Genomic DNA, 144,179 nt, shown 5'->3' with positions numbered 1-144,179 from the left:
TCCAATCCACACTAGGCAGAACTCAACCTACACTTTACAAATTTATGGAAGCATTTTAAAAAAGAACAAAGCCCCCTAAAAATTATGAATGGAGATATCTGTTAGCTAAATTGCTCCTAAACCTTGTAAACAAACCCAAAAATTTACATATTGCTACAATTTAAAGTCATACTCTTCGTAAATAACACAGGAGTAGACTACTTGCAAATCATGGCCTAAATCATATTGTAAAATAAGTGTAAACCTAACAAAGTCCTCAAAAACTATGACAAACTCTAAATCAACATGCCAAATCTTTTTATGAATAATAAATATAATAATTTATTAGATCCATCAAACAATTATTTAAAATCTCAATGTTAATAAAGACTGATACAATAAAATTATACATACATTATTTTTTAAAACTATAACAATCACCAACCAAGATAGTTAAAAGTAAGTCAATCCATCACATAACATTTTCACAACATATAATCCAAATAATTCCACATACCAATCACATAAATTTGACATAAACAATTTAATATCACATTTCCAGGGACATCTTCAACGTAATTTGGAGGGCCCTGCTTGGAACAACTTATGATCCACTTAGAACTCTTTCATGCCCTCTTTGGCTAGGTCACTGACAGTGCACTAGCAAACTGGTCCAAATTCTAAATCTGTAATCATTAAGGCCCTCATTATGACATTGGCGGTAAATCCCACTTACCCCCACGCTGACTGCCGCCAACTTACTGCCACGACGGGAGATATCTGTTCACCATATTATGACACACACACACCAATACATCATTATTCAGCCACAGACACAAATCCACCACACCAAAGGTCAGTGATAAACTGGAGGTATCCAAACCCACACCGTTACGCCAACAGAGCTATCCCCATCACATTATGACCCACGAATCACCATGGCTAACATTCAACAGTGGTAAACCATTGGCGGTACATACCGCCGCGCTCAAAATGGTGACCCACAGACAAAACAACACCACATTGGACAATTCAAACAACACACACCTGACATCCATACACACACCACACCCACGCACCCACACCACAATAAAACACCCACCCACATTACCCACAACCCTTTGCCAACAACAATTACTGCTAGGAGATTGACACCAAAACCACTGACACAACCAGAGCCACACACTATACAAACCTAGACACCACTCACACACCCCACATCACACACACCAACACATTACCCAACACACCCTCACCTACACACCTCACACAACACCCATGGCACCACAAAGACACCCCCGCTTCACAGAGGATGACCTAAGGGGCATGGTGGAGGAAATAATCAGGGTAGAGCCACAGCTATTTGGAGCACAGGTGCAGCAGATATCGATAGCCAGTAAGAAGGAGATGTGGCTCAGAATTGTGGACAGGGTCAATGCTGTGGGATAGCACCCAAGAACTAGGGATGACATCAGGAAGAGGTGGAACGACCTACAGGGGAAGGTACGTTCCATTGCAGCAAGACACCAGCTTGCTGTACAGAGGACTGGCGGTGGACTCCCACCTCCTCCCCCTCAACTAACAGCATGGGGAGGAGCAAGTCTTGGCAATCCTGTCTCCTGAGGGCCTGGCCAGAGTAGGAGGAGGACTGCACTCCGGTAAGTCAACCCTCTACTTCTATCATCCCCCTAACTGCATGCCATCATATACCCCCTCCCTCACCTTCACTCCCAACACTCCACAACTTCCCACACACCCCACCATCACATCTCACTTATCCCAATGTCAAGCCCTGAATGCTCTACCAATGCATGGACACCACTCACAGCTCTGCATGGACACTCATCACTAAAGCATGCACACTATAGTGAACTAACAATTCCCACCATACACTAACATACAAAAGTGAAAGCTGCCAGGGAAAATACAACCAAAGAGGGCAAGCCACTGATGCTGAATATGTCAGACACAGAAACCATAACACATCATTTACATTCCGACAGGTATCCCAGCCAATGTCAGCGCGGAGGAGGTGCCAGCAATATCTGGTTCTTCAACTGAAGAGGCCCACAGTGTTGACAGCAACTCTGGTCTTCAGGATCTGGATGTCCAACTTGGCCCATCCGGGACCTCTGGACAGCCGGTTACCCAGGCCTAGTCACACACCGCCACAGATCCTCCCCATCAGGAAACACCACCACAGCACCCACCTAGCGTACCCACACCTCTCTCCACAGGACACGTCAATCAGCAGTGTATCCACCTCTACAGGGACCACAGGCCACACCTCATTCCCAAAACAATCAGGACCTGGGGTCAGTGGCAGTGGGCACGCGGTTCAGGGGACAGAGGCGCAGGCTAACAGGGAAACTGGAAGGATTGCTGTGCACCAGGGGAAGGACAGGCTCAGGGAACTGACTCTACAGGAGGCACTTGCAGAGATCCAGGGAGCCTATCAATATTCCCAGGATACAATGGGCCAGATCCCGGGCAATGTGCAGGGGAACATGCAGCTGCAGGAGGGACAGTACCAGGGGATCAGGGAGGGCTTGCAGGCCATCAAAACATCCTGATATCTATAGCAGGGGTGCTGGCAGACACGGACAACATTATGAGGGAGGCATTCACACAACATCAGGCCCCTGCAACTAGCCAGATATCTTAACAGCCTTCCACCTCTGCTGCCGCTAGTGGCCGGGAGGACCCCCAACAGGACTCACAGGCCACCAGCACACCTACCCCCTGCAGAAGGAGAACCACCCCGCAAACGTTCCCTGTGATCCAGACAGGAGCCAGAGACACTTGCCAAGACCCTCGCCAGGTAATGAGACTCTCCTGATTGTCACCCTTGTGTCCCACTCAGTCACCCTGTCCACCTTGAACTGCCATTGTTTGCCTTCCTATGACCCTTTGGACAAAGCATCTGTGCTACAAACAGACTGGAACTATACCCTGGACTTTCCTTCATCATCACCCCATACCCTTGCACTTGCCCCTCAATATTTTAGCACTTCAATAAACATCCTTTTAAAAAAAAGAAGTTTGGAGTATGTTATGTTTTTCAATTATGTATTCATTGAAACAGGTACAAACATTGCAATTCAACTGTACAGAAAATGAGAATAGATTAATGACCTGTACCTGGCTGCAGTGATCACACCAGGAGTATATGTGAGGTCACCAAAATCTGCAAAATTAATTGCCAGAGGGAACCGTAAATGGGCTTAGAGGTGGGAAATATCAGCATGCCAGCACCACAAAAATTCAAACAAATTTCATTGAAATGTGAAGTAACACTGTCCTACCTGTGTGTCATTTGAAGTATTGTCCGATCACATATGTTCTGTTGTCCTCATCCTCATCCTCACTGTCCACAGGGACCACTGCTGGTACACAGGCATCTCCAGCCTCCTCTTCTTGCAGGAATGGGACATGGTGTCTGAGGGCCAGGTTATGAAACATGCAGTATGCCACAACTATCTGGCAGACCTTCTTGGTTGAGTAGCACAGGGATCCACCTGTCAGATGGAGACACCAGAACCTGGCCTTCAGGAGGCCAAAGGTCCTTTCAATTATCCTTCTGGTTCGCCCATGGGCCTAATTTTAGCGTTCTTCTGCCCTTGTCCTAGCATTCCTCACAGGGATCAGCAGCCATGACAGGTTGGGGTAACCAGAGTCACCTGCAATATTGAGGGACAACATTTAGCCGCACACTATCCCATATGTCCCACACCATATCCATACACCAACATCTACTCGAGGGAACCAGGGCTCACCTATTAGCCACACCCTGTGTCTCTATAGTTGGCCCATCACATTTGGTATGCTGCTATTCCTCAGAACAAAGGCATCATGCACCGACCCAGGATACCTAACATTGACGTGGGAGATGTACTGATCCACCAAGCACACCATCTGTACATTCATAGAGTGGAAACTCCTCTGATTTCTGAACACCTGTTCATTTTGAGGGGGGAGGGGAAATGCAATATGTGTTCCATTAGTCACCCCAATTATGTTGGGGATATGTCCCATTGCATAGAACTCGGCCTTCATTGTGGCCAAATCTTCAACATGGGGAAAAACAATGTAGCTGCACATGTGTTTAATCAGGGCAGACAACACTCTTGTCAGCACGTTTGAGAACATTGGCTGTGACATTCCTGCTACCAAGCCCACAGTCACTTGGAAAGAAACAGCTGCCAGGAAATGGAGCACTGATAGAACTTGGACAAGAGGGGGATCTCAGTGGGGTGATGAATAGCAGATATCAGGTCAGGCTCCAATTGGGCACAAAGCTCAGTAAATGTGGCCATGTCAAGTCGATAAGTGATTATTATGTGCCTGTCCTCCAGTTTTGCCAACTCCAACAGGGGTCTGTACATGTGGGTATGACTCCATCTCCTATTCGTCCGCAGCGGTAGGAATCTATGGGGCAAAAGAGTGAGGAGCTGGTCACAAACTGAACAATGGAGCTACAACAGAATTTTGCATGATGTTAACTTGTAATGGGTCAGTGTGATTTGTCCAGTATCTCCTAATTTCAACAGTGATGCAGCAATTTTCCAGGGCCTGACCCCCTCGAAATGGCATCTGCCTGTCCTGTGTGGAGGGACACGTGAAGTAAGGTAATTCAGCTGAGGTTGTGCGTCGTTGCAGGAGGCAGTCAGGAACCGCCATGTAATTCCTCATTGGGCCCTATGGGTTACGGTGTCCAATGGTGAACTATGCCAGTGGTGACGGTATGCACCACTGCGGACGTGACCGCCATTTTCTATCTGATCCCTCACATGCTACCTGATCTTCCCCAGGAGAGGACCTACACTGCATGTGCTGCTGTGACCTGTGTCTGGAATCTACCATGGCCCATGTGACTGGGGAATGGGCCCCAGCCTTCACTTTGGAGGAATTGGAGAGACTGGTGGATGGGGTCCTACCCCAGTACGGATGCTGTATGGGCCTCCAGACCAACAGGTGAGTACACTGTGGGCACGATGCATGTGGCATGAATGCATGGAGTGGTGTCTGTGAAGGCCTCGTGTAAGGGGGGTGGGTGGGTGTCCTCTGGGCAGTGTATAGGTTGTGTGCTGGGCCACGTGTGCATAAATAGTGATGTGAAAGGGTATGGTGGGCCATAAGTGTAACAGGCAGGACTGTTTGTCTAATTCTATTTTCCTGTGTGTTTTGCCTCTGCAGGTCAGTGCCCATCAAAAGAAGGGTATATGGTGTGCCATCGACAACGAGGTGTGGCCCCTGGGGGTCCATGGCAGGTGGAGCACCCACTGTTGCAAACAGTGGGAGGACCTGGGATGCTGGGCACGGAAGATGGCGGAGACCCAGCTGGGGTTGGCCTCCCAAAGAGGAAGGGGTGCCTGTCGAACCCTGACCCCCCTGATGGCCCGCATACCGGTAGTGGCCTATCCAGAGCTGGATGGGCACTTGAGAGCATCACAGAAGCCACAAGGGGGTGAGTACAGTTCCCTACATTACAACTTATGCATAGTAGGGTGGTATCCGGGTGGGGGATGTGTGTCAGTGGGTGCCCCTAGGCCAGGCCAGACATTGCAGCGTAGGTCCCCTGGTGGCTAGGGTTCTGAAGGGATAATCCTGCTACCTAGCTCATAGGCATCCACTACTGGTCAGGGCTGCGTGGGTCCCAGGTGTGCTGCATTTGGCGGTGTGTGCCCCTCCCCATGCTTTGGTGGCAAGCTTTTTCTCTGCTAGTGCTATGGCATATTGAGTAGGCCTGTTCCCTGTGTGTGAGGGTGTTGTGTACGCCAACAGTGATGTTGGTGCAGCCAGTGACACAGTGTATTCTTTGTCTCTTCCCCCCTTTTTTGTTTTGTCATCCTGTCCTTATGTGCATTAGCATCCACTGGCAGAGGAGCAGAGGCACCGGCGACGGAGGGAGCTGCATCCCACAGGACCCAGGAGGCAGAGTCCAACGATGCTGAGGGCACCAGTGGGACGGAGGGCGAGGGGAGCACCATGGTGGAGAATGGAGTGGACAGTTCTGACACAGATACCTCCTCCGATGGAAGCTCCCTGGTGGTGGCGGACACTTCTGTGACCACCTCAGCTACAGGTACATCCACCACCCCTGTACCAGCACTGCCCTCCCAGCAGCCCCTCATTGAGTCGCCTGTGCCCGCTCACCCAGGAGGGTGGGCATCTCCTTCACCCCAGGCACCTCTGGCTCTGCCTCAGTTAGCCCTGCTGCCCTGAGTGAAGAGGCTATTGACCTCCTGAGATCCATCTCCGTAGGGCAGTCAACCATTGTGAATGTCATCTAGGGGCTGGAAGCCCAGATGCAACAGACTAATGCATTCCTGGAGGGCATTTACACTGAATTGGCCACCCATCTAAGATGGATTTAGGCTCTGGCCTCCTCTCTGATGGCAGCAATTGTCCCTGTTTCTACCCTCCTCGTTTCAACTTCCTCTTCCCAGTCCCATTCTCCTCAACCCCAACCCATCCCAAGCACACACCCAGATGAGCATGCACACAAGACAACACACAAGAGTGGTACAGGCAAACACAAACACCACACTTCATCCCATCGGCACTCACACAAACACCATCCAGATGCAGACACACCAACATCCACCATTTCCACTGTCTTCCCCTCCTCCTCCACCTCCTTCCTAGTTCTGTCTATGCTCACACCTCCATGCACTACATCATCATTCACCACCAGCTTCATTACCACACAAAGCAGAACACACACCTCACTGGCAGACACCTCCACAACTGCCATGCACATGTCCCCTGTGTCCTCTCCCACTGTGTCTGTCCCCCCTCGTAAGGTACACAAACGCAAGCACTCAGACATCCACCTCACAACAGCATACAGGCCATGCACCTGCAGCCAAAAGCAGCAGACAGACACCTCCAACAACCACTCCCTCTTCCTCCACTCCCATTCCTTCTCCCTCTTCCTGCCCCAATGTCCATAAAAAACTGTTCCTATCCACCCGTTGACCTCTTCCCTACCCCTCCCCCGTCCTGCACGTATGGGCAGGGTAGGAAGAACCCAGCCAAGCACCTCAGCCATACAGTCCACGTGCCCAGTCATCACCACATCCTCTGGAAAAGGATGCAGACCACATGTCCTGAAGGTGAAGGATCCTCCACAAGGCAGCCTCAAGGGAAAGTGGCCTGCCCCAGCTGCCAGAAAGACCGATGAGCCTGCCCCAGCAGGCAAGAAGGGAAAGGAGCCTGACCCGGCTCCCAGGAAGACAAAGGAGCCCGCACCAGCAGGCAAGAAGGGAAAGGAGCCTGCCCCAGCTGTCAGTAAGAGCAAGGAGCCTGCACCAGCAGGCAGGAAGACCAAGGGCCCTGGGTCAGGAACTGTAATGGAGCCTCCACCATCAACCATGGCTGTGCAGCCATCTGAGGTTGCAGGGGATGGCCCCTAGCCTCCCCCCAGTAGCACCACCACCACCATTGAGCAGCCGTCCAAGGTTGCAGGAGATGGGCAGGAGCCTCCCCCCAGCAGCAGCACCACCACCACTGAGCAGCCATCTGAGGTTGCAAGGGATGGGCAGGAGCCTTCCCCCACCAGCAGCAGCACCACCACTGAGCATTCGGCACCACCGGCAGACAAAATGTAATCCTGCTTCCATGAGCTGCTGTGCAGCCTGCCCCCTGCAAATCCAGTGGGTATGACACCCACCTTAGAGACTGTGAACTTGCACTCCCCAGGATCAAGAGCACAGGGCATGATGCCCCCTCCAGAACCAGTGGGTAAGACACCTACATGCCCAACACTTCCCAGGATCAAGAGCACAGAGCACAATGTCCCCTCCAGAACCAGTGGGTGAGACACCCACATGAGAGACTGTGACCTTGAACTCCCCAGGACCAAGCACAGGGCATGTTGCCCCCTCGAGAACCAGTGGGTGATTCAACCACATGCCCAACACTCCCCAGGATCAGGAGCACAGGGCACTATGCCCCCTCTATAACCAGTGTGTGAGACACCCACATGAGAGACTGTGACCTTGCACTCCCCAGGACCAAGCACAGGGCATGTTGCCCCCTCCAGAACCAGTGGGTGAGACACCCACATGAGAGACTGTGACCTTGCGCTCCACAGGGCATGTTGCCCCCTCTAGAACCAGTGGTCTTGCTTCATCTCCTGGCTGAGGTGCCCCCCATCCACCTGAGGTGCCTGCCTATTTACCAACTGATGCCCCTGCAGTGTTCTCTCCGTGTTGAAGCAGGTGACATGTGTGGCCTTGGACGTTGGCCTGTGGCCATAGGAACTACGCAAATTAGTGGACTGGGCTGTGTCCCTTTTTCTGTACATATGTATGCATCTATTATCTTGCCTAACTTATTTTTCATACTGTGTTGATCTCATTACATTCACTTTTGCAAATTTGATCTGTCCTTGCATTATTCATCCGAGTTACGGAGTAAAATTGTGTTTGTAATGCAGCTGATTGTGTGTATGGTGCTAGGGGGTTGTAGTGCATGTGTGTCACTCTCATTTTCCTCCCACCCTCCCTTGTGTGCTAGGCGGAAGTACTCAGCGTCGTTGTCTTCGCCGGTGTTGGTGTTCGTGGTGGAGCAGAACGTAGAAGATCATGAGGAAGACATTCAGTTCACGCTCTATGGCGACGTGGTTGTTCCTTATGCCTGCGACGGTGAGTCCTTTCACTTCTGAGCTCAGTTTCCAACAGGCTTTTGATGTCGTTGGTACTATCCCAGAAAAGGTAGCGGTTTGCAGGGTCAAAATCTGGTGGGCGGAACATTGACTTCCGCCTGGCTGTAGGCAGCTACCGCCGTAGTGGCTGTTGTTTCCACCCTGGCGGTTGGTGTAGTATATTGGCTGTCTTTCAGAGATCTTTCCGTAATGGTCATAATTTGGCAGTAGTTACCGTCAGCCTTTTGGCGGTATTACTGCCACTTTAACACCAACTGCCAGTGTTGTAATGAGGGCCTAAATGTTTTCCATATTCTAACACAGTAGCAGGTCCGTAATATAACTGAAAATATTCTCTGTGACACCTTTCCATTTTATGTATGTGAGGTCCTGTTTTGATCTGAAAGAAACTTTTTTATAGATGTTGCAAAATACATAAGCAGAACATTGCTCTGAAAAATGTCTGTCATTGACTCTCACACATCACCCACATTAAAAATAAATTAAAGGAAAATGGTATTTAAAACAATTGTTTAAGAATTATTCAAGGACATCAGGGCAAGAGTCACTGCAGAATGGAGCTGAATCTATCAGGAGGCCCCCTAAAAGGCTGGTGCCATCAACCAGAGCCCACTTAACCCATGCCTTAAAACATCTCCGAACATTTCCCAACTAAGAGAAATAAAACGTACTGTTTTATAGCTGCAGAAATTTATCCATCTCCATGTAATAAAAAATAGTAACACAAAAAGATGATGGATGGAATGCTGAACATTGTCAATCATTCACCCCCAAAATGGGGTGGAATGGTGAGTGAAAAATGATGGATTTAACCTAGATCTGTGACTGGGGTGAGTGTTTGAAAAGTTTCAGCACTCTGTCAATCATCTTTTTTGTTTTGCTATAGTCCCCCTAAGTGACCAGTGTATGCCCAGATGTGGGTCTATTGCTCACTGTGACAGTGGATTCAAGCTAGCCTGGCTGATGAGGGATGACACCCAGAAATGTGTCCCACAACGCTCGTTTCCAGTCCAGGGAACCTGGACTGGCAGTTCAGGCTGGACTGTTCCCATGGGGGGCAGTGTTAAGATTGATTTGCATGTGGCTGGGACCAAACTGGGGTGGCATGGTGAGCAAAAAAACAATGGATTTAACCCAGATCAGTGACTTGGGTTGCAGGTTTGAAAAGTTTCAGCACTCCATCCATCGTCTTTTTCTGTTGCTATAACAATAGTAAACCAGACAAAATGAGGTAAATAATGTTCCAAAATCCTATAAAAATAATTTAAAGTATATCCAGGAAACCTCCCAAAAAAGGATTTCAAATGAAATACTGTTGTTTTATTACATATCAAAACAGATTTAATTTTCTTTAAAACGTAAACTTCAAATGCCCATAGAATATGTTTGTTAACAAAAACCTGTAAAGTAAATTTTTAAAAAATCTGCAAAATATTACAATCATGTACACACACACACACACATATATATATATATATATATATATATATACATAACTCAGTGGCAGTAGCCACTAGGTAGTTATAATTAGGAGCTAGTTTCCATGTAAAAAGCATTTTTTTTACTTACCTATATTTTTGGTGCTGCTTGATGAATCTTCACAAAACTTTCCCAAAAACATTTGCCAGTCTGGTCAGCTGCTGTCTGGAAAGTTTCAGGGTGATCCATCTGATAGGACAGAGAAAAAGGAGATATCCCAAAACTCATTTTGAAAACAGAAATAGTGCAAAAACTACAGTATGTAAATACAACAAATTTTGGAGGAAGGTAGGTCCTGCTCAAGAAACAGTGTTTTTTTTGTTTTGGTGTATTTCTGTTCAGTAGTTTTAAAGAAATTAAAGAAAATCCAAATTTGTACATCTAGGGATGTAAAGGATTTACAACCCCCCTGAATCTCAAGCAGAGACTAGCTGAGTCGTTGAAGTGTTGTCAGCCATCTTGGATTAGGTTAAAGCCAAGTCCAAACAAAAAAGTTACAAAAATAAACAAAAGGGGGCTAGGGTACAGACACCCTGACCCCTTAGCACTGGTGGTGGGGTCCTAAAGGCCTAAAAAGCATTTTTTAAATGTTAAGAAGTGAGTCGTGATGGAGCTACAGATCTGCTGTAAAATTTTAAAATATGAAGTCCGGTCTTCCATGCTTCATTGCTGTCAATCTCCCGGGTGGGCCACGTCCCGGGGCCATTTGTTTGCAAATGTGGGGCCCCCTCCGACTGCCCCAGAGACTTTCATCTCCCCAGGACTTATCATGTATATGCGGGCCACTTGACCCCCACTGCCCTGGGGATCACCGCTTCCCCAGGTCTGAGTTTTAATATGTGGTAGGGGGCCTCCTGGGCCCCACCCATTGCCCCAAATACCACCACCTCCCTACAGCTAGTAATAGATAAATGTGGGGGCACTTACCCCAGCTGCCGTGAAAACCACCACCTCCCCAGGGCTTTGATTGAATGTGCGTGGGGAAAATGTGTGACTATTGAATGTGCGGTGGGACTGTGTGTCCCTGCACTGCCCCAGGGACCACCACCTCCCCAGGATGAAAGGTTATTGATTTGCAGGGCAAATATTTAAAATGAAAAAGGGGGTCCTATTAGGCCTGGGGACCACCACCCCCCAGGGCTATCCTCTTGGAGCCTCTGATGGCCCTGTGGACCTCCACCCCCGAGGGCTGGCTCATGCTATATCCCAAGGTGCCCAACCCCGGGACATTGTTGTTTGCTGTGACTTGTCTGCAGTTCTGCTAATCAATCTTGCACTGCTAATCACCCCACAAGTTTTATGAAAAAACTTTGCATGCTGGGGGTGCAAGTTCTAGTTACCTTAGGACACAAGTTATAGCTACTTGAGGTAACTCTTACTATAATTGGTGAATTTAAAATGTGGGCCTAACTATAACGTCCCTGTAACCTTTTCTTTTTTAAGTTTAAATATATAGCAGTTAATCATCAAAATATAACTAAAACTACATGATACATTTCTAAAACAGTGTTAAAAAATGGCAGTCTACAAACTACTGAAAAGGACTAATAATAGTACATCTAAATATTTTTAAAAAAACTCCACATACACGACAACTCTAGTACTAACTTGTAGACCTCCCCCCTATACCCCCCTACCCTCCAAGGCCTTAAAAACCCTTGAAAAAGGACTCATGCGTTCCAATGAACAGCAGCACCTCACTGTTACCTTGTTCTGGGAAAATATACTACAAATAACACAAATAGATTACAAAATAGATGGTAGTGATAAAAAATGGCTGTTAAATTAAACTTCAAAAAGATTATCGCTTCTTAGAAGTTTGTTGAATGGCTGTTTAAAAAAAATTAAATAAGTATTTATCCCTTCAGTGCTAATGACAGAACAGTTCTGTCATGGGCACCTGTGGTTGTGTGCTGAGGATGGAACCATTCCACCCTAAGCACAAGACCATCAAATCCCTCTGTTCTTTACAGCAGAGGGATTTGATTTTTTTTAAATCAGCCTTAGCCTTGTGTGCTTGGAAAGGGCTTTCCCAGGTCCCAAGGCTATTTTTAGTTTTCACTGAAATGACAAGCCGTGAGCATGTCGCTGTCACATCATTTCAGTGAAAACAAAAGTGTACTGAGTCGATCAGCTCATTTCACTTTCTCTTTCTCCTTGTTTGGGCGGCTGAGATATCATTGGAAAGGGAAGAATCTCCCCTTTCCAATAGTACCCTTCCCTAGTGGATACCTGCTTGGGGACTGCTACAGTAGGACGATCCCTAAGCAAGGATCCTCCCACTAGACACCAGGAAGGTGAGAGTGGCCCCTTGGGCAGGGGCTTTTGCTCTCTCCTTAATTTAATGGTCATAATCAGTCGTTCTGCCCCCCCCGTGGGACAGATGCGGGCAATAGACCCAAGCATGCCCCCAGGGGGTGCAGAAAGTCCACTAGGCACCAGAGAGTCTTTTGTTTTGGTAAGGAAAGGAAGGGGGCTGCCCAGAATGGACACAGCAATGCCCCCACTCTAACAAAAAGTAGTCATGGTCTTTCTGCCCCAGCCTGGAGGACAGATGGAGTCATTACCCCCAATCTTCCCCCAGAGGGACAGAAAGTCCACTAGACTCCATGGAGTAGTTTAATTAGCCAAAGTAGGGGTAGGGGCTTCCCAGAATGGGCTTGGCAATGCCCCCGCCCTTCCCAAAAAGTGAGCAGTTTTCTTGCCCCTTCCTCCATGGGGCAGATGGTGCAATAGCCCCCGATCTGCCTCCTCCCAGGGTAGCAAAAAGCCCACTAGGCACCAAGGAATATTTCTTCAGCCAGAGTAGGGGTGGAGGCTGGCCAGAATGGGAATGCTAATGCCCCCACTGCCCCCCCCAAAAATGGGCACAGTCTTTCTGCCCCCCTGGGGGGGGGCAGATATTGGCAAAAGCCCACTAGGCAACAGGGACAATTATTTCTTTGTGTAGGTGTGGGGACTGCCCAGAATGGGCATGCTGATGCCCCTGCCCGCATAGAAAAATGGGCACAGTCACCAGGGATATGTTTATAGGCAAGTGAGGGAGTGGCCCCATAGGCAAGGGTCACTCCTCTTTTTTTTGGGCACACATTTTGACTGTTTTTGCCCTCCTTGTGTTCACTTACCTAGTGGCGTGCGTGGATGGCGTTTGGCTGGCAGTGTGCATGGACTGGGTTTGGCTAGCGGTGTGCATGGAAGATGCTTGGCTGGCAGTGTGCATGGATGGTGCTTCGCAGGCAGTGTATGTGTAGATAGCACTTGGCTCGCGGTGTGCGTGGATGATACTTGGCTAGCAGTGTGCATAGATGGCGCTTCACAGGCGATGTACATGGATGGCACTTGCCTGGTGGTGTGGATGGATGGCACTTGGCTGATGGTTTCCCTGGACTGGCGTTTGGCTGGGTGTGTGTGTGGTTTAGTGCTTGGCTGGCAGTGTGGCTTGCAAGGATCCTCCAGCATTTTATTACCCAGAATCCCCTGCAACCCTCAAATTCAGCTAACAAGTTACATTTTCCTCACATTTCTGTGCAGGAAAGTTGTAGGATCACAATGCTGGCACACATTTCCTACCACCCAGCATTCCCCTTGGTCTCCTAATATAAATACCTCACTTGTGTGGGTGCCCAAAGCAGAGTCAGCCTAAAAATGTATGAAATGGAAAACTGAGGAGGAACCATAGTGGGTCCAAAAGGGCAACCTACATAATGTTGGCCCTTCCCTGTCACAGGCTCTTGACTCACCCAGACAAGTGAGTTATAATTTTTACTGGGAGACAGAGGGGAATGCTTGGTGGTAGTTAATCTGTGTCAGAGCAGTGATCCCACACAGAAATATGAGGAAAATTTGATTATTTAAGCTAAATTTGAGGTTTGAGGAGGATTCTGTGTAAGAAAACATTAGTGGATCCATGTACCCCACACATCTCTGGACTTCCCCAGGTGCCTAGTTTTCAGAAATGTCTGGGTTTTTTAGGTTTCCATATATGGATGTCGAGCCTGGGACCAAAATCCCAGGTGGCCCCCATCTATCACAAAACAACCTGTTTTTACAGGGAGGGTACCTGCGTTTTTGGTCCCAGCATTGGCAGCCATCTAGAGAAACCTACCAAACCCAGACATATCTGAAAACTAGACACCTGTGGGAGTTCAGGGAGGGGTGGTTCGCATGGATCCCCCAACATTTTCTTACCCGGAATCCCATGCAAACCTCGAATTAAACTAAGAAAATCACATTTTCTTTCCTTTCTGTGTGGGATCACCTACCACTCAGTTTCCCTATACATGCAATACCTCACTTGTGTGGGTGCCCAAAGCAGAGTTAGCCTAAAAATTTATAAAAAGAGACTGCGCTTATGAACATGCTTTGGTGCCCCCTCAATCTCATTTTTGACCCTTTCATTTGGCAGGCACTTGACTCACCTACACAAGTGAGGTATTATTTTTATCCAGAGACTGAGCAGAACTCTAGGTAGTAGGAAATATGTGTTGGTATGGTGATCCCACACAGAAATGTGAAAAAATATATAATTTTTTGCTAAATTTGAAGTTTGCAGGGGATTTTGGGGAAGAAAACCTTAGAGCATCTATGCAAGCCACACCTCCTTGGACTCCCCCACCTGTTTCGATTTCAGATATGTTTGGGTGTTATAGGTTTCCATAGATGGTCGATCAGCCCAGGCCCAAAAATTTAGGTTACCCCCTTGCAAAAGCAGGTTGTTTCGTGATAGATAATTTTGAAGTATTCATAATACATTTCCTGTCACGTGCACTAGGCCTAACCACATAAGTGAGGTACCATTTTTATCAGGTGATGTGGTGTGAGCCATGCATTCCCTACCCCCACCGGATACCTAGGGTATCTAGTTTTCAAAATTGTACAGGTTGGCTAGGTTCCTTAGGTGTCAGCTGAGGTAGGGTACAAAATCTCAGGCTACCAACATTGGAAAAAAGGGTTTGTTTTCTGTGCTACGTCCATGTTGTGTTTTGGGCCATTTCCTGTCGTTGGCACTAGGCCTACCCACACAAATTAGGTACCATTTTTATTGGAGACCTGGGGGAATGGGGAGTGGCAGGAAGTTTGTGGCTCCCCTCAGATTCCAGAACCTTCCATTATAGAAATGTGAGGAAAATGTGTATTCCTCAACAGATTTTGAGGTTTGCAAGGGATTCTGGGTATCAGAATCTGGTGAAAGACATGCAAGTCCCTACATATTAGATTATTCTGGGTGTCTAGTCCTATAAAATGTATGGGTTTGCTAGGTTTTCCCAAGTGCCCGCGGAGCTGGGGCCCAAAATCCAAAGCAAGGCACATTGCAAAAAAAGGGTCAGTTTTCAGTAGAAAAATGTGATTTGGGCCCACTCCATAAGTGAGGCACCATTTTTATTGAGAGAATTGGGGACTGCTATGTAGAAGGAAGTTTGTGGCTTCCCTTAGATTCTAGAACTTTATATCACAGAAATTTGAGGAAACTGTTTTAGACAAATTTTGAGATTTTCAACGATTGTTTGTAACAGACCCTGGTGAGAGCCACACAAGCCACCCCCTCCTGGATTTCTCTGGATGTCTAATTTTAATTTTTTTAAAAGTTTGCTAGGTTTCCCTAGGTGCCGGCTGAGTTAGGGCCCAAAATCCACAGCTAGCATATTGCAAAAAAGTGTCAGTTTTCAGTGGAAACGTGATGTGCCCACATTGCATTTTGGGCCGTTTCCTGTCACAGGCACTAGGCCTACCCACACAAGTGAGGTACCATTTTTATCGGGAGACTTGGGGGAATGGGGAGTGGCAGGAGGTTTGTGGCTCCCCACAGAGTCCAAACTTTCTATCACGGAAATATGAGGAAAATTTGTTTTTTGTTAAGGGTTACGGTTTGGAAGGGATTCGGGGTAAAAAAACATGTTAAGAGCCAGGCAAGTCTGCCCACTGTGGATACCCTGAGGTGTCTGTTTTTCCTAAATGTACAAGTGGCCTCGGTTTCCCAAGGTGCTGGCTGAGCTAAGATCCAAACTCCACAGCTAGGCACATTGCAAAAAAAGGGTCAGTTTTAAGTGGAAAAATGTGATGTGCCACATTGCTTTTTGGGTCGTTTGCTGTTAAGGGCACTAGGCCTACCCATACAAGTGAGGTACCATTTTTATCAGGAGACTTGTGGAAATGCTGAATAGAAGGAAGTTTGCAGCTTCATACAGATTTCAGAACTTTCCATCATAGAAATGTGAGGAGAATGCATTTTTTTCAACAGATTTTGAAGTTTGCAAGGGATTCTGGGTATCAGAATCTGGTGAAAGATATGCAAGTCACTGCATCTTGGATTACTCTGGGTGTATAGTTTTACAAAATGTACAGGTTTGCAAGGTTGTCCTAGGTAACAGCTGAGCTAGGGCCCAAAATACACAGCAAGGAACATTGAAAAAAAAAAAAAAAGGTCAGTTTTCTGTGGAAAAAAGTGATCCATCCACAATGCGTTTTGGGCTGTTTCTTGTGGTGGGTACAAGGCCCATTCACACAAGTGTAGCACCATTTTTATTGAGAGAACTGAGGGACTGCTGTGTAGAAGGAAGTTTGTGGCTTTCTTTAGACTCTAGAACTTTCTATCACAGAAATTTGAGGAAAATGTTTTTAGACCACTTTTTAGATTTTCAAAGGATCCTGTGTAACAAAACCTGGTGACAGTCACACAAGTCACCCCACCCTGGATTTCTCTTGATGTTTTATTTTAAAAAATGTAAAGGTTTGTTATATTTGCCTAGGTGCTGGCTGAGCTAAGGCCCAAAATCCACAGATGGGCACGTTGCAAATAATGGGTTTGTTTTCAGTGGAAAAATGTAGTGCCTGTGTTGTGTTTTGGGCCGTATCCTGTTGCAGGTACTGGGCCTAGCCACACAAGTAAAGTACCATTTGTATCTGGAGACTTGGGGGAGCACTGGAAGGAAGGACGTCTGTGACTCCTCTCAGATTCCAGAACATAACATCAAAGAAATATAAGGGAAAATGTGTTTATTTGACACATTTTGAGGTTTACCAGCTATTCTGGTAACAAAACCTGGTGAAGGCCACACAAGTCAGCCCATTCTAGATTTGCCTTGGTGTCTAGTTTTCAAAAATCTACAGGTTTTCTAGGTTTCCCCAAATGCCGGCTGAGCTAGGGCCCAAAATCTGTAGCTGGGTACAATGCAAATAAGTTCAGTTTTCAGTGGAAAAATGTGGTGTCCATGTTGTCTTACACAGAATAGTAGAGCAAGTATTATTGCCAATTGTCTTTCTCTATATTTGTACCTTCCAAATGAAAGACAGTGTGTAAAAAAGAAGTCATTTTGAGAAATGCCCTCTAATTCACATGTAAGTTGTAATAACCCCCTATATGTTGTATTTTAACTTGAAGTATATACATGGTTAAAGATGAGAAACTATACACTAAATAAAAATTGAAAAAAATTAATAAAAAACAGAAAAATGTCTGACACTCAAGGGGTGAAATGTAGTATTCCCACTCCAATCTAACTATTTTGGGGGAAGCGTTTGGACACTAAAGAGGTTACATTTACTATTTCCACATCAATCTAAACCAATTTGGGGAAGGTTTCGGACATCTACAGGGGTGACATTTACCATTCCAACCCCAATCCAAACCAATGTCAGGAAGGCGTTTGAGACTAAAGGGGTGACATTAATTTTCCCACTCAAATGTAAACCAATCTGGGAGAGGTGCTGGACACTAAAGGGTTGGCATTTGCTATTTTCAGTTCAATCTAAACCAATTTTGGGAAGGTGTTGGACAATAAAGGGGTGGCATTCAGTAGTCTAACTCCAATCTAACCATATTGGGGGAATTTGTTAGAAACTGAAAGGGTGACACTTACTATTCCCACTCCAACTCAAACCTGTTTAAAGAAGGTGTTGGATGCTAAAGAGGTCAAATTTACAATATCCACTTCGAACTAAAACATTTTAGAAAATGAAAATATAACATACACAATCCATACTCCATATTCAAACATATTGTTTTTATAGAAAATCAACTAAAATTGTATCTAATATAAACTACAAACCTTTATATACATATTTCAATTTTATATTGTAAAATGAATATATTAATCACTATTAAAAATGAAAATATTTACCACCATTCATAAACTTTACACAATAAAATAAAATTAAAATTATAATGCAAAATTGGCAATCACAGATTCAAACATATTAAAAAATATCTATATTTTAGAAAATAAACAAATTGAAATTAAAATTTGATTTTTAAAATAGTAAAAAAATGTATCCGTTTAATATTTTGTTTAAAATAATATAACCATTAAATTAATTCTAAATATTTTACATATTTGTACATGGTTTTGATATTTAATAATAAAATTTCTTCTTATTTAAAAGAATATTTAAAATCATTAATATATTTCTTAATGAACATCAGATTGAAAGATATTAAAATTGTCAATAGAATAAAATACATTTAAACATTCTAAATTATTTATTTGCATATCTTTAAAATTATCACCCTAAAATGTAAATGCAAAAAATACATTTTAGAAACTTCCCCCACCCTTATCCCCTAAAACCCAAAATCTCACTACTAAAAAAAAGTCAAAAATTAATCTTATACATTAAACCAAAAAATAGAAATCTGAAAAATTTCATAGGTAAAAAATTAAGAACACAAATAAAAAATAAGCAAAATAAAGTCAAACACACTAAAATACTATGGGCCTCATTTCAACCTCGCGGTCTTTCAGCAAGACCGCCGAGATACCGCCGTGCTGAAGACCGCCAGTGCAGGTGGTTTTCCACACAGCGTATCATGACTGCTGGCAGCCCTCTGCCCTTTTCCAGACGGAGAGCCGCCAACAGCCATACTGGCGGTCGGTGGTGAAGTGGAGGCTGCTCCACCACCACCACGTCATCAAAACACCGCCCACCGAATCACAACCCAGGATTCGGTGTGGCGGTGTTCTGGTGACGGGGAGCTGGCGGCGGAGCAGACCACATGGATCCCGTTCCCTCCCGGAGGATCACCGGACCAGGAAATGTGATCGTCCGTCGTGTGAGTGTGTAGAGGGGGTGTGTGAGTGCGTGTATGCATGCAGGGGGTGTGTTGTGTGTATGGAAAATTTGTGTATGAATGTATGTGTGCATGTATGTGTGCGTGTATGTGTAGTTGTGTGAGTGTGCGTGTAGGGGTGTGTCAATGTGGGGGGGTGGGGAGGGGTTCCTTCCACCTTTGAGGGATGGTGGGGGGGCGTGGGCTTGGGGGGAACTCTGGGGAGGGGGATGTGGGAGACCCCTATCAGTGCCAGGGAACGTATTCCCTGGCACTGATAGTGCCCACGACCATGGATTGCGTGGCGGTACAGAACCCCACAAAATCCATGGTGGTATGCGGGGTCGTGATACTGCCGGTGGTGTAGTGACGGCTGCCGGGCTGGAGACCGAAGTCTCCAGCCCAGCGGTCTTTACACCCCTGGCGGTCAGGTGGAGAAGTGGCGGTTTTGCATGGCGGTCACTGCCATGCTTGTAATTTCAATTTTTTTACTGCCGGCCTGTTTGCGGTATTACCGCCACTTCCCCACCGACCGCGAGGGATGTAATGAGGGCCATTATATACTAAGGGCCTTATTTATACTTTTTGGTGCAAAATTGCACTAAGGCAGTTTTGCCCCAAAAAGTATGGAACAACCGGCTTGCACCATTTTTTAGCACCAGCTGGGCACCATATTTATGGAATGGTGCAAGCCGGTGCAAAGGGTAGGCTACCTTAAAAAAAAATGACGTTAGGCAGTTTTGAGTCAAAATAATTCTGACCAGATTAGCATCATTTTTTGACGCTAAGGGGCATATTTATACTCTGTTTGCACTGAATTAGCATCATTTTTTTTTTTTTACTCTAATTCAGTGCAAAACTAACTCCATATTTATACTTTGGTGCTAGACCCATCTAGCTCCAAATTTATGGAGTTAAAGTCATTTTTTGGAAGTGGAAACCTACCTTGCCTTAATGAGATGCAAGGTAGGCGTTCCCGTTCCAAAAAATGACTCTATGGCCTTAACACCATATTTATACTCCCATGTAAAAATGGTGCAAGGGAGGGAGGAGGGGTCAAAAAATGGGGCAAAGCTTGCTTTGCCCCATTTTTTAAGACCTGGGTCAGGGCAGGTGTTAGGGGACCTGTGGCCCTATTTCCATGGTGGAACACTATGGAATAAGCCCAGAGGTGCCCTCCCTAGGCCCTAGGGGCACCCCCACCCACACTAGAGGGACTGCGAGGATGGGGGACCCCATCCCAGGTAAGTACAGGTAAGTGCATTTTATTTTTGAAAGTGCCATAGGGGGCCCTGAAATGGACCCCCATACATGGCACCGGGTGCAATGGCCATGCCCAGGGGACCCCTGTCCTCTGTGCTGGCCACTGGGGTGGTGGGCATGACTCCTGCCTTTTCTAAGGCAGGAGTCATGTGGCATGGTAGGTTTAGCACCATAAAATTACGCTAATCTGGTTAGAGTCATTTTTTTTTACTCTAACCTGCCTAAAGCCATTTTTTGGTGCTAAACCCTTTTCTTCTATACTGCCAGCCCCACCCGACTAAAGTCATTTTTTAAAACTCTAGCCTACCCTTTGCACCGGCTTGCACCATTCCATAAATATGGTGCCCGGCTGGTGCACAGAAATGGTGCAAGCCGGTGCTAAACTTTTTGGTGCAAAACTGAGTTAGTGCAGTTTTGCAGCAAAAAGTATAAATAAGGGCCAATATTTTGTAAGTTTGCGACACTTTTGTGTAATAAAATGATGTTAATGCAGTGCAAAAAAAGTTTCAATCAGGGCCTTGGTGCTAGATGGGTCTAGCACCAAAGTATAAATATGGAGTTAGTTTTGCACCGAATTAGAGTTAAAAAAATGACACTAATTCGGTGCAAACAGAGTATAAATATGCCGCAGAGTATAAATATGCCCCTAAATATGGCCCCTAATTATCACTTACAAACAATATTACATACAACAATATTTTCTACATCAATATTTTTTGCAACAATGTGAAAAACAACACAAAAATTATGTTTTTATTTCATTATTTCTGTCCATGATATTTTTAATGTCCCGATATTCTTAACACAATATTTTAGTACCACATTCTTTTTTTGGAAATTTTGTCCAAACACCCCAAGAAATGTTTGAAAGTGCCAGCAGTACCCAGCTTTCTAACTCTCTCTCCCTAACCCCTTTTCTTCAATGATCATTCCTTAACCCTAATTCTGAGAGGCTTTGGAAACTGCCCCAAAGGGGGCAATGAGTGGGATTTACGTCTGTCATTCTGAGTCACCATCCTTTTCCTCTCTCAACTGAAAGTTTACCAGGCTTAAATTTAATTGTGACTCATGGACTCAGATGTGGTTCTTTTGCAGCTGTGGCACAAGACATAAATAGGTTGCAGGGGAATACATAGACAGCTTGCCAAGAATTAACCTTCTTGATAAACTGAATCAATCACTTAAGGTTTGGTGCCACAATTTCCATTATGACTGGTGCTATCAGTAGTGTCATTGTTACTCTTTACACCTCTTGGAATGTCACAGTCCCAGGACTTCCATAATCCCGGGAAGGTCAGGGTAACTACAGCAACAGCAAACCTCGAAGCAGGTATGACTTCTCCTGAAAAGTTCACAAGTGATCCTGAGTTTTTTCAGAACTTCTCTACTCAATGAAATTAAAATGTTGTTCCTGGCTACATTCCTGACTGATCACTTTATATTTCATTTTAGCTGCCCAAAGACACCTTAGCTGCATCCCTTTACAGTGAATGGTAGTCATTGACTATATGTCTGTCCATTATTTTACAACTAAATCAACAATATATTTGGTAAGAGATATGAGAGGCAGGGTGCTAATATGCAATTGTACCCCCTTAAGAAAGGAAGAAAAAACTCGTAGCCTATATCAATGTGTATCAGTAGCAATATGTCACTTTTTTAAGGATTAGAAGAGGTGTTGCATGCTCTGATTGATCTTAATGTACAGATAAATGTACAGCACAAACATTTGAGTACAAAAACACTTTGGTTGTTTCAATCTGCGGACTCACCAAACTGGCAACGCCAAGGCATAGTCGCCAAGTTGCCAGTTTGCTTATATATGACATTTCTGTGTTTTCAGCATGTTTATTTGTGACATTTTAATGACATATGTGTGATTTATGAGTGCCATTTTAGTAGGAGCAGAAAACTTTTGGTATGTCGAAGGAATAAAATATGTTACCCGATTTTGTTCGATCTAACACTCTGAAAACAACTGTGTCATGTTTTATCTGCTTAAGCATCAATTCTAACGTACTTCCATAGTGTCTTGCACTCATGATACCAACGATGGAATGTTTATCTATTGCTATGTCTAGAATATTAAAGTCAAATATGCTTTCTTGGCTAGCAGTACTGGATGGTAGATCATTTACAAGAGCATAAGGTGTACACAGCACACAACACTAACATTCCATACCTAAATGCCCGATTAGCAAAAATGCACCTAGGATTATAGAGATACTCTATTTTGACAAAACTGTCCTAAAAAAGACTCAACAAGTACACTTGTATGTGATATGCTTTTGTAGCCAACAACATCATTGATTCTAGGACATAGGTTAAAAACTGACAGCTCAGTGAAGGTGCATCACATATATGTAACTAAATAAATATATTTCAAAATGTCAATTCAAGACAACGGTAAGCAGCAGAAGTGGTATGTCCAAGGGATGTGAGGGAAGAGACAGGACTTAGCAGCTGCTGTGGGAGTTAGCGGGTGTGTTCGTAAAAAAACATTTTGAACAGCAATAACATTGTCTGGACAAGTTTGGGCCTCCGTTCGCTGCCCTGTCTAGTTCTCGCTTGCGCTACCAGCAAGTCCTATTATGTGACAGTACATTTTGGCCTATATGTACAAAAGGATTTTGTATTTCTTAACAGACCCAATTGCAACTTCTGGCCATTAAGTAATTCAAAGCTGCCATTTCTAATGTACAAAGGCCCATGCGGTGTCGCAACATTTGATTTCTACAAAGTAGAAACTGCAATTTGGGGTTCGCAAACTAAGACTTCACAATTAGGGATTTCCTAGTAAAGATTTCCTAATGGCATGTACATAGCATTTACTAATTGTGAATTGGGCATTTAGGAAATGCTATTACCACTGAATCAGATCAGGCGATAACCAGGCACAAACTATAAAAAGGCACCCAAAATAAACCAGGCTCTTTCACAATGGCAGCCCTGTATATTTTGGTGAGAAGGAGGCATGTTTTGGCGGTGAGGTAGAAAAGGCGTCGGGGACACAAGAGGATATTTAGGGTGAGGGTCACCCTGTTTGAACAGACAGAGGAGAACATAATTGATAGGTACAGATTGAGTAGCCAGGTAATACTTGATTTAATAACTGAGTTACGTCCTCGGATACAGCCCCCAACACTCAGAAGCACTGCACTACTACCACCACCATAGAGATGCCTATACTTCTTAGCATTGGGCAGTTACCAGGGGTCATAGCAGTAGCTGGAGGCCAACCAAACTCATGTTCTACAGGGTTGCACAATTCTCCAATATCTTTGGCTGTGTAGCTGGCACACATATTGCCATATTTCCCCTCCTCAGCATCTGAATACATTTGCAGGAACAGGAAAAACACACACTCACTTAATTGGCAAATAGTGTGCGACACCTCCTGTATCATATCAGACCTTGTGGAGGGATGCCCAGGCAGCTCTCACAACTCCTTCATGTTCAGCCACAGTGGAATCCACACCCAACTGGCAACAGAGGAATTTGTTCCTGCTTGGTAAGAGATTCACACACTCAGGTGGTCATTCTGAGTTTGGAGGTAACCGGACCGCCATGCCGGCAGTGACGGTGAGACCGCCACCAGAGTGGCGGTGCAGACCACTACATAACAAGTAAGGCGGTGAACCCAATGCAACACAGACAACTTACTGCCAGTACTACCATCACCGACTAGCAGCATCCAGAGGCGGTAAAAAACTTCAGGCTGGTGGGAACCAATGTTCCGCCCACTATATTATGAGTCACCAGACCGCCAGGACATCTGGGGCGGGTTGACTGTGATGAAAATCTTAGCAGAAACAGAAAGTACAAAAGGAGACACTCACCTCCAGGTACACAGACGCATCCGTGGCTGCCATTGCATACGAACTGCAAGTCCTCTCCGCGTTGTATCTCACCATACACCTTCAGGGCCAGCAACAACGATGAAGATGACAACCATAAGTCTGCCTAGCACAGAGTGGAGAAAATGGCAGTGATACACACCCACACAAAAACACACATTACCAGCACGGACAGTGAAGACCACATACACATAAATGCCAACGTACAGTAAAAGCACATACATATACACACACACACAAAATACGTAAAATCCAAGTACCCAATACACACACAAAGCCAAGCAGATACGTGCCAAACACACAGTACAACACACAGAAAGACCACCAACACAGTCATACACATCCACACACAACACCCCCTAATCACACAATGACACCTAAACCACAAACACCTCAAAGGAGTCATAGAAAGGCATGTTGTGAAACACCACACATCCACAAACACCATAAACTGTATGTAGCAGTGATACACAATCAATGGCACTGAACACACATCCAAACAATGACACCGATAACACATCACGAACAACCAACATACAAGGAAATTTACAGATGCAGCACCATACACATGGACAACCAACACCCTATACAATCCCACAAGCAAGCAGACAGACACATGACAACATGCACATGGCACAACCCATCTACCCAGCTCATGCAACAACACAGACACAACCCATACACAGACCTCACACTCTACTGCACACAGATGCCACACCATCCTCATCTTGCCATCCACAGCAATGTGGGCAGATGTATTTGGAACCATCAAAAAGAAATAAAATGTGTGCAAAATGTGCCAAATGGCAAGTCCAATCTGCAGAAATGTAGGACTCATAGTCCTTATATAATGGCCCCCAACTTGACTCCTGGCAGCAAATAGTCCTCCAAGTCATAGGGGCATCAATTGGACATGCAGGCACCTCAGCAGTTTGGGGATAGTGGAGGTGGCTTAGATTTGAAGGGGGATGTGTCTGTTTGGGCTTGGGAGGGGGGTCTTTGGCTCTTGGAGGGGTAGATTTTTGCTGGGTAGAGGAGAAGGGGAAACACCTGAGGGGTCACCAGAGGAATGGGAGGTGGAAGGCCCTGGGAGGGGCACAGGTGCATGATGTTTAGGGGGTAACACGAGGTGGATGAGAAGTAGGGAAGAAGTCAAGGGCAGCAACTAAGACTTTTTAGGAACATGGGGTGGTCACATGAATGAGGGCTGGGAGTGAAGTTAGAGGGGGTGCTTGTGTGATGTGTTGGTGTGCTGTACATGGATGCTGGTGTGTCCAATGTGTACATGTCTGTGGTGGATGTAGGTTGGGTAGGTGAGTGGGTGTGTCTGCATATGTTGGGAGGAGAGGGTTGGAGATGCAGGGAGAGGGAATGGAAGACATGTGAGTGAATGTTGGGGTGATGTGTGCAAGTGAGGTGGATGTGCTGGAGGTGGCAGAGAAGGTGGTCGTGGTGAATGCAGATATGGTGTGAGGGGTGGGTATCTGTGAATCTGCTGTTGTGGGGACTGAGGGCATGAAAGGAATGCTAGCAGGACCAGTGTGTGATGGTGCAATGCTGGCAGGTATGAGTGGTGATGTGATTGTAAGGGAGGCAGTGTGGGAAATGTCTGTTGTTGTGTATGCAGATGTGTGTTGTGTGTGTGCATGCCTGTGGGTTCATTTCCGGTGCTTATGTTTGTCTTTGTGCACCATTTCTGTTGTAGTGGGTATATGCTGGTCTATAGGTGTGCCCTGGATAGGTGTAGGGAGAGGGGTTGTGAATTGGGAACAGGTAGCTGGAAGGGGGATGGAAGATGAAGGGACACCGGCTACCGTCAACGAGGAGGCAAAAGCCTGAAACGATCTCTGTAGGCCAGACAAGGCATTGTGAATGCCTTCCAGGTAGGCACTGGACTGCCACATCTGGGATACCAGCCCCTGAATGGCATTCAAGAAAGTTGTCTCCCCCACAGAGCTGGACCTCAGGATGTCAATAGCCTCCTCATTGAGGTTAGCAGGGCTGACTGGGGAAGGGGCAGCGAAGAGAAGCCCACTCTCCTGGGTGAGTGGGCATGGGCAACTGGGTGGGGAGCTACATGGAGGGCAGTGCTGGCAAGGGAGGTGGCGGACAAGCATGGTGCTGGGGTCGTACAAGATGGGTCTGCCACTGCCAGGGAGCCGCCCTCGGAGGAGGAATCTGGATCAGATGTGGTGGTAGCTCCAGTCTCTCCTGTGGTGCTCCCCTTTCCCTCCCCACTGGTCCCCTCAGCTTCACTGGTGCCAGCCTCCTGGGTCCCATGGGCTGCTGCATCCCCTCTCGTCAGTACCCTTCCTCCTTTGCCAGATGATGCAAATGCACACATAGACAGAGATGGGGAGAGAAGGAGGATGGTAGAAAAAGAAAGGGAGGAAATGAAAATAACCCACACATCCACTTCACATACAAACAATACATACATTTGACCATTTTATAGTCATGAATAATAGAGTCTAGTAAGCCATACCCAAACTAATCACTGATTACCTCATCCCGCAGCCTAGACAACTGATTGAAAAATCCTACATGCTTGTCAACTGGCTAAATGACCAACCCAACAATTTAACCCATTAACATACCCAACCACATGTCAGACATGGCAGGATGAAACAAATCTGACCTCAGAGGATCTGTGTATACAAGCTAAATTACAGTAATGTGTGGATTACATTTGGTACAGATGTCCATTGATATTGCAATTAAAAAATTTGCAATATTAACTAAACATACATGTCAATACCCAAATACAGTGCCAATAAGATCACTTTGGACTACTACAGTATACACAGAGATGGAGTATGAAGTCAGTAAAATGCCTAAACATTTGAGTAACCCATATGTACATTAGAATGTGTATTACAGTACTACTACTTCTGTTCCTGCATGGCTCTACATAGCTAATGTGTCACACTCCAACATGATTGGTATGACAACCAGAACTGTACACTCCCCAAATTTCATCGGACGACGTAAATCTCAAGTCCAGGGAGGGTCACAGAAGACAACCATACAGTAGTCACCTAACAGTCTACACTTACCACCTTGTGGCTACTGTGCTGCCCTCAAGTACCCATCCAACTCTGGGTAGGCCACCGCAAGTACGTGGGCCGTTAGGTGGGTCAGGGTTTGACGGTGCATGCTATTGTTGCTCCAGGATTCAGGACACAGCAGCACACAAAGTGGAGGTCTTTCTTGCCCGAATGCCAGGAGTCAAGTGAGCTTACCCATACAAAATTATGGTTACGACAGCAGCAGTCATAACCGTCAGCGCTGGCGGTAATCGTTATTGGTCCCAGTTTCCCACAGACGTCAATGTTAGCCAATGAGAAGATGCATGCCGGTTCCGACCACCATGACGGAATGAGGTCACTTCCATCTGTCCAAAGCATGCAGGACAGGCGGATGCCATTTTTGTATGTTACATGACTGTCCTGGGTTCACACTGCATTATTACCTGCATATCATCACAAAATGATTCCTGTAGGTTACATTTTGTGGATATTAAAATATGTAGTGGGTGTCAGATGACATCACCACACTTGTCGCTACATATGTCTGTATTGACAATCCATATGGTGGAACACATGGAAAGTGTATGTTTACATTTCCAGTACACATCCCTTGTCACAGTGATTATGTGGCATTGTCTGGTTACGGAATTAAGGGGCATATTTATACGTAGTTTTACGTTGAATTTGCATCATATTTTTTACTCTAATTTGGTGCAAAACTATCTCCATATTTATTTTTGGGGCGCTAGACCCATCTAGTGCAAAATTTATGGAGTTAAAGTCATTTTTGGGACGTGGAAACCTACCTTGCCTTAATGAGATTCAAGGTAGGCGTTCCAGTGCAAAAAATGACTAAATGGCCTTAGCGCCATATTTATACTCCCGTGCAAAAATGGTGCATGGGAGGGAGGAGGGGTCAAAAAATGGTGCAAAGTTTGCTTTACCCCATTTTTTAACACCTGGGTCAGGGCGGGTGTTAGGGGACCTGTGGGCCTATTTCGATGGCAGAACACCATGGAACAACCCCACAGGTGCCTTCCCCAGGCACCAGGGACCCCCCCACCCGCACCAGAGGGACAGCGAAGGATGGGGAAGTATTTGATTTTTTAAAGTGCCATAGGGGGCTCTGAAATGGGCCCCCATACATGGCACAGGGTGCAATGGCCATGCCCAGGGGTCCCTGGTCCCCTGTGCTGGCCGTTGGGATGGTGGGCATAACTCCTCTCTTTTCTAGGACAGGAGTCATGTGGTATGGATGGTTTTGCGTCAGAAAATGACTCTAGGCAGGTTAGAGTCTTTTTTTTTTACTCTAACCTGCCTGACATCATTTTTTAGTACAAAAAACCTTCTTCCATACCGCCAACCCCACCAGACTAATGTCATTTTTATTGACACTGGCCTACCCTTTGCACCGGCTTGCACCATTCCATAAATATGGTGCCCGGATGGTGCACAGAAATGGTGCAAGCCGGTACTGAACCTTTTGGTGCAAAACTGCTTTAGTGCAGTTTTGCACCAAAAAGTATAAATCAGGGCCTAAGTGTGGAGTACTATGTCTCTCCACAACATGACAGCCAACTTACATGATATAACTTCATGATTGTTATATGTCATACTTTGTGCACAACTTTGTGAGAGGTGCCCAGATTGTTGTTTGTCTCCCTGCTAGATACCGCCAAAATGGAGTGATGATGAATGCACCAGTTTACCAGCCCCTAGTAGATCTTGAAACTTTAGAAGAGAGCTACATCATCCTGACCTATTAACTGAACCGTGTGTCTATCAGGGAACTGGTCACTCAGCTGGAGCCACACCTTCTGCCAGCTTCCAGAAATTCCATCCCTTCAACAGTCCAGGTGATGGCAGTCATGTATTTTCTGGCGAGTGGCTCATTTCAGGTGACTGTGAGACTGGCTGCAGGGATGTCACAGCTCAGGTTCAATAAGGTGTTACAGGATATGCTGGATGCCCTACTCAAGAAGACAAACAGGTACATAAGGTTCCCACAAAGTGCTGAATTGCCCACTGTTAGAGCAGCCTTCTACAATACATCACATGCCCCACATAAAATAGGGGCCACTGATGGAACTGAGATTGCCTTGGTACCTCTGTCGGCCAATGAGCAGGTCTAAAGAAAATGGAAGAGTACCTATTTGCTCAATGTACAAGTAGTGTGTCTTGCAGATGAGTACATGACACATGTAAACGTGAAATTCTCTGGATCAGTATACCATTCCTACAACCTGAGTAACAGTAGTGTCCCTGCATTGATGTTACAGCTACAGGGAGAAAGGGCCTGTCTAATAGGTATGTGAACACAAAAGGATGATGAACGGAGTGCTGAACAATGCAAACACTTACCCCCAGTCACAGATCTGGGTTTAATCCATCATTCTTTTGCTCACCATGCCACCCCACTTTGGACCAAGCCATATGAAAAACAGTCTTGAACCTGTTCCTAATGGGAACTGCCAGGCCACGTCCTCCATGGACTGGAAACAAGCATGCTGAGACCGGTTTCAGGGTATCACCCTTCATCAGCCAAGCTAGGTTGAATCCAGTGGCACAGTGAGCAAGAGACCCACGCCTAGGCATGTACTTCCCGCTTACGGCAACTGTAGCAACAAAAAAGGATGATGGGTGGAGTGCTGAACAATGCAAATACTCACTCCCAGTCACAGATCTGGGTTTAAGCCATAGTTCTTTTGCTCACCATGACAACTTAGTTTGGACCCAGCCATATGCAAATCAGTCTTGACCCTTTTCCTCATGGGAACAGTCCAGCCCAAACTGCCAGACCAGGTCCTCTCTGGAACAGAAACAAGGATCCTGGGACCAGTTTCAGGATATCATCCTTCATCAACCAGACTAGCTTGCATCCAGAAGCAGAGTGAGCAAGGGACCCACATCTGGGCATGCCCTTCACACTTAGGGCAACTTTAGCAAAACAAAAGGATAATGGACGGAGTGCTGAACAATTCAAACACTCATCTACAGTCACAGATCTGGTCTAATCCGTCATTCTTTTGCTCACCATCCCACCCCAGTTTGGACCCAGCCATATGCAAATCAGTCTTGACCCTGTTCCTCATTGGAACAGTCCATCCCAAATTGCTAGGCCAGGTCCTCCCTGGACCGGAAACAAGCATCCTGGGACCAGTTTCAGGGTATCACCCTTCATCAGTCAGGCTAGCTTGAATCCAGTGGCACAGTGAGCAAGGGACTCACGTCTGGGCATGCCTTTCCCACTTAGGGCAACTTTAGCAACACAAAAGAATGATGGACGGAGTGCTGAACAATGCAAACACTCACCCCACTCACAGATTAGGCAGTTCAGGCTGGACTGTTCCCACTGGGACTATGATCAAGACTGATTTGCTTATGGTTGGGTCCAAACTGGAATGGCATGGGCAGCAAAAAAATGATGAATTTAGGCCCAGATCTCTGTACTGGGGGTGAATGTTTGACATTGTTCAGCATTCCGTCCATCACTTGTTCTTTTTGCTTTAGTCGCCCTAAGTGGAAAGGGTATGCCCAGACGTGGGTCCTGTGCTCCGCATGCCACTGGATTCAAGCTAGCCTGGCTGAAGAGGGGGGATAACCATCCCAGGATGTTTGTGTACAGTCCAGGGAAAACTTGACTTGGCAGTTCAGGCTGGACTGTTCCTATGGGGGATAGGGTCTAGACTGGTTTGCATATGGTTGGGTCCAAAATGGACTGGCATGGGCGACAAAAATATGATGAATTTAGTCTCAGATCTATGTACTGGAGGTGAATGTATGACATTGTTCAGCATTCCTTCCATCATTTGTTATTTTGCATTTGTCACTCTAAGCAGGAAGGGTATTACTAGGTGTGGGTTCCGTGCTCCTCATGCCACTGGATTCAAGCTAGCATGGTTGAAGAGTGGTGACACCCTGAAACCGGTCCCAGGATGCTTGTTTCCAGTCCAGGAAAGAGTTGTCTTGGCAGTTGGGGCCGGACTATTCCCATGGGGACCAGGTTCAAGACTGATCTGCATATGGTTGGGTCCAAACTGGAATGGCATGGGCAGCAAAAAAACGATGGATTGAGACCCAGATCTCTGTACTGGGGGTTAATGTTTGGCATTGTTCAGCATTCTGTCCATCACTTGTTCTTTTTTCATTTTTAATGGGTATGTGTACTGCTCTCCATGTCAGATGTTTGATACCCCTCCCTACACAGTCTGCACTCTGCCTAGCATTGTTACCCATCATCATATCTCCTTTTCCACACAGTTGACTCTGAATACCCCAACCTGCCCTGGCTCCTGACACCTGTTAGACATCCAACCACAGGAGGGGAGAATAGTTCCAATGAGGCACATGGGAAGAAGAGGTGGGTGATTGACAGGACTTTGGGCCTCTTGAAAGCTAGATTTCAATGCCTCCATGTATCTGGTGGTGCCCTAGAATACCGACCAGGAAAAGTCTGCAAGATCTTTGTTGCGTGTTGCATGCTGAATGCTCTGTAATCTGGCCTTCAGAAGGCACATCCCACTGTTGGAGGAGGCTTGAGCAGTGGTTGGGGCTGGTGACTCTGATACTGAGGAGGAGGCATACGAGGATGAGGCACATGACAACAGGACTGACCAGATTCATCACTACTTTCAATGATGAACAGGTATATGTGATTTGTATGTCATGTGCACTTGGACTATATATTGGTAAAGCCAGTCTGTACTCATATTTTGCATGCATCAAGGTGTGTGTGGGGACTCCTGCCTTCCATCTTGGTTTCCGAAACTGAAAGGTAGCTAACTTACCATGAGGAGTAGGGGAAATGCATTGCTGCCAAAGACGTGTAAAATGCTAGTGCCATAACCGAACATCCTTATGGTTGTACCAAAGGTTATGGATCCTTAGTCTACCTGTTTGGGTAAATGTAAGGAGGACTTATCAGTCTTGTCCTGCTGCGTAGGCCTATCATGCTGCATTGTCAGCTGCTATGTGGTAACTACCTTTTCCTGACTACTCAGGGAGGTCATCTGTAGGAGATGTCACCTATGTGAAATCTTTACTTTCCCACACGTGTGAGTGACAATGCAGGCCATTACATATGTGGTATCATAGCTGCTGGGGCAGTCATCCTCTGTTTGTGTTCAACTGCTGTTGATGTATGAATATGGAGTACATGCCTTACAACATTGGGCCTAATTCCATGTCATTTTCTAGGTCACACTTCTGTTTGCAAGCTGATTACTGATAGGCCTGTTGGCATAGTTGACACTGGATGTTACTACAGTATGGATGTACTAACACACCTGCTGGAGATTCCTACTACATCTGTCACTTTGACATTCTTATATTGCCGATATGTGTATTTGATTGTTGCTTGTTACCAGAAATGCCACTTTAAACAATGAAAACACATGCACCATGACTTGTACAAATTGGTGTTTATTGAGTGTTTTACATCACAGTCCAGAGGAGTGGGCACTTGGTTTATGTGATTATCAGAGTGGGTGGTCCAGCTGTTTGTTTCACAGGCCCTGTATCCATTAGTCTTGGGATGATGGGAACTTGGCATTGGACAGCCAACAGGGTGTAACAATGGCACATAAGGGTGACAGCTCAGGAGAGGGATCACTTCCTGGTGGGGGGATTGCTCTTTGCCTCAGATCCTGCAGGTTGTCTGGATGGCCGACCTCTTTTATGGGGGATCCCTCAGCTGCCGGGGTGCTGGTGGCCTGTGGGTGCTCCTGTTGGGCCCCATTCCAGTAACAGGTGCTGATGTAGAGGGCCGTGGTGTTGTGTGACTACTGGATGGAGCCTGCTATTGGGTGGAGGCGGTATGCAGGATGTTGTTGTGTTCCTTGAGCTCCCCTAACATGGAGACCATGGTGGCAATGAGTACCTGCCACTGCTGCATGGCCCACTGGTGGTATTCCCCCTGCAATGTTCGGGTCTCTTGCAAGGTGGTCAGTATCTGGCCCATTTTCTCCTGGGACTGCTGGTAGGCTCCAAGGACTCTGGAGACTGCCTCCAGGCCAGTCATGTCCTGTTGCTGCCTTGTGCTTTGGTCCACGATCGTCCTCCAACTGGCACTTGCTCCCTGTGCCTGTGGCCCTGGTGCAGTGCACCCCCTCCCACTGACACCAGGACCGTCATTCTCTTGGGATTGCAATGACGACTCATGCCCCTGTCCTGTTGGACACACTGATGTTTGATGTGACCTTGGGACGCAGGTTTGGGAAGGTGGGCTCTGCTGTGCAATGGATGCCACAGGTGAGTTGGTATCACTTGTGGGCAGGGTGAGGCTGGTAATGGTGGACTGACCGCTCATGCCTGATGGGCCAGGTACATCATCCCTATTTAGACATCCATGGGACTCCACCTCTATTGGACCTGCTTCCAGGCCTGGGCATTCTGTCACTGGCATCCTCTGCTGTGTGGCAGTACTTGGGAGACCTGTGGAATGAGAGGTATTGTCGCACTTGATGGTATTGTACAAGTGAGACACATGGTTGTATGCCATCATTGGCTGGATTTCCAGGGCAGTAATGGCATTTAGGCCCGTATTTATACTTTTTGACGCTAAACTGCGCTAACGCAGTTTAGCGTCAACATTTTTTGCGCCGGCTAACGCCATTCTGAAGCGCCATGCGGGCGCCGTATTTATTGAATGGCAGCGCCGGCGTAGGGAAAAATGGCGTTAGGGCGTCTTAAAAATGGTGCAAGTCAGGTTGACGCAAAAAATTCGCCTCCACCCGATTTGCGCCATTTTTAACGACGCCAAGACGCCATTTGCATGACTCCTGTCTTAGTAAAGACAGGAGTCATGCCCCCTTGCCCAATGGCCATTCCCAGGGGACTTCTGTCCCCTGGGCATGGTCATTGGGCATTGTGGCATGTAGGGGGGCACAAATCAGGCCCCCCTATGCCAAAAAAAAATATTTTAAAAAAAAAATGTATACTTACCTGAACTTACCTGAATGTCCCTGGGGTGGGTTCCTCCATCCTTGGGTGTCCTCCTGGGGTGGGCAAGGGTGGCAGGGGGGGTCCCTGGGGGCATGGGAGGGCAGCTGTGGGCTCATTTTGAGCCCACAGGCCCCTTAACGCCTGCCCTGACCCAGGCGTTAAAAAGCGGCGCAAATGCGGGTTTTTTTGACCCGCCCACTCCTGGGCGTGATTTTTGCCCGGGAGTATAAATACGACGCATTTGCGTCGCAGTCATTTTTTTGGACGGGAACGCCTACCTTGCATCTCATTAACGCAAGGAAGGCGTTCACGCAAAAAAATGACGCTCTTTACTCCTACTTTGGCGCTAGACGCGTCTAACGCCAAAGTATAAATATGGCGTTAGTTTTGCGCCGAATTTGCGTCGAAAAAAACGATGCAAATTTGGCGCAAACGGAGTATAAATATGCCCCTTAGAGTTATCAGACTACTGCTTGCGATTTCATCAGTGGAATGTTGCAATGGTCCTATTTTGGGCAACAGTTTGTATTGGTCTTGCTACTGTCATTGCCATGTACTGATGTGCATCCAATGACTTGTTTTTGAAGGAAAGCGACATGGTTTAACATGCAAGTGTAGAGATGTGAAGTGGATGTAGCGGTCATGCAAGGGTAGGGAGAGTTGCATTGTGGTAGTTGTAGTACTTGCTGCAGTGTTGGGTATCCATTCACTAGGTGGGCCTATGAGGGAATGGTGTTCGTAGGGAGCTGTGGCATGCATGGGTGGGTATTGGGTCCATGGTGGGTTTGTGCACGTTAGGGTGGTCTGAGGGGGTGAGAGGGTGGTGGGGTTACATGTTGTACACGGGGACATGTTGGATGGGTAGTGCTGTTCACGTACCAGTGTCCAGTCCATTAGGTATTCCCGTCTGCCCCTCTTGGTGTAGGATGGCTAAGACCTTCTCGTCCCACGATGATAATTCTGGAAGAGGTGGTGTGGGCCCACCCCCAGTCCTCATGACGGCGATTTGGTGCTTGGAAGCCATGGCCCGTACCTTCCCCTGTAGGTCGTTCCACCTCTTCCAAATGTCCCACCTTGTGTGTGGATGATTCCCCACAGCGTTCACCCTGATGACGATCCTCTACCAGAAGTCGTTTTTCCTGGCTATGGATGTCTGCTGGACCTGTGCTCCAAACAGTTGCGGCTCCACTCTGAGTATTTCATCGACCATGACCCTCAGCTCCTCGTCTGTGAATCGTGAGGTTTTTTGAGGTGCCATGGTGGTTGTGTTGTGGGTGGTGGGGTGTGTGTTGTGCAAGGTGTGCTGTATGTTGGTGTGAGTTTGGGTGATAGGATGTGCATGACATTTGTGGTGTTTGTGTGCAGCGGTGATGTGCATGTTGTGTTTCTCTTGATTTTGTGTGTTGTGTGATGCATGTTCAGTGTGATGGTGCATGTGAGATCTAGGTGCAGTGCCTTCTTTCAGTGTGCTCTTGCCTCGCTCTGTCTAACTTTCTGGGTGCAAAAGGGTTCTGGACATGTGTGGGGGATTGTTTTGTAGTGCTGTGGTCAGGTGTGTGTGTGTGTATGTGTATCAGGTGCAGGGTACTGGTATTGTCCAATGTGGTGCAGTGTTCTGGTGGAGGTGCTTTTTTCCTGCTGGGTTTGGACCGCCAATGGATTGGCTCCATGCTAAGACTGTGGTGCTTATTTGTGATTTGGTGGGTGGGATGTTCTCGGCGTGGTGTTGCTGGTGGTGCAGACGCCTCTTTCACACCATCATACAGGCTGACGTGTCATTTTTTTGGTAATGTTTTGTCAGTGTTGTGTTGGCATCTCGTAATACAGCAGTCTTCAGGCCTCCATCACTGGCTGTCTTTTGGTGCCCACTTACACTGCGATCTTCGGTAAAGACCGCCAAAGTCAGAATGACCACCTCATTGTATACATTGGCCATCACGGTGTGTGTAATATGACCTAATTGTTTCAATTATCATGCTCTAAAGGTGACAGTGCATATGCCTTATGGCCCTGGCTTTTCACACTCTACCTGTCTCAGAAGACAAGAATTGAAAGGCACTGCAACCGGACACACTGGACAATGTGCACCATCATTGAGTGGACCTTTGGGAACCTAAAGTCTCAGTTTCACTGCCTCCACAAAACTGGTGGGAAACAGTTTTACAGACCAGATAAATGCTTTGAAATCATCTTCGCTTGTGCCACACTGCACAATAAAGTAATTAGAAAGGGTCTTCACGACATCCTCATATAGCCAGATACCGACTCTGATGATGGGCTACCACTGCTACAGGTGCCGCAGAAGAAAAGATGTATAGCAGAGGGACATGCACTATGCACACAGATCACAAGCAACTATTTTTGAGGTAAGAAAAATTAGGCTATCAAATAATGAGACATCACACATAATGCTAATGCTTGGTGAATAACCAAAACAGTGCTTTTAACCCCTTCGCTGCCAGGCCTTTTCCCCCTCAGGTGCCAGTCCTTTTTTTAGTTATTCGGGGCAGTTTGCGCTTAGGCCCTCATAGAATTTTGTCCACATAAGCTACCCATGCCAAATTTGTATCCTTTTTTTCCAACATCGTAGGGATTCTAGAGGTACCCAGACTTTGTGGGTTCCCCTGAAGGAGACCAAGAAATTAGCCAACAAATTGGAAAAAAGGGCTGCAGAAGAAGGCTTGTGGTTTTCCCCCTGAAAATGGCATCAACAAAGGGTTTGCGGTGCTAACATCACCAGCTTCCCAGCTTTCAGAAACAGGCAGACCTGTATCAGAAAACCCAATTTTCAACACAATTTTGGCATTTTACTGGGACACACCCCATTTTTACTATTTTTTGTGCTTTCAGCCTCCTTCCAGTTAATGACAGATATGGGTATGAAACCAATGCTGGATCCCAGAAAGCTAAACATTTCTGAAAAGTAGACACAATTCTGAATTCAGCAGGGGTAGTTTGTGTAGATCCTAGAAGGTTTTCCTGAAGAAAATAACAGCTGAATTAAAATAATATTGAAATTGAGGTGAAAAAACAGCCATTTTTCTCCACGTTTTACTCTGTAACTTTTTCCTGCCATGTTGGATTCCTGAAGCAATATACCGTTACTTCTGCTGGACTCTTCTGGTGGGAGGGATATATAGGGCTTGTAGGTTCATCAAGAACCCTAGGTATCCAGAGCCAATAAATGAGCTGCACTTTGCAATCAGTTTTCATTCTATACCGGGTATACAGCAATGCATTTGCTGAAATATGTAGAGTGGAAAATAGGTATCAAGAAAACCTTTGTATTTCCAATTGTACCTCACTTGTGTGGGTAGGCCTAATGCTCACGACAGGAAACGCAACATGGACACATCACATTTTTACATTGAAATCTGAAGTGTTTTTTGCCAAGTGCCTAACTGTAGATTTTGGCCTCTAGCTCAGCCGGCACCTAGGGAAACCTACCAAACCTGTGCATTTTTGAAAACTAGATACCTAGGGGAATCCTGAATGGGGTGACTTGTGGGGCTCTCACCAGGTCATGTTACCCAGAATCCTTTGCAAACCTCACAATATGGCCAAAAAAATACTTTTTACTCACATTTCGGAGACAGAAAGTTCTGGAATCTGAGAGGAGACACAACTTTCCTTTCACCCAGCATTCCCCCAAGTCTCCAGATAAAAAGGCCTAGTACCTCACTTGCGTGGGTAGGCCCGAAAGGAAATGCCCCAAAACACTATGTGGACACATCATATTGATGAAATACTAAACTACCTGTGTTTATGGGGAGACCTGCATTTTTGGTCCTGGGCTCAGTAGCCATATAGGGAAACCTACCAAACCCAAACATTTCTGAAACTAGAAACTCGAGGGAATCCATGGAGGTCTGACTTGGGTGGATCCCCCACGTTTTCTTACCCAGAGTCCTCAGCAAACCTCAAATGTAGCTAAAAAAAATCAAATTTTCCCCACATTTCTGCGGGGGATCACCGCACCGGAACAAATTTCCTACCACCCAATTTTCCCCTCAGTCTCCTGGTAAAAATGAAACCTCAGTTGTGTAGGTGTGCCAAGTGCCTGTGATAGGGAAGAGCCAAACACATGTCGAAATTGAGGGGAACCAAAGCGGGTCACAAAGGGCAGTTTGAAAAAAAAATCTTTAGACTGCCAAATGTGGTAGAATTTTTTCCGTATAGATGAGACAATGATGGGTTGTAGGAAGTTTGTGGATTACTGCAGATTCTGGAAGGTTCCATCACAAAACTATAGGAAAAATGTGTGATTTCAAGCAAAGTTGGAGGTTTGCAGGGCATTGTGGGTAAGAAAATGTTGCAGGCTCCATTTGAAGCATACCACCCTGGACTCACCCAGATGTTTAATTTTCAGATGTGTCTAGGTCTTGTGGATTTTCCTACATGGCAGTGTACCAAAGTCAAAAAAGTGCAACCCTCACCATCCCAAGTGGTACGATTTTGAGAGTTAGCCAAGCTCTCATGGTCCAAATGCAAAACCATAACCCAAAATAATCAGATGTCCTCTTGCTTGCCGTGGGATAAAATGTTTCAGTGTGCCGGGGGAGAGCTGAAAGACTGCTACCCCCTTCAGTTGGGGTGGGGGCATAACCATGCCCATACTGGTTAGTAGCCACCACCACACAATTCTTTTTTTTAATTCCCTGGCATCTAGTAGGCTTTATGCCACCCCAGGGTGTGGATGGGGGGTAAATGCCCCATCTGGCCGTGGTGGGCAGAAGAACTTTGCCCCATTTATTTGGGGGTGGGGGTATGGCCATACCCCCACCCGCATATTTTGAAAAATCTTCCCTGGTCTCTGGTGGGCTTTCTGCCCCCCTTTGGGGCAGATGGGCCTTCCAAAAATAGGCTGAAGGGGGGCAAATATGGCCAACAGTAATGTGCCCCCATGGGGAGTGACCAAGGGGCTGCCTCCCCAATCAAAACACACACATACACACACACACCAATCACTGGTGCCTAAGTGGTTTCTGCCCCCCCAGGGGCAGATCGGCCTAATAGAAATAGGCCAATCTGCCCCCAAGGGGGGCAGAAATGGCCTAAATACAATTTCCCCCCCAGGGGAGTGACCCTTGCCTAAGGGATCACTTCCCATACATAACAACATAAAGTAAACTAAAAATATATATATCCCTGGTATTTAGGGGTTTCTGCCCCCCCTAATGGCAGAGCACCATCAATTATGGGGGGGCAGAAAAGGCCCAAAAATATTTTGCCCCCCTGGGGAGCGGCCCTTGCACAAGGGGGCGCTCCCCTTCTGCGCAAGAATAAAAACAAAAAATTCCTGGTGTCTAGTGGTTTCTGCCCCCTTGAGGGCAGATTGGCCTAATAAAAATAGGCTGATCTGCCCCCATGGGGCAGAAATGGCCTAAATAAAATGTTTTCCCCAGGGGAGCTACCCTTGCCTAAAGGGTCACTCACCATACATAAATACGTAAGTGATTTTAAAAAATCTAGGGGTTTAAAAAATAATTCCCCCCCCTGGGGAGCAGCCCTTGCCCAAGGGGCCGCTCCCCTTATACATAAGTACAAACAAACAAAATCCCTGGTGTCTAGTGGGCATTTCTGCGGGCCGATTGCATTGTGATCGGGCAGCAGAAATGCCTGTAGAGACATGAAAGGAAAGGCCTTTCTTTTCTTTTCATGCCTCTGCCTGCCCCCTGATCCCGATCGGAAGAGAAATGCTGGGCATTTCTCTTCCGCATCGCGCTGGAACCATGCTTCCAGCGCAATGGGAGGTAACCTCTGATGAGGTCAGCATGCGATCGCAATCTGACATCATCAGACGTCACTGGGTGGGATCTGGGGGTTGGGGTGGAAGGGGAACATGCAAAAATTGACTGTATTCTTGTGTAAGTGACATTGTTAGTATATAGAACAAAACTAACATGCAAAACAAAACAAACATGACTCATTCCTCTGAGTGTACAGTTCTTCACTTCTTTTTGGGTTTCTGTACTTTATTATCAACATTGGGCTGAGGAACTGGTTATATGTCAGTCCCAGAAGTATGTCTGCATGAACGCCTGGTAGTGCATGTCTCCTGAATCGATGTGGCACTGAAACTGGAGCCCTTTACTCTCAGGTGGAGGCAGGATGTTGGTGACACAGAGGTTGTCAATGTGGATATTCCCTAGGGCTGTAGTTACTTGCACAAGCCCACATGCAGCGTACTGACACCAGTGCCCCATGTCAGTCTACATTTTCTCAATACAGCTTGCTAGTTAGGTTGTGGCCACTGCCAGGATGTTGAGGGACTGGGTGAAGGAATCAAACCTTGCCAGGTACTGCTTGTGCCTCAGTTTCTGCAGATGGTGCTCCCTCTCCTTTGCCGCTAGCCAATGGTCCTGACCTTTCTCCAGGTTCAGTAGCCACTTAGACATAAGTTGCCACTGCCTACGAACTGTCCATATCTGTTTTGTCTGCAAGTGCTGTACGGAGATGATGGACCTTTCCAACTTACCATGCCCACTGCCACCCTGCTTGCTCCACTGTACAAGACGTCAGGTTGTACCACCTTTTGTGGATCTAAGGGATGGTCCTCTGGGTGCTACCCTAGGGAGTTCACCTTCTCCAGGATGGTGGTCCATATCCGGGTCTTTTGTCTCTGTGGCCCAGAGAAGGAGGCCTTTCCAAAATGTTAGTCCATATGGGCCGAACCCTCCTCTGTCAAGATCACCCCCTCCTTCTCAGTGAACTTTCATCCCCAATGGCTTCAAAATCATATATTAAGACCGCATCAGCCAACCAGGAGAAGGTGTCAATATTGTACACAAAAACTCACTCTGCCTCACGACCAGCATCAATGTCCAGACCTCCATCACCAAACATCTGCCCTTTCAGATCCAGACAAATCCAAACACCACCCTCTGAGGCACCCTCATTCACGGACCTGCCAAACCCTGCCCAACCTTCTGCATAGCCCTGGCCAATTTCAGTGCTCCCTATGCCCTCACCTCATTGGACTACATGCTTCCCGGTGACCTCAACTTCCACCTCAACAACCACAGTGACCCAAACACCTCAACTCACATGGACAACCTCGCCAACCTGAGACTCAAGCAACAGGTCAACCTCCCTATGTACTCAGCAGGACACACCCTCGACCCTGTCTTCTCTGCTGAAAACCACATTGCCTTCTCACACACCTCCAGACTCCACTAGACCGATCACCACTGTGTCCACTTTGCCTTCACCAAGACTGTCGCACGGCACCACGCACACCGCCCCCTCACAAGAACTAGACCAAAGTTACCAAAGCCCATCTCACCACTGCTCTCAGCCGCTCCCTACCACCTGATAACAAACACCACAATGCCTCGGCCCACAACCACCACCATGGACCACCACCTGCGGCAACACCCTAGCCCCTCCTAAGAAAACCCGCCAGCAATCAACATCACAAGAGACCCAACTGGTTCTCCCCTGACCTCCAAGAATCCAAGAGTGCATGCAGATGACTTGAGAGAAAGTAGAGAAGCAGTAAAAGCCCAACAGACCACAAAGCCTTCAATGTCGCCAACACACCACACAACCGACTTATAAGAGCAGCTAGAAAATCAGCCATTCAGGAGAGAATCAACACCAAAGCACAAAAAGGAACTCTTCACCATAGTCAAGGATTTCACAAAACCTGGCTCGGACTCAACTAACATCCTGCCCTGCTAGGTTCTCTGCAATAACCTCACCACCTTCTTCCACCAGAAGGTACAAGACATCTACAAGGGATTCACAAGCAAAGGCCCACCCACCAGCACCACCACGGACTCCACATACTAACCAATCATGAACCAATGAACCACTGCACCCACCTCACCCCAGAAGATACCCTGAAGCTCATTAACACCATCCACTCTGGGGCACCCTCAGACTTATGCCCTCGCTAAATCTTTAATCAAGCTGCGACTAACATCGCACCCAAACTATGCCGCACCATCAACCACTCGTTTGAGACGACCACCTTCCCTGACATCTGGAAATGCACAGAGATAAATACCCCTCTGAAGAAACCCTCCGCAGACCCAACATATCTGAAAAACTATAGGCCAATCTCACTGCTCCCTTTTCCAGCCAAGGTAATTGAGAAAGCGATCAACGCCCAGCTCACTGACTTCATTGAGGCCACATCCTCAACCCCCCCCAGTCCGGCTTCAGACAACCACAGCACAAAACTTACTCCTAGCAGCCACAGATGACATCCACTCTCTGCTGGACTGCAGCAAAACAGTAGACCTCATCCTCCTCAACCTCTCCACCACCTGCAACACTGCCTCCCACAGCACCTTGTGCACCAGACTACACAACACTGGCATCCGTGGCAAAGCCCTGAAGTGGATCCGATCCTTCCTCACCGGCCAAACGAAGAAAGTCAGACTCCCAACCATTGCATCGATGCCAACAGAAACCAAACGCAGAGTGCCCCAGGGATCATGCCAGAGCCACAGACTCTTCAACCTCTACATGACCCAACTCACCAAAATCATCAGACACCAAGGGCCCAACATCGTCTCATTCGCCATGACACATAGCTCATTCTCTCCATCACTGACAAACCATCAACAGCCAAAGAGAACTTTCACAGCAAAATGAAGGCAATCACTGACTGAATGAGAGACAGCTGCCTCAAGCTCAACTCTGACAAGACAGAGATCCTCATCCTGGGCCCCACCACCACTGCATGGCATGACTCCTGGTAGCCTAGCACCATTGTAGCTGCCCCTTGTCCCACTGACCGTGCACACAACCTCGCCATCATCCTCAACTCATCACTTTCCATGACCCAACAAGTTAACACCATCTCATCCGCATGCTTCCACACTCTGCCCCTACTAATGGAGATCAGTCACCCATGCACTCGTCAGTAGTATATTCGACTATGGCAACACTCTCTATGCCGGAATCAACAAGAAACTCCAAACTAGACTTCAGAGAATACAGAACTCCACAGACAGGCTGATTCTAGGCATCCCCTGCCAAAGCCACATCTCAGCCTACCTGAGAGAACTACATTGGCTCCCCGCAAACAAATGCATCACTTTCAAGCTACTGACACATGCATACAAGGCCCTTCACAACATAGGACCTGCCTACCTCAATCACTGCCACTCCTAGTACACACCCTCCAGGCAAATCTGTCCCGCTCAACTGGCCCTCGCCACCATCCCCATGATCAAGAAGAAGACGACCGGAGGAAGATCCTTCTCCTACCATGCCGTGCAGGCCTGGAACATGATGCCTGTCCACCTCAGGCAGTCCCCTTCGCTGGCTCAATTCAGGAAGGACTTCAAGACCTGGCTCTTCGCCTGCCTGCGTCTCCCACCTAGTGCCTTGATACGCCCCCAGGTGATAAGCAGCACTTTATAAATGCTGATTGAACTTAACTTTTACAGTTTCTGGACCCTGAATCCTTGCTCCCATCCTCTGTGGCCATGGTTTCTCCTAGGATGGTGTAATCTGTGGCACTGTTGATGCAGAGGCACTCCTTACTTCTAGCGTAGGGCTCTGTGTTGTGGACATACCCCATATTTCTAACCTTCCTATTCTGACATCATCATTGTGCAAGAGGAAACAGGATTTTCAAAATTGTGATTTCCTATTAAGAAATATCAATTTTGTGATTTCCTAAATAGTGATTTCCTAATAGCGATTGCAGCTTCATAGGAATCACTATTAGGAAATCACAATTCATGTACATTCCTATTTGCGATTCCCAAATAGCGATTTCTTCTGATTCTCTATTTAGGAATCACAAATGTGAGATTTCGTATATATGGACCCAGGTGTCTCCATGATCACTAGCAGTATAAAAATCAACTGTCCAAGGAAGCTCTAGGTATCCACTCAGGACCGAATGCAGTAGTGTCCCCACCCAGAACCTCCATCACTGGTGGCTTGACATGCTTTACTGACTGCTGAAATGCATCATTGGTCACTCCCAGTAAATGTGTGGCCTATCGCAGCACATGCATCCCTTGCCCTTGTCACAACATACATCATTGGTCCACAAGTAACAAGATTATTGCTATTATTACACTCCTGAGAGATCAATACAGGACATCAACATAAATAGTGCACTTAAACTTAAGAGGGACACACCTTTTTCAGAAATTAGGTGACCAAAGAACCATCATTAAAAAAATCTATGTCAAGCAATTGATGGATCTGCTTTGCAGCTTACTTATTGGAACACAGTATATTAAAGTGTAGCACTTCGTCAGTCTTTTTGCACAGTGAGCTATGGCCAATGAAAAGCTATTTTCTAAAAATAGTTTTAATATCTGTCACAATATCTCTGTGGAAAGTGTCAACCAATACTTTGAAGTATTAGTACACATTTCACCAATTGTGCAAGAATTGCATTATGTCTTTCAGCTATTATTTAAAAACACCAAGGGACCACACTGTATGACGTGTAGTGCTTGAGTGCTCGAAAACAGGTTTTGTGAACTCTCAATGGGTCTACAATTACCTGCCTCACTCATATTCACTTTTGCTATGTCCTTATTTCTCTACTTCCTCCCACTCATGTCTACTTTTCTCAGCAATCTCCCTTACTACTTGTTTTTTCTCCTCTTTTGGTTTCACTCAAGCTTTCACCTTCTCTTGTCCTTCAAATTCCTTCTCTCTCCCTTCTTTTCCCCCCACATTGTATCTCTCATCATCTATGTCTCCTACTCTCTCTCAAACCATCTCTTTCCCTCATCATGCACCCATTACTTACTAAGGTAACCAATGAGAGGCCCCTTGCCTCACCTAGACCTCTCCCATCCCCTTTTAAAAAGTCCCTCTGCCCCAGGCCCCTCCTTTACAAAAACAAGCCAAAAGCAACTCAGTTGTCCTGTACCGGGAGGGCGGGAGGGAACTGTATGGAAGGGGACGGAGTAGGGTTAGGAGTAATGCTATTAATGGTAAGTAATGGATGCCTTACCTCCCGTCCCTCCCTCGCCTTCCTTAAGTAACCAATGAGATATAGCAAGAAATCAGGAGACCAACAAAAGAGTTCCAATGCAGAAAAAACCCTTTAATTATAACCAGTCAAGACACACAAAACCCCTATTTCATCATTGTTGGAAAATGGGTTATTGGTAAGGGCAGGTAAGTACCTACACTTAGCAATAGGCCACTAACCTCTACTTAGGTCCAGTTAGGTCTTAGTAAATTAAACCCAGCTCAACCCTTTGTAACTTGGCAACGAGCGACAAGGCTTAACTTAGGAGACAGAGTGTAAAGCATTCAAATATCAAAAAACAGTAATTAAATAAAACACAGGAAACAGTTTAAAAATCCAAAACCAATTTATAACAATAGATTTTATTTTTATCTTTAAAATGACACCAAAACGAATACAATCGGATAAGGGGAACTGGAGATATGAATTTTTAAAGAATTAATGTTTTCTAGCGCATAGAAGCAACTAGTGCTCAAAGGGTTACAAAAGGTCACACTGGAAAGGAACAAAGTCCAGAGTTCAGGCCACACACGAGGTAACACTCTCACACTTACTTTCAGAAGTGTTTGATTCAGGAAAGTGGTCCACAGCACCAGCCAAGGGTTCAGAGGCTCTGGTGTGCCTCTTGGGGTCTGGGACTACAACTCCCACAATGCACCTCTTCAACTTATGGAGTTGCTCCAAACTTCTCCAAACTTCTGGATCTTCTTCCAGAGGCCCTTTTTGTGTCCTTGAAGTGTCCACAACTTGATCCAAGGTTCCAGAAGCTCTGAGTTGCTCCTTGGGAGTTGGGACTACAATTCCCAGAATGCACCTGATCAGAATCCTCAATTGACACTGGTCAGCTGGGCTCTGCTTGCAAGACTTGATGCAGGGGACTCTGGGCAGCTCCTTTGTACCTGTAGCAAACAGGGAGTCCCTTCTTGAAGCAGTAGAAGACGTGTAAAGTCCTTTTAGTGGTGAAGCCCAAGTGTGCAGCTGGTGCAGTCTTCCAGAGTGCAGTGTCCAGGTGCAGGTCAGGGGTCCAGCAGGGCAGTCCATCTTCTCCTGTAGTTCTTCCTTGTTGGAATATGATAGGTAACTGAGGTGTGGGTGCAGGTCTGACAGTATTATCCCTGCTCCTGGATGAAAAACAGGGGGTCCAGGTGCAGGGTCCTTCCCCCTGTGATAACCACTTCCTGGGAAGTGTGGCAAAAATCTATCCCAGGGAGCAACATTCCTCAAAAATCCATCATGGCTGAAAGTGATTTTTGGAGATTACATCTGGCTGAGCCCACCCACTGGTGTGGCTAAAAATCATAAACACACCCCTCTCCTGCCCTCTCCTAATCTAATCAAGGGGGCGCCTAGTTTTCTGGGTTGCAGGATGTGGGGGTGTTGCTGGATTGCTCCAAATGTCATTCTCTGCCTTTGAAGACCAGTTTGGCAGCCCCTCCCTTCCCGCCTCCCCATCTGTTGAGGGGAGATCCCCTCCCACAGGCACATCTCTTTGTGTGAAGCCAGGCCACTTCACACCTCATCAAGGCAGCCCAGCCAGGCTGCCAGAGGCTGGCCAATCAAAGCACAGCAGCAAAAACAATGCAGGGCTGAAGTTGGCAACTTTTAGGTAAAGTTTTAAACTCTTTACCTGAACAAGTTATATTAAATCCCACAACTGAAAGTTGTGGGATTTATTATAACAATTAATTTGATACCAAACGCTTGGTATCTGTTACTTAAGGGGACTTTTAAAATTAAAATAAAGTCTTCCCATTCTAGCCTATGGAGGCCATTCACTACAATGAGGGAAAACCGAATGTGGCTGTTTTACCTCACCAGGGCTTACAAAACTATTTTATAAGGTCCCTGCTTATAGTTACATGGCACCCAGCCCTAGGGGCACATAGAGCACACCTTAGGGGTGACTTATATGTAAAAATAAGGTAGTTTAAGACTTTGGAACTACTTTTAATTCCAAAGTCGAATTTGCATATTAATTTAATTTAAAAACAGCCATCAAGGCAGGCCTGCTTTTAAAATGACACTGGGCCCCTCAGCAGTGCACCTATGGGTGCACTACCTATGCTGGGGTCCCTAAACCTACATGCCCTACCATAAACTATGGACTTATAGGTAGGTGGACTTAGCAAATTATAGTTAGCCTAATTTGCATACAGATTTTGCACAGAGCACAGGCCCTGGGACTGGTTAGCAGTACTCAGGGCACCATCAGAGTCAGGAAAACACCATCAAAAAGTGAAGAATGGGGGCAAACGGTTAGGGGGGCTCTGCAATCAGTGCTGTTTTCTCACAATCATAGAGGACAATACCATGTGTCCCAAAACTGACTCCAAACACTCCAATTCAGCAATTCTGTGGTGCTGAACAAAAGTAGAGGGAGTGGCCCAACCAGCCGCCCTACAAAACTCCACCACCAAAGCACCCTGCAACTCAGTCACAATAGCCACCATACCCCGAGTGAAACGACCCTGAATCCCTGAAGGAGGCACTACTTCTTTCAAAGCATGGGCCAACAACACCATAGATAGGATTGAGTGACTCAATGAAGCCTACAAGAACCACAACAAGGCCCGACCCACATCCAAAGCATGCAAGGTTCAGAACAAAAAGCAGAGAAGATCACCTCTTGGCGGGCATGAAAAGCTGAATTCACCATCGGGACAAAAGAGGGAACCGGAACCAGAACAGCTCGATCCAGGAAAATCGTGCAAAAAGGGATCAAGCAGAACAAAGGACCCAACTCCCCCAAACACCTGGGAGAAGTAATAGCAACCAAGAAACAAGTTTTTAAAGTCAAATGTTTCAATCAATGTCTTCCAGAGGTTCAAAGGGCAGTTCTGTCAAGATATCCAACATCAACTGGAGACTCCACCTAGGAAAATAACGTACCAGCCTTGGAAATAAGTTCAACAGGCCTTGAAAAAATATTGGCATCAAAGTTCCATCATCTTTCAAATTCTGCCAAGGACCCCGAAAGTCCTGGATTACCACCCATTGCACCCGTTAAGTAGCCACAGACAACCCCAAGCGGGCCCAATACTGCAAAAACTACATCACCACAGAGAGGCCACAGTAGGGTCAACCTGCTGTTGTAAACACCAAGTTGAAAAAACCTTCCACTGATGACCACAGGAATGCAACGTGGACTTGCGGCCTGCAAGATCACAGCCAAAAGACCCGGCACCCACAGCCCCTTCAACCACCGCTGTTCAACCTCCAAGCTGCCAAGTGCAGTCTCAGCAAGTACCTCCAGGAGAGGCAAGAAAACATGAGAGGAGAGGGATGGAGAGGAAGAACCCACTTCGGCCCGGAGGCCAATTTCCGAAGCAAAAGATACCAATTGGCACGAGGCCAACAGGGTGTGATTAAAATTACCTGAGCCCCCACCCTCTGGACCCGTACCAGAAAGGAGCTGAGTAATTGAAAAGGCGGAACACATAAAGAAACCACTCGCCCACTGACAAGTCAGTCCATCCACCGCCGAAACCTGAGGACACTGAAACCGGGAGCAGAACCGCCTAACATTTGCATTCCCTGGGGAGACAAACAAGTCCACAACTGGATGACCCCACCTCCTCACCAGACAATGGGACAGAGACAACCGGAGGAAAAATTCCCAGGTGGAATAAACGGCCACGCTCAACAGATCCGCTTGAACATTGTCCACCCTCTGAATGTCGGTGGCCTGAAGAGAAAGAACATAGGCCCTCATTTCAACATTGGCGGGCGGTGGAGGCTGCCCGCCAAGGTTGAACTGCCAAACGGCTGCCTATGCGGCCACAAACCTGCCGGATGCATTTCAACATCCCTGCTGGGCTGGCGGGTGGAAATAGAGTTTCCGCCCACCAGCCCAGTGGGGAAAAAAATGTCCTGTGCAATCAGATTCAGAGATCTGGACTTGGTTCCCCCCTGTTTGTTGATGTAAGACTCGGTGACCAAGTTGTCCGTCTGGACCAGCACTGCTTCCCCCTACAAGAGCCCCTGAAAATGCACCAGAGCCAGCAGAACAGCTTTTAACTCCCTCCAATTCGTCGACCTCCCTGACCTCCGGAGAGACAAAAACCCTGAACTTGCTCCAAATCTAGCCACGCCCCCCACCCTGAGAGGCTGGCATCGGTCGTCACCACCACAGGCACCAACCGAGACAAAGACACCCCTATCCGGAGATGAGTTGGCACCAGCCACCAACCCAACTCCCTGTGAATGGACCCCGACACAAGAATCCTCGCCAGAAGATTGCAAGGATCCGGAGACCAATGTGAGAGAATCCAGTTGACCAGACAAAGGAGATGAAATCTGGCCCAAAGGACCAGGTATATCACCGAAGCCAAGTGACCCTGGAGCCACAACCACTGAAGTGCTCTGGGAGCCACTTGTGACAATACAGCACCCACTTGCTCCTGAAAGCCCACCAACCTCCTTTCTGATGCAGTCACCAACCTCAGCAGAGTCAGAAACCGAGCCCCGATGAACACCAGGTCCTGTGAAAGTTCCAAATCTGATATCCCCCAGTTTATCAAAAATCTGTGACCCTGGAAGACCTGCAAGACAAGTGCCACATGAACCCGCAACAGACCTTTGCTGGGAGCCTGTATCAAAAGATCATCCAGGTAAGAATGCATGAACACCCCTTCTGCATGCATAAGAGCCATCAGCGGAGCCAGCACTTTTGTGAAAATCCCCATCAAACCATTTTGGAACCTGGGAGCCTGTGTTAGGTGACAATATTGACAGTAGGTTAAGCACCACAACAGCAATACCCCCTTCATCTCATTTTTGCAGGTTCATACTTTCTCTCTTGATGATGGGTTTTCCATCTTTCTCTTCCTCCTACTTTTCTGTTTGAGTGTTTTTCCCTCTTTTGCTCTCTTGAAATGTCTGATGGGAGAAAATAAGTATTGGTCCCCGTCAGTGATTACTGGTTGTATGCACTGGCAATTAACGGCTCAAATTTAGCACTGGTAATGCTCCCTCTCACACAACAGAGAATATTGACGAGGTTTCATGCACATGCTGAGTGGCCATTGTGGCTGTGTGACTTTCTGCCCACACTGTGAGTTTAAAGGTGCAGAAGGAGGTTTGGACAAATAGAGGAACCTGTTTTACAAGAGCTAAAACTGACTGTTTTACATGAGCCCTTCATATTAAATAAACTGTATGTAGCTTAATTTTTTTAAACGAAATTGTAAAAATGTTAAATATTTTTATAATGTAATACTATAATTCCCAAAATTCGAGGGAAAGGGAAATAGGTTACTGTCTTACTTAATTCACATCCATGGTGGCAGAGCTTGTTTTCTGCATTTTGAACAGTAGTTAATGTTGGCTTCACACCTTGGCAATAAACTTTCATTACCCATTATTGTCTGTGCCTCACACTTGAGTGCGTATCTCACCCGTCTGTATTGCACACAAGTTATGTTCGAGAGGTTGACTGAGTTTAAAAAGTGCAAGGTTTCAGGTCATGCAGTGGCACTTAATTGCATGACAAGAATGCATCATTCAACCTCCATAGGATCAGTCTGGTCAGGGCCTGGGTGATGGAGGCAATCTTCTATCAATAAAGCTCCCCCCTTGTACATGACACCCCTGTATGGAAATCACACTGACAGAGAGAGAGAGAGAACTGGGACTGCTTGAACACACATGCCTTTGACTGAGGCCCAGCAGGTTCGCTACAGATGATTCATTTAAAGAGGATGTCTCTGACTAACTCTACACACAAGTAATTGGCCATGGCCTTTACCGTGCACTCATGTTACTGAAAGACACTGAGAGGATTATTCTACCTACCCAAAAGAAGAACTGTGACTCCTCATGTGTGCATTATTCAACATTATGGAGGCATTGTTCAAATACACTTCATAGAAACAGGCTAGTCCCAAGTTAACATGTAAATAAAAGTGGAGTGGCGGAGCTCTTACATTATTGACAAGTGGAAAGAGCTAGATCGCAAGCGCATACTCCGCTGACAGGTTGGACTGAAATTGCATACACATGTGATTGTCAAGAAAAGAACTGGGACTCAACAAACTTGTTGCTGGCAGAGATATGGCAAGAAATAACCCCTTCCCAGAGACCTAAAGTATAAGCTATTCTCATTCTGAAACGGTAACGATGGCCATATTTATGAAATTTACATTTGCAATAAGTGGTTGCTAATTTAAAACTGACTTTTTGCCAACAGAAAATAATTTTGTGATCCAGCCTAAATACTAATAGGTCAGTTCACTTAATTGCATTCATAGTAGTTTCAAACTGACAAACTTTATCAGTACTCATGGGATAGGCTGTAAACTACAATTGGATGCTATCACAGCCTTGGTGGCCTGCTGGGGTCAGCAGACTAGCATGCATATGTTCACATTTGAAATAAAGTAAACTATCATTAATATAGTCCATTTTCCTTAAGGGAAACAGGGTTGCATTTAAAAATAATTGCCCTCATTAGGACCATGGCGGTGAGTGATAAAGTGGCGGTAATACTGCCAAAAGACTTGCAGTCACTACTGCAAAATTATGACCATGGCGGTGAGAACTCCCATAGACAGCCAATGTACCACATCAACCGTCATGGCGGAAACAACAGTCACCATGGCGGTAGCTGTCAACAACCAGGCGGGAGAAAAAGTACCGCCCACCATATCAAGACACTGCAAACTCCACCTTTTCCAGGTGGTACCAATGCCAAAAAAAGCCTGGCGGAAACAGAGCTCAGAAGTGAAAGGGCTCAACATTGGAGACACAAGGAGGAACCACGCCACCATGGAATCCGAACTGCAAGTCTTCCCAATGATCTTCTACGTCATGCTCCTTCTGGAACACCAATGCCAGCTAAGGCGATGACGGTTAGTACAGCCACCTAGCACACAAGGGAGGGTGGGAGGAAAATGACAGTGACACACACACGCACAACACAAACCCAACACACACACACACCATACACACAACCAGCTGCACATATAAACCAATCTCACACGAAACATGGCATAATAAAACACGGACCATAATGCTGAAGTAACAACAATGTATTAGAATAGCAAAATCCACCACATGGACCAAATATATACAAGTGTCCATAAAGGGCCAAAGCCCAGTCCAACGTCATGAGGCCACAGGGCACAGTCCAAGGCCCAACCTGTTTCCTGACACAGTCAGAGAGAACACTGCAGGTGCATCATTTTGCATGTAGGAAGGCACCTCAGAGGGATGGCTTGCGGGCACCTCAGCCGAATACAGGAACATCCCCACTGGTTCTGGAGGGGGCAACATGCCTATTGCTTTGTCCTGGGGAGTGCAAGGCCACAGTCTCTGGAGTGGGAGACTTTCCCACTGGTTCTGGAGGGGGCAACATGCCCATTGCTTTGTCTTAGGGAGTTCAATACCACTGTCTCTGGAGTAGGTGACTTTCCCACTGGTTCTGGAGGGGGCAACATGTCCATTGCTTTGTTCTGGGGAGTGCAATGCCACAGGCTCTGGAGTGGGTGACATGCCCATTGGTTCTGGAGGGGGCAACATGCCCATTGCTTTGTCCTGGGGAGTGCAAGTTCACAGTCTCTGATGTGGGTGATTTGCCCACTAGTCCTGGAGAGGGCAGCCCGCACAGCAGCCCCTGGAGGATGGCCTACATGGCGTCCACTGGGGGTGACGGCTGTACTGTGTTGGCGGTTGGAGGAGCCTCCTGGGCATCCCCTGCACTGTCCGATATCTGAACTGTGGTGGTGGTTGGAGGAGCCTCCTGGGCAGCACCTTCACTGTCTGATATCTGCACTGTGGTGGTGTTTGGAGGAGCCTCCTGGGCAGCCCCTGCACTGTCCAATATCTGCACTGTGATGGAGGTTGGAGGAGCCTCCTGGGCAGCCCCTGCCCTCACTGATGGTTGCACTTCCACAGCTGGCAGTGGGGGCCCTGTGACAGCTGGTGGTAGTGGTGGTGTTAGCCTGACAGCTGCCGCTGGCATGGAGTGCCTCGTCTCCTCCTGTCCACGGGTCGTGGATCTCTTACCCACCCTGGCAGGGGTGGATGGGCTCTTCCCCTCTCTGTCTGGTGGTGCAGGCTCCTTCCCCTTCTTCACAGCTGGTTCACACCCTTCCTTGGTGGTGCAGGACTCTTCCCTTTCTTCTCTGGTGGTGCTGGCTCGTTTCCTTTCTGTGATGTAGGTCTGGTATCATTACCACCATGAGTAGGTGGTTCTACCACTGTCACCGTTGACTGTTTGGCTCAGGTGCTGGGCTGTGTCCTTGGTATTCTGCCCATACAGGCAGGACGGGGAGAGAGGTAGGGAAGAGGTCAATTTGGGAAAGGAATGGAAAAGCTTTTTAGGGACGTTTGGGCCGGAGGAGTAATGTGAGTGGAGGATGAGGGAGTCATTGTTCGAGGTGTATATCTGCTGGGTTTGGGTGCAGGTGCATGGGCTGCATGCTAATGTGAGGTGGATGGCTGTTGGGTGTCTGAGTGCTTGCGATGGTGTCCCTCAGGAGGGGGGCAGACACGGTGGGAGAGGACACAGGGGACGCGTGCATGGTCTTTGTGTAGGTGTCTGCCAGTGAGGTTGTGTTCTGCTTGGTGTGGTGATACTGATAGTGGATGTAGATATAGTGCATGCAGGTGTGAGTGTAGACGTGACTGGGAGGGAGGGGGAGGAGGAGGGGGAGGAGGAGGAGGGGGAGGCAGTGAAAGCAGTGGATGTTGTTGTGTCTGCAACTGTATGTTGTTTGTGTGAGTGCCTGTAGGATGAAGTGTGATGCTTGTGTTTGCCTGTGCCACTCTTGTGTTTTGCCTTGTGTGCATGCTCATCTGTATGTGTGCCTTGGATGGGTTGGGACTGAGGGGAGTGGGACTGGAAAGTGGTAGTTGGAGGGGAAAAGTAGAAACAGGGACAATGGCTGCCCTCAAAGAGAAGGCCACAGCCTGAATCGATCTCTGTTGGGCCATCAATCCACTGTGAATGCCCTCCAGGAATGCATTGCATTGCTCCATCTGGGATGCCAGCCCTTGAATGGCACACACATTGTCCAGCGCACGACATGTACACCACCAACAGATAATCCCTCCTTACACAATGCCTTCACACACATCTCCATGCATTCATGCCACATGCATTGTGCCCACAGTGTACTCACCTGTTGGTCTGGAGACCCATACAGCAGTTCTTACTGGGGTAGGACCCCATCCACCAGTCGCTCCAACACCTCCAAAGTGAAGGCTGGGGCCCTTCACATGGGCCATGGTAGGTTCCAGACACATGTCACAACAGCACATGCCATGTAGGTCTTCTCCTGTTGAAGGTCAGGAAACAAATGAGAAATTATTTAGAAAATGGTGGTCACGTCCGCGGTGGTGTAAACCGTCACCACCGGCGCACATCCCCACTGGCCACTGTACTCCATAGGGCCCAATATTAGCCAATGAGGAATTGCACGGTGGTTCATGACCGCCTGTCAACACCAGAGCAGTACGCGCTCTATTGGCGACAAAAATGCAAAAACCCAGCACTCTCAAAACAACGTAATTTATGCATTGTGCTGATATGTTGTGGTTTGACCTTTTGCATTGCAGAGTTCAATCCTGAAAACGTATTTTTAATATGCTTACAAATACTGTTCCTTTGCAATGTATTGCTGCAGGTTTTCAGAGTGTGTTAGGGTGTGGCCCCTTTCCAGGGCCTTCCAGAGACTTTCCCTGCAACATGTGTGGGCGTGGTTCTGGGCTGGGCCAAGACTCTATAAAAGAGAGCCAGCCCAACTCCCAGTGCTCACTATTCAGAGGTCCCGGTGCAGAGCAGCAGCTTCTTCCTGAGCTCCTGTCCAGACGGCCTATTTGGATCTTCCAGTCTTCTGCCCTTCATCCTTCATTGGTGATCATTGTTCCAGGCGGTAAGACGGTGGTTGGACTGTTCCAACACCGTTATTGAGAATTTTCATATTCTTGGTTTAATTCTTAAATGAGTAACAGATTACTTGCGCGCTACCATTTCTTGACATTTATATGGTAGTTTACAAATAGGCAAGACGCGCGATTTGTTTCATAAAGGTTTGGCTTTGTTATTCATTGCGTGCTACCATTTCTTGATATTGGCATGGTGGCTTAAGAATCGGCAAGAGGCGCGATTCGTTTTATGGTGTTTAAACATTGTTGTCCATTGCGCGCTACTATTTCTTGACATTTACATGATGTTTTACGAATTGGCAAGACGCACAACTCGTTTCATGAGGATTTAACTTTGTTGTTCATTGCGCGCTACCATTTCTTGACATTACATGGTGGCTTAAGAATCTGCAAAAGAAGCGCGATTCGTTTCATTGTACTTTGAGCTTGTTATTTATTGTGAGCTGTTATTTCTTGACATTTACATCGTGTTTTACGAATCGGCAAGACGCGCGATTCGATTAATGATGATTTGACTTTGATATTCATTGCGTGCTACCATTTCTTGGTATTTTACATGGTGACACTCGAATCGGCAAGATGCACGATTCTCTCCTCAAGTTTATTTCATGTTGTTTATTGTATGCCACTATTCTAAGATAATTTTAAGAGTACACAGAAGGACAGAGTTTCTAGATGCAATATTGTATGGTCCTAGTATACATTCTCAAAACAGGATTTATATGACTGGTTTAAAATTTAGTCAGAATGTTTTTTCTGATTCTCATGTAAAGGAAAGTACTTGATTAAGAAAGTTTTCATTTAATTCATCTTGATTCCCTTACAGGTATCTGGCCACCTTTAAACTTAGTTATTTTAAACTTAACTCTTAGATTGTTCATGGTTTCAGAGTGACTAGGCTTAGAATCTTAGTCTAGTATTGATTTCAGGAGATATAATTTTCATTTTGTCTGTTCTAACCTTTTTCTTACTACAGGTCTCCTTCCCAACTTTTCCCTTCCTAATCCCCTCTTCCCCTCTTGAACTCTCTCAGTCTCTGTGATTTATCTATCAGAGTCTTGGAGCTGTTCAGTGGTGGACGTGTTGGGAATGTGCACAGACCCCGAGGATCTGGTGACTCTGACACCGCCTAACGCCATGACAACCATCGTCGGCGAAATTACCTCACTTCAGGGGGGGTAAACAGGCCTATCGATAATTGGTGCATCACAGGCTAAATAGGCACATACTTCGAAATTTAAACTGTCCCAAATAATAATTGCATGATGTGGACTGTTGTTTTGGTTTAGTTGTTCCAGATGTGACAGCCTACTCACTCTTGTGTCCCTTACATACCTAACACTGGAGATGAATGGGAGATGGAGATATACCCCCATGGTGGACTTAGCTACTCTAGAGGACTGGCACATTTTACTCATCTATAGACTGGACAGGGCCGCACTCACAGATCTGTGTGCCCAGTTGGAGCCTGCCCTGATCTCAGCTATCTGTCATCCCACTGGGATCCCCCCTCTTGTGCAAGTTCTATCAGTGCTCCATTTCCTGTCAACTGGTTCTTTTCAAGTGACAGTGGCCTTGGCAGCAGGAATGTCACAGCCAATATTCTCAATGGTGCTGGCAAGAGTCTTGTCTGCCCTGGTAAAACATATGTGCAGCTACATCGCTTTCCCCCAGGTGGAAGATTTGACCACTGTGAAGGCTGGATTCCATGCAATGGGACATTACCTCAATATTATTGGTGTGATTGACGGAACACATATTGCGTTTGTCCCCCCCGCCAGAAAGAACAGGTGTACAGGAATCGTAAGAGTTTCCACTCCATGAATGTGCAGATGGTGTGCCTGGCGGACCAGTACATCTCCCACGTCAATGCTAAATATCCTGGGTCGGCGCATGATGCGTTTGTACTAAGGAATAGCAGCATCCCAAAGGTGATGGGCTAACTGCAGAGGTACACAGTGTGGCTTATAAGTGAGCCTTCATCCCCACCCAGTGTATGTTAGTGTATGCCCCTGATGCTAACCTAACAGGATAGTGTTTGGCTAAATGTTGTCCCTCAATACTTGCAGGTGACTCTGGCTACCCAAACCTATTGTGGCTTCTGATCCCTGTGAGGAATGCTAGGACAAGGGCTGTAAAATGTTACAATGAGGCACATGGGCAAACCAGAAGGATCACTGAGATGACCTTCGGCCTCCTGAAGGCCAGGTTCAGGTACCTCCATCTGATAGGTGGATCCCTGTACCACTCACCCGAGAGGGTCTGCCAGATAGTGGTGGCAGGCTGCATGTTGCACAACCTGGCCCTCAGACGCCATGTACCTTTTCTGCATGAGGAGGAGACTGGAAATGCCCCTGTAGCAGCAGTGGACCCTGAGGGCGGTGAGGATGAGGAGGCAGAGGATGAGGATATGGACAACAGAACATCAGTTATCCGTCAGTATTTCCAATGACACACAGGTGAAACAGTGCAACTTCACATTTCTATGACTATTTGTGTATTCTGTGTGGCTGTGGCATGCTGGCATTACCCACTGGTTACCTCTACTTACTGTCACCTATTGTAGGAGGCTGGCCTGGCTTGTAGTGGGTACCAGAGGTACTTACGCCTTGTGCCAGGTCTAGTTATCCCTTATTAGTGTAGAAGAGGTGTTTCTAGCAGCTTAGGCTGATAGAAGGTAGCTATGACAAAGCAGCTTAGGCTGAACTAGGAGACATGCTCCTACCATACCACTGGTGTCATATGCACAATATCATAAGAAAACACAATACACAGAGTTTATAAAAATAAAGGTACTTTATTTTTTATGACAGTATGCAAAAAGTATCTCAGTGAGTACCCTCAGTATGAGGATGCCAAATATACACAAGATATATGTACACAAACCAAAATTAGGTAAGTAATAGCAAGAAAAGTAATGCAAGCAGTGTAGAATTACAATAGATTGCAATAGGAGCACATAGGTATAGGGGCACCACAAACCATATACTCCAAAAGTGGAATCTGAACCACGAAGGGACCCCAGACCTATGTGAGCTTGTAGAGGGTCGCTGGGACTGTAAGAAAACAGTGAGGGTTAGAAAAATACCCCACCCCAAGACCCTGAAAAGTAGGTGTAAAGTGCACCTACTACCCCCAGAGAGCACAGAAGTCGTGATAGGGGGATTCTGCAGGAAGAACAAACACCAGCAATGTAACAACAGTGGATTTCCAGACCTGAGTACCTGTAAGACAAGGGAACCAAGTCCAATAGTCACAACAGTATCGAGAGTGGGCAGGAGCCCAGGAAATGCCAGCTGAGGGTGCAAGGAAGCTGCCACCAGTGGAAGAAGCTTGGAGTTCTGCAAGAAAGAAGAGGACTAGGGACTTCTCCTTTGGAAGACGGATGTCCCACATCGCGATGAAGCTTGCAGATGTGTTCTCACGCAGAAAGACCACAAACAAGCCTTGCTAGCTGCAAGGGCTGCGGTAGAGGTTTTTGGGTGCTGCTGTGGCCCAGGAGGGACCAGAATATTGCCACTTGGAGGAGGAGACAGAAGGGGTACCCAGCAATGCAGGGAGCACTCACAAAATCAGGCAACACCTGCAGAAGTACCCTAACAGGCACTTGGAAGAAGAGTGAACTGGGGTCCACATGAAGTCACAAAAGGGAGTCCCATGACGCCGGACACAACTCAGAAGGTTGTGCACTGCAGGAAGGAGTGCCGAGGACCCAGGCTTGGCTGTGCATGAAGGAAATCCTGGAAGAGTGCACAGGAGCCGGAGCAGCTGCAAATCACACGGTACACAGCTTTGCAGTCTAGTGTGAGGAGGCAAGGACTTACCTCCACCAAACTTGGACTGAAGAGTCACTGGACTGTAGGAGTCACTTGGACAGAGTTGCTGTGTTCCAGGAACCATGCTCATCAGGATGAGAGGGGACCCAGAGGACCAGTGTTGCAGTCTTTTGGTGCCTGCGTTAGCAGGGGGAAGATTCCGTCAACCCACAGGAGATTTCTTCGGAGCTTGTGGTGCAGGGTGAAGGCAGGCTACCCCCAGAGCATGCACCACCTGGAAACAGTCGAGAAAGCCAGCAGGATGAGGTGCTACAATGTTGCTGGTAGTCGTCTTGCTACTTTGTTGCAGTTTTGCAGGCGTCCTGAGCAGTCAGCGGTCGATCCTTTGGTAGAAGGTGAAGAGGGAGATGCAGAGGAACTCTGATGAGCTCTTGCATTTGTTATCTAGAGAATTCCCCAAAGCAGAGAACCTAAATAGCCAGAAAAGGAGGTTTGGCTACCAAGGAAGGAGGATTGGCTACCAAGAGAGGTAAGAGCCTATCAGAAGGAGCATCTGACGTCACCTGCTGGCACTGGCCACTCAGAGCAGTCCAGTGTGCCCCCAACACCTCTGTTTCCAAGATGGCAGAGGTCTGGGACACACTGGAGGAGCTCTGGGCACCCCCACTGGGAGGTACTGGTCAGGGGAGTGGTCACTCCCCTTTCCTTTGTCCAGTTTTGCGCCAGAGCAGGGCTGGGGATCCCTTAACTGGTGTAGACTGGCTTATGCAGAGATGGCCACCATCTGTGCCCATCAAAGCATTTCCAGAGGCTTGAGGAGGCTACTCCTCCCCAGCCTTCACACCTATTTCCAAAGGGAGAGGGTGTAACACCCTCTCTCAGAGGAAATCCTTTGTTCCGGCTTCCTGGGCCAGGGCTGCCTGGACCCCAGGAGGGCAGAAACCTGTCTGAGGGGTTGGCAGCAGCTGCAGTGGAGACCCCGGAAAGGCAGTTTGGCAGTACCCGGGTACTGTGCTAGAGACCCGGGGGATCATGGAATTGTCCCCCCAATACCAGAATGGTATTGGGGTGAAAATTCCATGATCTTAGACATGATACATGGCCTTGTTCAGAGTTATCATTGTGACGCTATACATAGGTAGTGACCTATGTATAGTGCACACGTGTAATGGTGTCCCCGCACTCACAAAGTCCGGGGAATTTGCCCTGAACGATGTGGGGCCCCTTGGCTAGTGCCAGGGTGCCCACACACTAAGTAACTTTGCACCCAACCTTCACCAGGTGAAGGTTAGACATATAGGTGACTTATAAGTTACTTAAGTGCAGTGGTAAATGGCTGTGAAATAACGTAGACGTTATTTCATGTAGGCTGCACTGGCAGGCCTGTGTAAGAATTGTCAGAGCTCCCTATTGGTGGCAAAAGAAATGCTGCAGCCCATAGAGATCTCCTGAAACCCCAATACCTGGGTATATCAGTACCATATGCAAGGGAATTATATGGGTGTACCAGTATGCCAATGTGAATTGCTAAATTTAGTCACTAGCCTGTTAGTGACAAATTTCTAAAGCAGAGAGAGCATAACCACTGAGGTTCTGGTTAACAGAGCCTCAGTGAGACAGTTAGGCATCACACAGGGAACACATACAGGGCACATACTTATGAGCACTGGGGCCCTGCCTGGCAGGGTCCCAGTGACACATAGACTAAAACAACATATATGGATTGAAATATGGGGGTAACATGCCAGGCAAGATAGTACTTTCCTACACCTCTAGATTATGTTACAGATGTTGGTGATAGGACAACAATGTCCTGATGTGATCACTACAGCCAGCAACAGGTCATTCTTTCTATGCTCTCACTATGTACAGTTCATTTGTAATTGATGTAGCTGCTTCAATCAATACAAATGTTCAATACATGAAATACTAGTAGTCGAGTTTTATCCAAGGGTGTTTTTTTTGGAGTGCTAAGAAATAGAGGGGAAAGTGCAATGGAATGGGGTGTGATTGGAGGAAGTCCAGGGTATTTCTCCAGTCTGTTTGTAGCACAGATGCAGTGTCCAAGTGGACATAGGAAGGGGAGCAACGGGAGTTCAAAGTGGACAAGGTGACTGAGTGGGACACAAGGGGGACAATCAGGAGAGTCTAATTTCCTGGCGGTGGTCTTGGCAAGTGTCTCTGGCTTCTCTCTGGGTTGCAGGGAAGGTTTGCGGGGTGGTTCACCTTCTGCAGGGGGAGGGATGTTGGTGGCCTGTGGGTCCTGTGGCGGGGCCTCCTGGCCACTAGCAGCAGTGGAAGTGGAGGGCTGTTCAGTTGACTGGCTAGTGGTAGGGGCCCACTGATGTGCTGTTTCCTCCCTTATGATGTTGGCCATGTCTGCCAGCACCTCTGCTATGGAGATCAGGGTGTTGTTAATGGCCTGCAAGTCCTCCCTGATCCCCTGATACTGTCTCTCCTGCAGCCACCTGTTCTCCTACACGTTGTCTAGGATCTGGCCCATCGTATCCCAGGAATGTTGGTAGGCTCCCAGGATCTTGGAGCGTGCCTCCTGGAGAGTCGGTTCCCTGCTCCTGTCCTCCCCCTGGCACATAGAAGTCCTCCCAGTTTCCCTCTTGGCCTGTGCCCCTGTCCCCTGAACAATGTGCCCACTGCCACTGACCCCAGGTCCCTGGTTGTCTTGGTTATGAGATGTGGCCTGGGGTACCTGTACAGGTGGGCACACCACTGATTGATGTGTCCTGGGGACAGAGTTTTGGGTACACTGGGTGGGTGCTGTGGTGTAGGTTCCTGATGGGTTAAGCTCTGTGGTGGTCTGTGGGTGGGCTTGGGTGACCGGCTGTCCAGTGGTCCCTGATGGGCCAGGTAGGTCCTTCAGATCCAGAAGTCCAGAGTTACTGTCATCAATGGGGGCCTCCTCTGTTGGGAACTGGATAGTGGTGGCACCTCCTCTCCACTGACATTGGCTGGGGTTCCTGTGGGGATGTAAATGATGTATTATGCTTCATGTGTATGACATATTGTACATCCCTAGCTTCCCCTCTATGGTTGGTGTTCCTTGCCAGTTAGTTTTCCTATGCTGTGCATGATTTAGTGATGGGTGTCCATGCAGGGCTGGGAGGGGTTTCCATGCATTGGTTTGGCATGCAGGGCTTGGCATTGGGGTTAGTGAGATTTGTAGGGGCAGTGTGTGGGATGGAGTGGAGTGATGAGAGTGAGGGTGTGGGTGTGAGATGGCATGCAGGTATTGGGAGGAGGTGATAGGTAGTAAATATTGACTTACCAGTGTCCAGTCCACTGGATACTCCAGCGAGTCCCTCAGGATGCAGTATTACCAGTACTTGCTCCTCTCATGCTGTGAGCTGTGGAGGAGGAGGTGAGGGTCCACCACCAGTCCTCTGTAGGGTGAGCTGGTGTCTTGCTGCTATATAACGTACCTTCCCCCATAAGTCATTCAACCTCTTCCTGATGTCGTCACTTGTTTTGGGTGCTGTCCTATGGCGTTAACCCTGTCCACGATTCTTCACCATAGCTCCATATTCCTTGATATAGATATCTGCTGTACCTGTTCTCCAAAGAGCTGTGGTTCTACCCAGATAATTTCCTCCACCATGACCCTTAACTCCTCCTCATTGAAATGGGGGTGCCATTGTGATGCAATGGGGGTTGTGTGATGTGTGTTGGTGAGGGTGTGTTAGGTAATGTGGTGTGTAATATGGAGTGCGTGAGGGGTGTATGGGTGTAAGTGGTGTGTGTGTCTAGTTGTCTCTGTGCTCTTCTTCTCAGTCTCTTGGTGGCAATTGGAGTTCATAAGGGGTTGTGGGAAATGTGGGTGTGTGTTTTATAGTGGTGTGGGTGTGGTGTGTGCATGGGTGTCAGGTGTGTGTATTTGGTATTGGCAAAAGTTGTGTTGTTTTATTTGTGGGTGTCCATTCTGAGCGCTGCGGTATGTACCACCAATTGTTTACCGCCGTTGAATGTCCCCTGTAGTGATTCGTGGGTCATAATAGGATGGGCGTTGTTTTATTGGCTTAACAGTAAGAGTTTTGGGACTGCCACTTTAGCACTACCTTTGGTGTGGTGGATTTGTGTATGTGGCTGTATTATGTCGGATTGGTGTGTGTGTGTCATCATATGGTAAACGGATATCCGCCACCACAGTGGTATGTTGGCGGCTGTCAGAGTGGTGGTAAGCGGGATTTCACACCAATGTCATAATGAGGGCCAATTTCTTTTTCTTTTCTTTTTTGAAGTTTGTTTGAGAGTTGGCATTTTTAAATGCAACCCCATTTCCTTTAAGGAAAATGTACTATGTGAATACATACAATAACACATTATTATTTGTAAATGGTGCCCTAAACATGCAGCTCTGAAATAGCAATCTTTTCTGGCTTACTAACCCAATTGTATTATTTTGTAATGTTAGTAATTCACAAAATGGGGTTAGTACATATAAAAAGGTCATTGTTCCATCAGAAGCCCTGTAATGCTGTGAATCACAAGCTTTCCACCACAATGGCTTTGTTCATCACACCCCTACTCCTGTCTTTGAAGGAAGAAAATTTGGGTATGTCTCCCAGGTGCATACCTACATGCCAGATCTATATGAATTGCCACAAGCCCTTTCCCAGACAATTGTATTCTAGTCTCTTCCAAGGGCATTTACAAATGTAGAAAATGCACCAGATCAAAGGATTTTCCATCCTTGAAATGCACTTTGCGAGGGTAAAATTCCACATTTATTTCCTAATTCTGTGAATCAGGATACATAAATTTGTCCTTGCAAATTGCTGCTGTGTGCACCTGAGCCAAACATAGGAACTTAACGTTTTTTTTTTTAAACTAAACCTGAAAAATGTAAATATTCTGGTAAAAGTTTCTTGAGACAAAGCAAAATTTTACCTAGAAATGGTCATCCTATAGACAGTACTGTGACATACAAGGAGAAATGTTATAACTGTACATCCATAAAAATATTTTTCAATAAAAATAGACTAGAGTAAAATACAAAGGGGGCATTTTTATGACAAAGGTCCAGATTCTCAGAAGTTTAGCAATGATTTAGCATTACAAAAATAACGCAAAACTTTTTTTGAGATTCACAAACCAACGCAAATTGGCATTTGCGTTGGTTTGTGTGGCAGAGTACTTACTTTGCTTCAAGGGGGCGTTACATGGGTGGTACATGGGCGTGCCTGTGCTACCACCCATAGTTATTCACCCTAAACCCTGTTCTCAAACATCAGTAGAAATGGTTTAGCGCCAAAAATTACCACAGCTGAAAAGCAGGCATTAAAAAGAGAAATATTTTCATTTCTCTAGCCTTTCTGAATTTGCATGTGTGCTGCACTGTAGAGCACACATACAAATTAGGAAAAGCATTTCCACTTTTGTAGGTATAGTATTTTATACAGGAAGGATATCCTTCCTGCACAAAACCATTGCTAGGCTCACGCACTCACCCTAGCACTATGGCGCTAAAGTGTGTGAGTGGAACATGGCAGCTGAAATCAGGGACGGCGCTAAGGAGAGCAGAGGAGAGTGCCATTTCTATGTGACTATGGTGCTCTCCTGCTCCCTACCTGTCAAGCAGTGCAGTGCAGCAACTTTGGGTGGTGTGCTTCATTGCCAGTCACCTACCACAATCTGGGCCAAAATGGTGCAGCGCAGCAAGTCACCTTGCAGTGCTGTACTGCATCACTCGAAAAGAGCAGGAATGTGCCATAGTTAAGGCAATACAGCACATTCTTGTCCTTTCCCCTACCCTGGTGCTCAATGGGCTTCCTACCCCAATGCAGGCTCTCTTGCACACAGGTGAAAGAGTGCCTACGTTCCATGCAGGGTTGTTTTTAGCCAGGAAATGGCACTTAGCTGCACAAAAATAATTCGGAGAGGCTTTTTTTCTCTTTCTGTGTATGCTGCAGCATGCAGCACACACCGAAAGAGTAAGAGGAGAAATAAATATATTTCTCCTTTTTATGTCTCTTGTGGAGAGGGTGCATTCCCAGATTTACCTGTTCTTGTAAATCTGTGAATGCATCAAAAGCCATGGATGGTATGTAGGAAAACCCTCGCAATAACCATAGAAACGCCTCTCTGTGCAGAGTAGTGGAACGCAGTGATTTGCGCTGCGTTACATTACTCGAGATTTATGAAGCCAGGCGTTGTTCATAAATCTCACTTTTCATTTGCGTCGCTACTCCACCACATTGCGTGGTACAAGAATGAAACAAAAGGGCTAATAATTATGCCGCCCCATATTCCTTTATAAGGATGTATGGTATTTTTTAACAGATTGGCTGATTTTGTGCGTAGAGTGTGTCTTTGTAATCAAGTAAAAAGCAATCCATTTTTCGGACAGAATATCTGCATTTTCAAAACAGGCGTGTCTCACAATTATTGTCTTAGTGAGCTGCAAATTCATGCACATTTTGATTGGGTATAACTCAACCTGTCGACAATTAAACAAGAGCATTTATTTGTAATATTCTGTCGTTTTCAGTTGATGCACCTAAGGCTTCACAAGCGACCAAGAACATTATAATAAATTCAGGCTCTGGATAATAATTTAAAGCCAGACCCCCTCTGGGCATCAATTCAAGACTAGCATTATCAACTGCAACAATACCCTGACAGTTTGAAGCTTCATCTAAAGGCGCACAGTGAGTGGAGTATTTTTAAACCATTGACTTTCAAAACAACTCTGTCTCCTGCAAGCAATCTTGATAAGATAACTTTTTTTCCCAGTGAAGAATGTGTTATGTGGGTGCCTGATAGAAAACGCTGTCTTTCTTTGGAAAATTAAAGGCTCCAAAGTTATCATCAAAATTCTATTATTTCGATGCATAAGCAAATGTAGCAAGGGATTATTTTTTAAGCATGTGCATCGTTTGAATGATCTTTGCAACATCTGTTAAGATGTAAAATTTAGAGTGATTGGGTCTTCCAATAACCCGTAGCCTGATTGCCTATGGAAATTAGACTTTGACCAAATTTAATAGGGCCAAGCACCACTTTAGCACAGCCTTAACATCATTCTTTTACGCTAAGGTGGCCTTTTACCCACGCCATATTTACAAAGTGGCACATTGCATGCATTGCACCACTTTGTAACCCTTTGCGCTACATTATGCCTGAGCCGTGCATACTATATGCATAGTGGGTGTTCTGCCGTTAGGGGGGCCAAAAAAAAAGGTGCAAAGAAATCAAAAAGATTTCTTTGCGTCATTTTTTTCGGCACTTTTAATGCCTGCTCAGAGCAGATGTTAAAAGGGGGCACACCATTATTTACAATGGCTCCTATGTGCTGTTCAGTACACCAATAGCGTCAAACATTTTGACGCTATAGCCCCCTACCCTGTGCCATGGACGGTGGCACAAATGGTGGTGGTAGGGGGCTGCTAAGGGGCACAAGGAAAGTGGTGCTGCACCGGGTGCAGCACCACTTTCCTTAATTCTACCCCTTTGAGATGTAAGGCTAGGCAACAACTACCTTTATTTCGAAAATTGCTCAGAATGTGTTTTTTCACATGGCTTATTAGCATAACTTTTTTAAGTAGTTGTTAATTAGAAAGATTGCCGACATCCATTGAGTTTCCTATTGTGAAGGAAAATGGTCTTAAAGTGAAAATGTTTTCAAAACTGCTGTCTTGCTTTTGCACATGTGGCCTAACTTGCTTTGAACATGTTTCTCCTGTTATACTTTTGGCTGAAGCACTACAATGTTTATCACTAGGTAACAATAGAATCCAATCTTAGCCCTCAACAAAGTGATTATTATCACATGTACGATAGTTGATGCATGCTTTCAAACTATTTCCCCCTTCCCTGTATCTTTATGGATATCTTCAGAGGTAGTTAATCAAGTGATTTTGAGACGTCGCTGGTCTTTGGCAGAAAGCATATGTACAGATTTCAGGCAGCAGTTTCAGTTCCCTACTTCACCACCGAAAGGCTCTAATTACGGCATCACACATGTAAATAAAAATTACACTATTGATTTAAATGTAGATCCTTTGCAGCCAATGTGTTTCCTTTTGTAAGTGAATCAGCTACTTCAGTGATTGGCAGGGTGTGTGAATGTGATGGGGGGTGAATCCAGAAAATGTTTGTAAGAATATGTGTGTAAGATAGGGTATGGACTAATGGATGAATGAATGTGTGGAGAGATGGCTGGCAAGCCAGCAACATCCTGATGTTATTTCCTGGGCAGGAAGGGTAGAAAGGGCTGACAATACCCAAAGGGTAGTGTCCTGTCACACACAGAGCTGCATACCCCTCTATAGTGAGTCTGGAGTCATGGCAGGAAGGGGGGACTTCTGTGTACTTCAAAGACCCTTCTATGAAATCTCCCCCACTTCAAAGGCACAACTGGTAATAAGTACTGGACCCTTGACCTCCCCCCTCAACTCAGTACACTTCTTGAGCTGTGGATACTCTGCAGGGAAAAGGACTGCTGCACTGTTAGAAGGACTGGCATTCTACTTGACTCCAGCTTTGCTGAGCTGACCTGCTGCCTGCCGCACTCCTGCCTGGGAGTGAGAAAGACTTGACCTGCATTGCTCCATCTCAGAACCAAAGTGACTCCAAGACCTTCTGGCTTTCCTCTTGTTTTCTGAAGTCTTAGGGACACAAAAGACTTCCAACAGTCCTGCTACAACAACTCCACCCATCTTCAACCACCTCCTGACTCCTACAAGGCACCCTTCCAGTCCTGGGAACTTGAAAGTTGTTTTGTGGCCCCTGAAATAAATCTTTTGGGCTCTTTTGCAACCACAAATTGGTGTGCTCACACTGGAATCACGCTATACACATGAAGAATCAGGGTGAGGCACCTTAAGTTTGTCTTTTTGCACACTGCAGCACTGCTGCTTGTGACTGGGAGGCTCCAGTCCACCCATCCGCAATGCTCCCAAACCATGGTGGGCAACACTCCCCTTGCTACCAGTGAGCACCTTTTCCACAAACGTGACCATTGTCTCAAATTATGAGAAGGTAAAACTTCAGCAGGACTTACCTTGGACTGTATCAAACCCGTGCTCCATCAGGGACAGCTTGAGCTTTTGGATTTACCCGGGTCTAGCACAGACATATTTCCCCAGTTGGTGCTTTATGCGTTTAAGCAGTGTATTGTTTTTTAATCTTTCAATATTTAAAAATTCAGATCTCAACTTTATTTTTCTAACCAGGTGTGGAGTCTTATTGTGTGATGTTTTCACTATTTTACTGTCTGAAGTGTTGCACAAATACTTTACACATTGCCCCGTAAGTTAAGACTGACTGCTCTGTGGCAAGCTTCGAGATGTTGAGCATATATAACTTTTATTGTGTTACCTTGACTGGGATTCTGGCTCCTCCTTGGACAGAGTGCATACCTCTGCCAACCAGAAACCAATTTCTAACACTATGTAAGTGCATAGATGAATGCATGAATATCTTGGGACATGGCTTGACATCATCACCATAAAATGCAAGGAACTTCTATTTCCAGAATCATCAAATATTACTTGCATGCACTGCTTGACTTCAGTACAGCAGGTAATGCATAGAAAGAAACAACTGCAATAAGCAGAGAATTGCAATCCTGCTGCCAATGTTAGCTGTACGCTGGAAGTCATTACCATCATTCCGCGAATGCCAGAAGCACGTTTTCAGTAGATGTTGTGCACCATCATACCAAGGATGCCTATAATATAGCGTGAATGCCTAAACTTTCGCCAAGGTAAACAATAGTCAGAAATGAATATCATTATGATTTGGATGGCTGCATAATGCCAAGAATTAGCATCATAATTTCAGGGCCAGATTTATGTCAGTAATGGGCACCATCCTGCAATGGATGACCACAACAAGTTAAGAATTACCACTACTATGCCATGGCAAGCATGATATCAAGAGCAGGTTTCACCATGCCACTGGTGTCCACAGAATGGCATTTAGCATCAATGACATATGAAAGATGGGTGTAGTCACATCAAAGATTAACCCAGCATTTAGGTAGTTTGGGAGTCCTTATGTGGCAAAACTGGCCTGTAATGGGTGTTAATTAAATCAGTGGCCACAAAGGCAGATACTGCTAGAGTGAGGTACAGATTCATGAATAACACACATGCATAGATATGTAGGCACAAACACATTCACAAATACACTTAATCACACAGGCAGGTATGCACAAGCATCCACACTGCATCACACCACCAGAGGTTTCACTTACTTGTTACTTCCATCAGCTTCTTATCACTGGACCTTGGGTAGACAGGAGCTCAAGGGTCAGTGACTTACTGGCCACATTAACTACTGATGTCGGACTGAATCTCTAATGGCACCATTGAAGAGGCTGTGATCTTGTTGTAGATTTTAAAAACTGTAATTAATGAAGGGAGAATATCCACAAATGTAATAATACTAGAGAAATGGTTTCAATCCAAAATGATGGACTTTCTGGGAAAACATTACATTGATAGTCAGGATAGTTGTACATCACTACAGATTAAAACAAGATTTTTGATCCACAAATGTTACCATATTGTGGTGTAAAGGCATTACTACATATTTCACGAACGTTACAATCACCTCATGGCTATTGAACATGTGAATGCCACTTGTAACAATCAATGACAAAGGGGGAAGACATTATGGGGGTTATTACAACTTTGGAGGAGGTGTTAATCTGTCCCAAAAGTGACGGTAAAGTGACGGATATACCACCAGCCGTATTACGAGTCCATTATATCCTATGGAACTCGTAATACGGCTGGTGGTATGTCCGTCACTTTACCGTCACTTTTGGGACAGATTAACACCTCCTCCAAAGTTGTAATAACCCCCTATGTCCTTCTATGTGTTATTTGCACAGGATGTCACCAGTATAATACATTGGCAGTGGTGGAATTAAGCACTGTTAGGGTAGGTGGAAGAAAAGGCCTTTGAAACTAAACTAATCCTACAAGGATGCAAGTGGAAGCTGCATTTTTTGATCAGGCAAAAGTGTGCTCTCTCATTCATGTGTGAATGTAGAAAGAATTGGGAGTTCTTGAACTTAGATCCACCTATTCAGGTTGGCCAAACATAATATAGCACTATTCATCTTTGCTTCTATATTTAGGAGTCCCTGTTTGGGATCACCTCAGGCTTTTGTGTCTCTTCTTGTACCTATTACCATCTTCAATTTAATTTTCCTATGCCCATGTGTCCCTGCCTTTTTCTGTGATTCTCTGTTTCCATGTCTCTGTGTCACCGTTTCCCTTTTCCTGCATTCCCATTTCTGTACCCCTGTGTCCCATTGACTCCTTGCACATAAACCTTCTCATCTCTATGTCTTCATGTCGATTTGTCTCTTTCTCCGTATTGTCTACCTGACTCAATGTTTCTATCTATATCTTATATCTCTCTAGCTCCCTGTAGTTGTGTGTGCCACTAAATCACACCGAGGGCAAAATGTACAAAGCACTGGTCGTAAAGTACATGTCGCAATTTCTTACCAGTAATTTTGCGACCAGTGCAGTAGTTTGCGAATGCCCGTAGGTAATAATAGGTCGATTCACAAAATACTGAATCGCAGTGGACCACAATTCCACATCCTCATGAATATTAATGAGATGTGTTACAAATTGCAACCCACAATGATTCACAGCCATAACAGGGATGGAGTACTGCTGGTGTGAGCAGACAATCATGTTTGTGATTGCATTTTGAATGAAGCAAACTTTTTCCTTTAAAAAGTGCAGCCTGTTTTCCTTGTAGGAAACAGGACTGCTTTAAAAAGAAAATGTATTTTTTGTTAACAAACGTTGTCTTTTGTACATTGACAAAGAGGAAGGAGTTCAATGTAGATTTCTGTTGCTAAACATTGACACGTATGATACTGATTCGGCATTTGGAAATTATGCCTACAATAAGCCCCTTCCAGTTTTTGAGTCGCTATTCATATATATCCATTTCTAAAAAACATGTTGCAACTCGGGAAATCTTTTCCATATCACTAAATGCATTTAATACATAAGTCAGAGGATTTTCGCATTCATAAACCCTCTGATGTTTCCCTTCAATAGGTTTGCAAATGCTAAAACCCTTTGTATATCAGGCCCTAAGTTGACAACAAACATTCCACTGACCCATATGGCTATTAGAATCCACCAAATTATTGCTAGTCAGCGGAAATTGAACACACCTACGTAGAATGATGAAGTCACTGAGTTAAGAAATAGTAATACTAACTTCATAACAGTGCCCCACGTCTTTGGTGATTTGGTGCATTATTATTATTATTAGTAGTAGTAGTAGTATTACTTCTAATACGACGTGGCATTATGGCACATAGGATGTATGAATGATGTTTAATGTTCCGTGTATGTCTATGTGACATTTGGGAAATCACTAGCCCTACATGGGAAACACTGCTGTTGCTCTTCTAAAGTAAAGACAAAAAGCCTAGACAGCACTGTTTTACCATCAAGGTTATTTGCTTGTCACCAGCCAACTCAGACAACATGATTTGCAATGGCTTCCTAGATTTTATTCCTGACATTGATGCAGTTAGTGACCATTGTTGCTACACAAACCAGGAAGTGATTTCATATGATTCTCTCCCCCACTAAAATCAATTACTAAGAGGTGAAATTAAGGGTATGTGTATTCCTCTCGTTAACCATGGTTTCGTAGAGACTGCTGAAGATGGTGGACTTGCAGCATTACGGAGTAAATCATGGGAGTGTGTTTGAGGCACAACGAGAGGATCAGGTAGGATTTTCATCATGCCACAAGTGCCAGGGGGTATTTCTCATTATTGACACGCATTTGAAAAATGTCTATAAATCGTTGCTCATCTCAACTTTAGGTGAACAGTTGATCAATGTAGCTGTTATGATACAGAATATGGTAGGTTTGTACGCCTGTTTAGTGGCAGGGTAAATGTACATCGTTCTAATGAGCATTCATACCTGGATGTCTTTTTATGTTTTTGTATACATTCATTAAAATAGTTCAAAGCAACGAAAAATATTTGCTAAAGCTAATAGCTTGACAACCAAAAGCTAGACCTATTAGCCTTGCCAATGCTTGTTTTTTTTTGTTTGAATTCCAGTCACAATCATGCATGTATAACGCGGTCTCACGGAGACATGGTGGTGCTTCCCAATATATTTAAGGAATGTATTAATGTCTTTTTCACAATATTTTGCCAACATCCATAATTAACCTAGTACACAATCATGATGGATCTGTCAATAGTGCAGCACTTGACGTGGCACCAGGGTCAAAGGGTTTCAGACATCCATTACACCCATGTATGCCTTCTTTTACCACCTCATCAGCAGCAAGGGTAAGTTATCCTTGTTGCATGCGGGCCGATGACACACTTGTTACCCACTGCGTACACTTTTGCCAATGCCGTTCAAATTCACATTAGTGAAGAGATGTGTCTGTGCAGGAAAATATATATCATGAAATAGTACATTTGAGAATACACTGCCTTCTTCAGTCACACATTCAGAAACATGACTTTGTTGGAGGATCACGTTAACAACACAAAATTGATTACTAGATTGGACGGCAGACCAGCGGAGACTGCAATCAACCGAAAATGCTGACTCAGAAACATCGCCAAATGGGTGAACTCAAACTCTTTGATCCTAAATGGTAATAAGACTGTACTGGTCATAATAATAACAACAATGAGACTTATAAAGCACATATCTACTTCCTATGAAGTGTCCCAGCTCTAGGATGCTGACTCAGGAGAATAAGGCTGCTCTTTAAGATGGATAGGTCTCAACCAGACCCAAAGAGCCAGGTTTTCAGTTTTTTCCTGAAAAGAGTTTCAGATGAAGCTTGCCGAATTACAACAGGAATATATTTGGCTCTATGGGGTATTTGCCCCATGATTGGTGGCCCAAATAAATGGGCACAGCCTCTTCTCTGGCTAAGCAAGCAGGAATCCTTGGGATTAGAAAATGCTAATCTATCCTTCACTACTCAAGTTAGCAAATTATGTTCCACAGGTTTTGCCATTTTAAGGATCATTCAAAAGATCTTTCTTTCTAATCCAAATGCAGCCAGAAAAGACTTGATTCATTCAAACTCTGAGCCTTGTAAGTATGGACTACTGTAATTCTTTGTAAGTGGGGTTACCCAAATGTCTCATTCAAATAATTAAAATTAAAAAAATGCGGCAACCAGACAGATCTTAGAACTCACAAAAGATGTCCCTGCTCCTCAAGAACGAAAAGCTCTACACTGGATTCCAGTTAACAAAGGAGAAATCGTTTTGTTCAAGGCCTTATGTCTTTGACACAAAACTATAGTAAGAAGACATACTCTTATATGTCATGTATCTTATACCATCCTTTCCTGGTCTTGAGATCACAAGATGCATGTTGGGTTCAGGTGCTGACCTTTAAGAACGACAGAATGGGGGATCAATCCATCACCTTGATTACAATCAAAACCTGGAGTAGGCTTCCTTTCGGAGTTATGTTCACGGAAAGAACTGCTTTCGTTTAAATGCCAACTGAAAACTTTTCTCTTCTCTCATGATCCATAACACCAGGCATGATTTCATTTCCTTTTCTCAAAGACCATTACCCATCATCAAGGTACCTTTTTAGCACCGGGACACTTCTTTCAGGGATTAACTGCGTTTTATAAATCAGCACACACCAATCGATCAATCAACTCTCCCAAATACAGCGCAGCACAGCACGTTGTCCAAATCATAAGACTATGGGGGTTATTCTAACTTTGGAGGAGTGTTAATCCGTCCCAAAAGTGACGGTAAAGTGACGGATATACCACCAGCCATATTACGAGTTCCATAGGATATAATGGACTCGTAATACGGCTGGTGGTAAATCCGTCACTTTTCCGTCACTTTTGGGACGGATTAACACCTCCTCCAAAGTTAGAATAACCCCCTATGTTTCAGACAAAAATAACGTTCTTGTTTCTTATTTTGTCAAGACAAACATCTATTTTCTTTACAGTAAAGCTGCCCATGAAAGACTGCGCGTGATAAAGGCAGTAAGTTTGGACTTGTAGAGATGTTTGATTTATTCCAACTAACAACATTCACGAAGAGCCGGAGACTTTCCCTAAAGAAAGCATACACAAAGAGACTTTCCCTAAAGAAAGCATATACCAAGAGACTTTGGCCCTCATTCTGACCTTGGCGGTCTTTTCGCAAGACCGCCGAGTTACCGCCGCGGTGAAGACCGCCGACCGCGGCGGTATGCCGCTGTGCGCATTCTGACCGCTGGGAGCGTTCCGCCGGAAAACCGCCAGCAGCCACACTGGCGGTCGGCGGGAAAGTGGAGACTGGTCAACCTCCACCGCCACGCCAGCAGAACACCGCCCACAGAATTACGACCCACATTTCTGTGTGGCGGTCTTCTGTTGGCGGTCTTCTGTTGGCGGTCACCTCCGCATGGCTCCTGTCACCTCCCGGAGGACCAACGCACAAGGTAAGTTGATCGTCCGTGAGGGGAGGGGGTGGGGGGGTGTTGTGTGATGTGTGCGTGCATGGGGGTGTGCGTGTGAGTGTGTAGAGGGGGTGTGTGAGTGCGTGCATGCGGGCGGGGAGTGCTGCTGTGCCTATGGGCAATGTGTGTAGTTCGGCGGGTGCGCATGTCGGCATGTATGTGTGCGGGTATGTGTCCCCGTTGTGTATGTGTGTGTGTAGGGGGTGTGTATATGTGCATGTTGGGGGTGTGTGCATGTCGGGGTGCGTGTATGTGCATGTCGGGGTGGGGGTGGGGAGGGGGTTCGTACCACCTCTGGGGGGTTGCAGGGGGGTGGAGGGTGTGGGGGGAGGACTCGGGGGGCAGTGGGGGGTGGGGGAGACCCCTATCAGTGCCAGGGAAGGCATTCCCTGGCCCCGATAGTGCCTACCGCCATGGTTCGCATGGCGGTTCCCGAACGCCAGAAACCGCGGCGGTAAGCAGGGTCATGATACCGTTGGCGGTCTTGGGTCGACCGCCGGACCGGAGTGCGCAGACTCCAGCCCGTCGGTCATGACCGCCGTGGCTGTCGGAGTGGGGAAGTGGCGGTCGGTCGCGGCGGTGACCGCCGCGGTCAGAATGCCATTTTTAATACCGCCGGTCTGTTCGCGGTCCGACCGCCGCCTCTCCGCCGACCGCCAAGGTCAGAATGAGGGCCTTTGTGCTATTTCCCAGTGTGTTGTACAGGAATTTGCTCAAAGGCCTATCCTGACAGATCTGTCTCTATGCCACGCAAATTGCTCCACCCTGAGACACAGGGCAATATGAGGTGCTGTAATACAGTAATATAGGAACCCCTAATCCACTGTGAATGAAATGTAGGTGAAAGATCAAAGTCGCGGACCCTTTCCTCTTCTTACTTGTATGTATTGGCAATCATCGATACCGAAATGTCAGGCAATATAAAAACAACCATTTATGGAAGAACCGTTGTATGCGACATTTAGGGAAACTAAAAATGCACTTAGTATGATCAAGAAGGTATTGCTACCTGTGTCAAGAGAAAACTGCTAGGGACCATCAGTACTTCGAAATGCATGCATCCAGTAGAATGCTGTTCTGTTTAGGGGCATTTCATGCAAAGCCTGCTTCGGAAATCATGTTAACTGAGTAAGGGGGTGATTCTGACCCCGGCGGTCTTAGACCGCCGGGGCCAGGGTCGGCGGGAGCACCGCCAACAGGCCGGCGGTGCCCCGCAGGGCATTCTGACCGCGGCGCTTTGGCCGCGGTCAGTGCAGGAAAACCGGCGGTCTCCCGCCGGTTTTCCGCTGCCCCTAAGAATCCTCCAAGGCGGCGCAGCTCGCTGCGCCGCCTTGGGGATTCTGACACCCCCTACCGCCATCCTGTTCCTGGCGGTTTGCCCGCCAGGAACAGGATGGCGGTAGGGGGTGTCGCGGGGCCCCTGGGGGCCCCTGCAGTGCCCATGCCAATGGCATGGGCACTGCAGGGGCCCCCGTAAGAGGGCCCGCTTGTATTTCACTGTCTGCATTGCAGACAGTGAAATACGCGACGGGTGCAGTAGCACCCGTCGCACCTTCCCACTCCGCCGGCTCGATTACGAGCCGGCTTCATGGTGGGAAGGTCGTTTTCCCCTGGGCTGGCGGGCGGCCTTTTGAAGGCCGCCCGCCAGCCCAGGGGAAAACTAAAAATACCCGCCGCGGTCTTCCGACCGCGGTACGGTATTTTGGCGGCTCCCACCGGGCGCGCGGTGACCGCGCCCGGCGGGAGTCAGAATGACCCCCTAAGTGTGTCTCATTCAGTGAATTTGGGCCGGCCTTTACAGTAATGCATAGCTACTCAGTAAAACAAAAACAAAAAACTTTGTAAATTGAGTATAATTCAAACTGTGATTTAATCACCACTCAAGCTATAGGGGAGGATATGGTTGGTTTGAATGTGTGATAGAATGATGTCCCTTAATAAGGATTGATTATTCAGTGTTAGAAAATGCTAAGTGCACACAATATAAATACTATTTTATGAGGGAAAGGAATATGGGGGTTATTCCAACTTTGGAGGAGGTGGTAATCCGTCCCAAATGTGACGGATTTACCACCAGCAGTATTACGAGTTCCATAGGATATAATGGACTCGTAATACGGTTGGTGGTATATCCGTCACTTTACCGTCACTTTTGGGACGGATTACCACTTCCTCCAAAGTTGGAATAACCCCCTATGTGTCAAAGAGGTCCCTAAATTTAAGGATGAAAGCACCGAGTTCAGAAGAATAACAATTAGAGGAAAAGTAAATTATTACAAGAATAGACCAGTTTTGGAAACTCAGCGACCCTCATTACACAGCAATGTGACGTCTATAACTCCCAGCAGTAGTTACTCTTATTGCCTGGAAAATAAAATGGCACTGGGGACTGACCGAGTCCCCCACTAACAGGAAACAAACATTGCTAAAGCAAGAGCTGGCGTTAGTGTGCCATGCATGTGAACACATGAGTTCACAAATTATATTTACTTGTAGCATGTACAAATAAAATGTACCATATTAAAACCTGTCCTATTGCCTTGTCAATGCAGGGGAAAAATAGCAAAAACGATTGCTTTATATTTAGAATGCATACAGGAGACAATAAATTAACAAACAACAGGATGTCTAAGTGGTTTTTCAGATGTAAAATAGACTCTTATGCGCTCCAACGGAGGCACTTCCTGGAAGAAGAAATGATTATACCAAGTCGCCAAAAGCATGAGATGAGAGAGTACTACTTCTCTGGATGGGGATAAAGCCTACTTTTAGTATTTATTTAAAGCAGAAGTAACAATAGGTAAGTAGAGAATTGTGCTGTCAAGCCTGGCTTAAAAACTGGTGAAAGCCACTGCCTGCCATTGCCGAAGTCCTGCTTACAGGTGGAGCCACATTCGCACTAGGGAACTTGTCTAAAGTAAATCACGTTTTTCTTCTTTACTTCCCCCCAATATAAGTTCTGAAAATACCACATGAGATAGGGAGAGTATCGGAAAGAATCTGCTTTCACAGGATGAGTTTTCTGATGGTGTGTTGCTTGCCCATGTTTATACGGGTTCGTTCTGATCAGTCTCTTTGACACTTGTTGCATAGAGTCCCATGATACACCAGACAGCCCTAGGAAAAGTGACCCAAATTGCCCCCTATGTTAAGTACAGGGTATTCGTCCCATCATTTGTGGGAATTGCCAGTAGGAAATGTTTCGGCATGACAATAAATAACCCCATTTGTCTTTTTACCATTCTTATAGGTGAAGAGGGAAAACTTGATCTAATCCTGCTTCACCTGCACATTCCCACAAAGCACCTGTTTCAGTAGGCACCAACTTTTCTACAATCAGGGTACACATACTTACAACCTGATTCACAAAGCCACACTTTGCATAAATGTACACTTTAAGTGAAATGTACTATGCGTCAGATTTCTTGTGCTGCCCTAAAACCCCCTGACAACACCATGGATGTGCTGTATTTACAATACAGAGCTCCATGCTGCATGTTTTCACAGATGCAGAAATTCTGATGCATCTTTGGTGCTAATCTCACAAATTGCTGGACTAGCGTAAAAACAAAATTATGTTACTCCAGCAATACGACGAAGGTTACTATAGAGAAAAGCCCTATGTTAATTTAACGCCTGATTTATGTAGGTGTTAAAATTCTGGCAGAGTGAAGTCTCAGAAGGACACAGTAGAATGTTGTACATTTCACAGTATCAGTTCTGCATGGCTTTTAACTAGGGAATGCCTACCTTGCATTCATTATACCTGGCACAGGTATGATATGACACAAGGCTTTACAAGCTGACTCATTGGGTCCAATGCGTCGGTTTGTCAATGAGGAGCAGTGTAAAGCACTGCTTGCACCGCCATTGCATCACAAAAAATGACTCAGCAGTAGCGCAATTGCTTTGTAAATGTCGGCCTTAGTTTGTGAATTTCACAAACTAAGTGTAAACTTACAGAAAGTGTATTTTTACCCTTGTGAATCCTTTCCTTGAAGTTTGAAAATGTTGTCGATAAAATTATGTAAACCTACCTTCTGCTCTTATTTTGGAATGATAATTTTCAGCATGTTGTATCTTCCTGCAACAATCAAGGATTAGATAAAACACATGATTTTTTAAAATATAGGGGGACATGCTCCATTTGATTTAATTCAGCAACAAAGTAAGACAATCTTTGTTAGCCAATCCAAATTTAGCGCTTTATTTGATTTCCTTCTTTTGAAGGAATCAAAATCGCATAAAGTGAATAATAATGCTGACAATAAAAAAGCATGTGTGCTGAAAAATATCCTATTGATTTCAACCAGATGCTTGTTTCTTATTATTTGAAAGTTGGTCCCTATAGTAAAAATAAAACATCTGCTGTGTGACACTTCATTATTCCAGTTCGAGCACATTTATGCTGCATATATTGTATGACAGAACGTATCTTCCAATTGTCCTTACTAAATGCAGTCTAAACTGCGGTAGTGAGATAATAAAACAGACGCGACATGCAGAGATGTGAGACTCGAGCTTTCGTCGGTCGTGACAAACTAATAATGGTAATAAACACATTTTGGAAAAAAAAAGTTTGCTCATTTCCTTCGATATTGCATACAATTTTGAAAAATACTCAAAACAACATGAATTAAATTAATGGAATATTTATTTTTTGCATCTGGGTAAAACGCATTTCAGAGAGTTTTTTAGCATTACTTCTGAATACTGAAAAAAAAAAAAAACATATCAGCAATAATCTACAAGGTAAACGACAGAAGGCGAATCAGGCATTGCCAGGGAATCGGTCCTGGAATTCAGACCATAGCAGCAAGGCAATCCTCAAGAGAAAATATTTGCAGTGTTACATTAACAATCCAATCACAAGACAGCGATAGAATTAAGCAACTTTAATGCCCACAGCAAGATTAAGAGGGTGGTAGGAAGAAGGAACCTGGATTAGCAAAGCTTGTAGGTCTGGTTACACCGGGCTAACATATGCAAAGACAAGCAAACACAAATTATGTTTGCATGTGCTAGAACAGTGGATCCCAACATGTGGTCTGGGGAACCCTGGGGGTCAGCAAAGCCTCCCTACGGGGTCGGTGACTGCTTAGACCATTAATAAATATTATCAAAGTAATAAAGTGTATAGAAATAAAGTGGCTAAAAGTACAATTACAATTTTTTAAACGTACTGTAAATGTCAAGGAATTTCAAATCGAAGGCTAAAAATGAAATCAGTATCCTTCGAAAGATTTGTGGAAGCAGTGCAGGTGCTTCAAACAGAATACAGTATGGAAGATGTGTGGCTTCAATTTAATTTAGAAAAGCTCCAACTTTGCTATTAAAATTATTTTTTATCCAATTACATTTGTTTGCAAATTAAATTAAATGTGTTATCATTTGTGAATGTGTTTGAATGTTTGTTTTTGTTCTTTTGTGTGGAATTTATTGAGGTTCAAATCAACAATGTTTGGGCCTGGGTCCCCGGCTTCCAGTAATGACTCAGTGAGTTGTCCCCGGGTTCCAATAATGATTCAGTGGGGGTCCACAGAAGTCAAAAGGTTGGGAACCACAGTGTTACAACATTTATGCCAGAATTATTGTAATAATTATAATGTATTACAGTGGAATGATTCATAAAGTCGATCTAGAGGCAAAAGATTAGGTTCATAATATAGTTGTTTAAAGTAGTGTGAGCAGTATGTAAACTCTCATACAACAGGGGTCACTTATGCAAATTATGTTCCCGTGATTATCAACTTTCATCTATATAGAAATTCTTCTAAAATGAGCTATGAACTAGTCATCACTACAACAATAAGTGCAAGTTATGTTCAATGTGAAGCCTATGACAAAACAACATTATGCACATCTTTAACGCTTTCCCTGTGTTTCATATTGGCTAACAATATTAGAGAGACTGAATGAATTGTAACCACCAGTATATCAGTGAATGAAGGTGCTGCATATACTCTCTAGTGTAGTGACAATTTAAAAATCATTGACTCTACACCTTTTCTAGGTGCAGTAGAAGGCAGTTTCCAGACAAATTGTAAACTGAAATAGATGCAAGGATATAATAGTTAACAGTAAAGATCACCTAAAATGGATGAAACAGTTGAACCTTGAATCAAATGGAATGATCACAGATCCAAGTTTTAAGAGCTTTCTTTAATCTGAAAACAACAGGTTCGTGCTTGAGAAATAAAGGAAGCTTGTTCTGGTTTCACTCTAATAACCCTGAGATATTTACCACTTCGTGAGATATTCCTTAATCTTGGGCTAGTGAGATGTTAATGTGTGGACCTCAAATGACAGATTGGATTATGTTTTTTATATTTTCGCTGATTTGGCATATATTGACCTACACTCAGAATGCTTAAGGCATACGTTTAGGTCAGTATTTCTCAGAGTTCGTCCATTCATTGCAGATAGCACAGCAACTGAAAGTACCATTAATTGAAAGTGTGATCAACATGCATTAACTCTTCTTAAATTGCAGTAGTTTACTTCCAAGGCCAACAGAGCCATTATATATATTAGTCTTCAATTAATTAACGCTTTTCCTTCTCCATTCAGCATTCAACTGGCACTGAACAAGCTTCCTGTGTTGGTGTTATTCCACTTTCAATAAATGTTTTCTTTGTTTAGTTACGAGATCTAGGAGACAAAAATGCTAACTTTAGGTTGCCTATTTTGATAGAAGACCTAATCCTAATATCGACCAAATGTATTTTCTCATGCATCTAGCAATATTTATTTCATAGTTCAAAGAAACAATGTACATTGGAAGGTTTATCAGTTTCAAACTGAAAATGATCCAGTGGTGGCTCCTCTCACTGGGTGTACAGGGAGAAGCCCTTAAGTACTGACTATAGAGGAGGATGATGTCTGTATGCTGTTTGCTGCATTCTTACTGCCATATCTAACAGTGGGGATATAGCAGAGCTTTGTACACAAAACCTGAACTTATGAGTGTAGAGCATTTTCAAGTGTGCCAGAAAGGTAGAATATATGTGTGTGCGTGTGTGTGAGTGTGTGTGTGTGCAAGTGTGCATGTGTGTGTGTGTGAGAGAGAGAGAGAGAGATAGAAAGACAAAGGAAGAAAAAGAGAGAAAGCAATAGACTCTCTATGATACTCCACAGGTTTCAGGTAGATGAGAACAAAACAATCGCCTGTACCATGGCCCATGCCACCTTCTGTTAGTGGCTGATTGTACACATGATTATCTGGCCTTACACTGCTAGGGTCCTGAGGGGAATTTTTAATGTCATTCACGCCTCTTCTCCAAGCACCACACAACATCCTTGTAATTACAAAGGAATCTAATTTTGAGTCCTTAATGTTCTTAGGGAATAGATCCTTTTGAGTCCTTGGTGCAACTGTAAGAGCAGGATTCAATGTGTCACACGCATGAACATATCTAGTGACTTCTCCGAAGAAAAAAACCTGTACTCTCGATTTATGCTTTTCTATATCAGTTTGTACTTTTGCAACCTGCATGGAATCTCACTTGAACTGATAAAACAGAATGAGCATCGAGGTGGGTGAGTAAAATTGTGCTTCCAATTGTGCATTTTGCACACTTATCTTACAAGCAACTAAATCACACATTTCTCATAAGAGCATCTCCTCTGAATAAGCTCAACTTTCATGAGAAGTAAGCAGCATCTTCCAAACTTGAATTAACTGCTATCCTTTATGAAAACACAATTATCTGTGAAATCTTCTGCATCTGTCACACAACAGGCCATCTGCTTCCAGCAACTCTTGTAAGGGGTCGAGGAGAGAAAACTCCTCAGTATTATAGAAAACAGTATTGTGACCAATCGACTCAATCACCCCATCTCACTCTCCTAACTCCCTCTGTATTTGACACCCACTGTGTTTTATTCTAGTCAGGGATTCACTTGGAGATCCATTTGGAGTTTCAGCCAATAGGGGGATTTTGATACCTCAGTGGGGCAGTAAGGGAAGAGGACTGTACCTGTCTATGACTGTCCGATCCCTTGCGACTCTTCCTTGCCTTGCTTGGTGCGCACTACCACCTGTTCTCATGGTCCGAGCTCTCTAGTTTGCTGCTGACACTTCTGCTGGCTTCTGAACATGAGGCTTAGTTCTGCAGCATGCTGCTCTCGTTATCCAAAGCTCAGGGAGACTAAACACAATGTTGCTTGGTGAAAGCCGAAAACCCCTACCCCATGTCAGTTCTTGGCAACCAGAGACAGTGCATTCTTTAGAATTTGAAGCACAGTGAAGACTGAGGAAGTGCCTGTCTTTAGTCAAATAAAAGTGAGGGTATTTTTGTGATTTCATTTGGATATTTATAGAGCACACAAAAACCCAGGACATTTGTGTTAGAGCTCTAAGCTGGGGATTCCAGAAAAGAAGAAAATTATACCTTTGCAGAAAGATTAGATTTTTATTTTTACAAAAGATTGTTAGATAGCTGATACAATGCAAGTTGAGTGGCAGAATGTTCCAAGCTTTGGAGTGAGAACAAAAAGCACCCAAAAGTCAGTGTGAAATGTCTGCAATTTGGGGCCCTTTAGACAACTGGCAGATAATAAGAAAAGTGACCTCAGAGGAAGTTATCTATTGAAAAAGAGTGACATGTGGCTAGACAAGGATGCAAATAGAGCTTCATGACAAAGACACAGAGCTATAACAATACATCTATTGTGAATTGGAAGCCAGTGGGGAGATTTGAGATAATCAATCAATCAATCATAACATTTGTAAAGCACACCACTGTCACCCCTAAGGGTATATGGGCACTGAGGTTGCTGTGTCTTCATTAAAAAGCTATGTCTTGAGTCTCCTTCTGAAGTCTGACAGGGAGGGAGCTGTTTGGAGGTGAATGGGCAGGCTATTCGAGGACTTGGCTGCTGTGTAGGAAAAGGAACACCCTCTACTGCAGCTGCTATGGATGCGTAGTGTGTGTGTGTGATGATTAGCAAGGTGAAGAGTAGTTGTCCTGCTCAGTCGTTGGTTGTAATAGGATGGCCCTAGGTAGAGGAGAGCCTTGTATGCGAATGTGAGGATTTTGATTTGGCATCTGTTCTGAACGGGGAACAAGTGGAGGTTCCTGAGGTGTGGGGTGATGCTTGAGTACTTTGGGAGGTTGAGGATGAGTCTGGCTGCGGTGTTCTAAAGAGTCTGGAGTCTTTTAAGTAGCTGGGAGGACACTCTGACGTAGAGAGAGTTGGCATAGTCAAGGCAACTGCTGGCCAGGGCATTTATGACTGTGTTTCTGGTGTCAGTAGGAATCCATTTGAAGATTCAACAGACCATATGTCATTCCATGAATAGTTGGCAGTCGAGGGTGATGCCGAGGTTTCATGTGTGGTCTGATGGAGTATGCTTTGGTCCAAGATCTGCTGGCCACCAGCTGTGGTCCTATATGGAGGTGTTCTTCCCAAAGATCAGGACTTCCGTTTTGTCAGTGTTTAGTTTGAGGCAGCTGTTTTTCATCCATGTTGCTACGTTGGTCATGGCTTGCGGAAGTTGTCTTCAGCATTGTGGGGGAGGAAGATGGATGCTCTGCGTGCGGCCTGCGAGGAAAGAGGTGACCCACTTAAGGGTGTTTTGTTGAATGCCTATGTTGTGGAGTCTGTTGAGGAGAGTCTGGTGGGAGACTGTATTGAACGCTTCAGAGAAGTCCAGAAGGATCAGAGCTGATGACTCTCTTCGGTTGAGGAGGATTCTGATGTCGTTCATGGTGGCAAGCAGTGCAGTCCCCATGCTGTCATTGGCCCAGAGACCTAACTGTCAGGTGTTGCGAAGGTGGTTTTGTTCGAGGCAGCCAGTGAGTTATTGGTTGAAGGCTTTCTCAAGAACTTTGACTGGGAAGGGGAGCAGAGAGATTGGTCTATAGGTTTTGAGGTTGCTGGGGTCAGCAGAGGGTTTCTTTAGGAGGGTTCTGACCTCTGAGTACTTCCATTCATCCAGGAAGGTTGCTGTGGAGATGGAGGTGCTGAAGATGTGGGTTAGTTCCATGCTAATAGTGTTGGTTCTGAGGTTGAAAAGATAGTGGGGCAGGGGTATATGGGTCTCCTGGAGTGGATTGATGCATGATGGCTGCAGTGGTCTGTGTGGTAATCACGAAGCAGGAGGTTATTATGTGGCTGGTGTTTGCTGTTTGAGAGATGTCTAGGTTGGAGGGCTGGGAGTCTAAATTGTTGTATAGGGTGGTGATCTCACTGTGGAAGTAGTATGAGAGGGTATCGCAGAGTTCCTGGGATGGGTGGATGGCGGTCTCTGTGGCTACTGGGTTAGAGAATGCCTTGATGATTCTGAAGAGTTCCTTCATGTGCTTGGCTGCAGTGTGGATGCGGGCAGTGATAGCTGCTCTTTTTGCTGCCTTGATGTGGTGGTGGTAGTTGTTGAGGGCTTTCTTGTAGGCAGCTCTTTCGGAGGGGTCCTTGGTCATGCACCATTGTTTCTGGCAGTCGCATTTGGAGTTTCTGAGCCATCTCGCTGGCTTGGAGGTGTTGATGGTTTTAGCTGGTTTCAGCGGGGTGACTCTGTGGATTTGGTGAGTTGAGGTCAAAGTTTGCTCTGGGCTTGGGTTGTGGGTTGCCTAGGGCCTGTGCTCATAGGGTCTCGGTTACGTTTCCCCAGCTTTGGAGGAGGGTGGTGAGGTACTTGCAGGTGGTGTACTGGGAAATGGAGTTGTTAAAGTGGATGATGACGTGGTCGGTCCAGGTGAGTTCAGTCATGTGGGGAAAACTGAAGTGAAGATGCTATGCAGTGTGTGTCTGGCTTTGTGTGTGGATTTGGGGACTAGTTGAGTGAGGTCGATGTTGCTGAGGTTCTCTGTGAGGGGAGTGAAGTTGGTGTCTTTGGGGTTACTAAGGTGGAAATTGAGATCACTGAGTGGGAAGTGGTGAAGGGAGTCAAAGGGGGTGGCGCTGCGGTTGGCAATGGCATAGCAAAAGGCTGGGCATGGTCCTGGGGGTCTGTATGCAAGGGTACCTTGGATCGTGGTGTTGACATCGGTCTGGAGTCGGAAGCTGAGATTCTCCATGAGGGGCAAGGGATCGTCGGTGGTGATGATGTATTGGATGGTTTCCTTGAAGATGATGGCGATGCCCCCGCCATGTTTGTTGGTGTATACTCTTGTAGCCAGCAAGGGTTGTCATGGTGATGCCGGGGTTTGAGGATGATGTTAGCTATGTTTCAGTGATAAAGGTGATTTCTGGGTCGTGGGTGGTGATGGTGTCCCAGATTTCCGTGGCATGTTTGCATAAGGAGTGAGTGTTTGGCAGGATGCATTGATAGTGAGAAATCCTGGAGTGCTTGTTAAGCCCAATAATCAGTTATGCTGCAGTGTTCTGTATGTGCTCAGTTTGCCTTGGAGCAAGAAGGAAAGCCAAGATTGAGGGTATTACAACAGTCAAAACAATATAAAATAAGTATTTGCAGAATGGACTTCAGACAATGTTCGGTCAGAAAGTAAGGGTATGAGCTTACAGATGATTTCTAGGCAGAAGAAATAGGTAGTGGGGTTATTGTCAATGTGTGTGTGTGTGTGTGTGTATGTTTGAATTTGGGTGACTCTTGGGGGAGTAAGTCATTGCATCTAAGCGCATGCCCTAGAATGTAGGTGCCAAACCGAGGCACAAAGATGGCTTTCCCTGGAATAATGGTTGCACTGGCATGAAGAACCTTCTTTGGCATATTGTGGGTATGATATCATGATCCCATCTCTGGTTTTCTGTGTTGGAAACCCATGACATAATTGTGGCTGCAAATTAAGATGGTCACATTTGTTGTGTTGTGGGTATCCTTGTCATTGTTGAGAGTATTATTGGCCGATAGACTATGAGCCGTAGCATTGTGGTGGCTAACTCTGGCATAATGCTGGCCATCATTGGTAGAATTGTGGTCCTACAATATTGTATTCATCCAATAATATTATCAGCAACACTGATGTTATTGTGGCTATCACTGATGGGACATTGCAAAATGAAGATCACCAGACAAACTGTGATCAGTCATGTCTTTAATGGTCATCCGTGTCACAAAGGGAACGCTTTTAACATCTGGTTGTTATCCTGGCACATGTTGATCATGTCTGCCATGTGATGGTGGTATATGGAAATACAGGGCACAGGTGACCTGGGTTGTGAGGGACTCAGAGCAACCTAATGATACCTTTGTTCAGTTGGCCATGGTCATTTTCCATGTTAGCACTAGGACCTGTGCCACCCTAGTGAACAAGAATGAAGAACAATGCTTTATACGACTTGAAAAGTGAGTGGAGGCTACATCAGATTGCACAGCCATATTATTAAACTGCCAACAAAACATGGCTTTTAGTCAGATTTTAGAGGAACTGTAGTAAAATTTTTATTTTCAAACATACTTTATAATGCCCCACTTCAGAAACATTAGTAAAAACCTGTGATATTATATTCAATTTATTGGAATAATCTGTTTGAGAATGCACAATTTGTTAAATTTTCTCCATATAATGTAAAGGACATGTCTTCACCTTAAAGCTCCACCTTCAGAGAAATCGGACTTACTTGCTTTGCTCGTTCATTGCATTGTGATTCCCCCACCAATGTCAAAGTTCACCAACTGTCACAGAAATGATCCTTGATTAACAATATCTAGACCCATTTTAAGCGGTGGGAAAGGACTTGACCTTCAACATTGAAGTATTGCCATCAACATTGTAACGCAGAGCCACTTTGACTCCAAACACCACGGTACATGCTTTAAGCCAGGAATTAATAAGAGGGTTATTAAGAGAGAGTACGACCTTTCAGCCTGTTTTTAGAGTATTTGTTTTATTCGCCTTTCTAGCTGCTTAATACTCAAATGAAAAACGTGCTGCGTACTCGGAATGTAGATGAACACATCCGGCAGCTTCCAGAGTGTCTCCTTTAGCCCTCTTTGCTAAAATAATAAATGAGTAAAATTATACACTGAAACCTTTAACCCTTAATTTGTAGAAAATAAAAGAGTAATAATAGAATTAATTCAAAGTAAACTAGAAATCGTACTTTGGATGCCAAGTACTGACCTGCTGTGAACGCCAATGCCCAGGTTACATAAACTCCGCGGCAGACATTTATAATGGAAACACTGACGTGGCTTGGAACCGAGCTACCCTAATTAATCTATGAGGCCGGGGTTAACAAACAATCAGTTTGTTCATGTATGTTTTTCTTTCACCAGTAATTCAAATTGCATTCATTTCTTACCATTTTAATTACTTGTAAACTCTTTTATAGCAATGCTCGACACGTTTTATGAATACATTATAATACGCGAATGAGCGAAAATATTCCTACAAATTCTTGCAGTGGGCCACTTTACTGTGCTTCAAGCATGACATCATACACATAGACGTCAAATAAAAGCTAACTTTATAAGTTTCTGATATCACACCTATAAAAAATCTGATATAAGGACAATGCGAGGGGGCCTAGAATCTAAAACCTTCAATTTTCCTTTTCTGACATTACTCTGAACTCTTTTCCACTTGCCACATTCTGCTCCCAAAAATCCCTCAAGTTTAGAATTTGTTTATAAACTGCAGTTACGCAACTCTAGTGTGTAGGTGTGCCTTCACTAAATGACTTTCTTACCGTATGTACAGTTACAATTGCCATAGTGTACTGATATTTTTGTGTTTTGCTAAAACGCCACCTGGACCCCACAGAACTTATTGGCTGTTTTGTAATAAGTTGCAGCTTTACAAGTGAATTCTTGTTTTGAAGGCGATCTGTCTTGTATTGCTTAAGGTTTTACTCAGATTTACCAAGGCTATGCACAGACACAAGGTAACACTAAGGCAGGGATTTACTGATAGTTTGCGTTTGGTTTGTTTTACTTTTGTAACACACTCTGCACAATGTGTTGTGGTGGAATTTACTTTCCAACATAATTCAAGTCTTGCGAAGAAGATTGGCCAAAGTAACACAAAGTAGCGCTATAAACTACATTACATCAAGGGTTTGTTCGATTGGTGATACTTGGGCGTTCCAATGTAACCACCCATGGGATGTAACTCAAATCAGCAACTATCAAATGAAGGCAGGGTTTGTACTAGTAACTTGCACGTCCTTGAGACAGCTCTAAAGGAGGAGAAATGTTTCATTTTCTCCATACTTTTCAAATTTGGCATGTGTGTTGCTTTGCTCAGCACATAAATTGGGAAAGATACCAAAGCATAGTTGTTGTACTGTTTTTGTACTGGAAGACTCACCTTCCAGTACAAAACCTATACTTGACAGACTGGACACAGCCTTGCACTATGACACAGGTGGGTGTACATTGGTGCAGAGCAAGCTAAAGGGCTCCTGTGCAAGGGGAGAGGAAAAGAGCACCATATCTTAGTGACTATGGTGCTGTTTTACAGTCTGCCTCTGATACAACGTGCCACAGCAACCAACATTGATGGATGTGCTGTGTTGTGTCACATTTTAGTAAATTTCTACCCTCAGTGAGGCAAATAGATGCAAAAAACACATGGGTATTACCTTCCCAGCACAAAATATATTTTGTGTTGGAATTGTGCTCTTTTCTCAGAGCACAAATGTGTATTAAGATGCTTTGTTTCAAGGGGGCATTTTTCGGGTGTTACTTGGCCAGATCATTGCAAACACCCATAGGATTTGATGCAATATCCACACTACCAAAATAGCCAGTCATTAAAGCAGACATTAACATGTGGAAATGTTTTAATTTGTCCTAAAAACACACACATTGCATGTGTTCTGCAGTTCACAGCACACATCCAATGTGTGGGATCCTTTTGAATTTGTCTAACCATAGGAATTTCTATTGGAACAATGTGCTTCCAGTAAAAATCCTAAGCTAAACAGTTCACTTTCACCTCTGCATCATGGTGCAGGGGTGTGCATTAACACTGCCTAGTTAGAGGACCAGCACAGGCGATAACATCAACAGCGGACCAATCCTAGAATCCTAGTAGACATGGCTGTATATTATCCTTGGGCCCAACACAGCACAGGAAAATTGGTTGCTGTGTTGCATGAAAAATTAATAAATTGGACTCCAAGGCTACAATTCGGTTCCAGAGGAGTGTGGTGGGAACAAGACTAGGGGAATCACTATGAGTTTAGGGGTCCAAGGACTGCCATGTTAGCGGTGGCAGTCGTACCGCGAACAGACTGGTGGAGAAGACCGCCAAATTATGACTTTGGCAGTATTCCCTACAGATACAGCCAAAGCACTGGAGGCACTGCCACTGTGGTCAGACCGCCACGGACGACTGAAAGCACCTGCAGGCCGGCAGAGACCATGTTTCTGCCGTCCAAATTACTAGGCTGTACACTGCCAAGATTGCTGCCGCGGTTGCACCACTATGGAAATCCAGGCAGAAACGAACTCTGTAAAAGGAGACACTCAGCTTCAGGAAGACATACTTACTTGTTACTGTTGTATAATGTTAATTTTTCTACACTGACACAACTACCATTTGGAAGGTGGTGCGAGAGTGACACTGGCACATAATTGGACACTGACACACACACACTCACTTACAGCTACATATACACCCACATATAGACAGTACACACACTACAGCCAACACACAGTCACATGCATCAAAAGCAAACACAGAAACACAGCACAGGGCCAGTCCCAAACAATACCACAAAACACCACAGCACTTCACAATAACACTGCAACCACACCATCGTCAACACATTGCCAAGCACTCACAGTAGACACTATCCAGGGACACATCACACAAACAGCACAATGCACAACCGACAGGGACCAAATACACACAATTACACAATCACACAACTTACCATTCGACACACAGATCACACACATAGGACATCTTACCTATCACACCATGCACAAAAAACACACACACTCACTCAGTAAAAGCACACAAAGCCACACAACACAGCAACAAACACATGCTAACCTGAACACCACACTACCATGACAACAACATGTCTGCTACATACACATACCCATCCCACAACATATACCCTATCCCATGGGGATGGGACAAAAGCACTGCACATACCCATGCATACTGGCCATACAATACAGGAAGCACAAGCAACACACACACATTCACAGATCCTGAGACACAAACAATGTCAGCCAAGAACAACTCTAACCAAGTAAAGGAAATGCAGGACAAAGATGTAACTAGGAAACCAACAACTGGTTGGTCTAAATATATTTTTGGACAAATAAGAATAAAGTCAAAGGCACATATTGGTGCCCCAAACTTGACTCCTGACTGCCATAGAACCTCCACAGGGAGGGGCATCAAGGGGGCAGGCATGCACCTCAGAAATTATCTAGGTGAGGGAGTGGAGGGGGGGTTGGGCTTAGGCTTGGGACGAGGGACTTTGGGCCAGATGTATGCAAAGTTTTTGCACTCGCAAACGGTGCGAATCGCAAAAATCGGCCGTTTGCGAGTGCAAAAAATGTGATCTGCGATGCATGACAGGCATTCGCAGACCAAAAATAAGAAATAAAAAAAAATTGCGTTTTTTTGCGGTGCGACCTGGTTTTGCGAGTCGCATTTTGCGATTCGGTATTTCCAGTAGGAAATTGCGAGGCGCAAAATGTGATTCGCAAAATCCAAATCGCAAATAGATGCATCAAAAAATCGCAATTAGCGATTTTTCGCAGAATGGCATTTTGCACATGCAAAATACCACTAAGTGAAACCAGATGGTAACCAGGTGCAACCTATATAAAGAGGCCCAGAATGCCTCAGACTCTTTTCCACAATGGCTGCACTCTACATCATGGCGAGGAGGATGAGGATCTTGGCAGGTTTGAGGAGAGGGAGGAGGAGACAGGAGCGCATTTTCAGAGTGCGCATTACACTATTTGACCTGACAGAGGAGGAAATATTTGAGAGGTATAGGCTGAACTCAGCCATGATACTTGATCTGATAGCTGAGCTACAACCCATACTGCAGCGCAGAACACTAAGGACTCACAGCATACCCACCAATGTGCAGGTATTATGCTCCCTACACCTACTCGCCTCTGGGAGCTATCAAGGGGTCCTAGCAGCGGCTGGGGGGGTGTCACAGAGTACCCTCTCCAGATTTTTCAATGCATTTATCAACGCCATGCTAAGCAAACTCCAACAGTACATCAGATTCCCCCACGCCCCACAGGAAATACAGCAGACAAAAATTTATTTCTACCAGATAGCACAGTTCCCCCACGTCCTAGGTGCCATAGATGGCACACATGTGGCAATATGTCCACCAACAGTCACAGAGTATGTGTACTGAAACCGTAAATACCAACATTCCATGAATATACAGGTGATATGCAATGCCTCCTATATCATAACTGATCTCGTGGCCAGGTACCCAGGGAGCACACATGATTCTTACATCTTTCGCCACAGTGGGATTCACACAAGACTGCTAGCTGGGGAGTTTGGTGAAGGATATCTACTAGGTAATGTCACTCTGTATGTACACTGGCGCATAGATGACAAACCCATGTCAGATGGCTGAGTTACTCATCACACCTTCTGTCCCTTCCAGGAGACAGTGCCTACGCATTGCGTACCTACATGATGATGCCCTACCTCAATCCCGCAACACCAGCAGAACTGAGATACAATGCAGCACACTGGGCAACCTGCAACGTTGTGGAGCGCACATTTGGCCTGCTGAAGAGTCGCTTCCGTTGCCTCCACAAAAGTGGAGGGGCACTACAGTACAGTCCAGAAACCACATGTAGAATGGTGGCTACTTGTGCAATCTTGCACAATATAGCTACAACCAGGGGCATACCTATAGAAATCAGTGACACTGAATCAGATGAGGATGACAATCCCATACTACCTCTACAGCCAGCAGACAGGACAGGTGCAGCAGAGGGAAGGCAAAGGCATTCCGACATCACACACAACCATTTTAGACGTGAGTATGAATGACAAAAATCCACTAACAACTGTACCTGTAGTGATAGAAATGTATTACCTTACGTCAGGTAATGAATGAGTGATAAATAAAGTAAACAGGTGATGTAAAAAACTAAAATTAACAAAAGAACTGAGTCCCGCACTATTACGTCATAGTGGCAACACCAGTGTAATTGCGGCAAGAGTCACTTTCTCCTCCCACGCACACCACTCGTGTGCCCAGTTAACTCACTGGCACCTTGAATGTCACCTTCAGTGCCAGTGCTGCGCCTGGCACTGCGCCATCTGGTGTCTGCTGCCGGTATGGCCACACTACTGAGGCTAGAACTGTCCTCAGTGTCCCCCAAGGCTACCTCACTGGGAGTGGCAGATCTCTGTCCCATGACATGTTCAATCACATTAGTGATGTGCACAAGGCCCTGGACCACGTCCCTGCTGGTGTGTGCAGCCTCCACTTGTGCCGCCACAGCGCAAAGGCCAGTGAGAGTGCTGTGGAGTTCGCCATCCTCTTGGAGGACCTGCAGTAGCTGCCAAACATTGTCCTGAATCGGTGTTCCTGTCTGCGCCGGTTAACCCTTTCACGGCGCAGCTCCTGGCAGAGGTCACGCACTGCACTAGTAAGGTCCCTAGTGTCCTCAGAAGCCTGCACCTGTCCCTCACGCAGTTGTGTGATGTTGCTGTTCAGTGTGTCCAGTTGCCGATGCAGGCCCATCATGTGTCTATTGTGGACTTGCAGGTTCCGGTCCAAACTAAGTATGCGCTTGTTTTGCAGGCGCTGTTGCTGTAACATAGCAGCCTCAAGGCCCCCAAACAAGGACAGACCCTCATCTGCCTCATAAGGTTGCTGCTGGGACACTGTGGCACTCCTGCGTTGTGCTGGCTGACCCCTGCCCTCCAGTATCTGGCTGCGCCTGTCTGGTGCAGACGGTGTGCTTGGCCCCTCCTGCTGCACATCCGAGTCGCCGCTGAAGTCTGGCAGTGGTAGTGCCCTGGGCCTGCGGCGCACAGTGGAGATGTGGAGGGACCCACTGGTGTTGGTGTCAGAGGGCTGCTGGGTGTCCATCTCCCCTACACATTGACTGTGTGTGGCTGCTGGGCCTGGCCCACCTTCAACAACAATATGCAGCATGTCAGTGCTGTATGTTACATTATCTGTCTGAAAATGGCAATAAAGGTACAGGTACTGCTCTACATGGTGTTGTGTGTGTTGTGTTACCTTGGGTGTCACTATGCTTCATTACATTGTTATGCTACTGTCTGTACTAGTTTGTGGACCGCAACTCCCATAATGCATTGTTGTGCTGCTTCTACGATGTGGACTGAACTACTTCACACACTACTTCACATTACATGCTAATTCCTAAGGGGCTTTTGTGCATACACATATTGGGTTCACAAACAACATTGCACTTACCTTGGCTGGTACTCGGTTGACCGGAGGTGTCGATATCTGTGACCTCTGTCACAGCTTCTGGGAGGAGTGTGGATTCCACCAGGTCCTCCAGTGGTGTGGATGGTGTTTCTGTTGGTGATCCGCCACCTGTACTCCTGGCCTCCGCGAGTCTCCTTGCCACCCTCTCCTTTGCCCTGGAGCGCAGGTCGTACCACTTTTTCTTAATCTCCTCTATGGAGCGCTGTGCCACTCCAATGGCGCAGATTTTTCCCTGGATGTCCAGCCATAACCTTTTTTTACGCTCTCAGGAACCTGGAGTGAAGATTTCCCAAACAGGCGGTCATGGCTCCTCACAACCTCTTCAGTCAGTACCTCCAGCTCCTGTTCACTAAACTTGAGCTTGCACTTCCTCTCCTGCTTCTCCTGTGATGTTCCTGGGGTCTCCATCCTGGCTCAGGTGTTTCTGCTCCTGCTGGGTGCTGCTCTATGTGGCTGGGCTGCTCTCTCTCAGGATGCTGGTTTGGGTGTGGCACCTGAAACTGCCTGGGATGACTCATTTCCTGCTGGTGATGTCATCAGGCTCCTATAGGTGTGCATTCTCGAACTTTCTCGCAATTTGCGATTTTTTACCGAATCGCAAAAAAATCGCAAATTGCCAGAATGCAAATTGCGATTCGGTAAGTGGGCCTCGCAAACCACAAATAGCGATTTTTAAGAAATCGCTAATTCCGAATCGCAAGTTTGTTACATGGCCACTTGTGACTCGGAAATAGCGATTTCTTAAAAATCGCTATTTGTGATTCGCAAACCCCAGTTTTCATACATATGGCCCTTTGTGATTTGTCTTGTGAGGGGGGTTAGGTTTAGGCTTGGAGAGGGGTGGGTCTTCATGGGAGCAGTAGACTGCTGGGGGAGGGGCATTGGTACTTGGACGAGGGTAGAGAAGGCCTTGGAGGTGGAAGTGATGGACTTGGGGAAGGAAACAGCACATTTAGGTATTCCACGGGGGACAGGAGTAGGGAAAAGGCCAAACTCTGAAAGAAAATAGTTTTTACACACCGGGACGGTCATAGCAAAAGGGTTTGGGTGTGGAGGGAGAAGGAGTTGTTGTATGAGGCATTGGTGTAGATGTCTTGGGTGTGTGTTTGTGGGAGGTATGCTTGAGGGTGGTGGATGTCTGTTGGGTGTATGAGGGCACATATGTGTTTTGGGTTCAGGAGGGGTGGAGGTGCTGGGAGATGCTGTGGTGAGTGCGTGGCTGTCTGTTGGGGTGGTGACTGCATGTATGATGAATGTGCTGCATTTAGGAGTGTCAGTGGTAGTGGTGTCTGTGGGTGTGGTGACAGGGTGGATGTCTGAGGGTCTGCTGTGGTACTGTCTGTGGGTATGATAGGTTTAATGGCTTGATCTGTGAATGTTGGTGTGGTGTCTGCAGGTGTCTCAGGTATGCTGTCTGTTATGCTGAGGGTAGTGAGATGTCAGGGCAGGTTGTGACTGTTGTGTGTGCATCTGAATTTTGCTTGTGTGTATGCCAGTGGTGTGTCCTGTGGTGTTTATATTAGTCTGAGCTACCATTGGATGTTGAGGTGCATGCATGCTTGTCTATTTGTGTGCTTTGGCTGGGTCAGGGAAGATGGGTTTGGGATTGGGAAGAGGAAGGTGGAGGAGGGATGGTAGAAAAAAGAGTGACTGCCTACTGTCAGTGTGGAGGTCAGAGCCTGAAAGGATCTCTGTAGGCCAGCCAGTGCACCCTAAATGCCCTCCAGGAACGCATTACTCTGTTGGATTTGAGTTGTCAGTCCCAGGATGGCATTCAAAATGGTCGACAGAGACGGACCTCTGGATGTCAAAAGCCTCCTCATTGAGGGCAGCAGGGCTGACATGGGGCTGGGCTGGAGCTGCCTGTGGCAAAGGAGAAGCACACCCTCTTGGGTGAGCGGACATGGGCAACTGGGTGGGGACCTACAGCGAGGGTGGTGGTTGAAAGGGGGTTGGTGGACAGAGATGGTGCTAGGCCGGATGGGTCCACCACCAACAGGGAGTGTCCACAAGAGGAGGATTCTAAAGATGATGAGGTGGATCTTGTCTCCCCCGTGGCACTCACCTCACCCTCCGGGCCACTGGGTCCCTCGGTGTTCTCATGACTTGAGGTCCCTTGGCCAGCAGCTTCCCCACTCGGCTGTGCCCCGTCTCCTTCACTGCCAATGCTGATGCTGGAAAACAGAAAGAGAAGTAGGGTCATCACATTCTTTTCATACACTAACATCAAACTATATACATCATTTACATTACATCTAGTTGTAATACACTCCCAGGTAGAACCAGATTAATGCCAACATCATGTCACAACAAGATAAAATCCACACACCTATATGACAACAAAGTCACATACCAGCTAAGCCACCTATCTCACACCTACAATGCCATCATATCAGTAGAGCTATCACACTAACCATTCCATGATAGGCTGCCTTGGAAACATCATCCTGGGTACCTATCCACTGCAACATAGTCCACCAACAACCAAGCTATGGGAAATAGTGGAAACATTGATTTCCACATATCACATACACAACAACCAGACATAATTACTATATTACCTGATGCCGTGTACCAGGAAAGGAACCTTATCATATGCTAAATACAAGACAGCATGCTGCTTACAAGCCAAAACCATTTAATGTCACAGAATCCACAACCTTCACAACTGAAATGTGTAAGCATGCACCTTCTATATTTGTCATACCCAAATATGGAGTATGATAGAGTCTCAACATATGTCACCAATACATGTACCAATAGTAATGTAGTAAAGGAGGATACATACTTTGTTGCCCTACTCATCTTAGTCATTCTCTCCCTGTAAACAAAGGGGCAGATTTATGGAAAGTGGTGCTACACTGAGTGCAGCGCCACTTGTCTTGCACACTCATAGGGGGCCTATTTAGCCAATAGCATTTACCCACAGACAACCATAGATAGCATAACTACTCCTTAAATACAATGGACGCCTGTCATGTGCATGAAGGCCACATACAGTTCAACATTTCATGGTGAGTGGCAACATCATTAGCCCAATGTTTGAGTGGCAACATCACTATCCACACTTCAGACATGAGTAGTCTTACATCTGTATAGGAAAATGTCAATGACACAAACCACATCTAAGGATGCCATGTTAGAGACAAGCCTTGAGGCAAATGACTGACTACACATACCATTCCACCGATATGTGAATGTGAACTACCACACCTGCAGCACAATGTAGTCAGTGCAAACAATAGTTTTCCATACTAAAACATTCAAACCACATACAAAATGGCAAAATAAAGTATGTTTATTCTACATTACAATGTCTAATTATGACAGAACCTTACAATGTACACATGATGTTGGCAAAAAACAGTGAAGAATGTAACTGTTAATAAGATGTTTTGGCCTACGTAGCATGCCCAAAACACAATGACTAAGGAAATAGCTGTGTAGCCACTTACCATCCAAAGAACATGTACATGGTACTAACATACAGAGCTCTGATATCAATGTATGAATTGCAATAGTAGTCTAGTGTTAAACGTGGCATCTTTGGCATGGTAACCCCTGTCTTGTTTTCCTCTGCTTCCCATGTTTTGATTGTGTGCTGGACTCCTATTCTGCTGTTTTGGTACTCTGGGCACTTTACCACTGCTGAACAGTGCTAAAGTGCAAGTGCACCTGTGTAAATGGTATGTGTGATTAGCTTTTCCATGATCGGTATATTTGATTTACTAGTAAGTCCCTAGTAAAGTGCACTAGAGGTGCCCAGGGCCTGTAAATCAAATGCTACTAGTTGGCCTGCAGCACTGGTTGTGTCACTGACATGAGTAGCCCTGTAAAAATGGCCCAGACCTGCCACTGCAGTGTCTGTATGTGTGCAGTTTTAAAGTACCAATTCGACCTGGCAGGTATACCCGCTTGCCAGGCCCAAACCTTCCTTTTTTATACATGTATGGAACTCCTAATGTAGGCCCTAGGTAGACCCATGGGTAGGGTTATGTGTTTTACAAGTCCTAACAGTGAAATACTGCCAAATTTGTTTTTCACTGTTGCAAGGCTTATCTCTCTCATAGGTTAACATGGGGGCTGCCTTTAAATATCTTGTAAGTGCAGTTTCCTTTTTGGGAAGAGAAGGAAATATGGAGTTTGGTGTCTCTGAACTCACAATTTAAAAATACATCTTTTGGTAAAGTTGGTTTTTAAATTGTCAGTTTGAAAATGCCACTTTTAAAAGTGGGCATTTTCTTGCTTAAACCATTCTGTGACTCTCCTCTAGACAGTGACACAAAGGGAGTTGGGGTGTAGCCTGCATTTCCTGATTGGACTTCTGAGATAGGTGTGGTCACATACACCTGAATGGGCTCTGCCTGCCATCACACAGTGCAGTCTCCAATGCCCTGGTGTGAGTCTGGAGCCAGGCCTGGGCAAGGCAGGATCTTGTGAACAACAGTGACTTTCCTTTGAACTTTGCCAACTTCAAAGGCAGCAAGAGGTATAAGTGGTGGACCCAAAATCCCAGATATTTAGATGATTTCTGGAGCCAAGAGGAACCTCTGCCAAGGAGAAGAGCTGAAGAGCTGGAGGAGGAGTACTGCCCCTTTGCCTGTGACTGTGCTTTGCTGGGTTGGCTTGTAGTTGCTGCTTCTGCCTGAAAGAGGACAAAGACTGGTGTTTGTGGTATATTCCTGCTTGTGATGAATCTCCAAGCTCTTGGACTGAGATTGCCTCATGTTTTGAAGTCTCAGAGCAATCAAAGACTTCCTCTGTCAGAACCTGGACTCTCTGCTGAGACTCCTGTCCTGCCAAGTGGTGCCCTCTCCAGTCCCTGGTGAAGCTGATAGAACAAAGATGAAAATCCACGCACAGGAAGCCATGGGGGAAAATTTTGACACAAACCTGCAACACAGCTGTAAAAACGATGCGCCACCCACCTCGCGGCTGAAATCGACGTACCATCTGCATCACAGCTAGGAAATTGATGCATCACTTGCATTGTGGCTGGAGGAATGACGCAACACCTGCTTGCGTCTGCTGAAAATTACGCAAACCCCACACAGCTCTGTTTTCCAACACAGTGCAACTGGATTTCTCACACATCATCGCTGGGCGTCAAAATCATCATGAACCTGCCAGGATATGAGGTGCCCTGTCAATGAATCGACACATCACTCTATTGCGGGAGAGAAGAAACTACACATTGCCTACCAGACCAGAAAAGAAACAATGCACTGTCTCATTTGGGAGTAAGGAATTGATGCATCGCTGACTTTTCCGACATACGCTCGCACATGCGGCTTTATTGTTAATGCAAACCATGTACTTTATGTAAAAGCAACATTTCCATTGTTTTCTATGGAGTAAGACTCTATTATTTTGAAAATTCATATCTTGACTTCATATCTTGACGTATACATGTTGGAATTTTGTCATTTGGGTCTTGTTTGATTTAGATACATATTGCCTATTTTTTCTAAACTGATGAGGTGTCCTTTTTGTAGTGTTTTCACTGTATTACTGTGTGTGGTGGTACAAATACTTTACACATTGCCTTTGATATAAATCTGACTGATTGTGCCAAGCTACCAAGGGGGTGAGCAAGGGTTTCTTAGCAGTGTAATTCCCTTGCCCTGATTAGCGCAAGGGTCCCTGCTTGGATAGAGTGCAAACCGACTGCCAACCAGAGACCCAATTTCTAACATCTAGCAATACCTTCATGGTTTTCAACATGTAGGATGTCCACTCAGATGAGACATTACAGGGCCCAATATACAGCCCTTACTTACCAAATGGGTTTGCCTCCTAACAGCTCTGAGTAAGGTTAGCAAGTATGGCATGTGAAATGTCAGATGGACATCACAGCCTCATATGAAGTTGTCACTCATCAGAAACCTGATCAGACTTTATTTTGCACATAGGCACGGATCAAGGGGCATTGGTATGGACAGAGGGCAAAGACCTGAACAACTTCCATTCATGATATTAGGAGTATGGACCTGCAGGTGGTAAGAAACAACCAACAGGGTATACAAAGCAGTATAGTGGTACACATATGACACAGTCCATTGTGCATCATCATGTGCTTTTGTACAGAAGGGATAACATAGGAGAGTAGTATGTCTCTATACACAATATAATGTGCACAACTGTGTATTAATGTTGAACACTGTACATCTATGTGTTCCTTGGAGATCTTTGACCCTTTGCACTTACCACATCGTCACAGCTTAGATTCTATTACTTCATACACTGACCTGGCATAGGGATGAAAATGTGTTAAGTCAGTACTTACCCCCTTTTTTCTGCTGTGTTGCCCTCAAACACCCATCCTACTCAGGGCAGGCCTCTGCCAGTATGCTGGCCATTAGGGGGTCAAGGTCTGATGGGCACCCCTTTTTCCTTGGGACGACATCCCAATCTGGGCCTCTGCAGTCTTCTGGGTGCAGAGTCTCAGGTCATCCCACCACTTCCTATAGTGGGTGCTCCACCAGCTCTGGACCCCCAGGGTCCACAATTTCTTCGTGATGGCACACCAGATCTACTTTTTCTGGTGGGTGTTGACGTAGTGCAAGTATCCATACATCCACTTCCTCCAACATCCCCTTCTATATGGAGTGACCGTCTGCAGTCAGACCATGTGTGAAGTGGAGTCAGGCATACAACATGCATATCCTGTGCCAGGTGTTGGTTAGAAACATATGACCAGACCACAAGCATGTCTTTAAACAAGGTATACGTATACAACTATTTCTAACACCACCTTCAATTAAAATGTTATACTGTTTTAGGTGGTTCAGGGTATATACATTACACACTCCCTACTATGTGTCAGGGCTCAAAACTATCTAAGCACATGTGCACATGTCCATCTACCCCCACATATTATCCGAATCCATCATTCCACCACATTTCATCAACATCATCATACACTCAACATTTCAATCATTGGTATTGCATTGCATTTACTTGCTCCTCTGGTGCATCATAGAGCTGTTCATACACGGGTAGGACCTCCTTCACAAGCTTTTCCAGCTCATTAGGCTAGAAGGCAAGGGCCCTATCACCTGTAGGATGTGGCATGATTGCTACCAGAGGCACTAGACAGCAGCTCAGGTCTTGGAGGTCTTGCTGGCAGCAATGTTAGGAGTTAAAGTGAGTCATGAAGTATAAGATAGTGGTCACATCCACCATGTACAGGACCATCATCGCCAGCAGACGTCTTCATTGGCCCAAATCAGCCAAAGGCAGCAATGTGTTCCAATGGCAATGTCCACTGCCGTTGTGGCTGCCTACCGATGACGACATACGCCAGCAGAGTTTGGTCACCTCCTGATGTCAAGTAGAGTAGGTCAGGCAGCTGCAATTTTAAGACTCATTTATGTATGTGAAAGCTATGAAAGGTTGTCATTGACTAAGAATTGTATTTATGACAATGTGCTAACTGCTTGCTTAATGCAAACATGTAGCAATGTGCATGTAATATCTAGAGGATGTGAAAATAATGTATCCTGAGTTAAGTACATGAAATATTATTGTCAGCAGAGTAATGACGACCTGAGCATCGTATAGGTGTTCCAAATGTGTTTTACATGTTAAATAAGTTGATGTCACTTTTACTGTGGGTGACATATTTCTCCATTTAAAGAACATCCTAGGGATCAGGGGATCTCATTACAGTATTATAGGCAAATGATGCCTAGATATGTGCTGAGTATAACATTTTCACTGTTTCATGTGACATAATGTAGCTTTCTCTGTGACATTGGTGTGATCATAATTATGATGTATAGATTGAGTCACATACATTCTGTTGTTGTCCCACATAGTTTCCCTGGCATGAATAGAACAAGACATCCTCCAGTGTACCGTCCACTAGCAGACCTACACACAATTCAGGAGCAACATGTCATCCAAATATACTGCCTGGATAGGCAGCCAGTCATGGATCTCTGTTGTTAGTTGGAGCCAGATCTGATGCCTGCCGTTCGTAATCCCAATTACATACCTTCCATTGTCCAAGTCATGTCAGTGCTACACATCCTGGCCATTGGGCCCTTTAAAAATACAGTGGCCCTAACTGCAGGAATATCTCAGCCCATGGTCAGTCTGGTTTTGAAGGCAGTACTTTCTGCATTGTTGAATCACCTGGACAGTATATATCAGATTTCCCCAACATGAGAATTTGGCTCACATTGGCTGATGTTTATGCTTTAGGACACATTCCACATGTGGTAGGAGCAATAGATGGCACCCATGTAGCCTTGGTTCCCCCAAGTGCCAATGAACAGGTATATAGGAACAGGAAAACCTTCCCCTCCATCAAATTCACTCATCATACATTTGTGCAAAGTCTGGTCCTTCATTATGCAGCTATATCCCACTGCTTATGACACGACTGTACACAGAGAGGGCTTGGCTGGTTGATAAGTCATATAGGTCATGTGTGTCTTTACCTTTTATCTGCTACTATATATGTGGATGTCCAACATTAATGTTTGAATTGTCGTAACTATACCTTACAGGGGACTCTGGCTATCCAAACTATCCTTGGTTGTTGACACCAGTGAGGTACCCAACCACGGCAGGTGAAGGCCGCTTCAATGAGGCCCACGGAAGGACAAGGCATGTCATTGAACAGACATTTGGGCTCCTGAAGGCAAGATATCACAGCAGGATAAGTCTTGGGGAGCCCTTCTCTTCTTAACTAACAAGGTTTCTCAAATTATTATTGCCTCCTGCATGCTCCACAACCTCGCCCTGAAATGTCTGATACCATTCATACCAGATGAGGGGGAGCCAGCAAATCCTGTGGGCGGAAAGGCAGATTTACTAAGTGAGAATGAGCAGGATGAAGCTGGAGACATCAGGGCTGATCTCATCAATCAGTACTTCAACTGACTCAAGATATGTGATGTGATGTAATGAAAGTGATTCAGTGGGATATTGGTGAGGTTAGGAATGCCATATAAGGTTTTTATTATGACCCTAAGATAGGTCATAAATGGCTCCAAAGCCCATGACTCAGATGTGCATGCAAATTGTCAGTTGGAGTTCTGTACAGAATTGTTATGTATGTAGTCTAATGTTTTCACAATGCACAATCCATGTAACATTTGTACATATGATTTGGCAGTGTAAGGTAATGTGGCCTATTCCTTATGTTTATCAATTTCAGATTGCAAATGGACTGTTCGGCTCAACCTCATTTGGCAATATCAGACAGTGTCACATGCAGATTAGATTTTCAGACCAACATGTGAAGTAAACATGGATTAAACCAGATACTGTCTGGTATGAGATCTGTGGTGTGTGAGTTCTATGCCCAGACTGTCAGGACAATGGGATTGTAGTGTCCTTTTCCACACTAAAGACCTGTTTGATATTGGAGGTGTGGTCAATAGTGCCATGTGTGTGCTCATTTGTCTCTGACACATGTCATAATGGGGTCTCCAGAACCCGTAACATCATAATGGTTAGTGTTGGATGTGTACCAACTTGTACATAGTTGTCAGTGTTTATACTTTGCAGACCAATGTGCATGTGTCTGAAGACTAAAACGTGAGTGGCAGGCCTAAAGGTACTTGACCATGGTAAGTGGAAGGTTCGGTGATGGGGGACATTAGTAATGACCTCTGTATGTTTCATGGGGTATGGTCATTTGTGAGCTATGGTATGGGTATGTGATAAGGCTTTGGCTGATGATACATTGAACCAATCTGTTTTCCTCCTGGGGTACTGAAAGACTGTCCCTAATTTCAGATGTCTTTGATTTAGTAGTGTATGACACCTATGCTGAAACACTGAAGTAAGTAGCAGTACTTCACTATGTGGTAATTGGCATTCTCCAAATAAATATGTGAGAATGTACTGTACAAGTGATTTGTGTCATGTATGAGGCATTTTCAAGGCAATATGTATCCTGGTTATACAGTACATGAGTACATTTGTTATGATCATGACAAATGTTTTACATTAGAGAGGAACATTTTGAAACAAAACGTGTCATACATGACAGTTGTATATGGGTGATAAATCACACTAACACATGATCTGTGGTTAAGTGGTATTTATTGGGGAGTGCACAGCAAAATGAAACTAAAATAACACAAACAAAACAGTGAAGGGTTCCATCATGGTGGATGAAATCATCACAGTAGCTGCTACACGTTTTGGAAACACAAGTCGAGTGTCCTTTTACCATAGGAAAATGGAGATAGTTTACAGAACAGTCAACAGGGTGTATCTGTGCCATTGAAGGGGAATCAATCAGTAGAGGTTCACTTCTTGGCAATGGGTTTGATCTTAGCATCTGCTTCTCCTGGATGTCTGGGTGGACATCCACGTTTGCGGGGGGTTCTTCTGCTATAGAGGGTGGGGTGACTGAGTCATTCCCTTCCTCTGATGGTTCGATTGCTAGTGGAAAAGCATGATGTTATGTACAAAACCTATTAAGGGTGTTATTCTTGTCTCTCAGCACCCCAGCAATGGAAGCAAGGATGGCATTTTGGGGCTGCCACTGCTGCATGACTTCCTGGTGGTTGTCCCTCTGCAGCTGTTGGATCTTATGATCAGTACCTGGCCCATTATGCCTTGTGAATGTTGGTAGGCTCCCAAGACTTGAAAGATAGTATCCTGGTCAGTTGTGTCACTTGGAGCACCGATCCTCTGCCCCACACCATCCCTCCCACGCACCCTACCCCCACATACCTATGCCACTGGCACAGTGTGCCCACTCCCACTGGTGGCAGGACCATCGTTGTCAGGGTTGACAAGAGGAGACTCAGGTACCTGTGCTGGGGACACACAATGGAAGACACTGTCCTTGGGACACAGGTTTGGGGGAAAATGGTTGCCTGTGATGTGGATGCACCAGGGCTGGGAGGAGTTGACACGGGCAGGATGAGGCTCACAGTTGTTGACTTACCAGGTGTCCCTTATGGGTCAGCTTCGTTCGTTCTCAGTGTCCAAACATCCAGGGGTGTTTTCCTCACTGCGGCCTTCATCCAGAGGGGTAGTGCCAGTCTCTGGTGTCCTTTACATGTTGAGAATGGCAAGGGTACCTGTAGGAAAAGTAGAACACTCAGTTGCTGTAAGTGATGGAACAAGTGATGTTTAACTTTGTCAACTAGACATGCTATGTGACCTGCACACATTGCCTCTACATGATTCCCTGATATGACAATGATCGCTGCTTACAAATCTGGGTTAGAACACTCTGGGACACAGAAATGTTCAATTACATACACCATGCTCCACGCTCTTGGAGTATGTTGGTGTTTAGATGACTGCCGATACCCTCATATTTTGTTAAAGTAAAGACATGACAATGTACATTTATCTCCTAGTAAGGTGTATGGCATAATTGATTCAACTAACACCTGGAAAATGCACAATGGTGACAGAGCTGGCGAACAGTATAAGAGTTACCAATTGACCTGGGCCTCTGTATGCATGTACTGCAAGTACATCCAGTTTCACATATAGTTCCCCCCTACCCCAGGTGAGTATATGGCATTGTTAGGAACGTTTTCTCAATGGCCAGTTTGGTAGGGGACACAGCTGTAGCTATTTTTTGCTTGTAGTAGTACTGGTAGTGGGCCATAGCATTGCTGTCATTGCCGTGGACTGTTAAAAAGTGGTGCATTCAGGAGGGCCTACATTGATTGTCAGTTTCACATGTAAGATATTTTAAAAATTAGTACACTGTTCTGTTTTTTTTACAGGTGGAACAGTGCCTGCTGGGAGTTGTAGTGCTGTCAGCCCCTGTACTTCACATGCCACACACAAACACTGGCACCAGGTGAGTTTAGCTGACATGTGGCATGCCAGAGTAACATTAGAACACTGGGATGGTGGGTGGTTTGGTCAAAGAGGTAGGGATAGGTGATCAGTGAGCATGCAAGACAAAATGTTTTGGTGACATGAATGGTGTGGTGATTTGTCAGACTCCACTCCCCCAGGTATGTCTGTCAGGCCCTCAGAATGTAGGATGTCCAAGACTTTCTCCTCCCATGATGTGAAGAAGGAGGAGGAGGTAGGGGTCCACCACGAGTCTTGCAGACCGCCATCTATTGTCTGGTGGCCATGGAGCGTACCTTTCCGCTGAGGTCACTGTACCTCTACCTGATGTCCTCCCATGTGCGTGGGTGGCGGCCTACAGAATTCACCCTGTTGACTATCCTTTGCCACAACTCCATTTTCCTGACTATTGATCTTTGCTGGACCTGTGCTCCAAAAAAGTATGGCTCTACTCTGACAATTTTGTCCACTATCACCTTCAACTCATCATCAGTGAAATGTGGATGTTTTTTGTGTGGACATGGTAGTGGTGGAAGAGACAGTGAAAAATAGGATTTTTTTTTTTTTTTTAGTTCTGAGCTGTGTATGCTGTGATGTGAGTGGGTGACAGTTCTTGTGTATTGTGTGGGATACTAGATTCTGTGTTGTGTATGTTGTGCAGATGTAGGATGTGTGCTGAGTGAAATGTGTAGGGGTGCCTATTGTTTGCTGTGCTACATCTTTCATTTTTGGCTTGTTTCTGGCTGTGTGTGGCATTCAGGTTACTGAGGATTGTGTAGGTGTGTGGGGTTCTTTGTGAGTTCCCCTTTGCTTTATGTTGTTGCATTTGCTATTTAATATGCCTATGGTAAAATTGGCTTCCCTACAGTCCTTTGTTGTGTGGTATAATCATCAGTAAATGGAGTTCAGAGGGGTCTTGGCAGCCCAGGACCCTCGTGCCACTCCACCTTGTGCACCACTGATATCTACTTCCCTGATGGTGACAGATGGTCCATGGCCTACAGAATACAAATTGTAGTCATTCCTTCCTTTTTTATATTTTCCATTCAGTGTCAGAGCATCTGGGCATTTTCACTATTTTATTACTACACAATTTACTCAAAGTGGTTAAGTGTGATTGGTGGCTTAGTAAGAATTGTTAAACCAGATTATTAATATGTTGCATTTAATCACTGCACAAATGGGAAGGAAAAGCTAGAGATGTTGTTTTATAGGAGCCCATATGTTTTCAATATCCTGTGCCTGTGATAAAACATTCAAGTTGCCAAAGGTATCACTAAGTCTACCCAATCTGTATATGCATCAGTGATCAATGATGTCATTTGAGATGTCATCAGCAATGTCATCAATGATGTCATTTTTAACATGTTATGGTGTATGTAATATGTGAGGTCATGCTCAGTGCATGGCGGGGTCACAAGTTATAGCATAACTGGTGAAGTTCTGTGTTTTTTTGTTTTTTAAGTATTAGTTGCTCACTTAATTGGTCACCCAACTATAAATTCCTTTAACCTTTGTTTTTTTCAGTGAACCTCTAGGTTTTTTCAAATTAAGTTAAGATCTTATCACCATACGTAACTATACTGTCACTTTAACCAATGTGTTTTCAGTGAATTTCTGGGTTTTCTTAATGTTAGAGAAGGTCATGTTATCATACTACACTATAAAGTCTATCAAACCTTTTTTAATGAACAACTAAGGTGTTTTGGATGTATTTATCCAATACTTCCACTGTTCACAGCATTTGGTCACTTATAACAGGGGGTTAACACAGGTCCACCACCTGTTTGTGGCCAAACTACTGAAACTTCCCCTCAATGGTCAGCTTGCTGCCTCTGCCCCTGCTCTCCTCATCATTGCTCTCCATCTTCCATCTGCATGTCCTGGCCCAGACTGACTGCCCTTCACTACTGCCCTGTCTCCTTTTAGAATACCCTTTGTGGCATATTGAGTTGTCCCTGCCCATTATACCCTATCCACTGTGGTCAGCTTGATACCCTTGCACCTGCCCTGAACCCCTGCCTTCTGCTCTCCATGCGCAAGCTCCCGTCCCTCTTTCCTGCCCTCCATGGTCCATTGTGCTGAATCTTCCCTTGCTGACTTGCTCAGCATGGTCAGATTACCACCCTTGCTACCTTATGCCTGTCATCTGTTCACCATCTACATGCCATTTCCCCATCCCACCAGATCTTTGTAGGAAGCTTACAGCCCCTTCCCTTGACAGTCTTACCCACATGGTCAGATTGCTGCCCCTGCACCCCCTTCTCCCTACCCTTTGTTTGCTTTGTGCATGCACATGTCCTCCATAATTTGAATCTGTGCCATTCACCTATCTTCTTGCCCAACATGGTCCAACCTGCTGTCTCAGCCGCCTCCGCTTACCCTCCATCGTTAGCTTGTTGTATCTTCCCCTGTCCACTCCCATTTCCTTCTGTTGTCTGAGTCTATGCCCTTGTCTTCTCAATCCAGCCCTGTGGGATCTGTTGTGCTGCCAGTGCCTCACCCGCTTACCATGTATGGTAACCTTACTGCCCATGACCTGCTTCCCCATGCCTTCAATGGTCCATGTAGCTGCAACTGCCTCTCTTGTCTGCCCTGCATGCTCTATTGTGCTGCCACTGCCTCTGCTGCCTGGCCAGCATGGTCAGCTTGCTGGCCCTGTCCCCTCCATCCTGGTTTCTATCTCCCTGCCCCTATCCTCTCCCTAATGCCCTTAACAGTGCATGCCCCTCCCCACCCTACATGGTCCATTGCGCTGCCATTGCCCTTCCAGCCAGACCTTTGTGGCCTGTTGTGTTGTTACTGCTCCTCCTGCATCCCATGTGTGGTCAGATTGATATCCCTACTCTTATCCACTTCCCTCTGATATCCGATTTCTGCATGGCATTATCCCTTCTGTCTTGCTCAAAATCATCCATTGTGCTGCCACTAACTCTCCTGCCAGCTGTACATACTTAGGTGTGTTGTTGCTGCTCTCCCACCTACAGTTCAGTGTCAACTTGCTGCTCCTGACCCCCAGTCACCATCCCTTTTGTTGTCCATGTGCCCCTGCCCCCTTGGCTCTGCCCTCCATGGTGTATTGTATTTCTACTACCCCCTACCCTGCATGATAGGGCATGCTGCTCCTGCCCTTCTTCAACCCTCCATTTTCCCTATATGGGCCCCCAAACCCTCCCTCTGCCTTCAATGGTCCATTGTGCTGACATTGCCTCTCCCACTTGCTCTGTGTGTTGTGATTCCCTCACCTTTATCTGCTTCTTGTATTGTGTGTAATAAACTACCACCAGGTTGTTGGCTTGATCATGTTCATTTGGGGTAGTTAGGTTAAGGTGTAATGTTTACAGTTATTTGGCCAAAGCTTGTTGCCTGTCTAGATTGAAAAGTATGTACACCATATTTTTACCAAGGCTTGTTTACCCAGTGTTGCTTGATTTTATCAAGGCTTGTTTACAGTTTTGTACTTCGAAGGGGTAATATTTACTATTACCACTCCAGTCTGTGCAGCAGTAGGGAAAGTACATCACTTCAAATGCATATCAAATTTGAATAACCCTATTAATTTGCAAGTGACATAAAACTCTGAACAGGAACATTATTAACTAACCAAAAAATAGCAAAATATTAAACAATTGTTATAAATTGTTATAAATAAAAACGTATTTACTGTCACACAATATACCCCCACAAACCCAAAATTCCATAATATAACTAAAATACAAAAAATTTAAATTACAATATAACTAAAATTAATAAGTATAACACTATTAACATAATTAATAATCAAGTACATAATTATAATACATTAATAATGATTACTTAAATCACTTCCGACCCTATGCCCTTATAAACCCAGTAGCCCACACCTAAAATATAACTTTGCACATATAATTATTGACACAATTTGCATAATTAATAATCAATTAAATAATTATTAAAACAATAATTATTAATTGTTAATTAGTTATACTTAATCAACTTCCAATCCTAAACCCCTAGAAATCCAGCAACTCACACCTAATATACAGCTTAAAAACTATAATTATTACATAATTTACATAATTATCAACCTATTAAATAATTATTAATACATTAATAATTCACTCTTATTCAATTATCACCTAATTAACCTCCCATCCTATACCCCTACAAATCCAGCATCCTGCACCTAATATATACCTTACAAAATATAACTATTACACTATTTACATAATTATTACTGAAATTATTAAAAATAAATTAATACTTAATTGTTAATTAATTATACTTACTTAACTTCACATCTTACACCCTACAAACTTAACACCCCACAACATTATAAATTACTAGTATCAAATTACCCCCAATTTTGTTCTAACTTTATTTATCCTTTTATGCAAACATCTGAAGCATTACAATATAACCATGCAATTGCAGACATATACTTTCCAAACTTGTCACAGAGTGTCCACTGAAACATCGATAACTCCAACCAGGACAGCCCAATTCAGCAACTGCTGTCCAAATAGTCTAGTAACAGGCACACCCTCTTTACACTTAATCCATAGACCATACCCACCATATCAGACAGGATCACTGGCCTCTGGCTCTCCCGTTTCTTTACCAATAAGATAACGCTTGTATACATCCCAGAATTTCGCGGGTCTATTTGTAGGGAGGAGCAGACCGCTATAATTTTCTGTTTGCATATTACAATACACCATGTCCCTGTGCCATTCCTCCAGTGTCGCCACTAGTCCACGGTCCCATCTCATGGCAACTCGTCGTTTGGCCAGCAATAGCACAATCGCTACCAGTTTCCTAATTGTTACCAGCAGATGTCTGTCCCATCCAACCAGTGCCATTAACGATCCTGCATCTATCTGTTCCCCAACTATAGACTCCAATTCGCCAATCATTGCCTTCCAAAAGTTCTGCACTCTCTCGCAGGCCCAGGACACATGCAAGAACTTCTTTGCATCTGGGGCAATTTGCATTGTCTCGTAACCCATATCCATGGAGTCGAAGTGGGGTGTAATATATTCTGGTTAGGTATTTGAAATTAATAAGTTGGTGTTTGCCATTCATGGAAATGGAGCGTATCTTAGCGCAGCAGTAGTGCCACTGTATATCTGAAACCTGTACCCCCAGCTCTCTCTGCCACTCCAAGCATGCTTTTGATGACTCGCAGGCCCGCAATTTCTGAATCTGTGCATAAAGACAGGAGACTAGACGACAAGGCTGACTATTCAGCACCACCATCGAGAGAGAATGGACTTCCGGGGGTTCCTGCATGTCCCCTCCTAAGAGCTCTACCATCGCGTGGCATACCCTATAATATTGAAATCGGTGTAGCGAGGTTGGCATTACCTCTTCACTCTGCAGCGATTCCCAATGTCATATTTTGCATTTTTCAAATAAGTCCCCATGGTGTTAATGCCCAGTTCGCCCATAATGTGTACCAACTTACGATCCCGCCAGAGCGGAAACCAGGTGCAACAATTTAACGGCACATGTGGGGAATTTAGTAGAGCCAATCCCTGTCTGATCACAAGCTCATGCCAAGCTCTTGCCACCGAATTCAAGGAAGCAAATTCCTGATAACGCCTACTCAGAGCCTGAAACAGCCTACTCTGCAAAGGGACTGGCAAAGCCATCTCTCTCTCAATCCTAAGATACGGGACATCACCAGTCCCATGAAGACAAGCCTGTGCCACCGCAGAATGCGCCGCCACACAATAGTCCTTCAGGTCTGGGGCCCCCAGTCCACCCAACTCACAAGGCAGGGACAGTGTATGCCATTTCACTCGCGGCTGTTTACCTGCCCAAGCTAATCTTATAAGTAATGCTCTCAATGCAGTAAAAATAACTTTTGGGCAGTACTATTGAAATGTTCTGGAAGAGGAACAAGAAGTGTGGCAACACCACCATTTTCATTAGTGCTATGCGACCTAGCAAGGACAAAGGAAGCTTAATCCACCTCTCCACATCTGCTGCCAATCTTGTTAGCGCTGTGTCATAGTTGTCGGCTATTACTGTCTTAGGGTCCGTGTGTACCTTAATCCCTAAATACCTAACCAACTCTGTCTCCCATCTTAGCGGAAAGCCCACATCCACCTGCTTTGTAACTGGGGTCAGGTGGAACATCATAGATTTCCCCCAGTTAACCTTGAGACCGGACAAAGGGCCATATCTAACTATTTCCTGGAGAACCGGGGCAGCATTTTGCCTTGGGTCTTTTATATACAATAAAGTGTCATCCACATATGCGGATACCACAAGTGTATAATTCTGAAACCGGAGGCCGCGGTGTCCATGATATTCCCTCAAGGCACAAGCCAAAGGTTCCGCCACCAGGGCATATAATAGGGGGATAGCGGGCATCCCTGTCTGGTACCCCTAGTGATAACAAATGCCTCTGATACTATACCATTGATGCGAGCCCTGGCCCGGGGGTCTTTGTATAGTGTGGAAATCAGGTGTAAAAATATGTCCCCTACTCCGAACCGCCTCAAGGATGCCCTCAGGAAGCCCCACTCCACCGAGTCGAATGCATTTTCCGCATCTAAAAAGACTGCCACTGCCTGTATATCTGGGTTGATGTTTTGTATAGTGCCAAACAGGGTGCCAAGATTCACAGTTACATTACGGCCAGGGATGAACCCCACCTTTTCAGGCTTAATCAGGAGAGGTAACACTCTGGCTAGGCGATCTGCTAAAATTCTAGCGTATATTTTGACATCCACGTTTAATAGCGATAGCGGTCTATAGGAGGAGCATTGCTCTGGGGGTTTCCCTGGTTTAAGCAGAGTTATTATCATTACCTCCTGCATTGACGGAGGCATACGCCCATCCACTACCATTTCCTTGAATACCTCTTTGAGGTGCGGAAGTAACAAGTGTTGATATGCTTTATAGAAATATACAGGCAGTCCATCAGGGCCAGGTGCCTTACCCTCAGCCATCCAACCAGCACCTTTGCAATTTCGCTCAGAGAGAGCGGCGCCCCCAAGGCTACTCTATCAGCATCTGACAACCTCGGTATCACAATATGGGTGAGATAGTCCAACAGAGCCCTGGGATCTGGGTCCCCCCTGGTAGTGAATAAGGATTGATAATATTCACGAAATCTGGCAGCTATAGCTTCGAAGTCCCCAATCACACTCCCATCTTCAGCTTCTGCTGTTTTAATTGTATTTGCATTACGACTGGGACGGATCAGGTTTGTCAGGACCTCGCCTGATCTGTCACCCTCCCCATATACTCGAGCAGTAGCATATTTCCCTAAATGTTGAATATCCGAGAGGGCCGTTTCCTGAAACTCCTGCAGCTTAGCGTGGATATGACCTAATGTGTGTACATTTGAAGTGTCTCAGTGTTCCTGTTCTAATTGTGATAACTCTCTTTCCAGTAGTTGAAGCCACCTCCTTATCAATCTAAGTACCCCCCCATGCTTAGCCATGGTGATCCCCCTAATATACACCTTAAACGTCTTCCATACTGTGCTCACCTGGGCCACTGAACCTTTATTAATCTGAAAAAACTTGCTGATCGCATTGGCCAATTCATCTCTGAATACAGAGTCTACAAGCCAGAACGGAGGAAACCTCCACGAAAATGGCAGAGTCGGTATAGCACCTAAGGTCAGTAGGATTGGAACTGGGGAGTGATCTGAATAAGTTCTAGGCCAAGGGGTTTCAGTTATCACTCTATTAATCAACTTATGGGAGACCAACCATAAATCTATACGTGTGTACAAGTTGTGCACAGCTGAATAGTGGGTATAGCCACCCCTCACGGGATGCCTGTCTCTCCAAACATCCACCAACCCCAATTTAGTGGCTAAATCCAAAATCCCTTGTGCAGCGGCCGCCCGTCTGCGAGCTCTACCCCCGATTTATCCAATGTAGGATTTAGTGTGCAATTAAGGTCCCCGCACCAAATCTGCGAGTGGTCTCCCCACGATTCCGCTCTAACTGTCAAATCCCGATAGAACTGAGGGCCATCATAGTTTGGACCATATACACCTATCAATAAGAAAGACAATGCTCTCCCTCTGCAATGTGCAACTACATATCGTCCCCCAGGGTCTGCTGCCACCTTCCTGAAAGCAATATCTGATGCAAGTGAGGCCCACAACAGAACTCCCCTGGCATGAGAGGTATAACCAGCTGCCAGAAACTGCCCCTGCATCCTGCGAGGAGTAAGCATATGGCTATCTGGGGCCAAGTGTGTCTCCTGCAAAACGGCTATGTCTACTTTATGCCCATGCAGATATGCAACCATGATACGTGTCTTACGGGCATCGTTGAGACCCCGCACATTCCAGGTAACCAGTCTAATACTCTTGGGACACTTTTGCGCATCGGTATCATAATGAGTTGGAGTCATCTTTTATAGCTGAGCTGCAATTCTGGGACCATATGTACTACAACACTTGTCTGCAATCTAACTACTTCGCATGTACCCAAAAATACAAACAGTAAACCCCAAACAGCCGCCCAAAATCCCACCCCCCTCCCACAATAGGCATTTCCCCAACCTGCCCATCTGATTAGTCTTCCAAAGAACCTCCCCTTCCCCCCACAATTAGAACAATCCCCATTCGAACTATAAGTGGAGCACACATGTAGGCGGATGTTGCCTCCCCTTGTCAAGTGTTTCTAACGTGCCGGCCACCTAAACCGTGTTACTAACAAACCACTTCCATTCTGTGTATCATGAAAGAATCTGAAAAGTATTAGTATGTAACATCTAGCAGCGCCTCAATAGGGCCATGTCTATTGTATCCACGCAGTTCCCAATGTGCAAGAACTATAACAGTGGTCAACCCAATGTTCCGCTGTGCCAATGTCCTGGGCAGTTCGCAATGGCGGTAATCGATTGATCACCCCACTTCTCTATCTGTCTAAGTTTCTGCCTCGACTTCTGTAACGTTCCCCTTATCTGCCAGCTTGCATTTCACAAATTGCTCTAATTTTTTGTGATCAGTAAAAAATATTGGGTGGCCATCTACATCATCTCTCAATTTGGCTGGGTATAGCATTCTGTAGTCCAGGTGAAGATTCCTTAGTTGCTTTTTTCCTGTTATGAATTGTTTCTTCGCCTCTTGCACCTGCAGTGTGAAATCTGGGTACAGTGAGAGGGTCATCCCCTTGTGTTACAATGTTTTCAATTCCCGGGCACGGCGTAATGCAGCGTCCCGATCCCTATAGTTCAGCAGTCTCGCTATCACTGGGCGAGGAGGGGCTCCCGGAGGTGGGCGGGCAGCCAACGATCTTTGTGCGCGTTCCACCACAAAAATTTCAGTGAAGGTATTACGCCCCAATAGCTGTATTAGTAAGTTTTCAATTAAACTTTCCATATTCACAATCGCTGTGGACTCTGCTATCCCTACTATGTATAGGTTGTTTCTCTGGGCCTCTAAATCATCCATCTTGTGTCTGAGAGAGCCCAGTACTGTGGCTAGCTTTAGTTGACCAGTGGTTAGCGCTGTTTGTCTATCTTCCACATGAGATACTCTCTTTTCCGCCTGATCCAGATGTTCTGCCTGCTTGTCCAGGCGCTCTGACATTCTATCCATACGAAACAAAAGAGATTCTATTTTACCGTCTATTTGAGTTAAGCTATGTTACATTGAACTAAAATCTGCCACAAGTCCTGATCCTCAGTTGTGGGGACCTCTGGGCCTTTGTCTGGGCCTTTCTCTGACCCTAACCCTGCACCATCTCCTGCAGGGCTGTTCATTTTACATCTCTCGAAATGCAACTTAGTTCGGGCCTTATCCGTCTTGCCCATGTTGCTTTCTGTCAGTCTTCCTCCGGTGCTGCGAGGATTCAAGCCCCTGCAAACCCAATCCAAGGGTTAGTTTGTTACGATATGAGTAAATATGCCCCCTCAACTTAAGATGGCACTGTCGATTCACCAGTCGCCTCTCCGGTTAGGCCGCTAATATGCAATTGCACCCACGAGATTTTGAACAGCAGTTTTGCAGGCTCACCCTCTACGCTGCACAACTGCCCACTGCCTGTATTGAGACTGAATAGAAGCCCAAGAGCCTCAGGATCTGCGCACGAAGGGGCACCCGTGCTTCAGAGCCAAGCGCATCTGCCAGATGGCGCCGGGAAACGCTCCAGAGCCTCACACGCCAATATGTCACCACTTTTCTCATGCCGCTGTTCGCCTGTGCCACTGCCCAGCTGGACACTCCGTCTCGACCCCACCAATATGGAGGGCTCCTGTGTCAGACTTGATTCGTCTGGCACCTCTCCGCAGGACCCCTGATGCGGCCACCTCATCTCTCCCTGCACTGCAAGCCACACCGCAGCGCCCCACCACACACGGGCCGCAAACCTCTAGTTGCCGCAGTCCCGGCACCTAGTCCTCGGGGCCTCACCAGTCGTGCCGTACCTCCGACCACAGCCTACCATAGTGCCACTCCCAGGTCGCTACCTGATCTCTGTATCGGCCCACATACGAAAGCGTCACTGCACCAAGTAACTTCTCCCGGGCCGGCTCCACCCCGGCCTCGGCACAAGCGTCTCCTGATCTCGCCCGGCACCGCCGCAAGGCTCAGGCCGCCTCCCAGTGCGCCTGACAGCCAAGCGGGGTCTGCCACACGCCTCTCCTATCTTCCAGCCAGTTGTCGCTACCAGGAAAGGCAGTTTGTGTCAGTCGTGGTTTGTAGGATTATATCGGATCGTTCGGTGGCTGGCAGAGCTTCGCTACAGTGCAGCCATGTTACGGCTGGGCAAGCTCCGCCCCAAAATTACCCCAAATTAAGGACAAGATTTACAAAGAAGTCATGCAATCCAATGTAGCAAGACAGCTTGCTGCATGAGAGTGAGGGGGCAGGAATATGTCATATCTACTAGGAAATGTCACCTTCCTGCTCTCTCCTTTTGATGACACGCTGAGTGCTGCTAGCGACAATGCAGGCACACTTGTGCCATGGTACAAAGTTGCCTCTGAACAATACTCTGAGGCATTTTCCTCTTTCTACATGTACATGTAATACCAGAAAGCAGGACACATAGAATGAGGAAATAACAAGGAGAAATATTTCTCCTCATTATCGGCCTGACTATAAGTGTGGAGGATGAAATGAGCCTTCTGTCTGACTTTCGACCCGGAAGTTGCTGCCATACTGGCTACCTCTCTGCTGGGCCCATTACGACTTTCGTGCTGGGCTGACTGTTGGAAACCGAGGTTTCCACCGGTCAGCCCAGTGGAAAAGTGGTGGCAGCATTGTCACTGGCTCATAATAGGGGCGACGGCAATGCTGATGCCCGCAGGGGGCACCAGCGCCCTCGCAATGCTCACAGTGAACATTGCGAGGGTGCTGGGCATGGAAACCCATTACCTGCCTATGACAAGTGCATGGGCAGTGCAGTGGCCCCCTGAATCGTTCTCCACCAGCCTTTTCATGGCAGTTAAACCACCATGAAAAGTCTGGCAGAGAACCAGGTCATAATCAGCAGGGCAGTGCTGACTTCAGCACTACCCTGGATGATTCTGACCTTGACCGCCGTCAGCACTTTGGGAACATTGTTCCCGGGGGAGACTGCAGTCATTTGGGGATCCGACTGCTAAAGTCTTAATTTGGCAGTCAGACCGCCAAAGTGGCGGCGGTCAGGACCGCCAACCCCATAATGAGGACTTATGTCTCTGTTGGGATTGCATAGCATATTAACGTATAGCATTTTGATGCAATGCCAGGTTAACTACCCTCAGTAAATCTGGCACTGCATCAAAATCCATGGGTGGATGCATGGGAATGCACACTCCACTCAAGGAATGCCTTCCCAAAGCAGAATAATGTAACATAGTGATTTGTGCTGCCTTGCGTTACTCATTACAAGGTGGCTTTGAATGGTTTCGTAAATCTCAGGGTAGAATACCCTCAGTAAATCTGGATTGCACCAAAATCCATGGGTGGATGCATAGGAATGCACACTCCACTTAAGGAATGCCTACCCAAATCAAAATAATGTAACATAGTGATTTGTGCTGCCTTACATTAATCATTACAAGGTGGCTTTGGATGGTTTAGTAAATCCCACTGCAGTCCTTTCATCACCTTGCATGACACAAGGGAAGTAAAAGGCCTGCATAAATCTAAGCCTAGGATTCTAATTAAAAACGTTAATGAAGTAGCTCTGAAAACATATTCAAGGGAAACTATTGGTGAATCTGTTTAACAATCAAAAGCATTGTTTTCAATATGTTCAACAAAATGATTACTTTTAAAGATGGGGGCGCACCAGTCTATCAAAAAGGACCAATACTAAAGGCATTTAACAGGTGGCAATTCTGAGTGCAGTATGGTGATTATGAGTGCCTTAGGCTATCATTTACTGTGGATCATTGACCCTCAGGGCAGTAACTTGTGCTCTGTCATTCATCCTGATCTGAGTTTAGTGAAACCCAAGAAACTCCTTATAACCTGTCCCAAAGATTTGATGTTTATGAAATACAAGAAATACCTCTGATATTTGCCAAGGTAAAGTGAAGAATTACATATTGAAAAAACACACTTAGCACAGCTATTTTTTCAGGTTTCAAATCTTTTCCACACCTTACCTCCTGCTAAATATACACAGGGTTGACCAACCTGGGCAGGACGAGTGGTTTGGTTTTTAATGATGTGACTATAGAAGTAGATACATAAAACTTTCATTAATAGGTGGAAATGGCATATAGAAGTGTTTGAAGTTGTGAGGTTTTGTCCCTGCAAAGTGTGCAAAACGTATGAAGCACTCAGATGTCTTTGCTTTGGCGCTTCTGTAAGAAAACTAATTTCTGATGCATTTCTAAATATGCATTGTGTCTAGCCACACAAAAGGTGTCCCCTCCAGTACAAAATGGTCCCTTTACCAGCATAACACAGTTTCAGAATCACTCACAAGAATACGTTAAGCAAACCACACATGTAAATTAAAATTCTCCAAAGCTATTGCCAACCAACTAACAACTGAGAGACAAAACAGTGCAGTCACACACGCATAAGAAAAGTAGGAAACGCTGCAAGCTAGGGAGAGGCCAAAACTCATGAATTACATAAAACTAATGTAGCCCTAGTTTAATACAGCAATGTGCATTTTTTATATTTACAGTGGTATTTCTTATGTAGAACATAATTGTTAAATTTCTGTAGAAATTAACACTTATAGACAAATCAGAGAACACGAGTATTTTCAGTTTTTCAGTATCCGATAAAACTACTTATTGATCTGATATGTTTGTGTGTGTGTGTGTGTGTGTGTATATATATATATATATATAATATATATATATATATGTATATATATATACTGTATATATATATATAGTGTTATCCCAGCTACCACAATATTGAATGAGAGTATCTGTTAAACATTAACAAAATACCTGCCATATCGTCAGATGTGATCTTTATAAACAGGTTTCAGGTTTATATTGAAGGGTAACGGGTTGGAACTGGTTCTACAATCATCAGGGTGTTGGTAACAGAGGGCCTCATTAAGAGTGTGGCAGTCAGAGGAGCGCCACACTTGCTGTGACCAGCGGACCGCTGCACTCCAGGCGGTCTGGCTGCCACATTACAACTATGGTGGGCAGATCCGCCAGGGGACCACCGTCCCCACCAGGAACATGGTTGTTGACAGGTTGACGGTGGTCTGAGTTGTGCTCAGTCACGGCGGCGCAGAATTCAGCGCCACCTCGCTGATTACAACCCAATTTTCCACCAGCCTTTCAATGGTCACAGGGGTGCCCTTGCACTGCCTATGCCATAGCATGGGCAGTGCAGGGGTCCCCCTCCCCAGCACCATCAGAATGCACACTGTCTGCTTTGCAGGCAGTGTGCATTCTGATGGTGCTGGTGTGCTACGATATTGACCTCTGCTCCCTTAAAGGAGCTGAGGTCACTATTGTAGCACTATTCCCACCAGTCAGCCTGGCAGGAATGTGTAATACAATGTTCCTGCCTGGTGAGAACATTGTAATATGCTTGGTGTGGACTCCTCCAGTATGATGGTGGCACCCTCTCTGTGCTCTCCGTGTGGCTTTGGCGGTCTCATGGCGAGACCACCAATGTTGTAATGAGGACCAGAGTTTTGGAACTTAACATGAAAAGGCATGTTTTGATTTTTGGTAATTCTGGGATTTACAGGCTCAGTCGAGGTTTTTTTCCTGTGATAAGATGTTTGTTTTCCAAATACCTGGGGACAGTGCTTGAAATAGAACTATAGAAGTGCAGGTAATCCTTGTCCCAGAGTACCTGTTTGCTGTTGGGAATAGCTAGACCTTTCCCATTAAAAGCACTAGAGCATTGATGAGAAGTGACAGTACTATGGCTTCCAAATTAAAGGAATGCAAGTACTCAGTACCTGATAGTATCTGTCCATGTAAAGCACTGGCTGTGGGTAAGCCAAACATAAGGTTTTATGGGTGGTACACTCTATTTTATAGTGGACTCTGATGTTGAGATCAAGCCACTTTTTTCAAGACAGTTCTTGCCTCCTTTCACAAGTCTGTGGCCTGCTCAATGGATCTGTGAGCTTGTGAATTTACTTAAATTACCACCTCTGATGTTTTGCAATACTTCATCAAGCCATGCAAGACCACCGTGCACAAACCTTGAGTGGCTTGAAAAATCTGGAGTAAGGCAATTTAGTGCAAATCGCTGCCTTGCATTACTCTTCCCCAGGAAGGCGTTCCATGGGTGGAGCATGGGTGTTCCTAGGGCGAGCTGCGGCCAATGCCGCTGCACAGTCTGCACCAGCAGCACACTCAGAATGCGCACTACCACTGCAGACAGTGAGCATTCTGAGTGTGCTGAGAGGGGGGGCCCTGTACTGCCCATGAAATGGGCAGTGCAGGAGCCCCTCTGTGGCCCCATCTTTGTCTTTTTGCCAGCATTTTCATGGCAGTGAAACCGCCATGAAATGGCTGGCAGAAAAGCAAGTTGTGATCAGCAACGGTGGTGCCACCATGGTCACTGTCGTGCTTGACCACGACTTGTACTACCCCCAACCTGTCGAGATCCAAGATCCTGGTGGTTACTGTGTCTTCCTGTGGGCCGTCTGCCAGCATCTTAATCCGGTGGTCAGACTTGCAAAAATTGCAGCGGTCAGACCGCCACTGCACGTACAGCAGTCTTAGAACGGCTGTACTTGTAATGAGGCCCTATGTTATTAAAATATAGCTAGAAATTTATTGACACCACCAATGCACCTTTTAACACACAAAATTGATGTGCCACCCAAAGAACATAAATCCCAACATTTATTAAAGGTAATATTAATTAGTTCTATCAAATCATTAAAAAAGACAATTAAAAGTTTCAAATAACTTTTACAATTAATATGTTAAAGATTATTTATAAAACAACCAAAGCAAAGAAACTTTGAAAAAATGTACCCTGTTTTTAGAATATAAGCAAAAATGACCATAAATACATTTCAAACCGCCAAAAATATTCTTGATGTTAATATAACATGAAAACTGTACTGACCAAATCACCCAATAAGCCAGTAATCCCCATTAACTATAACATAATGATTTTAAATCCTAAAATAAATAATCTCCCATTTTTTTAAAATAACTAGGCACATTTTAAATACATTTTAATTACATTAAAATGTATTCATACACTTTTGTGAAATATGAATATTAAAACAAATATTTAAGTAAATCCCCATCCAACATAAACTCCAGAACAAACAACAATGTACACGAGTAATAGAATGGAAAATGACATATAAGAAAATAATAATTATTTAAATAAAAAATAAATAAAATTATAACTAAAGAATTGAAGACATATACCATAACATTTTTGTAAGCAATATTATAAATTAATAACAAGAACACATAAAATATATTTACCTTTGATATTGTGTTCTGCAATATATTTGACTACAATATTTAAAGTCAAATTATGTTTTTAAACTTGATAATCTGGTGCCATACATTTAGTAGAGTCTGAAGGGTCTTAACTTCTCCTCCTGCCTATCTTTGCTTTGGTTGGCCCTACAAACCCAAGAAAAACAGCTAAAGATAATACATCATCAACACAAGTAGGGAAACTAGAGAAGTAGCATTGTGTGCCAAAAGAAAAAAGAATTGCAAAGTCTATTTATATTTGAATTGATATTTGAGGTTCAAAATATATCTTGACTAGACAAATAGAGGAATACTACTTCCACTTTAAATGTAAGATCATTCAGCAAGGTTGTTGTTCAGACTACAAGGTGTATGTATAAACAGGTAACCTGACTGTAACCAAGATAATGCAAAATTTGATTATGCTAGGCAGCATAAACAACAAACCCAAAGCCATAAGCCTCTAAAGTCCTTGCAGACAGAGTTATTGGGAGGAATGAAAAATTATGGCACATGAGGCTGAAACCCAAGCAACATCTATGTTAACCAATATGAGCGCACCATAGTTGAAATTGACAACTCCAGGCTCGATAGATTCTGAAATAAGCGGGTCAAAGCCAGATCATCTAATTAATATCTATTTGTGCTTATTTAGATCTATGACAACATGTCTCAAGGACAGAAGGCCACAACAAATCAGAGTCGCATGACAAGGACTGTGGTGTAGCAAATCAATCAATAACAGAAATATCTTAAATGAGATTGATGAGTGAAACCCTGGGGTGTAATATGGTTGCTCAGACACAGGTAAAACTAATATTATATATACTGAATGTTTTACATGACTCAGCACAACAAGGAGAATCAAATATAGAAGACAGTAACTATTCCATTGGTAGGAGAGATATTGAGAATTGATGTTATTCTGGTCACAGCGTTGGGTAAAAACTCCCTAAAGCATGACACTAGCATGGGGTAGCCACTATATAGGAATCTTTAATCTTCTTAGGGTGGTTTGTATATTTCTTTCACTCTCTTAGATCCAAACATTCAAACCAATGTCATTAATAGGTGGGGCTAATGGAGGGTAGTGGGACTGATCAATGTTGTCTAATTTGATTGCTATTAATTTAATTTTTCTAAACGTTTCTCTTTTATTTTATATTTATTAATGCCTTTTATGTCAATTTATAGAGCAGAAATGTGAGGATTTTGCCGTATAGGCTTTCTATAGTTTGCTGCACAAGGTGTATGTGTTGTGGAATAGGCTTCTGTTTATGTTACTGGTGCCACAGATACCTTAAGTGTATTTGTAGGAAAGTGCCCTTTTTATATGGTGGCCTCCCAACTTTTTTCTCCAATGCTCGTAGCTATGACTCTGAAGGTGCACTAGAGCCTGGTAACCAGTCCCCAGCATCAGTGCTCTCTCACTAAATATGATGTATGTGAATTTGTAACCCTGATTGGAAAGACCTTAAACCCCCTTCTAAGTCCTTGGTAACTGGTATCAATGGTACTGAGGGCATAGAAATTAAAGGGGTCAGCAGGGCCTGAAGGACTGATTTTTCCACCTTGAATAACTCAAGTTAACAGATAACAGAAGTGCATGAGTAGTGCAAATTGCTACAACTTGACTTTGCCCTCACCATGAGTGGCAAGGTCACAGCACTGTTTTAATACATGTCAGTCACATCTAAGGTAGGCCTTCTGAGTCCAAGATGCAGGGTGCATTATATTGAAGGTATGGACTTAGAAGTTCAAGCTTATACATCTCTATGGTAGCCCACTTCCATTAAGGGCTACTATAAGTTGAGGGGGACATAGGCTAACATAGGCTGAAACCTGGACATCCTGAGGTTGCCAGCTCTATTATGGCCCAGTGAAAAGTATCATGTTTGGTATCAAACAACGTGTTTCATCAAACCCAACATTTACCCCAAGCTGGAATTAATGTGGCATGCACCCAGGTAGCTGCCATAAAAGTTGCCACATGGCCTTTCCTGTGCCCTGGCTGACAGCTTGCAGCTGCCGCCTCTGAGACAGGAATGTGACCCCTTGCCAGGAGGTGTGCACTCTACCAGGAGTCAGAAATGAAAGCTTGCCTAGGCAGGAGGTGTCACCTCACTCTCTGGCAGGATGGCTAGTGAAATGGCACATCAAGGTGGTGAGCTTCAAAGCGCCCACCACCTCTGAGCTGCAAGTAGTCTTTCCCCCAGGGGAGGAAAGAGGCAATACCTTGCCCCAGGCACATTTGAAAAAATGGCAGATGTATACATTAGGTAGTCAGGAGGTGTACACCCCTAAAAGGCTAGCCATACCCTTAGGTTGGGCTACCTGTTCTGTGTAGCCAAGGATGGGTTCTGCCATTTTAAAAAGTGGCAGTATAGAGGCTTCTGGGTTGAAAAGGTGGCACACACCCCCGGATGTAGTCATTTCAGGGGCCCATTGGCTACTAGCACCCACACGAGTAAAGCGATTAAATATGGAATTTAAGGGGCCCCCCTGGCATCAGAACCTCATACCTGATTGATTTGCAACAAAGAACAGAGCCATTTCTGTGACTACAGGACCTGTACAAAGCACGGGCATGAATAACTGCACCAGGGCCAACCTCCCCGCAGCTGCACAGCTGCAACACGTCTTGGACCAGAGACCATACGAAAGAGAAACCCCTCTACAAGCAAAAGGCAACTCCAGAACTTCCTTAGACTAGAGACCCACCAAGGGATTGCCCAAATGTAAATGGTCTAGTACATTGTAGGAAATATAGTCCTGACCTCCAGCAAGTCTCAGGCAGCTGCTGTATTCCTCTGGTCTCCAGGACTTCGAAGTGAGCAAAGACTGAGCTTGCAGTTATCAAGGCTTGTTGGTGGCCAGTCCAGTGTCCACTTTGTTTGTTCCAAGCTGTGCCTCAAGCGAATCCATTAGCACCTTCAACCCGATGACAAAATGGTCCCAATGTCGAGTTTTTACCTCTCCTTCCTCACCAGCACTGTCTAAAAAGCAAAACCCGCGTCAGTGGTTCTCATGTTCAGGACCAGGGACATCCAAGTCAACTCTGCACCATGGACCTATGAGCCAGGTAAAATTCAACTGACTGTCGGAGTCCAGCCCTGGGTCCCAGCCACCTTACTACCCAGTGGTTTCCACTGGACTCAACCTGCAAGTGACCGATTGCCACTAGTGTGACCAGAACTCCAGGTACACTCAACCGATTTCTTCATTTTGATGTCTAAAATTATAGAAAAATCTGCTTTATTTTTAATAATAGGTTTCAAATTTATTTTCAGTCCTGTCAATTACTTATCATCCAAGTTGGTACTCTGAAATGCTTAACACATGTTCCTCTAGTAAAGCATGACTACTCTGTGCCACACTACCAGAACTGAGTTAGGTATTTATTAGTGTGAAGTACCTATTGGAGACAACATGAAGGTATTCCACAGTGAACCCGAACCAGCCTCACTGCATAATACACCATTTGTCTACAATATTGTAGTGGAGGAGAGGACGTTTCAGAGGTCCACTGCTGATTCAAATACTGAAATGTGATTCACATGTGGTCCACCACCAGATCAGCTTTTATTGTGTATCAGCTAAAGGTTCAACCTACCTTCTATGTTGAGCTTTTATGAGCTGGCGACAGCCCTGTGCTGTCATATTTGTTATGAATTCCGATACCTCACTATTCTCAACACCAACCACAAGTGGAAATTCACTACAGATGGTTCTTCTGTTTGCAAATACAGTCTTACATGTAATAGCTGGTTAGCAAAGACCTTTCACAGCTTGCTGTGTGCTGTATCAGGGCTCTTTTAAGTTGCTGTTTTTCAAATGCCACTGCTATCATTTACCTTCTTCCTGCTTCCATGTGATTATAATCCATTTGGTCTCCTGCAAAGAGAAATTCTTCGAGATTGCTGACAAAGTTATCTCCAAATTACTTTTCTTTCGGGCCTAGTATCAAAACATGGGTATAAGTGGTATATTTCTTGGCTGAAGAAGAGTTGATCCACCATCCTTTTGGGATGAGGTGTTGTATCAGAAGGTTTATTTATGTTTGCCTGAAGCCTGCCTCAGGGTTGATAATTGTACTTACTTGGGATCATGTATTTCCCAGGCTTAAAGCATTGTATAGAGGAAAGAATGGGAACTACAGTTTGGTAATAGATTCCTCAGAACTCCCCAAGTATAACCAACTAAATATTCTCCACAATAAACAGCAAACATTTTTGTTAAATTTCCAAAATAGTGGATGTTTACTTTTCAACTTTTTACTGCCACAATTTTTCAAAGCATTTTATCAAATGGAAAATTAGAACTGCAGGGTGGTGCTCTAGAGATACATCCCTACCTGAATTGAGGGTTTGAAAATGTATTGTCTTCTTTCATTGAGGCTGTACATCAGCTGCAATGGCATTACTGCCAGTAGCTAACTTCTTCTTTACTTTGTAGGCATATATATCTGTTAACACTGATTTTACTAAGGAATATTGATGTATTCTGAGTGTTGGATTTGCATCCGAAATGTAATAAGTTAGAGAAATATAATTCACGCATTTGAAAGTATGACCACATGAGTGGCCACTAGTGTTCACAAAGTGTACTTATCAATGGCTTATTAATATGAAATGTTGAACTTATATTGATTAATGTAGTAATATGCCATATTTAGGGTTGTGCATTATGTATTAGCTTTGTTAGTCATAGGCCTTAACTTAGCGAGGTCTTGGCCTTCAGGCCCGTCCTCATGTCAAGCTGTATTTCTTAGGCATTTAATAAAATGTCTGCTTAGAGAATTAAATTGTGATTTTCCACTGTACTGTCCATGTGCTCGTAGCTAAAAGTCTTTCTCATGAGAACTGCTTGCTAGATTATGCTGTACTTGCTAATGCAACATTGTTTTATGTAATGTGTGTAAGACTGATTTTCCCAGGAGAATACAATGGAGACTCTGACTGGAGTATAAGCTGCCACAATATTGTTACCTGACGAGCTGGATGGTGAGAACAAGATGAAAGGAGCCAATCACCGACATGTGAACCATGTACTAGTAAGAAATGTAGATTTTAAGTTTTTGTTTTATTGGACAAAGTGTGAGCATGCAATCCCTTGACCAATAAGGACTTGGGAAGTAGTTTTAGGAAATCTAAACTAGCCAGACTGCACTGAGGAGAAGAGACCATTTGCCCATTTCCTTTTACTATACTGAGATTACTTTCTTTACTGTCTTGAGAAGAGGCGTGCTCAACTGTAGTGCTTAAAGACTTTTCCTTTTCTGAACTTTGATGCCGAATCCTGATGCCTTGCTGACCAGATGGATGTCTTGATGACAGACTGTCACAGCTTGCTGATCCAAACTGAGGATATGTATATTGAGTATGAAATTGTTTGTTATGTCTATTTGCTTTTGTTTCTAGGTACCAACCACGCTATTTTGATAGAGCCATAGTTAGATGTTTTCTAAATTTGTGTTGACTAGATTGTTTTGTATGAAGCCCCAACATGCTAATTCTAATCTGGTGTTAGTTAGGGTTCTCTCTAATGAAGTCTGCTTCATGTAATAGCGACTGATGCCTTTTCCTTGCTGAATCTAAATGTATGTAATATTGTTTGTGCAGTTGTTCTTGTTATCAATTTGCATAATTATTTTACAATGTTTAGTAGCTCAAGCTTTGACTAGATTGCAATTATTTCACCACTTTGGTCAGCCAGTGTTGTTTCTGTATGTTTAGCAACTGATTTTGAGATTAACCTATGTGGCCTTAGCATTGTTGATATAGGGAAATAAATATTCATTTACATAAAGGTGTGGTTTCATGACTGCAAAGTAATGGTGTGTCACAATTACTGACTCCTATTGATTACTAATGTTATTGATTATTGATCTGCATGTAGGGGATATGTGGTGGGAACATCTTACCGTAGTCAAAAGGTTCATCAACCTATTCATGTCCCTTTGTAAGTTTACTTATAAAGGTCAATATATCCATCTATTGATCTATTGATTTTTGGTTTAGAGGCGTATCACTTTTCCCCCGTTGGAATAGTTTTGGGTATAATCACTCCCACGTGTCAGATGGCAATTTGAGTGCTATAGTATTTTGTGTATTTATGGTTATTGATTTGAACTGTTGGATACATTGATATTGTGCTGCCGCTTGGTGATGCTGTTCTCCAATAGGTGTGTTCTTTGGTGCAATCTGTGGAAACAATGTGGCAGTTACTGCAGCAGTTGAGTTGATAATGTATCTAATGTTTAGTTGTTCTGACAAGCACCATACTTGATGCATGATCTATGGGCCACCAAAGTGTGTCAGCAGAACATTCAAAATGTATAATAGTTGTCAGAAAGTGTTATTAACCTATGAGAAGTGACTCCTACCAACCTAGCAAACACCATCTATTTAGGACAAAACACAAATCTAAAGAAACTCTGCTCCATCCCACACAGCTATGGCACAAGCTACAGACAATCCTTAGAGCAATGTTTGTTGAGTTTAAAAAATCTATTTTGACAAAAAGAGAAAAACAAAATGAGTCAAAAGACACCAGCATCATTAAAATTGGATAAGGGGAACCAGTGATATCAATGTTTAAAATTCTAAAACAACAAAAAATTATTGTAAAAACAGTTCATGGTTGATAGGAACCAAGGCATGATTTCTGGCAGTCCTTAATGAAGAGAAGGTTGGATACATCAATGAGGTGATCCTAACTAAAGTTTTAACCATCTGACTTGGACTCTGAATTGGAAATCCTTCAGCTCAACAAGGTTGAAGTCTGATGCAGGTGAATGTCTTTCCAAGTCAGATATGTTGTCATTGAGCTCCCTTGAAAACTACTGACTTTGGTGCTAGGCGCTCTAAGCAGAACAAAGCTGGATTTCATAGCCACTGAGGTTTCTTCTTGGGTTTGACAGATTTGCCATTTTCTGAAGATTTACTTATGATATTAGAGAGTGATTTTAGCTCTCAAAATCCTCTATCTGTGCAAGGTGGTAGCTGTAGTGAGTCAGAGCAGGTACCCTTACTGTGAGGTCTTGCTGGTCTTGATTGAAAGTGGCAAAAATCTCCAACTGGTATGCATCTGGTGTTTGCTGCTGAGGAAGTTTCTTCTTTAGCCCCCATGTCCTCAGGGCAGGCATCTAGCAACCAGATACCCCTCAAGCCAGTGCTCATACAGGGCCCTGTCCTCTGTGGTCCTCTCTACCTTCTTAGAGTCAGAACATTCTGTTTTTTGTGTCCTGGAACAGGCAAACAGGTGGCCAACCAACTGATCCTTTGAGAGCAGTTCCATCGCTGGGTGCTATCAGGAGTCCATGAGTCATCTTTTTCCAGTAGGAGTCAGAAGTTGCCTTTCTTTCAGCTGGAGTGTTCTCCGGTCCAGTAATGTTCTAAAGAGGTGGCAGTGAGGTAGCAATATTATCCTCCGAGCTAGGATTGGCAGTGCTAAATTCTTTGTATGATATTAATGTTCCAACACCTAGCCTACCTTCCCCTGCTGGAATGTTAGAATGTTTTGATGAGAATTCTGAAAATGGAGGAGCTGGGCTGGTAGCTGACAGGAGGACAGGGGCTTGTTAGGGGTTGTTACTAGTACCTTAATAAAATGCTTATTTTCTCAATGTGCCATGTGTCGTCTTCGAAAAACTGCAAACGAGGATGGAATATGAAGAGGATACTACATGGAAAGAATGAACCCTCATATGAGGCAGTTAAGTTGTTGGCTCAGATTTGCATACGATCCCTGGCTGAAAACCCTGGGTTAGGAATGCCTGCTGTGATGGGCATCTTCCTGGACTTAAGGAGCATGTGCAGTGGTGCATGATTTTGGGCAAGTATTATCAAATCTTGTGGCCTAATTGACATGGGGCGTGAGAAAGCCTGACGTAGCACAAGCACAGTGCTGGTTAGCAGCATGTGGGCTGTGACGGTCCAAGAGCAAGAGGGAACCCGACAGACATTACATCACACACACAGACACTCGGGTTGACCATGTTCTAAGAGTGTGTGGTAAAGTTGGAGGCACAAATTGAGCCTCAGCATTTTCAACAGGACTTTGAGATGGTGCATGTCTGCATGCACCAATGCGATGATGTGTGGGGTAATTGAAGGACTGAAGCAAGCCTCTGCAGTGTCAATGTCAAATTAACCCTGTGCCCTGTGATTTCAGGGGCGATCGGGCTCTTGCGAAATGAACTTGTGAGCAAGTGACGTCTGGCAAGAAAAGTGGAGCTGTTTTAATCTCCAACGAGAAGGAACAATTGAAGGAAGTGGAACTGGTGGTCGACCCCACTCTGGGAAAAACTCTATTGGAGGAGCATCAACTCCACCCGTAGCTGTTGGAGCTGGGTTGGCAAACACTGCAATGCTAAAAATTGTAGCTATATAGACTTACGTGCTAATTTTATATCCATGGAATGAGAGTGGTGAATGAATGGAGACATGCAGTATCAACAGGCAATATTAACAAATAGATTCTTGTGATTGGTAACGCTGCAAATTTGTGGTTTGAGCTTGCCCATAATTTGGTTTAGACCGATTTTGTTTTTTTCTTCTTTTTCATTGTGATTACTAGTAAATACTTGCTTTGATTGGTAGACATGGCAGAGCAATCCATACCTCCATCTCTTATATTTTTACAAGAGCTGTGGCTTCCATTCATTGATTAGGAGGACTAGAAGGAGACCTCCAAAAGATACTTGGAGGCCTTAGAAGGGGATGTGTTTGTTGAGAAAAGAAAGTTAGCTAATAAAAAACATAGGGGGTGATTCTGACCCTGGCGGTTCCTTACCGCCGGGGCCAGGGTCGGCGGGAGCACCGCCAACAGGCTGGCGGTGCCCCGCAGAGCATTCTGACCGCAGCGGTTCAGCCGCGGTCAGAAGAGGAAAACCGGCGGTCTCCCGGCAGTTTTCCGCTGCCCTGGGAATCCCCCATGGCGGCGCAGCTTGCTGCGCCGCCATGGGGGATTCTGACAGCCCATACCGCCATCCTGTTCCTGGCGGTTCTCCCGCCGGGAACAGGATGGCGGTATGGGTTGTCGTGGGGCCCCTGGGGGCCCCTGCAGTGCCTATGCCAATGGCATGGGCACTGCAGGGGCCCCCATAAGAGGGCCCCACTTTGTATTTCAGTGTCTGCATTGCAGACACTGAAATACGCGACGGGTGCCACTGCACCCGTCGCACCTTCCCACTCTGCCGGCTCAATTCTGAGCCGGCGTCCTAGTGGAAAGGGTTTTTGCACTGGGCTGGCGGGCGGCCTTTTGGCGGTCGCCCGCCAGCCCAGTGCAAAAGCCAAAATACCCTCAGCGGTCTTGCGACCGCGGAGCGGTATTTTGGAGGGGGGAAGTCTGGCGGGCGGCCTCCGCCGCCCGCCTGACTTAGAATGACCCCCATAGTTTGGGCGTGGGAGGGAGGAAAGTCCTTAAAACCCTACTGATGCCTGTGGATGAAAGTGGGAATGTAGATGCAGGTTTTGATGCTGAAGAGGGGTTGGAAGATGAATACTTAGGTGCATTGAAAGCATTAGACAAAACCTATGGTAAAAATGTAAGCATTGTGGTTGAAAGGCACGCGTTTCTTTCTAGTGCCCGGATGCAAGGAGATGCGATTGAGCAATATGTTAGACTAGCTATCTCAACAAAATTTAAGGACTTATGTGATGAAATTATAAAGCATTAGTTGATCAATAGAACAAATAATCTAAAAATTCAGGAGAGTTGTTAGGATTAAAATACTTTTCATTGGAAAGAATGATAACTATTGCTAGACACAAGGAGAATACCTCATGCAATATTAAAGAACTGAGCAGGGAAATATGCGATGCAAATGCTGTAAAGAAATACACACATAGGGCTAATAATGGGTTCGCAGACAGGAGTGGAGCAAAACCTCAGGAGCTGGAAAAGAAGAAAATGTGCTATAGATGTGATAGCATAAAACACACTTCTGAAGCAAGCAATTGTCCTGCTTGCAAAGTCAAATGCTATAGATGTAAAATGTTAGGGAATTTTTCTAGTGTGTAAAATGTTTAGTAATTTTAAAACTAGGGGTCTCATTATGAGTTGGGTAGTTGAACCGCCACAACTCCAATACGGCAGTGGTGAGGCAGCTGTAAAGCTGGCAGCCTCACCCCCATCGTATTATGTTTCCACCAGGCTGAGGGAGCCAAGGCCAAAGCCATCGCACACAGTGCCCTCAGAATGCTCACTGTCTGCTATTCTGATGGTGCTAGCAGGGGGCCCCTGCACTGCCTACGACATGATTGTGGGCCATGCAGGAGCCCACCATGGCATTCAGCACTGCCTTTCTGCCAACCTTTTCATGCTGGGGACCCCGCCATGGCTGGCAGAAAGGGAAGTCATGATCAGCATGGCAGTGCTAAACTCAGCACTGCTGTGGCTGGCCTCAACTTCGAAGGTCTCCAACCTGTTAGGATGCCGGCAGAGGTGGCGGTCTCATGGCAGTCTGACCACCAGGATCATAATCTGGTGGTCGCACTGCCAGGATTGCAGTGGACAAACCGCCACTGCAAGTTTGGCTTTCCATGAACCGCCAAACTCATAATTAGGCCCTAAGGAAATAGCCAGTTTAGTTAATGAACAGGATACATCAAAACACATAAAGTAAACCAACATGGAAGAAGATGAGATTGAAGTGTTTTTGATGTGTGCAAATTACTCTAACGTGAATAATGATATAAATCATCCCCCCAAAATGTATGGTCAGAGTGAATGGAAAGGACATGCATGTTTGAGCTGATTCATGTTTGCCATTTACTTTTATTAACAAACTGAAATTGGGAAATTCGAATGAGTGAGAATTGCATCCCAAAATGGCCTGTCCTAGGATATTTTATTGCAGACTTGGAATTCCAAGATAGGGGAGCAAAAATCAAAATGCATCTATTTGAAAAGGGAAGGAAATTAATAGGTTGGAGGGAAAAACAAGCATTGGGAATGATATTAAAACCAAATCAGCCTAATAAAGAACTGCTTACTGTGCCAGATAATGAGAATAAATGGAGATCATCTTTTCCAAATCTATTCAGAGAGAAATTAGGTTGTTTGAAGAAGTTTGAATGCAAAATCATCCTAAAGAAGGGTGTCCTAACCAAGATGCACAATGTGTGAAATGTACAGGGCCGGTAGACCTACGTTATATATTGCCAAAAGGTTATGTCACCTTCAAAAGTACATGTTTTCGGTTAAGTATGTACCATGCACTAAGAACATCAATGGCAATTGTTTGTCGAGATTGTCACTCAGGCGCTCACGATGACACAGTCGCAGCCTGACCACCATCAAAGTGGTTGTCTGACCACGACATTACGACTGTGGCGAAAGCACCACGGTTGGACCGCCGGCAACGCCAGATTGCCCCGGTCGACAGCCTTGCAGTCTCGGCAGTTGGAATCCGCCATGGCAGCACTACTTGCCCTGCCATGCAAAGGCTGGTGGAAAAGGGGTGCTGAGGGCCCCCAGGGGGTCCCTGGACTTCCCGTGCACTTGGTATGAGCAGTGCAGGGCTCCTCATGGACAGCCCTGTAGCGCTTTCCACTGCCCGAATTATGAGCAGTAGAAAGCACGACAGGTGCTGCTGCACCCATCCGCACCACCACATTGGCACCAGCTCGATTACGAGCCAGCGTCAATGTTAAGGCCCTGTTCACCGCAGGGCCGACGGCAGGAAATGCTGTTTCTATGAGGGCTATTAGTGAAGATGAGTGTAGGAAAGCAATTCTTGGAGGATGCAGAACTTGTAAAGTTGGCAGAATCATTACCATGTGAGAAGGGTTGGAATATTTGAAGGTTTGAAGGTATGCAGAATGTTTGGGATGAACTATCTGTTGTGGATGGGATTGTGAGAAAGAATGATAGATTAGCTGTACCATGTAAATTATGTAAAAGATTGCTAATTTTGTTACACAAAGGTCATGAAGTCGTGTCAGCCATGAAGCAGAAGGGCCATGCTGATTTTTGGTGGCCAAGCATGGATAAGCAAATTGAAAGATTCATTCGAAATTGCATGCCTTTTGACATGAAGATAATTAAATTAACTATTCAAAGGCTTTGATGCTTAATTAGAGCTTGTTGAATGCGGTACATTAGCCAAACATTAGTGGAGGTAACATCTTCCTTTTTCAGAGTCTATAGCCATGTACACACTCCAAATTCAACATTTGTCAAACTCTGTATAATTATTTTATGTCCTCACACCCTCAAGTCCCTTTTTCCTACACACCCACACCACATTCTTGAGGGAAACAAAAATGTCTATAGGATCAATCCCTTTTTCAACAGAGGGCATTGATAAATTACAGTCAATTACCATTTACAGTGTTACTGTAAACCAAAAAGACCTCGATGATAAGAAAAAAACATCATTATGGCAATTACAAATTTGAAGCTCTACATGTTGGGCACTAGACTGAAACTAGGATACAAGACAGAGCATAAATAATAAATTAATGCCCAATGATTAACATTATTCTCCTTCTTAGTAAATGTCCAGAGAGGAAGTATCCCTACAGAAACTTTTCAAGCTGCACCTGCTTCCAAAAAGTTCCACATACCAACCTTTGATCAATGTGGTAATGTCACAGAGGCTTTCCAGAGGAATGTCTGCACACATTATGTAGCAGAAAATATTAACCACACAAGGTTTCCTCTCTTCCGAGTAGGCCTCGCTATAAACCATCAGAAGGGACTTTTTCTGCAGATTAATACAAAACAGAAGGAACCATAAATGTTTGCCCAATTCCTTACAATCTGAGTCCCAAACTAAAAGGAAAAGCACAAGTTCAACTAAGGAGTATTCTGCAGCACATAATAATTACGTTAACAAGCATTGCCAGTGCTGTAACCTAGTCAAATCCCCAAAATTCAGTCCATAAAGGACATGGGCTGACAATTTACTGTGTGTTTACGGACTGGTACTAAATTCACTAATCTAGTTAGTTCAGGCAAAGGTTTTAGTAACTTAACTCTGAGCTCAACCACTGGTATATGGCACAGGGTAGACATGCTTATTTAGAAACAACATGTAAAGTATTTAGACATACCGAAGAGATAAAATGTCAGAAACATCACAAAATAAAAATCCCACTCCATTTTATAAAAATATAGAAAATATTATTAGCAAAATGACACCAAAACAGTAAAAAAAAGGTCAAACAAAAATCTCTAGCCATGGGTGAACGAGACCTAGGCACGATTCCAGGTAGACCGGAAGGGGTGTGTGGTTAGTTATGCCAAGCAGGTTCACCCCAGTCAAAGATTTTACCTTAGGTCTCTAAAATGGACATCAAAATCCTTCAGTGAGGCAAGGTAGTAGACTGTATCAGAGGAAGTCCTCTCAAAGCCATATAGCTATTGAATGAAGTCCCATTGAAGCCCTTGGCTTTGGTGAGAAAATCTCTGGCTTTGGTGAGAAAATCTCTGTGCTTCAGAAAATCGAAATTTCAAGCCCAGAAAGGTCCACTTGTTGACCTGATACTTTTTGTGCCTTCGTCAAGTCAGGATTTCTTCATTCGCACTTAGGGGCTGATTACGAGTACGGCAGTCCCAAGATCGCCATACCAACTTTGGCAACTCGCCCTTTGCATTCCTGGTGCTCCAAATGCCTGATTTGGATGGTGGCAGTACTAGCAAAACAGCTGTTGTCAGGCTAATGCAAATTAGCATCAATGAGCTTCAGGCAGGGAAAAGATAACTTTCTAAAAGTTACTTTTCCTTAATATATATTGAAACTCCAATTGTACCATTCGGTTGGATTTTAATAAATATTAAAAATAGTACCTGAACCATATTTTCTAGTTGGTCAGAAACCTGAGATAGCAGAATGAATATTTTAATTTGTGCTCTAATTTTCTCATAGGACAGAATGAGCCTTCCACAGTGAAAGTAGCTCACAGGAGCTTGTCACTGCAGGAACATGATAACATTAGATTTCTAAACTTCCCACTTTTAAATACCATGTACCCTACCTGGTGGGCTACAAACCTATAAAGCGGTGACATTAATATTTAAAAGAAAGTTTTTTTCTGCTGTCAAAAGGGTTATTTTGACTGGCCGGGCTGCAGATTTAAACTGCAGCAGTCAGGCTCAATGGTAGGCCTGAAGCCATGCTTTTGTTATCACAGTAGTGGATGGCACAATACATGCTGCAGTCCACAGGTTACATTTTGTTTTACTTGACATGGGTCTATTTTGCAACATATACTACAGCTTTATAGGAATTCTAAATATGGCAATTAGGGGTTAAGAAAATTTGTCAGTTTTTAGGGGTCAGAGCACAAGCCTGATTAGCTGTGCTCCAGTGCAGAGAGTACAAAAAAAACATACAGTAGAATCAGTCCCAAATAAATTGGGTGATTTAAGAAAAGACACTTTCTCACGCATACTTGTGTTTCCCATTATTAAAATTTTGCATTCATCAATGCTGATGACTAGATTGTTCTCTGAACATGAAGAGACAACCCTTCAGATGATGTAGTAGTCTATTCTCCCAGAAGGCATGTGTCTTCAGCGCCAAGACGTATTAGCATTTTTACGTTCATATATGCAGATTTCTAAATATTACCCTACAATTACATTTTTTTAAACAGCTGCATTAAAATTTGTTATGAAATTTCACGAACCTGAAAAATGCAAATGTCCACTCATGTTACAAACGTGTCAAAATCCTCTGCTCTCCCCTAGCACTAGAATCACTACCTATACTAAGGTTAAAAATGGTTCTGATTTATTTATTCGTTCAAGTTTGTTTGAAAATGAATCAATGAGCTTTTGACCACCTCTTTGAACTAACATGGTCACCTTCAGATGGGTGCTTGGCAAAGTTTGACTAATCAAACTTACCATAAAGCTGAAATTATGGATCTGCATCTTTTGCTAGGCTGTACCTTTATCGCTGTATTCCAATGATACAGGAATGTTTGAATATGTATTGTTATTCAAAGACTACAGCGGAATAAAAGAATCAATAAAAATAAAACAGCAAACCAGATTTGACAACACAATACTACCAGATGCAGAAAACGTACTTGTTCTCTGAAGCTTTGAAATAGACACCCAGGGGCACACGTTTTCACATTAAGCCAATCAAAAGGGATATAATAATATAGATATCCACCTCATCGTTGTGTAAATGTACACAAATAAATCAACATGCAACGCTATCCATAAGGTAAGCAAATTAAATGGCTGCTAAGAATGTCTCAGTGTGGCGCTTTCATTCCAGTTTCCTAACCTGTCATAGTTTGAAGAAAATGGCAATAAGCATCTTTCAACCACAAACAGATGTGCTTGATAAAGAAAATGCCAGCAAAAATAGTAAACCAATGTGTCACAGCAGCTTTCTGACAGATAGATGGAAAAGGTAAAAAATGTTCTATCATGTCCGACAAGGTGTTCTTTTTGAGATTTAAAGATCACTATGCAACTTAAAACATGTTTGTCACTTTGGCTCTGACTGGAACTATCTGGCGCTTCACAAGAACTTTATCAGCTCAGCATAGGGGGAAAGAAAGAGGCCCATTCCTATTTATCTCAGCAAGGTTCCCTTCAAAGCCAACAAATAAATTACAGTGTACATTTGATACAAATTGATTTCTTAACTCAAATAACAATGTTGTCCTCCCAGTCAGGCCATGTGTCACTCAGACGCGATCCTGAGTGAAAGGCTCAATCTGTCTGCGTGACAGAAATAGGCCCGACACATCTTGCTGCGGAATGCTAATAATCCAGGCCAGGCCTAGGCCTTTGTGGGCAACCCATGATAAGGAAAATCAGCCCAACCTGTCAAACCGCGTGAAGCCCTGATCAGCGTTTGTTCCGCCATGCTATACGGGCCTTGCCGTTTCCAACCTATTTCATGTCGCAAATGAGAGAAAAAATAAGATCCGAGCTCTGCAGTTAAGATGCCGGCCACCGATGATGAAGCTGAAGTGAAACCCATTGAATATCTCGAAGTGATCTTATCAGCGGCTGGGGGAATGAGATATTGGCAGGGCTTGTTGAGTTTCTCACAGCTGAGCAGGTTAATAAGGTTGGGAGGCAGGGCATGGGCTAATTGGATTTGCTTTAAGGAGATCAACAGTGGCAGGCCTCTTGCCAGAAAAACGTCTGAAAGCTGCTCTTTTCAGGCGGGTTATCTTTAAACCGTGAGTGAGAGTAGAAGGCCTCATTACAGCCAAAAATATCTTCCTGAATTTGCAGCTTAAGAGGCCCACAAATGAAATAGCGGCTCTGAAGACGCCATGGGGTGTGCTGATTACTGTCAAGCTGCCTCTGTTACATCATACCGCCAATCTAGGCACGAGAATGCCATTTAGAAAGCTAACTTAATGTTACTACACAAAGAAGCCGCTGTGTCAGTTTTTTTGTTGTGTGAGTCAAAATATATGATATGGTCTTCTATTATATAGCACCTCTTTTTCAGCTCTTCCTAACATAACCTCTAAATGCCCCTCCCCTGAGAATATACAACACAATCATTACAGGGAGTGCAGAATTATTAGGCAAGTTGTATTTTTGAGGATTAATTTTATTATTGAACAACAACCATGTTCTCAATGAACCCAAAAAACTCATTAATATCAAAGCTGAATATTTTTGGAAGTAGTTTTTAGTTTGTTTTTAGTTTTAGCTATGTTAGGGGGATATCTGTGTGTGCAGGTGACTATTACTGTGCATAATTATTAGGCAACTTAACAAAAAAAAATATATACCCATTTCAATTATTTATTATTACCAGTGAAACCAATATAACATCTCAACATTCACAAATATACATTTCTGACATTCAAAAACAAAACAAAAACAAATCAGTGACCAATATAGCCACCTTTCTTTGCAAGGACACTCAAAAGCCTGCCATCCATGGATTCTGTCAGTGTTTTGATCTGTTCACCATCAACATTGCGTGCAGCAGCAACCACAGCCTCCCAGACACTGTTCAGAGAGGTGTACTGTTTTCCCTCCTTGTAAATCTCACATTGTATGATGGACCACAGGTTCTCAATGGGGTTCAGATCAGGTGAACAAGGAGGCCATGTCATTAGATTTCCTTCTTTTATACCCTTTCTTGCCAGCCACGCTGTGGAGTACTTGGACGCGTGTGATGGAGCATTGTCCTGCATGAAAACCATGTTTTTCTTGAAGGATGCAGACTTCTTCCTGTACCACTGCTTGAAGAAGGTGTCTTCCAGGAACTGGCAGTAGGACTGGGAGTTGAGCTTGACTACATCCTCAACCCGAAAAGGCCCCACAAGCTCATCTTTGATGATACCAGCCCAAACCAGTACTCCACCTCCACCTTGCTGGCGTCTGAGTCGGACTGGAGCTCTCTGCCCTTTACCAATCCAGCCACGGGCCCATCCATCTGGCCCATCAAGACTCACTCTCATTTCATCAGTCCATAAAACCTTAGAAAAATCAGTCTTGAGATATTTCTTGGCCCAGTCTTGACGTTTCAGCTTGTGTGTCTTGTTCAGTGGTGGTCGTCTTTCAGCCTTTCTTACCTTGGCCATGTCTCTGAGTATTGCACACCTTGTGCTTTTGGGCACTCCAGTGATGTTGCAGCTCTGAAATATGGCCAAACTGGTGGCAAGTGGCATCGTGGCAGCTGCACGCTTGACTTTTCTCAGTTCATGGGCAGTTATTTTGCGCCTTGGTTTTTCCACACGCTTCTTGCGACCCTGTTGACTATTTTGAATGAAACGCTTGATTGTTCGATGATCACGCTTCAGAAGCTTTGCAATTTTAAGAGTGCTGCATCCCTCTGCAAGATATCTCACTATTTTTGACTTTTCTGAGCCTGTCAAGTCCTTCTTTTGACCCATTTTGCCAAAGAAAAGGAAATTGCCTAATAATTATGCACACCTGATATAGGGTGTTGATGTCATTAGACCACACCCCTTCTCATTACAGAGATGCACATCACCTAATATGCTTAATTGGTAGTAGGCTTTCGAGCCTATACAGCTTGGAGTAAGACAACATGCATAAAGAGGATGATGTAGTCAAAATACTCATTTGCCTAATAATTCTGCACTCCCTGTAAGAGTTAAATAGGAATTATCGTCCTGATTTAGAATTTACTAAAGTATGCAAAAAGGGATTGATGGAATGCTTGAATTAGTCTAAGCCACTGGTGGATTACTCAGAGCTTCATCCCAGTCCACGGTTATATTTCACACTCTGCCACCTCAGTTTGGACTCAGCCATGTGCAAATTAATTTTGACCCTGCTCCAATGGGAACAGTCCAGCCTGAACTGCCTAATAAGGGAGAAACCGATTCAGGGTGGACCTAGCATGACAGTTTGGGCTGGACTGTTCCAATTGGAGGAGTGTCATGAGACAGGACCTTATTTAGAGTTTGGTAGACTGTTTATTCTGTCACAAACATGACAGACATCTTGTTTGCCTTACAACTTTCATAGGATATCACGCATTTCTAATAAGGCGAATGAGGTATCTGTCATGCTTGTAACAGAGTAACCAGTCTGACAACATTCTAAATCAGGATCTCTCTCATTTATTCTAACCACTGTGTGCATGTGCTACCACACTTTCAATCATGTGAGTTTGCTAACAAGAAAATAAATGGGGATACTTCTTCCTGGGTCCCTTACTTAGCAGTTCTTATTCATGGCACTAGAGCAGGTATAAACAAGGCTGTCAATTAAATTTCATCTATAGATGCTAACAGCAGGTCAAACCCTCATTGGCATAAAAACAGAGACCCAGTCACCAGTTACATGCCTTCACCCCAATGCCCTTGAACCTGGAGGCAGCAACTTGGCAAGGATCGAAATCTTACTTCCAGTAAACTGAGTACAGCAGACATGGGGAGCAATCAAAAGTCAACATTCCAAAGCCATTATAATTGTGGGACACAATCATTGGCTACAGGTACACACCCACAACTAACTGAATTAAGACACGGTATGAAGCTAAATAACTGTTATTGAACTAGGACCACAGCATCTGGGAGAAGGCAAACAACTGCTTTAGTTAAAACTGATGACACATACTGTCAACATATTCAGATCACACTATAATTAACATTGACAGATCTAACAGAACTGTGACCTACTGTCATTTAAAGTGTGCTGATTTAGTGGTGCTACATTGCTGGGGGATACTCTTGAATGTGATTATTTTTTGGCAGCAGACCTGAAAATCCCACACTGACCCCTACATTGTAATATGCACATCAGACAAACCACCAGCATGAACAAAACCAGTCATTGGTTATAAAAGGAAGTGGACAACAGGTAATTATTTTTCCTATTAGACAAAGACCCAAAAGCTTGGCAAAAAAGGCTGCTTCGACCAAATCCACAGCTTGAAGAGAATAAACTGCCCCTGTTTATACCTGAGGAAATCCATGATCTTCCTCATAGGCCAACCAAATACCACCAAACTGCTGTCCAGCTGGTAGTCCATCTTGGGCACTTAGAACCTGTCAGTCAATTCTACCAGAATTTAGGAAATTATATCTCAGGTGTGCTGCAACAACAACAAAAAACACCTCTCATTATACACACTGTATAACATATATAGTTGCCTGCAAGGCTCTACTCACTAAATCGTCAAAGAAAATTACTCATGAGCACAAACTTTGTAAAGCCATACTATTTATTTTGAGCCTGATAAAAGCTCCAACTCCAAGCTAGATTCAAATGCCTGCACAGTTTACCAGCACAGCAAACTGTGCTTGGACAAAATATCGAATTAAAAATAATGTAATACATAAATATTGCATTAAGAAAATCACAATGTCAAAAATATAATGGACAGGACTATTGAAAGGTGGACTATAGTTTTGAAGGTTGTTCTTAATATCACTATAAAAATATTGTTTTAGAAATACTGTTATTTGTATAATTGTTGTATGGAATAATTTATGTATTTTTGTAATGTTTTATTTTAGTTGTATTATATTTTTTAGTGTGTTTTGTGATTTGTTCACTAATTTGAAAAATTTCAAATAAATATTTTATTATAAATTAGAACAATGTTTCTAATTAATCTATGTATAATTATGTTATAGGAATGAGATGTTGGGTTTTTAGGGGAAAAGTGTGAGAATATTATTAAAATATGTGATTATTAATTTGCGTGTACATTACATTTTATTTAATATATTTAAATTATTTAAATATGTTTTTACATTTTTTAAATGGATGAATTAATTTTTAGAATGTTAATATATAATTTCTTTTTTTTAAATTAATATTAAAATGTTACTACTAATGTAATTTAGCTTTTACATTTTGTTAGGAAATGTACATTTGTGTGTATCTAATTTAATAGATTTAGATTTTTTTTAAAGTATACTTTTTTCACATTTTACACAATAATAATTTTATTTTGAAAATTGTATGTTTTTTGTTCTTATGATAAAATTAAGTAATTTTGATGCATTCATTTACTAATGTTGAAATGTATATTTTAATTTATATCTATTTGTTTTGAAACTGTAATCAAAATACATATTTTTATGGTTTTAGTTTAATACTTATTTTGGCTACATAATTTTAAATTTTATTTTAGATTGATAGAATGGATTTTATATGTTTACTTTATAGGTTTTGCATGTGAGTAATTTTATTAAAGAAAATTTATGTTTATAAATTCAAAACAATGTTGAGTTTTAGGATTATTGTGTAATTGATTTTAAAATATAATATGTTTTTTGCTATTTTATTTAGAGGGAAATGAAAAAAAACGATAACAACTTAAGTAATTTTAAGGACAATTGAAATATTTATGTATTTAATCAAAAATTATTATATGTAATATACATGTATTTTTATTAATGGTGCCAAATTCCTTCCTCAAAATGGTTTAGATTGGGCTGAGAATAGTAAATGTAACCCCTTTGGTGTCCAAGGGTCTCATTATGAGGATGACGGTCAATGGACCACCACATTCGTGTTGAGGGTCGGACCACCGCACTCCAGGTGGTCCGACTGCCAAATTACAACCTTGGTGGGAAGACCCGCCTAAAGTCTGCCATTCCCACCATTAACTTTGTTCCTGACATGGTGACAACGATCTTGGATGTTCTCAGCCAGGGCAGCACTGAACTCAGCACCACCTAGCTGATTACAACCCCACTTTCTGCCAGTCTTTTAATGGCGGGGTCCCCACCATGGAAAGACTGGCAGAACCCAGTGCTGGGGAGCACAGAGAGGCCCCTGCACTGCCCATGCCTGTGTAATGGGCAGTGCAAGGCCCCTCCTGTCCAGCATTGTGAAAATTCTGAGGGTGCTGGTCGGCCAAGTCCTATACTGTAAGCTGTGCTACAGTATAGGACTCGGCTCCCTTATATCGTAGCACTGAACGCATATTACAATGTTCCTGCTGGTCAGCCCTTCGGGAAAAGTGTAATACGCTTGGAGTGGATGTCCATGCCATGGCAGTTGTGTTCTCCCTGTTAGTTTGGGGGTCCCCGGATGGGACCGCCAAACTCATAATGAGGCCCCAACACTTCATTTAACATGGTTTAGATTGGAGAGGAAATATTAAATATAATCCCTCTAGTGTCTAACAGCTTCCCTAAAATGGTTTGGATTGGAGTGGAAAAAGTAAATGTAACCAATTTTGGTGGTCATTTCGACGGGCCGGCGGTGAAGACCGCCACATTACCAGTGCGGCAGTGTGGCAGATTAGCATCTCTGATCCAGCGGTCCACCCAATATCTCCCGCAGTATCACAAGTCTCCTTTCTGCCATGGATTTCCTGACGGTAGCACCGCCAGGAAATCCCTGGTGGAAAAACTACTGGTGACAGGAATTTGCATTCCAGTCACCAGTAGATGGCTCCTCCACCCCCTTTCCCTTACAACATTCTTACCCCCCTCCTCCCTGAACAACCCTACCCCCTGCTCCCAGTAGTGACCCCCGCCTACACGTACTTACTCCCCATCCCCGTACTCACCCCGCATATGTGCACACACCCACACGCACCTACAGACACGCACACCCTGAGACTCACTTACTCACACTCACAACATTACGTTTATGTGCACACACATGCAACACCCCAAATCCATACATGCACATGCGCACAGCACCCCCACTCACACCCGTACTCACTACATTCAACCCCATTGGCACGCATACACACTCCATCCAGCATTCATATTCACCCACACACACATCGCCATCACCACATTTTCACACAGACACACGCACAAACAATGCCCTCCCTGCCCCCATTCATGACATGCATACACACACTCACACACATCCATTCACACACACCACCCCATTCTCTTTGCGGAGGACACTTACTCTGTCAGATGAGGTGCTCCTCCTTGAGGGGATGGGACCTGGCTCTCCCACTGCTGGCAGTGCTGCACCATCAGGACACCCCCAGGCTGTATTGCAAGTCATAATATGCCAGGGTGGAGGACATTTGGTAGAAAAGGGCTGACAGTGGAACCTCCTCTGCATCTCTGACTGCCAGCACGACTACTGGAGGATTTCCACCCAAAATGTGTCGGAAATCCTCTAGTACTCGTAATATGGCGGTCTTCTGGTGCTGCAGCTTTGGCAGGCTGAGGAAAAGACCGCCAAAGTCAGAATGACCACTTTAGTGTCAAACACCTTACCCAAACTGGTTTAGATTGGAGTGGGAAAGTAAAATGTATCCCCTTTATTTTCCAACACCGTCCCTAAAATGATTCAGATTGAAGTGATTTTAGTAAATGTAAACCAATTAATGCTCAACACCTTCCCCAAAGTGGTATTAATTGTAGTGGGAATAGTAAATGTCATTCCTTTATTTTCCAACACCTCCCTCAAAATGGTTTAGTTTGACGTCATAAT

This window comes from Pleurodeles waltl, chromosome 2_2, assembly GCF_031143425.1.
Source record: "Pleurodeles waltl isolate 20211129_DDA chromosome 2_2, aPleWal1.hap1.20221129, whole genome shotgun sequence".
In the NCBI taxonomy this organism is placed as follows: Eukaryota; Metazoa; Chordata; class Amphibia; order Caudata; family Salamandridae; genus Pleurodeles; species Pleurodeles waltl.
The sequence above is the reverse complement of the archived record's forward strand: the minus strand, read 5'-3'. Positions refer to the sequence as shown.